Source organism: Apodemus sylvaticus, chromosome 16, assembly GCF_947179515.1.
Source record: "Apodemus sylvaticus chromosome 16, mApoSyl1.1, whole genome shotgun sequence".
Taxonomy (NCBI): Eukaryota; Metazoa; Chordata; class Mammalia; order Rodentia; family Muridae; genus Apodemus; species Apodemus sylvaticus.
The window spans coordinates 85,580,247-85,702,142 of NC_067487.1; the positions used below are offsets into that span (position 1 = coordinate 85,580,247).

The 121,896-nt window shown below is 39.7% G+C and overlaps 1 protein-coding gene across 1 annotated transcript; it reads left to right on the forward strand.

The window, feature by feature from the left end:
* The first annotated feature begins 52,698 nt into the window (after positions 1-52,698).
* Fam81b (family with sequence similarity 81 member B) lies at positions 52,699-116,575 on the forward strand. The gene is made up of 10 exons (XM_052159914.1): positions 52,699-52,746; positions 53,176-53,273; positions 55,735-55,799; positions 69,880-70,123; positions 74,802-74,920; positions 86,376-86,505; positions 89,912-90,018; positions 111,126-111,261; positions 113,658-113,856; positions 116,442-116,575. The coding sequence occupies exons 1-10, from the start codon at positions 52,737-52,739 to the stop codon at positions 116,573-116,575; spliced, it is 1,242 nt and encodes a 413-aa protein (XP_052015874.1). The 5' UTR covers positions 52,699-52,736.
* The last annotated feature ends 5,321 nt before the right edge of the window (positions 116,576-121,896 follow it).

Consider the following 121,896-nt stretch of genomic DNA (forward strand, 5'->3'; position numbering starts at 1 on the left):
CACTGAGACAACCCAAGTATAACATTGCTTGGGGCAAGACTCAGCAGGGTTCCAACAGCACAAAAGAGGAAGGCAGCACATCAGCAATCTGGGCCAGAGGAAACCCAGGCATCCAGTGTCATGGAAATGGCGTTAAAGGTCCACAGGAGGTTGAAGCACCAGGCAGTGACAATAAGACTATCCAACACTAGTGAGAACTAGATGGCTAAAGGCAAATATAGGAACTAACCGAAACCAAGGTATTATGGCAGCATCTGAGCCCAATTCTCCAACAACAGCAAATCCTGGATACCTCAACACACCAGAAAAACAAGAGTTGGATTTAAAATCACTGGTCATGATGCTGTTAGAGGAATACACAAAGGACATAAATAAATCTCTTAAAGAGATTCAGGAGAAAATGGACCAAAAGCTAGAAGCCCTTACAAGGGAAACACAAAAATAACCTAAAGAAATTCAAGAGAATATGGGTCAAAAGATAGTAGCCAATAAGGAGGAAATGCAAAAATCACTTAAAGAAATACAGGAGAACTTTGATCAACAGGCAGAAGTCATGAAAGAGAAAACACAAAAATTTCTCAAAGAATTACAGGAAAACACAAACAAGCAAGTTAAGGAACTGAGCAAAAACATCCAGGATCTAAAAACAGAAGTAGAAACTACTAAGAAATTGCAAAGGGAGACAACTTTGGAGATAGAAAACCTTAGGAAGAAATCAGGGGCCTTAGATGCAAATATCAACAACAGAATACAAGAGATCGAAAAAAGAATCTCAGATGCCAAAGATACCATAGAAACCATGGACTCAACAGTCAAAGAAAATGCAAAAAGCTTGTAACCCAAAACAACCAGGAAATCCAGGACACAATGAGAAAGCCAAACCTAGGGATTATAGGCATTGATGACAATGAAGATTTACAACTTAAAGGGCCAGCAAATATCTTCAACAAAATTATGGAAGAAAACTTCCCTAACCTAAAGAGAGAGATGCTCATGAATATACAAGAAGCCTACCGAACTCCAAAGTGTCTGGACCAGAATGGAAATACCTCCTGTCACATAATAATCAAAACCCCAAATGTACTAAACAAAGAAAGAATACTAAATACAGTAAGAGAAAAAGGGCAAGAAACATATAAAGGAAGACCTATCAGATTACACCAGACTTCTCACCAGAGACCATGAAAGCTAGAAGATCCTGGGCAGAGCTCATGCAGACTCTAAGAGAACACAAATGCCAGTCAAGACTACTATACGCAGAGAAACTCTCAGTCACTATAGATGGAGAAACCAAGATATTCCATGACAAAACCAAATTTACACAATATCTTTACACAAACCCAGCCCTACAAAGGATAATAGGGGGAAAACACCAATACTAGGAGGGAAACTATACCCTGGAAAAAGCAGGATAATAACCTTCTTTCATCAAACCAAAAAGAAGATAACTACACAAGTATAAAATTAACATCAAAAATGATAAGAAGCAATAATCACTACTCCTTAATATCTCTTAACATCAATGGACTCAATTGCCCAATAAAAAGACATAGTGTAACAGACTGGATACATAAACAGGATCCTACATTTTACTGCATACAGGAAATATACCTCAGTGTCAAAGACAAAAACTACCTTAGAGTATAAGGCTGGAAGACAGTTCTACAAGCAAATGGTTACAGGAATCAAGCCGGAGTTGCCATTCTAATATCAGATAAAGTTGACTTTCAACCTAATGTCATCAAAAGAGACAAGGAAGGGCACTTCTTGCTGGTCAAAGGAAAAATCCACCAAGAAGAACTCTCAATCCTGAACATCTATGTTCCAAATGCAAGAGCACCCTCATTCGCAAAAGAAACTTTACTAAAGCTCAAAGTACACAATGCACCTAACACAATCATTGTGGGTGACTTCAACACCCCACTCTCCTCAATGGACCGATCAGGGAAACAGAAACTAAACAGGGAGAAAGTGAGACTAATTGAAGCTTTGGACCAATTGGATTTAACAGATATATATAGAGAGAGAACTTTTCATCCCAAAGCAAAAGAATATACCTTTTTCTCAGCACCTCATGGTACCTTTTCCAAAATTGATCATATAGTTGGTCACAAGACAGACTTCAACAAATATTAGAAGATCAAAATAATTCCAGGCCTCCTATCAGATCACTATGGAGTAAAAGTGGTCTTTAGTAACAACAAAAAGAACAGAAAGCACACATACACATGGAAACTGAACAATACTCTACTCAATGATACATTGGTCAAGGAAGAAATAAAGAAAGAAATCAAAGACTTTTTAGAATTTAATGAAAATGAAGACACAACATACGCAAATTTATGGGACACAATGAAAGCAGTGCTAAGAGGAAAACTTATAGCTTTGAGTGCCTCCAAAAAGAAATTGGAGAGAGCATACACTAGAAGCTTAACAGCACAAGACAGGAAATCATCAAACTCAGGGCTGAAATCAATCAAGTAGAAACTAAGAGAACCATACAAAGAATCAACAAAACCAGAAGCTGGTTGTTTGAAAAAATCAACAAGACAGATAAACCCTTAGCCAGACTAACAAAAGGGCACAGAGACAGTATCCAACTTATCAAAATTAGAAAGGAAAAGGGGGATATAACAACAGAAACTGAGGAAATTAAAAAAATTATCAGATCCTACTACAAAAGTTGTGTACTCAACACAACTGGAGAATCTGGAGGAAATGGACAATTTCTTAGACAGATACAAAATACCAAAATTAAGTCAGGATCAAATAGATCATCTAAACAGACCCATAACCCCTAAAGAAATAGAAGGGGTCAGAGAAAACCTTCCAACCAAAAAAAAAAGCACAGGACCAGATGGTTTTAGTGCAGGATTCTATCAGACCTTCAAAAAAGACTTAACACCAATACTCTTCAAACTATTCCACCAAATAGAAACAGAAGGAACACTACCCAACACGTTCTATGAAGTCACAATTACACTGATACCAAACCACACAAAGATCCAACAAAGAAAGAATTTCAGGCCAATATCACTTATGAACATCGATGCAAAAATACTAAATAAAATTCTTGCCCACCAAATCCAAGAAAACATCAAAACGATCATCCACCATGATCAAGTAGGCTTCATCCCAAGGATGCAGGGATGGTTCAATATATAGAAATCAATCAATGCTATCCACTACATAAACAAACTTAAAGAAAAAAACCACATGATCATTTCATGAGATGCTGAAAAAGCATTTGACAAAATTCAGCATCCTTTCATACTAAACGTCTTGGAAAGAACAGAAATTCAAGGCCCATACCTAAACATAGCAAAAGTAATATACAGCAAACTGGTAGCCAAAATCAAACTAAATGGAGAGAAACTTGAAGCAATCCCACTAATTCAGGGACTAGACAAGGCTGCCCCTCTCTCCATATCTTTTCAATATAGCTCTTGAAGTCCTATCTAGAGGAATTAGACAACATAAGGAGGTCAAAGGGATACAAATTGGAAAGAAGTCAAACTCTCGCTATTTGCAGATGATATGATAGTATACTTAAGTGACCCAAAATACTCTACCAGAGAACTCCTATAGCTCATAAACAACTTCAGCAAAGTGACTGGTTATGAAATCAACTCACGCAGATCAGTAGCCTTTCTATACTCAAAGGATAAGCAGACTGAGAAAGAAATTAGGGAAATAACACCCTTTACAATAGCCACAAACAGCATAAAGTATCTTGGGGTGACTCTAACCAAACAAGTGAAAGACCTATAAGACAAGAACTTCAGATCTCTGAAGAAGGAAATTGAAGAAGACCTCAGAAAATGGAAAAATCTTCCATGCTTGTGGCTTGGCAGGATTAATATAGTTAAAATGGCCATCTTGCCAAAAGCAATCTACAGATTCAACGCAATTCCCATCAAAATCCCAACTCAGTTCTTCATAGAGTTAGACAAAGCAATTCTCAAATTCATCTGGAATAATAAAAATCCCAGGATAGCTAAAACTATTCTCAACAGTAAAAGAACTTCTGGGGGAATCAGTATCCCAGACCTCAAACATTACTACTGAACAATAGTGATAAATACTGCATGGTATTTGTACATTGTCAGGCAACTGGTTCAATGGAATAGGATTGAAGACTCAGATATGTACCCACACACCTATGGTCACTTGATCTTCAACAAAGGAGCTGAAAATATCCAGTGTAAAAAAGATAGCCTTTTCAACAAATGGTGCTGGTTCAATTGGATGTCAGCATGCAGAAGAATGCGAATTGATCCATTCTTATCTCCTTGTACTAAGCTCAACTCCAAGTGGATCAAGGACCTCCACATAAAACCTGACATACTGAAACTAATAGAAAAGAAACTGGGGAACACCCTTGAGGACATGGACACAGGGAAAAGTTCCTGAACAGAACACCAATAGCTTATGCTCTAAGATCAAAAAATGACTAATGGGACCTCATAAAATTACAAAGTTCCTGTAAGGCAAAGGACACTGTCAAAAGGACAAAACGTCAACCAACAGATTGGGAAAGGATCTTTACCAACCCTAAATCTGACAGAGGGCTAATAATCTAATATATACAAAGAACTCAAGAAGTTAGACCCCAGAAAACCAAATAACCCTATTAAAAGTGGGGTACAGAGCTAAACAAATAATTTTCACATGAAGAACTTCGGAGGGTTGAGAAGCACCCTTGAGAAGAAATGTTCAACATCATTAGTCATTAGTGAAATGCAAATCAAAACAACCCTGAGATTTCACCTCACACCAGTCAGAATGGCTAAGATTAAAAACTCAGGAGACAGCAGGTGTTGGCAAGGATGTGGAGAAAGAGGAACACTCCTCCACTGCTGGTGGGGTTGTAAGACAGCACATACACTCTGGAAATCAGTCTGGTGGTTCCTCAGAAACCTGGGCATGACACTTCAGGAGGACCCTGCTATACCACTCCTGGGCATATACCCAGAGGATTCCCAGCATGTAATAAGGACACATGCTCCACTATGTTCATAGCAGCCCTGTTTGTAATAGCCAGAAGCTGGAAATAATGGATTCATGAAATTCTTAGACAAATGGATGGAGCTGGAGAACATCATACTAAGTGAGGTAACTCAGTCTCAAAAGATCAATCATGGTATGCACTCACTGATAAGTGGATATTAGCCTAGAAATGTGGAATACCCAAGACATAATTCACGAATTAAATGATGTCCAAGAGGAACAGATGAGTGGACCCTGGTTCTGGAAATACTCAGTGTAGCAGTATAGGGGAATACCAGAACAGGGAAGTGGGAAGGGGTGGATGGGGATCAGGGGGAGGGAAGAGGGCTTATGGGACTTTTGGGGAGTGGGGAGCCAGAAAAGGGGAAATCATTTGAAATGTAAATAAAAATATATCAAATAATTTTTTTTTAAAAGAGCTACATGAATGGCCAATTTACACATTATACAGGCTTTGAAAATCTGGCAGTCCTGGCTTCATTTCATTTAAGTAGAAATGTGCTGCTTTATAGTTTTGCTGCCTTGAGGATGTCGTGTTACTTGCTGTAATTAAGTTTTTTACTCATAAATGAGTAGATATCTTAGCATAATTAAGTAGTTACAAATTACTTTTATTTTGTGAACTGTTGTTTTCAAAGGACAAAAAGAGTTAAAACAGAAGGCTTGAAAGTTAATTTTGCCAACTGTGGACAGGACCAGCTGATGAGTCACCAGCTCCTTTCTCCTGGGCACTCAGCTTCGCTGTACTCCCAGCCTCATGTGCTGTTAGTTGGCCACATGGTGAGTTTTAGCAGTAGAACAGGAATAGGAAGAAATTAATATCTGCTTCCAGCCCTGTCTAATAAAAACCTCCCTCCTGGGAGTTTCTTTTTCTATGATTAACTTCTAAATGGAAATGAATTCAGAATTTACTGAGCACAGACACAGTGTTCTCTTCCTGATTCTGATTCTGGTCCCTCAGAGCACGAGACACTGTCAGCATTCCGCTTCCATGAGAGGATCACAGCAATGGACTGGGCTAACCCACTTGATGTGTGAGTACTGTGGCAGCCTTTGTTTCTTGTTATATTCCAAATACAGACACAAACAATTACTCTTATATCTCAAAAGGACAAAGAACTTAATATCAAAAAATCTACAAAGACTACAATTGTAGAAACAGGAACGGTGCTTCCAGTTAACAGCTAAATTAAAGTACACACACTTACCTTGATTTGTTAATTTATTCATTTCCTCACAAGCAAGGGTTAATGAAACATCGAGTCTCAGAGATGGATGAATGTACACTCGGGTCAGTGGCAGGTCAGATTCTTGTGCTCAGACAGGGTTCTCAGACCTCTCAGGGCTGAGAGCTGGGCTGCCTCTTCTGTGTTGCCTTATTCCAGTCAGCTCATTCTTCATGGTGACTACATTTCCCTAGTATGGTCATAGCCTCAAGTCCAGGGAGCAGAAGCAAAAGCCACTCTTAATTCTCCTGAAAATGTTTAGGGTTAGATAGGACCAGGTCACCTTGAGTCACGTGGTCATTCATATCCAAGAGACCGTTATAGGCAGGCAGACAGTGTGGGTCAAGATGACAGGTTACAGTCACACCCAGAAGCAGTTTGGCCAAGGAACTGTGCATGTTCTGTTGTCCAGAAAGGAGATGGGATCCATGAGTCCACACAAGTAGAAACCCTGTGGTATAATGATCTTTCGGATGCAGTTAACCTTCATGAGCGTAAATGTAGCAAGGCTTCTGCCTAACTTCTCAGGATGAGTATTTATAACAAGTCACCAGAGAAGCATCAGTGCACAATGAAGCAGTTTGAAGATTAAAGACAAGTAAATGATAATCAGGCCTACAGTATAACTCAAATAAATAAGCTTTTATTTATATGCAGATGTCAAATTCTCAAAGTTGAGCAAACTTATTAGTTTAGAATGTGAGCTCTCTTTATTAGAATCAAATAGAAAAATTGAGATAAACTTGGGGCACTTCTTTTTTATTTTTCTATTTATATTTTATGCACTATTAGCATCATCCATATGAGCAAATGCTTAAAGACAGTCAGAACTTAGTATTATTGAAGCTAACATCTTCTTCCTTCTGCAATCTCATGGACTTTTTCCTTCTTAATACTTAATAAATAGTTAAATGTACAGACAAGTATAGTATCACAGACTTTCAGTCTGAGTCCTATAGAATTTACCTAGACCCTTCAAAAGACCTGTACTGTCAGACCTGTCCCTTTTATTCTAATTATAATAGCATACTGGATATACTTTCCCATTTCCAACAATCTAGTTAAAGTTGAGTAAGATGTAGCGCAGCATACATCTTTCAGAAATAATTGGGCAATGAAGAATTTTCAGGTCCAGGACTTATAAAAGCCACAATGTAGTTTTCTATTCCCTGGTGTTTGCGGGCCATTTTTGTTTTTATTGTTGCTGCTATCATTGATTCAGTTAAGTCCTTCAGGAGGGCTTCTCAATGCCTTTGTGGATTAAGCTTGCCTCTGAACAATCTGCCTACACTTTCCCCTCTTAAGTGAATCTGAGAATCAGCAACCATCTTTATGGATCTAAATCTCTCTGTAAGAATATGCTATCAGTTTTTCCTTCAAAGGAGAAATAAATCCCACATTCCTACACACACATTACTAGTTGGAATGCTTTATATCACACATGTCAAACTTCTGTTTGGGAAATGATGTATTTGCAATTATTGGGAGGATTATTAATTGAAAAGACAAAATTTTGGGATTTTTCTTTACTAGAGAGAGTTAACACTAGGTTATTATCAATATCAAAGATTTCGGCCATTAATTTTTTTAACAAGCACTTACTAATTTCCTAAGTTTCAGTCATTACAATCTAGGTACAGAGGTATTTAACCTTTTGCCATTATGATATAGCATAGTGATCTATCTACAAAGTGGTTCAAAGACATTCAAGAATAGCTATTCAAGGACTAGCGTGGCCCAGAGAGCACAGGTTGGGCACACCTGTTAGGAGCTGGGGATGTGACAGTAGGCAAACACACTCAATCCTGCTCTACCAACAGGAATGTGATGGTGTGAAAAATTCTGTCAAAGGAGTCAACTGAGTCAAAGACAGAGAGTTACAGACAACCACAGAGAAGGCACTTTCTGAGGATGTAACTGCTGAGCTGAGATCAACATGGAGGACAAGATGGCCACACTGTCCAGCTGGACTGTGAAGGCCTTCTGGGCAGAAGAAACACATATGCACAAATTCTGAGGCCACACAATGTTCCTCCATGCTGCAGAAAGGTTACCAGGGTGTCTCGAACATTGTTTCAACTGTTGGTAGTCTAAGTATTTGCAGTCTATGTATTCACATCCCCAGCTCCTAAAAGGTGTGGCCAACCTGTGCTCTGTGAGCCATGCTAGTCCTTGGATAGCTATTCTTGAATATCTTTGAACTACTTTGAGGATATATATATCACTAGGCTATATCCTAATGGCAAACGTTAAATACATCTGTACCTAGATTGTAATGACTGAAACTTAGGAAATCAGTAAGTGCTTCTTAAAAAAAAAATTAATGACTGAAATCTTTGATATTGACAATAACTTAATCATGGTTAAACCTAATTAAGGTTTAATATCTTAGAATCAGTGTTTAATATCTTAGACCCAATGTTTTGAATCTAATGTATCATTTGAACTTACTGGATGATAAACTATTAAGCAACTTTCATATTGGCTGATTTTTTTCCATGTACTTGGAGAGTTTTCAGTTATCTTAAACAATCATTAACTCTGGGAAAACTCTAGAGAGTCACTGTGACACTTAACATATTGAAAGCATCAGCTACCACTCCAGTGATGGGAAAGAGTTAACACACTTCCCTAAATACCCATGTTATTGCCAAGAAATCCATTATGCCCAAGCAAATCTGGCTGGCTATGTGTAGCCATCTGGTATTTAAAGTAAAACCCATTGTGAAGAACTGGCTACAATTTTTGGAAAACACAGAAACCAGTCTTAATTTCAACACAACCGTGAGTCTCATGTCCATTTAACAAAGCTGTACTAGTCTTTGCTTTTTGATGACTGGTTTTAATCATATTTCAAATTGTCTAACAAAATGTCATGAAGAAAGACTGAGAGAACAGCACTTGACTGTCTTTTGAGCTCGGCAGGATGCTAGCGTGGGCTCCATCTGCTTCCTAAAAGCATGGGGCCCCTGGGAACAAGCCAACCTGAAGAGGACAAAATGTTGACAGTGGTGGCAGATCTGATCCAGTTCTATAGGAGAAAGGAAGAGGCTCCCTTAGTGGGCAACACAATAGTCCTGGGTCCCATTCATGGGCTCAGACCTCAAATCTTAGTGAACTAAGGAATTTCTCCAGTTTTACCTTTAGCAAGGGTAGAAAGAGATATAACTACTTCTAAGTAAAATAGTAAATGTAAAGTGAATGAACGTTTTCACTTTTATTGTTCATTTGAGTTAGCAGGTAGTCTACACTACCACCTGCAACAGAACTCCATGTCCTTAAGGAGATCTGGCGGATATGGAGGGCAGGTGAAAGGCCAACAATCCATGGGACTTGTCTTCTATCTGTTCCTCCCAACAACCACCCCCTAAGAAAAGAGAGTTCAGGAGGAAAGGCAACCATAATGTTCTCACTTGTGAGACACCCCCCCACATCCCCACCCCATAGCCCACACCCTTCATCCCAGTCCATCATCCTAGTTTTACACCATCTTGAAAACACTTAACAGACACTAACTTGACCTTATTACTTCTATGTTTTCTCTCCTAGATTCCTAGGCTGGAAATAAAACTTCTAGTAATTTTCCTTCCCCTAAATTTATAGGGATCTCCACTAGATTTCTGTTCCTGACATGGCAACCACAAGCTCTAAGAGACAGAAAGGGTATGAGGTGACCCAATCACAAAAGAACACACATGGTATGCACTCACTGATAAGCAGACATTAACCTAGAAGCTCAGAAAACCCAAGAAACAATTCATATATCAAATGATGCCCACGAAGAAGGAAAGAGAGGCCCCCAGTCCTAGAAAGGCTCAATGCAGCAGTGTAGGCAATACCAGGACAGGGAAGCAGGAAGGTGTTGATTAGGGAACAGGGGGAGGGAAGAGGGCTTATGGGGCTTTCAGGGACAGGGGATACAGGAAAGGGGAACTCATTTGAAATGTAAATAAAGAATATATCTAATAAAAAATAAACGAGAAAAAGAAGCATTGCAAATGATTTCAGATAGTCACCACTTAATGGCACAATTTTCTATTCATAACCCAGAAACAGCTGTCAAGATCTATAAATCAACTCTCCACATAAAATGCTCTCTGAAAATACCAGGTTTTCTTCAAAGGAAGATCATGAAATTTGAAACATTCTTTTAAAGAATCTGTGCAGAAATAATAATACCAAGGCATTTGTAGATCCCTTTTATTGATGAGCACACTTTCCTCAACCTTTAATAATGAGCCTGGAGTCATGTCAGAACTTGTCCTGTGTCTCTACTGTTAGGGCCATCTGTTCCCTGACAGCATCAACAGAAAGCCTACAGTGAGCTAGTGGTCTTCCAACTGCTTCATAAGTCTTCTTGGCCTGGCCCAAGGCCCAATCAATACATTGGTGTATTGATGATTATCAGAAAGCCCTCCCCAGAGAATCTGCCCAAGGATTGGTCTTATGTCAAAGAAATCAGCTGAGTGTATGGGGCAATACATTCAGAGAGCTACTGCCACATGTGCTAAAGTCTCTGTCTCTCTAACTTCACCTCTCTCCAATCTACTCCTCACTCTTTGGTCTCTGCTTTGTCTGTCTTTCAGTTATTCTTCTTCATGTACAACATATTTTTTCGAAGCTCCTGAGCACCTGCTGTTCTTTCTATTTGGAATGCCTTTGCCCAACTGATTACATACATTGTAAAGATTGAAGCAAAGGCAAAATGCACATATTCTTGTTCAGAAGGACAGATATAAAAGTCAAAGGACCAGAATGCCTGGTGTCTTCTAGACATGACAGGGAGGCGTCACTCATTTCAATTTCAATTATATGGTTGCCTAAACAAGACCTGTCTAATGATAACATCAGTCAAACACAGGCAACATGCCAACATGAGTGGAGAAGTTTCTAGATGAGTAGCTACAAGTGAGAATCAGATCTCTCCAGACACAAGACCCCATAGGTTATTCAATCTCAAATGGTAAGTGGACTCAACAGTGTGTGTGTGTGTGTGTGTGTGTGTGTGTATCTGTCTGCCTGTCTGTGTCTGTGTATGTCTGTGTTTGTGTCTGTGTGTGTGTCTGTCTGTCTATCTGTCTGCCTGTCTGTGTCTGTGTATGTCTGTGTGGGTCTGTGTCTGTGTGTCTGTGTGTCAAAAATAATTAAAGAATTTGTGAATTTGTGAGGTAGTTAGGAGGAATTGAAATTGGTGGAAATGTTGTATATAAAGCACTGATGTATGAAATTCTCAAACTTTTTTAAAAAATTCCAAAATGAGGCTATTAGAGCTTTATTCAAAACAGATGACTCTACCAGACACAGGGCTGTGAACACCCAGATCTCATCCACAAGTCCCTGCTTTTGCTTCTGCCCTCCAGTTAGCCAGTTCATCAACAAACTCATCACTTCTAGTTGTCCCCATCCAGCTATCATTTTCAAAAGTCTAGCTCTCCATCGAGCCTTTTAGAAAGCTTCCCATGTAAGCTCTGTAAGAGGAGAAGCCTTTATCTTCCTTGGGCTCTGAGGATTTGGAGTCTCAAACTATCTGGAATGTACAAACAAGCAGTCAGCCTGGTGCATGATGGGCTAGCCCAGGCAAGCAGTCAGCCTGGTGCATGATGGGTTAGCTCAGGCAAGTAGTCAGGCTGGTGCATGATGGGTTAACTTGTCCCATGCTTTCAACCTAAAGATACTGAAATACAACTGGATGCATCAGAAGGTAAGCAGGAACCTATAAGGGTAATGGATACTTGAGTAAAGTCAGACAGAGCTATTCTCTTCTAAGGAACTGCCTCTCCATTCCCCCAGACAAGGCTTGCTTTGTAGAATTGCTTAATGGCTTTTATGATTTCTGTCCTAGGCAAATATTCATATTTTTACTGTATAATGGAAACATCCCAGACACTCTATGAGCTATATTTAGAAGACAGAGATAGGTTTTTATGACATCTACTGGATGTCTCTGAGGGAGATTGAATAGAGTGTTCAGACTCTAGCTGCTCCACAATGCAATTCTGAAAAGTGTCCCCAGTCTTAGAGTATATCCCACAAGTGACAGGGAAAAATCCACAAAGACTATTCTTGCTTCTGACACTTTCTATACAGAATCAGCAGATTCAATACCCCTCAAGCACACCTCCATGCTATCTTTCTTTGTGGTTCTGGGCATCAAAATCAGTGTCTTGGACGGGTGCATTGGTCCCCCATGCACACTTCAACAACTGACTATACAACTGAGTTCTTAAAGGAATTGTATTTTCTTTTGTCAAAACAATTCTGAGTAAAATTTAAGCATAGGCTTTTTCCTTAAAGGCATTTAACTACTTTAAACTTCTTTAGCATTCTCTGTGTCCATTCAGTGGTTTTATAACCTTTATAAAATAGTTCAACCCCATGAAGAAATATTGTAAGTCAGCTTTCAATTCCATGGGTTTTCAAGTCTCTCCAAATCCCAAACACACACACACACACACACACACACACACACACACACACACACACACACTCACACACACACACACAGAGAGAGAGAGAGAAATAGAGAGAGAGAGAGAAAGAGAGAGAGTTCCATTTATACTTTGTCAGCATTATTTCATAATCAAGTCAATATGTCTGTTTCAAACTTTAAAGTGTCTTGTGTCTGCCAGGCAGTCTATTTGTGCTCCTCTACAGTGCTCCTCTGCAGTGCTCCTCTGCCGTGACCCTGAGAACTGCTTAGTTCCACCAGCCAGCCACTGCCGCCAGGGATCCTGCTAGATTGCCAGCATGTTGCTGTTAGTTGACAACATTTTTGTCTGACTTCTGCTAAAATTAACCTCACTTGGAATACAGTCTTTCTGTTTCATCAGTATAATTACTGGCCCAGAGTGCCTTCCTAAAGTTGTTGTTTATCATGATTCATGTAGCAGAAAATATACGACTTGGGTTTGAGAGCCAAGAAATGACAATTCAATACTGTGAAATTAAAATAAATTCAGTACTAGGACCTCAATAGAACAGAAGGTTCCTTCACCCTTAAGGAATAGCTCTTTGCGAAGGGCATATATGCATATGCTGGCACATCTCCTTCTTCTAGTGCTCAGTGGACAGCCACGTCATAGTTCACCTTGGCCAGGTTAAGTAGAGCCTGGATAAGCCACACACATGGTTCAATGAGGGTTTGCTGGAGATATCTCAGGAGTAAGCCACCATAAGCCCCAGGGCTCTCTAGATGCCTAGTGGCTAGAATGTCACCATTATTGCCTTGTTCCTCAAGCTTATAAGTCCTTAGTTGATATGCCACAAAAGTTTTCTTCCTCTGTGTAGAGAGCAGACAGCTTCTTCACAGCATCAAGTTTATCTTTAGACAAGCATCTTAAGTGACTTATCTATGACAATCACCTATGAAATGTATTCAACACACAGCTGAGAAGGCTCCACATTAGACCAACTGAATCAGAATAATTCATCTGGGCATCATGCTACGATTTTTAATTAGGTTACAGTGTGCCATGTAACGGGTCAGGTTATGAAGCTAGAGGGCTCAAGTTTGAGGGCGAAATGGTCAAGAGAACAGACTATCTATCATGTGAAGATACAGTTGTGCACACTGATGAACTCTACCAAGAAAAGGGTAATAAGAAGGGCCATGCATGACAGCTGTGATGGAGACATGATGCACACCCTTGAGTCACAATTTCTCTTTTTGTTAACAAGGAAAGAAAAACATGGCCCCAGACTTGTCACCTGGAGTATGGAGCATCTCCAAAACAATGATTGTTGGGGTGGACTCAAACAGGGCCAAACCAACAGTTGTCAGTGCCAGACCCTCTAATATAAATATTGGAAAAGAACTCTCTTGCCACAGAGATTACAAAGTTTTTAAGATGAAAACTTCAGCTGCTAGTGGCCAGCTGTTTTGATCTGTTGCTATGAATAAAAATACCTGTCCTTAAAGAAATAAGGTTTGTTTGGATCATACCTGTAGGCACCAGGAGCATGGTATCAGCATCCAATTGGCTCTGGGGAAGGTCTTATAACAGAGGACATTGCAACATGGAAACAAGCAGAAGTCATCGTGTTGTGAAGCAGAAAGCCTCACAGATTTGTAGGCCAGGCTTTCTCATCTTATAAAAACTTGCTCTCACAGGAATTCATCATGACCTCATTCATGAACCCCCAGAACACTGTCCTGATGATGTGATTGCTTTATATTAGGCCTGCTTCTCAGAAATGCTCCTACCACTCAGCACCCCTAGAGTTAGCCTACCATATCAAATAGATCTCAGTGGTGGTAACTAAGTTCTTTGTCTTGAGTGACTTTGAGCAGAATCATCTATGTACTGGCTGGTTTTGTGTGTCAACTTGACACAAGCTGAGGTTGTTAGAGAGAACAGAGTCTCCCTTGAGGAAATGCCTCTATGAGATTCAGCTGTAAGGCATTTTCTCAATTTGTGATCAAGGGTGGCAAGACCCATTGTGGGTGGTGCCAACCCTGGGCTGGTACTCCTAGGTTCTATAAGAAAGCAAGCTAAACAAGCCAGGCAAAGCAAGCCAGTAAGTAACATCCCTCCATGGCCTCTGCATCAGTTCCTACTTCCTGACCTGCTTGAGTTTCAGTCCTGACATCCATTGGTAAAAAACAGCAATGTAGAAATGTAAGCTGAATAAATTGTTTCCTCCCCAACTTGCACCTTGGTCATAATTTTTTTGTGCAGTAATAGAAACCCTGACTAAGACAATCTATAACAACAATTCTGAACAGTAAGATGAGTAGAGAGGCCAGTATAAATCAAGTAAAGTCTCTGGTTTCAGAAACAGACACATCCCTGTATACTTAGCTATTACATCAAGACAAAGCTTGCTACAAGCTACAGGAAGTAAACTTAGATTCTACAAATGTTCCAACGTTAATGTATTAGTAATATAAGTAAATGTAAGTAAAATCACAGGAGATATGTATTTTAAAGATGTTTCTAATTTTTAAAATAATTCTGATTGAATTAATTTGAGATAGATTAATAAAATATTAGTGAATGTAGCCTCAACACATAACTTCCTATGAGACCACAATGCAAAAGTATAGTTTAAATGAAAGCATAGTTCTTACAAAAATTCACTCTAATAAAATGAGTTTGTGTAAATACTATACCCTGGTATCATTCCTAGAAACTGCTCAGACAAGCAAATCAATGATTTTAAGAACCTAATTCTATTCTATGGCAAACAGAGACATATATTCAATGTTGATGACAGAATACAGAATAAGTTTGAATTTTATAGCTATTATGAAAATATTTGTGACTTTAGCCATGCCTATTAAGCATGTAATGGCAGATCCAAGTCTCTTTTATTGATTTTACTTATCTTGACAAGTTCACACATACATACCACATTTTGCTTACTTTCATTTCCATCTTTTCTTATTTCTTTCCCACCCTGTCACCCATTCCTTCCTACGGCCCCTTTCGCTCATTAATGCCTTCTGGATTGTTCTGTGATGCTGTGATTTTATGTCATGACTGTGTGGTTCAACTACTTTGGAACTATTCATTTGTGCCTGGTGTGTTCACTATTTGGTACACAACAGAAAGCAATCAATCAGCACCTAGAAGTTTATCCAAGAGGGATAGGAACCTGTGAGCCCCCCTCCTTCCATGGCAGGCTGTCAACAGGCCTAGTTTTGTACAGGCCAATGCAGGCAACTTCAGTTGCTATAAGCTAGTGTTTACAATGGCTCTTTTATACCCTGACAATAACATTTCATATATTTTCTCCCTCTTCCAGCTCCTATATTAATTTGGTTCTCTCTTCTGCAATATTCTCTCTGAGCCTGAGAAGGTGTCTTAGGATTACTATTGCTGTGATGAAACACCACGACAAAAAAAGCAAGGGAGGAAAAGGCTAATTTGGTTTACACTTCCATATCACTGTTCATCAATGAAGGAAGCTAGAACAGGAAATGGAGTCAAGAGCTGATGTCTGACTTGCCCCCATGGTCCCTCAGCCTGCGTTCTTACAGAGCCCAGGGTCACCAATGTAGGGATGGCCCCAGGCATGATGGGCTTGGTTCTCCATATCAATCACTAACTAAGAAAATGCTTTAAAGACTTGTCTTTAGACCAACCTTATAGAGGCATTTTCTCATCAGAGTTCTCTCTAAGATTACTCTAGCCTGTGCCAAGTTGACATAAAATTAGCCAGCACAGAAGGTGAGGTCTACCAGGCCTAGAGAAACAAATACAACATATTCTGTCTCACACATGGAACTAACCTCAAGTTTTTAATTTTATGATTTAATTTGGAATGCCTATAGAAGCCAGGAAACTATAAATGGGCCATTTGATGAGGTAGTGCTTTTAAGGAAAGGAATTAGTATAGCAATACTATCTTATGTACTGTATGGATGCATCACTGATCAATTAAAAAGCCTTTGCCCTATGGCTTAGGCAGAAAATAGGAGGTGGGGCCACCATCTTCATTCCTGTGACTGACAGGGCTGTTACAGCTAGAAATGTAAGATCACTTGGTACTCGGTCCATCAGGGCCCCATCTGGACCCAGGAGCTGGGCAGCACCACAGCCCTCTGTGCACCTATCCGGCCAGGGGACATGTGCCCTGCAGGGAGTCCCACAGTTTAAGGTAAGGCCACCATCTTCACTCCTGCCACTGAGTGGGCAGTTACAGGCAGGAACATAGGGATCACTTGGGACATGGTCCAACAGTGCCCTACCTGCACCCAGGAGCTGGGCAGTGCCACAGCACTCTGTGCCAGGGAGAGCCAGTCACCCAGGGGTGCTGAGACAGGCTTGCAGGCATACAGGAGGGACAAACATCAGCCAGAGACAGCTGGACCAACTATCACCAGAGATAACCAGATGGCAAAAAGTAAATGTAGGAACTTTACTAACAGAAATCAAGGCAACATGGCACCATCTGAACCCAATTCACACACAACAGCAAGTCCTGGATATTCCAACACACCAGAAAAGCAAAATTTGGAATTAAAATCACAGCTCATGATGCTGATAGAGGGCTTCAAGAAGGACATAAATACATCCCTTAGAGAAATACAGGAGAAAACAAATAAACAAGAAGAAACCTTATAGAACTACAGGAAAACACAACAAAACAGGTGAAGGAATAGAACAAAACCATCCAGGATCTAAAAAAAAAGAAATAGAAAAAATAAAGAAATCATGAAGGGAAACAACTCTGGACATAGAAAACCTAGGAAAGAAGTCAGGAGTCATGGATACAAGCATTAACAACAGAATACAATAGATAGAAGAAAGAATCTCAGATGCAGAAGATACCATAGAAAACACTGATACAACAGTCAAAGAAAATGCAAAATGCAAAAAGCTCCTGACTCAAAACTTCCATGAAATCCAGGCCAAAATGAGAAGACCAAACCTAAGGATTATAGATATAGAAGAGAGCAAAGATTTCCAACTTAAAGGGCCAGTAAATGTCTTCAACAAAATTATACAAGAAAACTTCCCTAACTTAAAGAAAGAGATGCCCAATAACATACAAGCAGCCTACAGAACTCCTAATAGGTTTGACCAGAAAAGAAATTCCTCCCATCACATAATAATTAAAACAACAAATGCACTGAACAAAGAAATAATATTAAAATCAGTAAGGGGAAAAGGTCAAGTAAAATATAAAGATAGACCTATCAGAATTATACCAGACTTCTCACCAGAGACTATGAAAGCCAGAAGAGTCTAGGCAGATGTCAGACAGACCCTAAGGGAACACAAATGCCAACCCAAGCTGCTAAACCCAGCAAATCTCTCAATTACCGTAGATGAAGAAGCCAAGGTATTCCATGACAAAAACAAATTTACACAATATCTTTCCACAAATCCAGCACTTCAAAGGATAATGAATGGAAAACACCAACAAAAGGGGGGAAACTACACCCTAGAAAAAGCAAGAAATTAATCTTTTTTCAACAAACCCAAAAGAAGATAACCACACAAACATAAAAATTACATCAAAAATAAAAGGAAGCAACAATCATTATTCCTTAATATCTATTAACAATGGACTCAATTCTCCAATAATAAGACATAGACTAACAGATTGGATAGATAAATGAGACCCAACATGTTGCTGCATACAAGCAAGGCATCTCAGTGTCAAAGACAAACACTACCTCACAGTAAAAGGCTGAAAAACAATTTTCCAAGCAAACAGTCCCAGGAAACAAGCTGGAGCAGCCATTCTAATATCCAATAAAATAGACTTTCAAACAAAAGTCATCAAAAAAGACATGGAAGGACACATTATACTGGTTAAAGGAAAAATATACCAAGAAGAACTCCCAATTCTGAACATCTTTGCTCCAAATACAAGGACACCCTCATTCGTAAAAGAAACTTTACCAAAGCTTAAAGTACACATTGGAACTCGCACAATAACTGTGATTGAGTTCACCACCCTCCCCTCCTCAATGGACAGATCAGGAAAACACAAACTAAACAGAGACATGGTAAAACTAACGGAAGTTTTGGATCAAATGGATTTGATAAATATCTATAGAATATTTTATCCTAAATCAAAAGAATATACATTCTTCTCAGCACCTATGGTACTTTCTCCAAAATTGACCATATGATTGGTCACAAAACAGACCTCAACAGATATAAGATCAAACTAATTCCATGCCTCCCATCAGATCACTAATTTGTAAAGGTAGTCGTCAATAGCAACAAAAAACAACAGAAAGCCCGCATATACATAGAAGCTGAACAATGCTCTACTAAATGATTGGTCAAGGAAGAAATAGGAAAGAAATCAAGGACATTTTAGAATTTAATGAAAATGGAGATACAACATAGCCAATTTTATGGGACAGAATGAAAGCATTGCTAAGAGGAAAACTCATAGCTCTGAGTGCCTCCAAAAAAAAAAAAAAAAACTGGAGAGAGCCTTTACTAGCAGCTTAACAGCACACCTGAAAGCTCTAGAACAGAAAGAAGCTAATACACCCAAGAGGAGTAGACAGCAGGAAATCATCAAATTCAGGGTTGAAATCAACCAAGTAGATGGTTCTTTGAGAAAAATCAACAAGATAGATAAACCCTTAGCCAGACTAACCAGAGGGCACAAAGACAGTATCCAAATTAACAAAATCTGAAATGAAAAGGGAGATATAACAACAGAAACTGAGGAAATTTGAAAAATCATTAGATTCTACTACAAACCCTATACTGAACAGAACTGGAAAATCTGGATGACATAGACAATTTCCTAGACAGATACCAAATGCCAAAGTTAAATCAGGGTGAGATACCACCATTTAAACAGTTCCATAGAGAAATAGAAGTGGACATTGAAAGTCTCCCAACCAAAAAAAGCACAGGACCAGATGGTTTTAGTACAGAATTCTATCAGACCTTCAAAGAAGACCAAACACCAATACTCTTCAAACTACTCCACAAGGTAGAAAGAGAAGGAACACTACCCAACTCCTTCTATGAAGCCACAATTACTCTGTTACTAAAACAAAGAAAGAGCACTTCAGACCAATTTCCTTATGAATATCAGTGTAAAAATACTCAATAAAATTCTTGCCAACTGAATCCAAGAACACATGAAAATGATCATTCACCAAGATCAAGTAGGCTTCATCCCAGGTATGCAGGGATGATTCCATGGTTCAATGAATGGAAATCCATCAATGTAATCCACTACATAAACAAATTCAAAGAAAAAAACCACATGGTCATTTCATTAGATGTTGAAAAAGCATTTAACAAAATTCAGCATCCTTTCATGTTAAAAGTCTCAGAAAGAACAGGAATTCAAGACCCATACCTAAACATAGAAAGAGCAATATACAGCAAACCAGAGGCCAACATCAAACTAAATGGAGAGAAACTTGAAACAATCCCACTAAAATCAGGGACTAGACAAGGCTGTCCTCTCTCTCCATACTTATTCAATATAGTACTTCAAGTTCAAGCTAGAGCAATTAGACAACAAAAGGAGGTCAAAGGGATACAAATTGGAAAGGAAGAAGTCAAATTATCACTATTTGCAGATGATATGATAGCATACTTAAGCGACCCCCCCAAAAAAAAAACCCAAAAACCAGAGAACTCCTACAGCTGACAACTTCAGCAAAGTAGCTGGATATAAAATTAATTCAATCAAATCAGTAGCCTTCTTATAGTCAAAGAAAAAACAGGCTGAGAAAGGAATTAGAGAAACAACACCCTTCAAAGCAGCCACAAACAATATAAAGTATCTTGGTGTGACTCTAACCAAACAAGTAAAAGATCTCTATGACAAGAACTTCAAGTCTCTGAAGAAAGAAATCCAAGAAGACCTCAGAAGATGGAAAGCTGTCCTATGCTCATAGATTAGCAGGATTAATATAGTAAAAAAAAAAATGACCATCTTGCCAAAAGCAATCTACAGATTCAATACAATCCCCATCAAAATCCCAACTCAATTCTTCATAGAGTTAGAAAGAGCGATTCTCAAATTTATCTGGAGTAACAAAAAACCCAGGATAGCTAAAAGTGTTCTCAACAGTAAAAGAACTTCTGGGGGAATCAGTATCCCATACCTCAAACACAGTACTACAGAGCAATAGCGTTAAAACTGCATGGTATTGATACAGTGACAGGAATGTAGATCAATGGCATAGAATTGAAGTCCACACACCTATGGTCACATGATCTTTGACAAAGGAGCTAAAACCATCCAGTGGAAAAAAGATAGCCTTTTCAACAAATGGTCCTCGTTCAACTGGCAGATAACATGCAGAAGAATAGAAATCAATCCATTCTTATTTCCTTGTACTAAGCTCAAGTCCAAGTGGATCTCTACATAAAACCAGACACACTGAAACTAATAGAAAAGAAACTGGGGAAGACTGTTGAGCACATTTGCATAGTGGAAAATTTCCTGAACAGAACACCAATAGCTTATGCTGTAAGATCAAGAACTGACAAATGGAACCTCATAAAATAACAGTTTCTGTAAGGCAAAGGACACTGTCAATAGGACAAAATGGAAACCAACAAATTGGGAAAAAATCTTTATCAACCCTACATCTGACAATACAATACCCTATTGGGTATTGGCTAATACCCAATATATACAAAGAACTCAAGAAGTTAGACTCCAAAGAGCCAAATAACCCTATTAAAAAAGGGGGTACAGAGCTAAACAAAGAATTTTCACCTGAGGAATATTGAATGGCTGAGAAGTACCTAAAAAAATGTTCAAAATCCTTGGTCATCAGGGAAATGCAAATCAAAACGACACTGAGATTTCACCTCACACCAGTCAGAATGGCTAAGATCAGAAACTCAGAAGACAGCAGGTGTTGGCAAAGATGTGGAGAAAGAGGAACACTCCTCCACTGCTGGTGGGATTGTAAGCTGGTACAACCAGTCTGGAAATCAGTTTCATGGTTCCTCAGAAAACTGGGCATGATACTTCTCAGAGGACCCTGTTATACCACTCCTGGTCATATATACCCAGAGGATTCCCAAGCATGTAATAAGGACACATGCTTTACTATGTTCAGAGCAGTTCTATTTATAATAGCCAGGAACTCAAAAGAACTCAAATGTCCCTCAACAGAGGAATGGTTATAAAAAATCTGGTACATTTACACAATGGAATAATACTCAGCTATTAAAAACAATGAATTCATGAGATTCTTGGTCAAATGCATGGAACTGGAAAATAGTCCTGAGTGAGGTAACCCAGTCACAAAAGAACACACATGGTATGTATTCACTGATAAGTGGATATTAACCCAGAAGCTCAGAATACACAAGACACAATTCACATACCAAATGATGCCCAAGAAGAAGGAAGAACAAAATATGGATACTCTGGTCCTTCTTAGAAGGGGGAACAAAATACCCACAGAAGGAGATACAAAGTGTGGAGCAAAGACTGAGGGAAAGACCATTCAGCGATTACCCCACCTAGTGATCCATCCCATATACATTTACAAAGCCCAGACACTGTTGATGCCCACAAGTACTTGCTGACTGGAGCTGAATATAGCCGTCCCCTGAGAGGCTTTGCTAGTGCATGACAAATCAGAGTGGGACACTCTCAGCCATTAAACTGAGCACCAGGTCCCCAATGGGGGAGCTAGAAAAAGGACACAAGGAGCTGAAGGGCTTTGTAGCACCACAGGAGAAACAACAATATGAGCTACCCAGTACTCCGAGAGCTCCCAGGGATAAGATGGTGCTGCCCTTGGCTCCAGATTCATAGGCAGCAGAGGAGGGCCTTGTTTTGGACATCAAAGGGAGGAGAGGCCCCTGGTCCTGGAAAGGCTTGATTGCAGCAGTGTAGGGGAATACCAGGACAGGGGAAGTGGATGGGTTTGATTGGGGAATGGGGGAGAGGAGATGGCTTATGGGATTTTTGACGGGGTGGGGGACAGGAAAGGGGAAATCATTTGAAATGTAAATAAAGAATATATCTAATAAAAGAAAAAAGAAAGGAAAATAGGAGTTAGAACCTCTGGAAGGCAAAAAGCATTCTGACATAGAGCCAGGTAGGAGATTTGCCTGAGAAGATGTGAGGAGACAGATACAAGGTACCTGAGCACAGGTACCATATGATAGAATGGAGATAAAAAATAAATGGGATTTTTTAAGTTATATCTAGGCAGAGAAGACCCTAGCTTTATGGCTAAGGAAGGAATTTGTAAATATATTTTGAGTCTGAGTCTTATTTTGGGGAGCATGGGGCTAAACGGAAGAACCAGCATTAACTTCTACAATTAATATAACATAGGTATCATGAGAATAAAAAGACAGAACACTGGGAGTTGTAAACATCAAACAGAGATGGGATGGGGGTCAGGGAGATGAGAGGAAAAACGAATAATTAACCAAAGTAAAGAATATATGAAAAAGCCCTTATGGAGTCAGGTGGTGATGGTACAGGCCTTTAATTGCAGAACTTTGGAGGCAGAGGCTAGTGCATCTCTAAGTTTGAGGCCTGCAAGGACAGTCAGGACCACATCTGTCTTTTAAAAACACAACCAAACAAACAAAAAATCAAACCAAACAAAAACAAAGAAGCAAAGAAAAAGAAAAAAAAGGCACATGAAAAACATACTATGTAAAATATTAATTAAAAATAGTCAGATATCCTGCATAGCTGGATAATACTAATCCTAAAAGGCATTGTTGAGTGAGCAAAATCATCATCATCATCATTCATGTGCCAGGTATAAATTTCTTCCTTAAGTGTTGGTGGTAAAGAGGCCCCCAGAGACCCACAAAACAACACAGACCATTGCCATCCCTCTTGGTCGCTCACCCTATTGTCCAAAACACCACACACTCTGGTCACTGGATAAAGAGAAAGCAAGCTGGCATTGAGTTGAGAGTTGCCTTCTTGCTGGCAAGTGCTTATTATAGCAGGAGATACTGTACAGCATACTGGGTGTGATAAGGCATCAGCACCCTTATCTGTCTGTGAAGCCTGTGAACTACGAATGCCAACCTGCTAGGCAAGATGTGTCCACTGGCACAATTGTGGCACAACTGATAATAAAGTAAACAACTAACTGCTGCTAGATTGTATTTGAGACCTGCTTCGCAGAAAGGAGTGCGTGGCTGTTACTGTAAATCCAGTATGACCTCCCAAGTTATGGTTTAAATAAAAAGTTTGAAAGGTTGTGATTCTTTGAATAAAATAGATCCCATAGGCCCATAGGGAGTGGCACTATTAGGGTGTTGGGCCTTGCTGGAGGTAATGTGTCACTGTGGGAGTAGACTTTAGGTCTCATGTGCTCAAATTCTGCCCTGTATGTCTCATAGTCTCCTTCTGCTGACTTTATATCAAGATGTAGAACTCTACATCTCCTTCTCTAGCACCATGTCTGCCTGCACACTGTCTTCACAATAATGGACTAAATCTATGAAATGTAAACCAGTTACATGATCATGCTGTCTCTTCACAGCAATAAAATTCTAACCAAGACAGAAGTTGGTACCAGGTGTAGGGGTTCTGATGTTAATTTAAGGTCCTGTTCCCAATTGTTCTTGATCCATCAGTAAAGAGAGCAAGGGCCAATTGCTGGGAAGAAGGGACAGATGGGACTTCTGAGTCTTGGGAGGAGGGAGATAGATGCAAGGGAAGAGAATGAGTTTGCTAAGCTTTCGAGAAAGGCGAACTGGACAACCATGTGAGATCTCAAAATGGAATAGCCACACAGACTACTCCAACGGCGGTAGTCACGGGGAGTTTAGCAACTGAAATTTAGGGCAGGTGGAGAGACAGAGAACAGAAGGGCAGGTTGAAGATAGTACCACCCAGCAATAGTGTCCAGAGGCAAGTTAAAATTGAACTGTGTGTCTGTGGCTTTTATCCAAGGACTCAAGAGAAGGAAGAGACTGGTAGCATGGTCACCTCCACGGGCTAAAGGCATGTAGAGCTTAAAACTACACACAACACCAGAGACTGGGACACTACTGTGATAGGCATGAACATGTTTTTGTTTGAAGCAATGTGGATTTGTGAACTTTGGGTTAGAAAAGCAGTTGAATACTCTGAGGCTTAATGGGCCATATTAGGAAGACAGTGGTATTGACGTTGATTTGAACTGTGAGGGCCCCTCTCAAGAGGTTTGAGGAGAAGAATTTTAATATGTAGCCTAGAGACTATTCTTCTGATATTTGGGTGAAGAATGTGGTTGCTTTCTGCCCATGTCCAAAAAAATCTGCCTGAGGCTAAATTGAGCTTAATTAATTGGATTGATTGTTTGCAGAGGAAATCTCAAGACAACCTAGTATCAACTCTGTAGTGTGATTTCTAATGTTTAGTATTATGTAGACAAATAATGAAAAGAAGTGAGTTAAGTAAGGAAAAATAAAAAATGTAGAATTGAGGAAAGGATACATGAGGAAGTGGAAACTAAAGGAAGCTAAATTCCTTGTTCAAGGAGATAAAGAGATTAAAGAAAATTTTGAAGTCAAATAAAAAGAGTGGTAACATCAGGACAAGATCCTACCCAACTAAATTTTCAAATTGTAAAAAAGAATTAAAGAGCAGCATAGGTCTAGGTGTGGTGGGACACTATTTTAATACCAGCACTCGGAAGACAGTGTCCAGTGAATCTCTAAGTTCAAGACCAGCCTGGTCTACAGAGCAAGTTCCAGAATAGCCAATGTTAGGCAGTGAAGGAAACCATCAAAACCAGAAGGCTGGTGATGATGCAACTGAAGAAAAGAGCCAAGTTCCAGCCCTAGCAAGCAGCAGAACTCAGCAGCTTTGGGCTTTAGAATCAAGATAGAAGAAAAAGATTATGAAATTTCTCTCATGACTAAGGAAAGCAACTGAGTGCAGGCTTGTGTTAAGAGTGTCCCTGTATGGAAGGAAGAACTTAAATGGACTAAAGGGAGTGGATATCCTAGAGAGGCCATTGTATGAATCTGTAAAGCCTGTATTGCCTTGGAGACCCAAAGATGTAGAAGATGCCAGAGTTATATATGGGATATCTGACCAGGAAAGCTGCTAACAGGGAGCTGAAACAGTCTAAAAGAAGATTGTTGTCAACAAAGATGAAAGTTGGAGATTTGAAAAGTGCTTTGACATTAGACAGGGAGATGCAGAGTTTGGAGTTTGCCCATCTGGTTTTCTATCTTGCTTTTGTCCAGTATTTCCTTATTATTCTCCCTTTTCTTCCTCTTAGAATAATTATGTCTGTCTTGTGCTATTGTATATGGAAAGTATATAATAACCTGTTTCATTTTGACTTTATAGGGGATTATTGTTAAGAGATTGCATGAGGCTCAGAAGAGAATTTGAACTTTGGACTTTTAAACAGTTCTGATACTGTGATAGACTAAGGAAATTTGAAATTGATCTATACACATTTTGCATTATGAATGGCTACAAGCCTATGGGGACCAGGGAGTAGAATGTAGTAGTTTGAATAAAAATGACCCTGTAGGTTTATAGAGATTGTCAGTAGAAGATGTGACCTTGTTGGAGTAAGTATGTCTTTTTTGGGTGGAAGTGTGTCACTGGGGGTGGGCTTTGAGGTCTCAGAATCTCCAGCCTAGGCCCAGTGTGTCTCTTCTTGTTGATTGCAGATCCAGATGTAGAACTCTCAGTTACCTCTCCAGCACCATGTCTTCCTGAATGTTGACATGCTTCCCACCATGACAACAGTTGACTATATCCATTACAACTATAATGGATAATTGTAGGCCAACCCTATTAAATGTTTTCTTTTATAAGAGTTGTCATGGTCATGGTGTTTCATCACAGCAGTAAAATCCTAAGTACAGCAAAGGTCTTAAACCTGAGCTGAACAAAACTGCTGAGGTTCAGATAAATTAACATGGCCCCAGACTGCAGTAGATAAACGCTCCCCTTGATCTTAATCAGGAAAGCTTCTCTTTGCAGTGAAAGCAGTAGATGGATAGACATGGCTACTTAAGATGCTTAGAACAAATGATGGTTTAGTGCTCAGAAACAAGTATTTATAATAGCTTCTCTAAGGCTCAGGGAAGTCTTGTTTAATTTTTGCATTTATTTATTTGTTTGCTTGTGTGTGTGTGTGTGTGTCTGTGTGTCTGTGTGTGTGTGTTAGTATTTATGTACATATACCTTGGTATTTGTGTGGAGGTCCCAGGTCAACTTGCAAGAGTTTGTTCTCTCCTACTGTGTTATTTCAGACATCAAATTCAAGTCATATGGCTTGATGGCCAGTGCTTTTACCTGCAGAATCAGCTCATCAGCCCCTGATTTAAACACAAATACCATGTATCATTCTGACTGGTTTTGGTCCTTCATGAATAATTGCTATTTCAGTATAAGAAATCTATCAACTTCAGTTTATTTTCTAACCAGAGCTGATTTAATTTCATGAACTGACAGTTTAACTCTCCTGATGATGTTTTCATCATAAACCAAGTAATATTTAGAAACAAGACCTATTTTACTTAGAGCAAAATAGAAGATTATGACCAAATCTCATGATTCCTATACATAAGGCTGAATTATGACATAGGGGTGCCCCAGGTCAAAATAATTTTAAGTTATCCATCTTACTTGATACTCTTTAAAACTCCTGAACATTAAATGACATATAACTGCCCATGAGTTTTCCCCAATAACTTACCACTTGGTTGCATACTATGATTGTTTATTAATTTCAACTTGGAGGCAGTACTTTCTTCACTAGGTGAAAGAACAAAACCTTTTCAGTTATGTAAAAGCTTACATACAACACAGAAGTAAATAGTGCCATAATTCTAGCATATTCCAAATTAATCTCAGCACAGCTTATAACAGTGATCCACCTAACCTACTGTCCTATCCTGCCTGTAGCACACAGCCCTGGTTTAAAGCATCCCTTTAGACTGTACTTTGGTGGCTGTTATTCCCAGGCCATGGATGTTTTTCAGTCAGTGCTTTTCTGTCATATTTTACTTCCTATGAAAGGTACATTCTGCCACTAAGCCACAAGGAGCACACAGATCTCTGCTTCAAGAATCATCTTCGTTCCTTCCATTTAAATCTGACATCTATCTTGTATTCCCTTCCATGGACTCAGTGAGACCATGTCAGGTAATCAACCTGAATATTTTTCTAGATAGAAGCCAGATACTTTTCCTATGTTTCATAATTTAGAGATACAGGTCCCCACTGAAGTCCATTTCTTTTTATTTCACCATGCTCTTAGGTCTCCATCTTCACAGATGTTCTTAGATTTCTAACCACTAGTCCCTATTTACCCTTTGGATATTTACTTGGTAACTCCCACAGGATACTCACCTCACAGCTCATACTGATACCTGTTACCAAAGGGTTCAGCCAAAGCTTCCAGTTCAGTTTCCTGGGCCCAGGAAGGATTACTATAGCTATCCAAGCCATTCAGACAAATGGCAGTATTCCTCGCTAGAAATTTCTGAATGACGATTCTGTCTTATCTGCAGAATAATTAGGTCCTGACTGCCATGTTCTTTATTCTTTGATCAGTGAGGAGGTGACATATCTATTTGGGAAAGAAAGACAAACAGCACTGTTTTGACTCATTCTGAACACAGAATCCCTTGGACACCTGGCATGCCTTTGTCCCTAGCCTACCTGGAAGGGTGGCACATTCATCCCCCCAGGTGCCCTATACACTGCAGATAGAAAAGGTGCCCACATTCAGCAGCCACTGAGCCACTACTAATAAAGCCAAGCTTACTATCCTGCTCTGGGCTTTGGCAACAAAAATATCAGTTTTTACCTTTTGTACAAGAGCAGATAAACGTGTAGTGTGAAGTTAGAGGAAGTGCAGGATAGTTCAAAGATCTACAGACTTTCATCAGATATCCTGTAAGGCACTTCTGAAATTATATATTTCATTTTAAAATATCAATATTGACTGTGATAAGGAACAGTGTTTTAAAAAGTCACTCGCATCTCATCATGACTAAAAATAGATCAACTTCATTTTCACCACTAAACTTTTTATCATTCAAATATGCTTGTTTAAATAGCTGGATGGAGAAATAAAAAGAAATAAATAACTCATTCTTTTAAAACAAGAATGAAGTTTAATTGACTTCTTTCTAAACATTGAGTACTTTATATTATATTTTATTTTATTTATTTAAGATATCTGGGCTCTGTTTTCCCTCTAAAGGAGGAAATGAGAAGGGTTGAGGAGATTTCTGAGCCAAACTCCAAAGTGAATTCCTACTATTTCCACAACAGCATCTGTGGACAGTGGACCTGAGGAAGGCCCAGACACTAAGAGCTAGGAAATCCTGGGTTCCGGAGGAAGCCTGCACACATGGGCAGAACAGAGGCAATCGCTCACACATTGCTCACTGTTGTGGTTTATTTATTGATCTTTACTTAAAGATAAAAATTCAGTGAATATCCATGACCTATTTTCAACATCAGTTCTTGGCCAGGTATTCCATGATGAGCTAGAGACACAGAGATGAAGCCAAGTCCATCCCCATACAGGAGGAGGCAGCATACGACTAAACTAAACAAAGCGATGAGGTTAGACATTACTGGGACACCACTTCCAAGGGCTATTAGAACCAAAGAGAACACAAGAGCCCTTCTGCAGAGGCAGTGAGTGTAGGTAAGGGAATGGCAAAGCCTTTTCACAGCTGTTTTTACAGGAGCTCTACTAAGGTTGTTTTTTTTTTTTCTAACAGCCTTATTATTATTATTATTATTATATAATTGTATCATTTTCCCACTTCCCTTTGCTTCCCAAAACCTTTCCATACAGCTGTATTTGTTCTTTAAATTCATGGCCTCTATTTCTTTAGTTGTCATCACACACACACACACACACACACACACACACACACACACGTCTAAATACAAAAATACAACTTGCTCAGTCTATTACCTCTGTGTGCATAATTTCAGAGAAGATCATTTGGTCCTAGATAGCTGATTGTGGTGTGGTGTTCTTCCATGTGGAAGACCCTTTCTCCTGTTCTAAGTACTCCTCAGTTACCATGGTTTTTTCGTCTAGGATTAAAATATCAACAACACCAATGCATATGCTAAGATGGAAGGGGTAATGCCACTGTTTTTATATGGTGGTATGTGCCTTTAATCAAAGCACTTGAAAGGTAAGTATAGGCAGATCTCTGAGTGTGATGTCTACTTAGCAAGTTCGAAGCTATAGCTATATAGTGAGACACTGTCCAAAAAAGATGTCTGTGAGGGCTTGCACAGTTCCCAAACAAATATCTTTAACATTCTGAAACCATCCTGGTTAAAAGTGCTTAGGTTAAACATGCACTTTAGAGAAAGCTATCTCATCCCTCATTTCTCATTCCCATGCCTGCTTCATTTGTGTGGATGGCTATATGCAGCAAACTCAACTGCAACAGCAAGTCTCTTCCTTTTCCCAGTCTTAGACCTCAGTCTTGCATTAATTAACCTTAATCCTCATTTGTTCCCACTCAAAGCATACTAAAGAATGATGTCTTTTTATATAATTTATTTTATAAGTAAAATAAATTATACTTCTTTCCTTGAAGAAGAGTGTACCTGTTTCTAATATTCGATATATACAAAGGACTCAAGTAGTTAGACTTCAGAAAACCAAATAACCCTATTAGAAAACACTGTACAGGGCTAAACAAAGAATTGTCAACTGAGGGATACTGAATGGCTAAGAAGCACCTAAAGAAATATTCAACATCCTTAGTCATCAGGGAAATGCAAATCAAAACAACCCTAAGATTTCACCTCACACCAGTCAGAATGGCTAAGATCAAAAACTCAGGTAACAGCAGGTGCCAGTGAGGATGTGGAGAAAGAGGAATACTCTTTCACTCCTGGTTGGATTGCAAGCTGGTATGGAAATCAGTTTGGCAGTCCCTCAGAAAATTGGACATAGTACTACATGAGGACTAAGCTATACCACTCCTGGGCATATATATCCAGAAGATGCTCCAACATAATAAGGATACATGATCCACTATATTCATAGCAACCATATTTATAATAGCCATAAGCTGCCCCTCACAGAGGAATGAATACAGAAAATGTGATGCATTTAGACAATGGAATACTACTCAGCTATTAAAAGCAATGAATTCATGAAATTCTTAGGCAAATGGATGGAACTAGAAAATATCACCCTGAGTGAGGTAACCCAATCACAAAAGAACACACATGGTATGCACTCACTGATAAGTGGATATTAGCTCAGAAGCTGGGAATACCCAAGATACAATTCACAGACCACATGAAGCTCAAGAAGAAGGAAGACCTAAGTGTGGATACTTCAATCCTTCTTAGAAGGAGGATCAAAATACCCATGGGAAGAGATACAGAAACAAAATGTAAATCAGAGACTGAAATAAAGGCCATCCAGAGACTATCTCACCTTGGGATCCATCCCATATACAGTTTTAAAACCCAGATGCTATTGTGGATGCCAGCAAGTGCTTGTTGACAGGATCCTGATGTAGCTGTCTCCTGAGATGCTCTGCCAGTGCCTGACAAATATAGAAGTGGAGGCTCACAGACATCCATTAGACTGAGCACAGGGTCCCCAAAGGAGGAGCTAGAGAAAGGAGCCACGGAGCTGAAGGGGTTTTCAGCTCTATAGAAGGAACAACAATATGAACCAACCTGTACCCCCAGAGCTCCCAGGGTCTAAACCACCAACCAAAGAGTACCCGTGGAGGGATCCATGGCTCCAGCTGCATATGTAGCAGATGATGGCCTTTTTGAGCATCAATGAGAGGAGAGGCCCATGGTCCTGTGAAGGCTCAATGCCCCAGTGTAGGGGAATGCCAGGACAGGGAAGCAGGAGTGGGGGGGTAGTGAGCAGGGGAGCAGCAATGGGATATGGGGTTTTCAGAGGGGAAATGAGGAAAGGGGACAACATTTGAAATGTAAATAAGGAAAATATTTGATAAAAATTTTTTTTTTACTTAGCGCTGTTTAGTGTGAACAAAACTTCCCTATTTTCAGTTAATCAGAAGGCAGATTTCTCAGATGACAGACTGACTATGTGACTATGGCCTATGACCTAACAGAGCAAAAATGTTCTCCAGTTATAAATATTCATGGAATAACTATCTGTACTCTGACCTTCTGAAGTGTTAGTAAGGATAAGTGTAGTGTCTGGCAGGAACTTAATTGTACTTTATTAATTTGACCATTTCCCCAGTAGTGATCACTTATTGACAGTCCTTTATTGTATATCATAATCATTTTCTCAGTAAAAAGCCTCAGTAAAAGTAACCTACTCCTCTGGATTGTTCTGAAACTGAGAGGAACTTAAACCTACTATGGAAATCATATTTGTCTTGCCTTTTTATTGAAGGGTGTGGTCAAAAATATGTATTTATAAGCACACCTTCCTTAAGGTCTCTAGTGACCACGTTAGATTCCTCAGGATGAAAGTTCCACTGAGGGGTTTTCTAAGCAAGAACTAAAAAGTCCTAAACAAAGTAAGACTGGTAACCTGGTTTTCTGTCAAACAGTCTTTGGTCAGTTTCCAAGAGCAGAGTTAGAATCTGCATTAACAGAACCTCCTTTCACATATTTCCTCCTTGGATGTTCTTGTCCCAACAGGACCTACTATAACCAACTGGTTATTGTTACCTCCTTTGCTCTCTAAGGCATCCCATTATATCCCCATGTCCACTGAGTGTTGCTTACAAAATGAACGACTTTGGCTTACTGGGTTCTTTATCATGCCTTATTAGCCTCTCACTATGATTAAGACAGTGAGCCAGAGTCTCTATTCTCTGAAATCTAGACAGAGTCATCCCAATTAGACTTGGCTCACTGCCATAAGAACTGGCTTTCCATTATATACTCGCTTGTAATTAATGGGTGGGTGAATCTTCTTGGTCTATAGAGTTTATTCTAGAACTGTGCAGCTGACTCATAAGTATCTGAGCCCATTCTTTTCCACTTATGCAGAGAGATGTGTACTCTATCAAAAAGGTATTTACAGACTAAAGAAAGCAGAATGTACACATGTCAACTACTGTCCATCAATTTTTCATCATTTTTATAAAAATCTCTGAGGCTTACACAAGAAAACAGATACGCTGCAAGAGCAAGGCTCCAAAAATACAAGTCACAATTCTAAAGTAAGCAAGAAGGAGAGTTTTCAGAGTTATCAAGTATTGCCAGAGGGAAAAATCGAAATAGGCTCAGATCCCAACACTGCTTGGAGGTGAGGATGCAAAAAAGACAAGACCAGTGGCTTTTCATGAAAAGAAGTGATAGATTTAGATTTTTCAAAATTCATTCTAATAAAGGTTTTCACACACCTTGAACCCACTTCTAGCCCACTGTCCAAAGGTAGAGGAGAAATGATGGTAAATAGGACAAGGGGATGTGGGCCTGTTTAGAAGTAGTGCTTTGGGGTGATTCTAATCTCTGCTTGTCAGGGTAACTGTAGTTCAGTTCAATAGTATCAGGATACCAACAGTCCAGTTCAAAAATGGTCACCAAACATGAATCAACATCAGCAGCATGATCCAGGAGAAACAGCCAGGTCTCCATGGAACTGTCAGTGAGAGCAACAGGACCAGCTGAAATGCCAGGAGTTCTCTGCTGTGTCCCTCTCAATGAAGTAAAACTCAGCAAAGATGGAAGATCAATGAATTGTTGCTATGCAATTGCCCCATCACTGTTGAGTGCTTCTTATACTCTCTCTAAACATCATGTTTCTCTCGTGGGTCTTGTTTCAACAATGCATCACTTGAGTCTGTATCACATGACACAACCAGAAATTTCCACTCCATATCCCCTTTTTGTCCTTTTCCCTAAGATTAACAATCTACATACAATAAAAATCATTATAAGAACCATAAACTTAGAACTTCACATCATATTGTAAATAAACAACTTATGCATAATACATTCTAACAAAACAACCTTCTATTTCTATAAATATACAATATAATATACAATATACAATAAAATACAATTCAACCAAAACAACCTTAAATTTCTATCAGTATCCAATAATTCAAACAAAACAACCTTAAATTTCTATCAATATACAGTAAAAATAAAACAACCTTAAATTCTTATCAATATACAATAAAAAATAAAACAATCTAAACTTCCTATTAATACACAATAATTTATACAAAACAATCTTTAATTTCTATCAATATACAATAACTTAAACCTACTATCCTAGGTCATGATAACCATAACACATCAAACAACCAAAACCATCCACCCCAATTTAAGGGATCAGGATGACAATCTTATAACTGCTTTCTGCTGAACTGGCATGAAGAATTTTTGTTTGGAGCTTGAGGGGAATGGGGATGGGAGGATGGTTAACTTGAAAGAAAGTAAACAAAGCAAAGCTGGCTGTAGCGTTTGTTGCTCAGTCTCTGACTTGATTCAGTCTCTGTTGTCTGTCCAGTCTCTATGCTGTCCAGGCTCTGTGTGATCAATCATTTGGACTAGCCCTTTTGAAGCTGGTGTGCATGCAGATTTTGAAGAAATCAGTAACAAAGCAGTCTGTGAAAGTGTGTCATACAGACTTAATTGCTTTGTGAAGACATTCATGTCTCAGATAAGAGGTTTTTCCCCCGGTCAGATCTAATCTTTGCCTGTTTCCAGTCTAATGTTAACACATCCTTAATGTATATTGGTTGACCTAGTTCCTCAGATTTTTTTTCAATAACCTAGTGTCTCTCAGTTGCTGTTGTTCCTATTTTCACCAACATTAAGAAAATTTAAAGTTAACAAAGCATTATTTAGTCTGTCCCTTTTTTACTCCCCTTTTTGTTTAATAGGCATTTCTTTTAAAGTATGATTGGCTTTTTCCATAATTGCTTGTCCTGTGGGATTGTGTGGTATACCGGTACCATGCTTTATACTGTAATATGCAAAGAATTGTTTCATCTTACTGGATGCATATGTAGGAGCATTGTAAGTTTTAATTTGTGCAGGAATCCCCATAACTGCCATTATTTCCATGAAGTGTGTAATCACACAATCAGCCTTTTCAGAACTTAAAAGCAGCTGCCCATTGAAACCCTGTGCACCTGCCAATGGTATGGTGTATGTGCCTTTGGTTTCCAGATTCTGCAAAATAGAAAATATTCATTGCCAATTGTCATTTATTTTGGTACCCCTAGAGCTGCATCTGTAGGTTAAAATGGAGGACTGCACCCAGCCAGGGCTCAGGCCCCTGGGCGGAGGAGATGCCAGAAGTTTGACTGCACAAAGCCCACACTGTTGCCGGCAGGTATTAGGCTGTGGGATGCCACAGGACCCCACTCGAGGGGCTAGGGCCACTTAGGGGCTAGTTCTAGCCTCTGACTGTGTCCCAAGAGTCCTCGGCTTGCTTGGTTGGCCACTTGACTTGGCGGAGTTGTGGCTGGGAGCACAGGGAGGCCTCCTGCGTGAGACGAGATGCAGAAGAAGACCTGTCCCATTCATTGCTCTAGCAAAGCAGGTTCAGGTGAGAAGCAGTCCATGATTTTAATGTGTTTATTGTCGGTGGAGAGTAGTGATGAGTAAAATGTAGAGGCAGGCAGGCCATGGCCATGTGCAGAGAGGGGAAAGGGAATGCTGGGGTGGGGGGAGCAAGAGGGCAAGAGAGAGGCAAGAGTAAGAGAGTAAGGGGGAGAGAGTGAGAGAGGGAGGCAGAGTAAGCAGCTCCTTTTATAGTGGGCCTGGCCTGCCTGGCTGTTGCCAGGTAACTATGGGGAGGAGCATACCTGGCTGTTGCCAGGTAACTACGGGGAGGAGCATACCTGGCTGTTGCCAGGCAACTGTAGGGCTGAGTCCAGACAGAATACCAGGGACTTGGGGCATTGCCCCGTGTGACAGATGGCCACAAAATTGTGGAGAGCTGAGGCCTCATGTCAGGAGCCTAGTGTCTGGGAGCATGGCAACTGGCCTTCTGTCTTTTACTGAATTAGCTGCTGGGTCTCCAGGTTTAAACCTAGCTCAACCAGAACACAGGCTGCCTTTCACCATCCCACAGCAACCAGTAGGTAATGGAACTTGATTACCTAGAGAATATGCTGGATTTTTTTTTCTTTGCCTTGTTGCTAAATGATGAAAAATATTTCTTTAAATCTTTCTCATGAATATTTGAGGATTCTGATATAGTTCCTATTAGTAATTGATCAATTTCATCTTTTCCTTGAGCTAATGGATCTGGCAAACTTTATACAGAGCTAATATTAGTAATATATAATGGTTAGTTTCTACTTCTGATGGACTGTTACAATTATATAAATAACAATGTTAATTCTGACTTATCAGGTACAAATTCAGCAATCTCTATATACAAAACAACTCTTTCTATGTATGAAGAATCAGTAATTATGTTAAAGGATTCAGAATATTGGTTGGCTATAATACTACCATAAAGATTGCATATAATTGACGTTTGAACTGATGTATACAGACTTTTGAGCACCTTGTTTGTTCTGTTTGACTTAGAACATGCATGCCATCCCCGTTTTGTCCGCATCCATATAGAATGTTGTGCCCTTGGAATTGTTGTTCTCTTTACAATACGGGGAAGAATTCAATTACTTCTTATAAACTGTATACACTTCCTTTTCGGATATTTGTTATTAATTTCATCCTAGTAGTTACTACCAGCTCCTTTCCATTAATCACCCATAATGACATAATCTCAGTATTTGTAAGAGGTACTACAATTTCAGCCAGATCTGTTCCTGACAGTTAAAATGATCTTATTCTACCTTTATTAATTAATTCAGAAGTCTTTTCTATGTATATCTTCATTTTTTACTTTGTTTGTGAGCTAAAACAAAGATCCATTCCATAATACAATCTTACCTTTGCATATGAGCCCAGTAGGAGAATGAATTGAAGACAAAATGAGCAAAATACAATTAAGTTTAGGATCACTTTGATCCACGTATATATCTTGCAGTCTTTGTTCTACAAGAACTAAGACTTTTTTTTCTTCAGCTGTTAGATATCTGTTTAATTTGATTCTCCTTGTAATGTTTGAAGCAAATTACTTATATGTACCTATTCCAATTGTAGGCCTCAGCCAGTTAATATCTCCCATTAATTTTTGAAAATTGTAGAGTAATCCTCAGCATGGTAGAATTCTTTGTATAACCTTAAACATATTCATCTTTGAATATGTATTCATCTTTGTATTACCTTAAACAAAAACATCTTTGTCTGTATCAGCCAATGAAATGTAATCCATATAATAAGTGACATATTGAGAGAATTGCATATGAATTATTTCTGGTGGTTTTTGCACAAAATACTGACTTAAAAGTAGATTATTTAACATTCCCTGTGGAAGTACTTTCCAGTCATATCTTCTTAGTGAAAGACTACCATTCAAAGTAAGTAATGAGAAAGCAAACCTTTTCCTATCCTGTTCATGCAAGGATATTGTGAAAAGTCAGTCTTTGAAATCAATTATTATTATAGGCTATGATCTCAGTAACAAAGATGGTAAAGAAAGTCCAGGATGTAAGGACCCATTGGTTGAATTACTTTGTTAACTGCTCTTAAATCCATTATCATCTTTCACTGTCCCAATTTCTTTTCTATAACAAACACTGGAAAATGCCACAGGCTAGTAGACTCTTCTATATGTTGAGCCTCCAGCTGCTCTTTGGCCAGTTTAAGCATCTGCAATTTTTCTTTTGTTGTGGGTATGTGTATGCTCTTGCTACACAGGTCTGTCTGAGAACCATTTCAGGGGGATGGCTATTGGTATATCAGCAATGGCTGCTCTTATAAATTTGGAAATTTGATCCCTGTGATGCTCCATTTTTGGACCTTGGGCACAGTTTGTGATGTTTCAGGACCACCTGTATCAATACTTTCTCCACGGGCATCTACCATATCACACTTGATTGCCTCATTTGATGTCCCTGGAATTGCAGAAATATTAATTTGTATACCCCATTGTTGTAAAAGATCCCTTCTTCATAAATTTATGGTTATGTCAGCCATATGTTTCTATTTTCCTGATTGTCCTTCTGTCCCACACATTTAATCCACTGAATACTTTGTCTTATTTCTGATAATTTTCCAGTTCCTATAAACTATGTGTAAACCTTCTGAAGTGGTCAATCTGGATTCCAAAACTTTTGAGAAAGTCTCCTTTCTCAGCTCCTGTATCTACCAAACCTTCTATGTCAATACCATTCATTTGTACCCTTAATTTGGGTCTCTGGACATTTACCATAGTTTGCCAGAACACACATTTCTAGCACTCCCAAAAGCTCCTGTCATTTCTAGTGGAACAGCCTGGCCATTAATGTAAGGAAAGAACAACAGTTAAGCAATTCTATTCCCTGCATCAATTTGCATCTCCTTTCTCACAAATGCCACAATTCTGATTCTTCCTTGTAGTCCCCATCTACTATACTAGGATCCACAATAAATTCTTGAGAAGTTAACCCACTTTTCCAAGGACCACACACACCAGTGATTATCTTGTAACATTTAACATTGGAGAATAGGTAAGAGGCATATCTGTGGCCATATCCACAGCTGCATTCCCTTCTGCAGCACGTAGGAGATTAGAAATACTTAATTTTGATTTTCTTGCCTGCTTGGTATCTTCTGGCTGACCAAAAGATGGCTCATATTTTTTTGCTGCAGGGCCTTGAGATGACAGCCTCCTCTGTTTATTTCCCAATGGTAAGAGATTACTTTGAATATCTCTTTTAGATCGACAGTCCTTTGACCAATGTTTGCCCTTTCCATAGCAGCTACAACACCCTGAAAATCTTTGTAGTTCATAACAGCCAGAACCTGTTTATTCTTCTACAAATATATTTTCCAGAGTCAATGTATTTGCTATTTTGAGCTCTTAATCTTCTAGCCTTACAGTCTCTTTGAAAATGGCCATATTCACCACAATTAAAGTGTCAAGCATTTTGATTTCTAAGACTTCTAGCTATGGCTTGCCCTATGATATTAGTTAATGCTTCTGAAAACCATTGCCAGTTGTTTCCCCTATCCATTCATCTGTTGGGTCTCCTCATGCTTTCAATGGTCTGATTGTTCTCTTACATTCAGTATTCACATTTTCAAAGGCCGATATTTCTATCAATGACTGAAACCAATCTCTGTAAGAAATCAGTGAATGCTTCTGCAGGTTCATTGCCTTTGTAAATGAGATAGATTTTTCCCTCTGGCTTCTCAATCATATCCCAGGCTCTTAATGCCACAACACAACATTTTTCAATTATGCCAGCATCAGATAGGATTTGTTCTTATATATCATCTTCACCAAGCAGTTGGTCTTTAGTACATTTATCCCCCTCACTATATTATGTTGTTCTATTGTTGTGGCTTTGTGCCTCCACCATGACAACCATTGTAATTGTTATCCAGTTTCTAGAACATCTGACACAAATCTCTTCCAATCTTGAGAGATAACCCTATTGTGCATAGCCCAAGTATTTAACATTTCTTTAACAAATGGAGAGTTCATTTTAGCCTATGTATGTATGTTATATGAAAATCTTCAGTTTAATCAGAAAATATCTCCGCTTCCTTTATCAATTATGTTCTAACTGTATTTGTATACCTACCATTGTATATGAGATTTTTTTCCAAAAAAAATCTTCACCTTTATCCAAAAAAAAAAAAAAAAAAAAACAAATGGAGAGTTCAAGGTATGTAGTACTATTGCCTCTTTAAGATGCTTTAGATCTAGCATTTCTATCAGATGACAGGTCAACTCATTATAGGCAGGACCACCATCATTAGCAGGCATATGCTACACAAAGCCTCGGAAGGCTGAAAATACCTGTGTAGCCCCAAGCAAATCTTCTCTTTGTACACTTGGCTGAACACAATCTCCTTGTACCAGGAAAATCTCCTGTGCTTCCCAGCCCCTAGCTTTATGGATGTGCTCTAGGCTTCTGGCAGTGAAAGTGTGTGGCGCAGGGTGAGGCAGCACCTTACCTTCTGGCCTATTCTGCATCCCTTTTATATCACACGATACATTCTCAGACTCAGACACCAAGCCTGAACCTTGTTGTTTTCCCACTGGTTCTTTTTGCTTTTTTCTACTTCTATCTGCAAATTTTCTACGTAACAATCCAAATCTTCAATCTTCTCTAACAGAATTGTCAGCTTTCCCTTGAATCTTTTTCCAAATAGTATATATGACGACCATGAAGCAAAACCAGAAAACTCCCTCTGGGAACAAAGTAGGATACCACCCAGCAGCTGCAGCTACTATTTTGTCAAGCTCCTTAAAGAACATTGCTAAGCCCTTCATAACCTGTTTTCTTTTACCTCATCTGAAGCAAAATTATGATTATGCCAAGTCACATTGAGGCATAATCATAATTTTGCTTCAAAAGCACCTGCAGGCTTAGAGTTTTCACAACCTACTTTAATAAGGCTTCTCAAATGCTTTGACCCCCCGCCCCTTACTAGTTCACCATCCAAAGGCAGAAAGAAAATTTGGTAAAGAGGACAAGGGGATGTGGTCCTGTATAGAAGTAGTTCTTTGGGGGAGATTCCAATCTCTGCTTGTCAGGATGCCAGCAGTCCAGTTCAATGGTGTCAGGATATCAACAGTCCAGTTCAAAAGTGTTACCAAACATGGACCAGCAGTGGCAGCATGATCCAGAAAAAAACCACCAGGACTCTGCTGAATGGCATGAGCCAGCAGAGTGACTAGGACTAGCTGGGATGCCAGCAGTTCTCTGCTATAACTCTCTCAGTGAAGTGAAGATCAGTGAAGACTCAAGACCATCAAAGCATTGCATAACTAGCTAGGCAAGTGTGCCTTCACTGTCTGCTGAATCCTACCTATACTTTCTTCAAACATCACATTCCCTCTAACAGGTCTGCTTCAGTAAAACACCACAGGAGTCTGCCTCAGCAAAACACCACATGAGTCTGCACCATGTGACACAGCCAGAAATGTCCACTTCATGGTGTGTATAATCTTTAGGAAGTAGGACCTAATAGGAGGAATTCGGGTCATTGGGAACATACCCACCTGCCTACTTTATTCCTTTTCTCTCTATTCTTGCATTCTGACCACCACAGGATTAGAGGGGCGCTCCAGTATGTATGCATATCATGATCTACAGCCTGAAGACAAATATAGAGCAATAGAACCAGTTGATAATGGACTGGAAACTCTGAAGTCATAAGCTCACATAAACTTTCCCTCCTTATAAATGCAATGCCTGGGTGGGTGGGAACAGGCTCAGCTGTGCCAGAAAATCTCTCCACAAGAAACTTGAGCTTGACAGACTCACCAGAGTCTCTGGACATTCATCCCAGACATTCTCCTACCTAACTTAATGATGATTCATTACACAACTGCTCGTTCTACCTATGCAATACTTGCTGGCTGTTCTTTTTAATTTTACTGGTGGTTCTGGTTTGAATATGAACTGTCCTTCATAGGCACGCATGTTTGAACACTTGATCTCCAGCTAGCAGCACTATTGGTAAATATTGTGGAACTTTCACGAGATAAAGCCTTGCTGAAGAGATTGAGTTGCCGAGAGTTAAACAGACCTTGGGATGCGAGCCAGCCTCCTGCTCATGCCACATGTCTTCCTCAACTGTCGCCAAGCTTCCCACCACGCTGCGCCATATCCCTCTGAAACTATAAGCCAAAATAAGACTTTTATTCATTAAGTTGCTTTTGTTTATATATTTTATCATAACAAGAAAGTTAATAAAATATTTTCTATATAGTTGGTAAAGTCACCCATTCAAAACATGCAGCTATCACTCGTCATTCTTCACACAGCAGTCAAACTTCTGTTTACTCCTTCGAAAAGCAAATACTGTTTTCCCAAGTATCTAATGAATCTCAAAAATAGACTTTTAGTTTTAAGTAGTAAGAAGAAATTAGGAAGTAAAGGTTTCAGTGGAGGTGATAGACAAGATTGGCTAGAACTGTTCTTTCCCAGACTGATCTCAAACACCCCTCTTTGCAATTCTCAGATTGGTTCTTGGTCAAACACTTTCTATAGCTTCTGAGTTTCCCAGCTTCTTTGCTTTGACTGGACAAAAAAAAGCCAGAATGACTACACCTTCTCAGCTACTTAGTTCTATCAAATAAAGATTGTACATGATCTAAAGCATTGCTGCCTGTACCATGAGTTGGAAGGCAAGGTCTTGCTGAAAGCATGCAGCTTTAAGAAGGCCAAATGGTATATTTGTGGAAAGAATGAAGTTGTCTGCATTGCTAAATTAATAGTCCACATTTCACTATTTCTAACTAAGAATATATTGATGTGATATGCAATGTCTAACCATTGCTTGAATTGTAGGTTATTGGTTACCTTGATGAAAGTTAACTGAGTGAAAGCCCCAAATAAGTTCTGATCAAATTTTCCTAGAGACAATTAAAGAATTGCTTAGATGAGAATTAATGCTCTTTTATTTCTATACCTGACAACATTTAATAAGGTATTAAAAGACAGAAAGAAACAGAGAGACAAAAGGAGTGGAAAGGATAAACAATGGAAGAGAGAGGAGAGAGAGAGAGAGAGAGAGAGAGAGAGAGAGAGAGAGAGCACATAGCCATGACATGTAGTCAAGAACTGGCTCCTTTTGTGTCTTTTGCTAACACCTTGAAGAGGCTTCTGGAAAAGCAAAGAACTACTTCTGTGGCAGAATGAAGGTAACATATAAGCATCTGTTGTGACTTTTCCTTAAGTGGCATAGCCAGTGACCTGCAAAGCTACTGTTTCCTGTGCTAATAGGTCCGGAACATAAATCATCCAAGTTACATGTCCTTAGAGGAATAAATGCTTGGGTGACAAATAACAATGCTGTTACCAAAAAAGAAAAAAAGAAGTTTATGTATGCAGAGTTTTAAGCAAAAAAAAAAAAAAAGTATTGTCTTATAAACTCACTAGATGAACATGGATTAAAACTGGATTTCAACAACAGAAACAACAGAAAGCCTGGAAACTGAACAACTCTCTACTCAATGGATCAAAGCAGAAAGAAACTGGACTTCCTAGAACCCAATAATGAATGCACAATAAACCCAAATTTATGGATGCAATAAAAGCAATGATAAGAGAAAAATTCACAGCACTAAGTGCCTATATAAAAATTTGAAGACCTAGCAACTCAACAGCAGATCTGAAACACTAGAACAAACCTAAGACACCCAAGAGGAGGAGATAGCAGGAAATAGTCAAATGAAGGGCTGAAATCAGTAAAATAGAAACAAAGATAGAATTAATAAAGAATCAAACAAAGAGTTGGTTGTTTGAGAAAAGCAATAGATTGACAAAACCTTATTCTAATTAACTAGAAGCCAGAGAGCTAGACTATCCAAATTAACAAGATTAATTAACAATTAATTATCCAAATTAACAAGAGAAACAAAAAGGGGTATGTAACAGCAGACACTGAGGACATCGAGAGAATCATAAGGACATGCTTGGGGGGCGGGGGGAGAAAGTTTATTGCAGAGTGCAGAGGAGTGCTTCCAGGAATGACGGTGGGCAGGACAACTTATGGGGGAGGGGGGCTCACATCATTGGAAAGTCTGGAACTGACATCTGAGGGCAGGGCAAGTGCTATGCAGCAAGTGTAGAACACTGGTCCAAGTGGTCTTTTCTGATGGAGTGACACAACACCAACACTCTTAGGGTGGCATTGTGCAGGAGTGTCAGTGGAAATGAATGCGAGGGTCTGTGTCCACAAGACTGGGGATGGGACCTAAGGGGTTTATGACTAAAAATCCTTGAGGCAGTAGAGCGTGTATCCTGGCAAAAGGAACACTGTGTGGGGTGTTTCTGGGGGCTCAGATGAACCAGTGAGTGTTAAAAGAGAAGGCGGTGGCAGCAGGCCCTGAAAACTGAAGGCCTGAAGGAGGTGGAGGCTGGGGGCTCAAGGGTCATGATATTTTTTTAAAAAGCGCTAATCCTTGACATTATTATTGATACTGTTATGCTTGCAAACAGGAGCCTAAGGTAACTGTCCTCTGAGAAGCTCTACCTAGCAACTGACTGAAACAGATGCAGAGACCACATTGTTGAGACTGCTACAGACTATGTGGACTTTGGAAGTTGGACTAAATGTGCTATTGTATTATGCTACGGCTAGGTATGGCCCCATAGACTCATGTGTCTGAACAAGCCTGTGGAGCCAGGAAGTAGAGTGTGAGGGTTTGTATATGCTTGGCCCAGCGAGTGACACTATTAGGAGATGTGGCCCTGGTGGAGTTGGTGTGTTACTATGGGCATGAGTTTTAACACCCTCATCTAAGCTGCCTGGAAGCCAGTGTTCTCTTAGAGGCCTTCAGATGAAGATGAAGAACTCTCAGCTCCTCCTGCACCATGCCTGCCTGGGTGCCGCTGTGTTCCTGCCTTGATGATAATGGACTGAACCTCTGATCCTGTTAGCCAACACCGATTAAATGTAACTTATAAGACTTACCTTGATCATGGTGTTTACTCACAGCAGTAAAACCCTAACTAGTATATATATACATATATAATATTCAATATATAATAAATATCATAAATATTTATATTACAATTATTAATAAACATTTTAGTAGTTGTCAGAATTAAGTCACATGGAAGTAATACATTAACATTCTCTATTGTTCAATACTGAGGTTGTCACAATTTTTCACTGAACACTGTGACTAATACAGTTAAATTTATTCCCCTATAGAAAAATATTTCCCTACTTAGATAGACAATTACTGAATTCGAACATAAAACATTTATGTCTCATATATTTACAGTTTTCTTTATAATATAATATAATATAATAATGCTATTGGGTAGTATGGCAATGATTTCCTTAGAAAGCATGTGAAATGGTTTATGTTATTGTAGCATTCTTCTCATCACTAAAAAAACTGGCTCAAAAATAAAAAAGTAGCTAAATAACAGTATGTTAATCAATGAACATATTTAAAACCACCATTAAAGTCACAGTTCTAAAAAGATATAATAGCAGGCAAAAGGCAGATTGCATATTGTATATGCAATCCTAATTACATATATGTATATTATGTGTATACATGTCTTATAGTATGTACATACGTATGTGTGTGTGTTTGTAGAAAAAAGCTAGGAAGAAATATGTCAAATATGCACATCTTCCACTACACTTTGTACCTTAAAATGCCCCAAAATGTCGCCTTTCTGATACCTGGTCGTCTACAGTTGCTCCTAATAAAAGACACACTTCTAATAATTCAATACTAGTATCCACATCTAAGTAAGAAATCATCAAGTGAAAAATTCCTACTGGGACTTTCTGGGTCCGAGTGACCTCACATGTATAATGTTTTACAGTTTCATACATTTATTTGCCAATTTCATTTTTTTACAGCTGAATAAATTTCCACTGTGTATAAGTGCCACATTTTCATTATAGATATTCATTATATATACATTCAGCTTGAATCATTTCATACATATAATTTTGTTCCTGAAATTTTTTTCACTTAACTTTAGTGATATGCTATATGATGAAGTTGTATGTTGTCAAATAGAAATCCCAGTGTCATATATGGGCTATTTCCTTTCAAGTTGCTGGTTAAAGTTTCCCAGAGACACAATAGAAACAAATTGTATTCATGTGTAACACTCTTAAGGAATAAATAGTATAATAAAAAGTAGCTCGTAATTCTTAAAAGTTATTGTGTGCCGGGCAGTAGTGGCACATGCCTTTAATCCCAGCACTTGGGAGGCAGAGGCAGGCAGATTTCTGAGTTCGAGGCCAGCCTAGCCTAAAGAGTGAGTTCCAGGACAGCCAGGTATACATAGAGAAACCCTGTCTCAACAACAAAAAGTTATTGCACATGTGCTTATTCCAAAAGAGATCACCTCAAAACTCAAAACAATGCAGGATATTGCTGCTGTTCTTAGTTGCCCATCAGAACTTAATAGTAAGACCTTGTTGCTGAATACAACACACATTGATTCAGAGGTTATAAAGAACTCAAAAACTTTCCTTTTTGTTGGCTAGCTTTCATATTATCAAAAGGTGCTATGCTAGCTATTGGGAGAGAAAAATCATCAACAGCTCTATCTAGTTGTGAACATTGCAATGACTGGTCAGTCAGAAATGCCCATGGGTAAATTAGTGTCCATCAACTTTCTGATTAGATTTAAAGCCCACTTGACAGGAGGAAACTCAATTCTTGAACTGTAAATCTGGCTGAGACTATGAAGGGGAGAAAGCCATAGGCCAAAGAGTGAACTTACTATTTTACTAACTGGAATACTATCAAACTGCTTTCTGAATATGTGCCTCTACACCCATATATAGCACAGCTCTAGATTCACAACAGACAACCAAATTTGTACAGTGAATCACAGTCAATATAGAGACTACAAAGTGCAGAGAATAGGTGTCAGCAGAGTTCTGGGCCATAAATGGGATACGGATATCACACTCGTTCCCCAAAGGCTCAGAAAACATTATTAAAGAGGGGATGGAAAGTTTGTAGCCAGAAGTTAGGGATGACTTGGTGAAACAGCATCTTCTGAACTTAGCAGAACTCTACACCCAGGAACTCCCAGGAGTCATGGTTGCCTGCATAAGACATGCACAACATCAAGCCAATAATACGCCTGCATGGATAGAGGAGGGGCACAGTCGCCCCATCCCTAGCTCTTGACAACTGATAGCTGTTAAGGGCAGGTCAGTTGTCTTAGAGTTGTGGTCTCTAGTAGACTGACCATGCTTCAGAGGATGGGCCCACATCTGCTCACATATGGGTAGTAATAATTGGACTCAATTGGAAGAAATGAAGTTGAGGAGGCACGATGAGGAAGGTTGGAGAGACTCCAATAGAGTTGAGCATGGAGCGAAGGGTGAATACACCAGAAATATATTTATGCATATGCAAAATTCTCAAAGAATAAATAATATTTAACAAAATATTTAATGTGTGAAGTGATTTTTCAAAGGCAATCACTTCAAATAACCCCTTTCTTAGTATAAATTTAGCATAAATCTTAGTATAAATTTTACATATTCAAGATATTAATCTTTCTTTAAGCCTATGATATCACAATTTATGTAAAATTACATATGCATATAAACAAAAATGAATATAACATTTAAAATATAATGAAAGTTATATGTTCAGTTCCCTCAAGTTATTTTGAAGTAACATTTTCTTTTTACTGTCCAATATATTTTTCAATATAGCAGATACTTTTGTGTTAGAAGAATAGAGCCACTATGTGACTCACAGAAATTCCTCTGAAAAATTGTCTTGAGACACCTAAACAGAGCTATCATCCCAGAGTCTCAGATTTCCTTAGCTGTAGGTAGGTTAAGCAGGTGAAACAATGACAGTTTTATACAACAAGAAAAATACACATAATTGAATTTTCAATACTTGTTATACTTTTGCATTCTTCAAGTTTGAAAAAAAATGGTTTTTCACCATGAAGTAAAAACAGAGGTCTTGTGTTTGCTCATGTTTATGTCCCCTAAGCCTCTTTAAGCATTGCTCTAATGTATCAGCACACGAATGCACACACACACAAAATGCCTTTCATATTGAAGGCACTCTGCAAGACACTTCACCTTTCCCAACCACCGTCCTTTGTGGCTTACTCTAGATGTTTCTATATCTTTACAAATCAAAGTATAAATATGTAAAAATATCAAAATGGAACCCCAAAAGTATTTTTTAAAAAAATTTGGGGAAAAGTCCATCAAATATCTTGGGGAAAATGCATTGGCAAATTTATTTTCACTTTGATTTTTGAGGCAGTGAATCATGCTAGATGAGAGTCATACAACGGTAACATGCTGAAACTCACACAAGGTAAGGGATCGTGGGGCTGGAGACAGATGGCTCAGTAGCTACCAGCACCAGGTGCTCTTGTAGAGAGCACAGGTTTAGTTGCCAGTCTGATTGGGATTTAACAACCCTCTGTAATCCCATTAGAGGATTCTAGGCGTTCTTCTGGCCTCTGACCAAGCACATGCCACATACATAGATGTATATATAGGCAAAATAACCATGCACAAAATAAAAATAAATAAAAAGATATTTTTTAAAAAATGAGAAATTGTGGCCATAAAGATATGTCCTGACAAATCTAAAAGATCTTAAATAAGGTGGAAATTGTATTTAAAAATTCAGATTCTTCAATCACATTGGAATATATGTAAAATTTTGATAATTATTTGTCTTAACAATTTTTAAAGCACACAAGTTGTTCATGCTGTTGGCAAAAATAGTAAGTGAAATAATTTAAAAGGTCATGAGGCTATATTCTTGACCCTCCTCCATTTTTTATGCTGCTTACTCATTCTTCCATATATGTTCATCCTCATAAGAATGAAACAATGGAGTCATGGTAAACATATTTTATTATACATAATTATTTTTCATTATCATAACAAACATTACCTTTATCCATTTTTATTACTTTATGCTTTTTATTCTTTTGTTATCATCTCGTTGTTTTAAAATTAAATTGTCTTTGATAAAGAAAAAAAAGATATATCCTGAAACCAGTGTTCTTTGGCAAGAGAGGTTTATACAGTGATATATCTTACAGAGAATAAAATCTCATGAGTTTTAATGATGGACACAGGGGTATTCCAATAGCACAAGAACACTCCCTAGGGCTTTCATTGCACTTTCTATTGGTAAGACAGAATACATAAAATATTAAAATCTGTCCTAAAGCCATTTGGCTAAATGTATAGCAGTCTGGGGCCAGTGCATTCATTGATTTCAAACCTAGAATCTATTTTTATGCTTTTCAGACAGTAATCTATGGTGACCTTGAAACACAAGTGTGTTTTAAGCTCAATAGTTGGGGCCACCAGTCTTATGATTCAACAAAAAGTTCCTGGAGTTCCTGGAGCCAGCATGTCGGGAAGGCTGCCCACTTCCAGGTGTTCACTAGACTGCCAGGGTCAGGGGTAATTGACTAAGAACTCTCAGGTCTACTCCTAGATCCAGAGGTGTGTGTGGTACATCTCTGATTTCATCTAGACTCTACTCACTCCTGCAGCCAGTGTCTTTGAGATGTTATAAGCTAACTTACAAAGAAGCACAGGCTTCCTAGTCACTCCAATAAAAAAAGGCCTATGGGTCCTGCAGTCCCTGGCAAAGTCGCTACTCCAATGGTCTGGGTGTGAATCTGTAGTTGCACTGCACTCCCTGTTGTCTGGGATTTGTTAACTCCTAGGCTTTTGTTTTATACAGTTTGCAAATTGAAATCTGTGTGGTCAGACAGAGTTACAACATTAACTATGGTTCCCCTGAGAAGATTTTTCCTTTGGCATTTTTATTTCATCACAGGAAATTCTGCATTGGTTAATCAAAAGACTCTGTGGATGTTATAGTCAAAGCCAATTAGAGTCTGGGAGACAGTAGAGGCTGCAGTGAGGATTTGCCACAGTAGCTTCTCGCCTTCCCTCCCTCCCTCCCCTACCCTCCCCCACTTCTTGTCTCTACTACCTCTTATCTCCCCTCCACATGCCCTGAATAAACTCTATACTATACCTGTGGCTGGTCCCTCAGGGGGAAGAGGTGGGACCTCTTAGCTCTCAGAGGCACCCCCTTCTCCTATACGTGACTATACCTCCACCAAGGCATATGTACTTTATAAAAACATGAAGTACAACCAAGTGTTTAGAAGAGAAGTTTTTTGTTTAAAAAAAAAGGGGGGGAGGGGGGACAGAAAAAAAGAAGAGTCAGAAAGCAGGGAACTGAAAAGAGCCTGGAAGGAGGAGGAGTACTGGGGTAAACAGGAAGTAGGAATAAAAGCAAATTGCTACTTGACACAGGAGGGCAGAGAGTGGCTTGGCCCTGGAGAAGGGGGCAGGGTGGAGGTGGGGTAGCTAGGTAATTAAGACCTGCAGAGGGTGTTTCCAAAGCAGAAAACACTTCCAGCCCAGGCCAGAGTTTCTGAAAATTTACTCAAATGCAGGATCTAAAGAACGCTTTCCAGGAACATGCTACAATGGTAAAGATACCAAAGTCATCTCATGACCAAAATTACCTTCTCTGCCGGCTTCTTTCATACCACTCTAGAATAAATGATGTTCCTGCCTTGAGGTTTTCAGTGTGTGACCCTGGGATCTCTGTCAGTAAGCTTGTGCCAAAACTCCTGAGCTGGTACCTATATCCCTGTAGTTTAAAAAGTCTTCCACACATTTGCACACTAATGTTTCAGATGCCTGACTAAGACCTTGTTCCTTATCTGGTACAAAGACTTTGCTGAAATGGTAGGTACTTTCTAATGGACAGCCGGAGAAAATCAGGTAGGCATAGAATGGGACAAACAAGATGATGGTGGGGAAAGAAGTCTTCTCTCTCGCTAATTGTCAGTGGAAGGGGATAAGCAATAAGAACGCACCCCTCCACCCACTGCCCACACCTGTCCTCCTGTTTTAATTAGTATGTATTTACTGTATGTAGTGATGAGTTTCACAAGAACATTTCTTGCAAGTGTATGATGTATTTTGACTATATTATCCCAGAAGGACCATCATTCTTTTCTACCAACCCCCATCCAGTAGGTAGTTTTCCTTTTTGTTTTTTTTTTTTTTTCTTTTGGTTCTGAGAAAGGGTTTCTCTGTGTAGCTCTGACTGTCCAGGAATCACCTGGGAATCACAGCTGATTTCGTTTTCTTTTTCTATTCTTGTATTTACATTGACCCCAGAACAATCATTTAAATGCAAAATACTCAGAATCCTAAACAGATGATTCCAAAAGTCCAAGAGTGTTAAGGTACTTGGCAGAAGTTTTGAGGATCATATCTGTGTGGAAGAGATCAGCCAGATCCACTATTCAGAAACAGCCTAGGGCATTCATGAGCTGATCCATTGAGAGGAACCCTCTGAGCCTCTAAGTTTTAATGGCTAAAACATGAATTCTTTCATTCATTCAGTTAAGATATATTGAGGTCCCATATAAGAAACTACACTAGAAAATTCAATAAAATTGACAAGTTTGGCATAAGAGAACATGAGCTAACACTTAATAACTATTTTGTTCAATGATCTATTTCTAAGATCTTCATACACTGGATTGCTATATTATTATATGAATAATTATTTGAAAAATTAGTAAAAACTACTATCTGATTTTGTAGGTAGAAAATACAATTGTACAATTTATTCAGATTGCTCCTTGTGGGCATGCTACAACATAGTAAATATGGTATACAAAGAACCTACCTCCAACATTTTGCCAAACAGAAAAGAACTTGAAGTATTTCCACTAATATCAAGAACAAAACAAGGATTCCCCATTTCTGTTCTATATAGTTCTAGAAGACTTAGCTTAGGTAAGATAAATGAAGGCAATAAGGGTATATAAATAGGAAATGAGTATCTCTATTTGCTGATGATATGATAAAATAAATAAAATATACTGAAAACTGTTAGAAAATTCCTAGTTTATAAACATATGCAGCAAAATAGAAGTATATAAAATTAACATCAAGAAACCAGTTGCATTCCTATATACAAATGACAAACATACCAAGAAAGAAATTAAGAAACCAATAATCCTAATCACAATAGCCTCAAATTTATATTCCTGTGTGTATGTGTGTGTGTGTTAAACACACCTATTCTATGAGCAAATCAGCCGTTAATATCTAGAGTCCAAATCATTTACACTATCCAATTTCATGGGACTCTTTTCTCTAGCTAAATACCATGGGCTAAACAATGAGTTTAACTAAGTTTGGTTGTACATGACTGTATTTCCAGGATTCTGGAGATTAAGGCAGTGGGACCATGAGTTCAAGGCCAGCTACATATCAAGTAAAAGCCTATCTTGAAAAAAAATGAATTTAAGGAGGGAAATAATCCAAAAAGATTGGTGAGCATGATCAGATTCTGTTGCCCCCCCCCCCAACAGTCCTTGCTTGAACTCATTTCTTAGATAACTCCTTAGATAAATGCCTTGTTAAATAATAACCAGTAGTAGTTACCTTAGAGTGGCCTGATTCCATGATGAGAACATTAAGTATGCAATCAAGTTTAATGTAATAATATATGTTGCATTTAATCAGACACTTGATGGGACCACTATTGGTTCATCTTACTGAAGAGAAAGCTAAAGCTTGAAGAGGTAATGCATACTTTCCCATAGCGCATAAGGAGTCAGGGTTTCGAGGTATTCTCTTGAAATCCAGAACCATCTCATTTCAGTGACCAATCAGTGTCAGTCTCACTTGGTGCTGGATAAAAGAGTAAGTGGGCTGGGGACCAAAATCTGCTCGTAAACCCACTCTAACTTTCAAGGCTTCGGTAAGCACTACAGGATATAATATTGGAGCCAAAATCACGGGCTGTGTTTATCTCTGGATCAAGCTTTATCATTCACCATCCTAAACAGCCCAAGTCCTTGGTGCAAGACAAACCCAGAACTGTAATTTGGATAGCAACCTAGCTAGTAGCTTCATTTCTATATATGAAAGCTAAGCAAATAACACATAGGAACTCTAATTTTAAAATTGAGAAAAAGAAACATTTTAAAACTAAAATAGTTCACTTTCTTTTGAACATACTGAATAAAATTTTCTTCTAAGCCAAAAACCAGTATTTAACTCCTGACCCAGGCCATCTGCCACAGCCACTCAACCGCCCTTGGTGTTCCCCTAATGGCCTCAAGGAGTCAGCTTCCTCAACAAGCATGCCTGGACAAAGATCAAGGAATAAAGTCACAGTTTTCCTGTTCTTCCTACTTCTAACTTGATGGGCACTGTGCTCTCATCAAACTCACCAACGAAATCTCACGTAGCGTTTGGAATATTGGCTCACTTCTTAGTCAGACAAAATGACTGAGCAGTTGGATTCAAGGAGCACCCCTCTGAAAAGCTCATAAACCCTAGAGAGTTCAGCACTTGAGCTATGAGAGGGACCCCACTGACATCACAGATCCCTCCGAGTCACAATGCTCCTCAACTGTGCTTGGAAAGGTGTTTCAGCAGCATGGTTTGGATATAGTCAGGAATCCTTAGTATTTTGGCTTTTTTAAGGAAAACATAGTTCTGTTCCCTTTCAAAAACAAAAAGCAAGTCAACAAAAAGTAATAATAATAAAGCTGGGGAATCAACTTTATGAGTTCAGGTATCTATCCATGGGCAATTCAGTCTTCTCAGTCTTTAAATTTTTCATAGTTCCCTCTTACATTTCTTACTGTATATAAACAAAGTAAAAAAAAGAAAAAGAAAAAAGAAAAAGCCAAACCTCATAGGCCCTCAGCTCTTCTCTTGGACACAATTGGATGTATCTCCCATATTTTAGGTCTATTTGACCTTAACAAAGCTAAATGCTTTGGAAGTACCTGTGGAAATATGTTCTGCTCATCAGCTGGAGATGTGATTCTGGCAGGTGAGGGACGGGTGGGGGAGGAGAGAGGCAAGTGTCCCCGACAAGTTGGAAGTCTCTCTAATTTTTGACACCTGTTTAGAAACTAGCTTCAAGTCTTAAAATGCCACCAATGCAAAAATTCACTTGCCCTAGTTCCTGATCTGATTCTGCATTCTGGTTGCCTAGATACAGATGTCAACAAAACTGCCTCTCTGCCTGTGGAAGAACAGCCTTATCCACCTGATGGCCCCCTTCCTGGCTCAGTCAGTGACCAAGAAAAGAAAGCAAGTACTTTCAGATATTCATAGTAAGAGTGTAATGCTTTGTTCAGTTGCTCTGGGGCTGGGGGTTGTTTAGAGCTTGAAGGAATCCCAGAAGAATGACTGTTTTTCCATAGTTCCTGTTCTGCCTTGAGAAAGTGACAGAGCAGTGAGGTTACCATAAAAAAAAAATTATCTCATTTTCTAAATATCTTAACTGGACTGATTTTTAATACGGGGCTGCATTTTTTAATTTGATAATGATTTATTATGATAAAGATTCTTTAAGAAAAAGAATGGTTATATGCAATGCTTCCTTTTTCAGTACTTTGCATTAATGATAAAAACCTTGCAAAGCAAGTTGTGTTTTAGACTTTGGTAGGTCTAAAAACCCTTGAGCAGTTATACAGACTCTCTTTATGAAAAAGATAACAGAAAGCCAGCATGGCATCAAGCGCTGGCTTCAGGTCTCTGTGTTAGACTGGATGATAGCTTAGCCTCAGGTTCCTCTTAGAGAAAATTGGTTACTTAAGCCTTGCTTTGGGTGTGCATTCCAATGAACTTCTTAAGCATTCACAAGCAAAGAGGCTCAGTGTATAATGATCACATGATCCATTGCTTCACCAGTCTTTCAGTTCTTCACCTATAAAAAGAATCATCTTGAATTAGTTAAAGGAACTTTTGTCACATATGATGAAAGCAATGATACTGATCTCATAGAGCTACTAGAACAACAAAATCTCTATATATGAAAGGATTCCATAGACTAAGAATTAACAATATTTTGAAATGCACTGTGAACAGATGAAAATTGGCTCATGTAAAAATCCCATAAATAAGAAAGTTATTTGTGAAGTAATGTTTACATATAACCACATCTTAGCACCTAAGAATACATTGAAAAAGCATATACATATATACACACTATACCTCCAAAGTGAACATGATGAGAATATCCTAGTCGTTCATTTCCTTTGGATACGCTCCTTCCCCTTGAGGTTCATTGGAGTGGAGAGATGTGCATTTGCAGTAGGAAACAGTAGTGAAAAGTTGTGCTAGGGTAGAAATCTGGTCAGGCCCTCTAGAGATAATGGACAGTATCCAGAACACAAATGTATACACGGGCACCAGAGTATCCTCTAGGGCCATGATTCTCAACCTTCCTAATGCTATAAACCATTACTATAGTTCCTAATGTCCTGGTTACCATAAAATTATTTCATTTTGCAAGTCCATAACTATAATTTTGATACTGTTATGAACTGTAATGTGAATATTTGGTGTACAAATATTCCCAAAAAAGTCATGACTCACAAGTTGAGAAACACTGCTGTAGGGGAATTCTGAGCAAGGGTGCATCTAACCTCGTGCAGACCCTAATTCACAATATGTTGGGGGCACTGTACTCTCTTAGAAGCTCACTGGCCCCATTCTGAACAGCTTGGAGCCTGTTCTGAGAGTCTCCTGCTAACTGTGCTGGATCATGGCAACCACAAATTTTCTTGATAATAGAGTTGCCTAGTTTTCAAAAAAAATTTTTTCTAGAGGAGGGGGACTTACAATTAAGTGTTTTGCCCCTAACCCAGTAATGGTTGATTTCATTAAACAAGCTAAAGAACTAATCTCTGAATATTTTCTTAAACTCTGAATAATTTCTTAATATTTTATTGTGTTTTATTATACAGCAATAAAACCCAAGTAGAGTATCCAAACTTATCTTGCTTAATTTGTTAAGTGAAGAAGAATATTACTTACATTCCCTCCACTGAATCCAACTCAGTGATTGACTATTAAAACTTGCTGTTTTTAAATTTAAAAAAAAATTAGACCATTAGTTGTTTTCAATATACAGAAATAGTGAATATATTTGGTATCTTTTTTTTCTCATAGAAATGTTAGCAAATTATCAACCTTTGGAAGGAAATAGAACCTTCTAGAAGTAGGAAAATAGTGAATTAGGAATTTTCAGCTAAGTGTTCATATAGCTAATTTGTTTCATGCTACTAAATTATACATGTAGCTGTTCTATGCTTTTATTTCACATCTATAATAATCTGACATCTAGAGATTTTAGAGTATAAAATTACTTAAATTGACTAGCTTTCTTCTGTGAGGCTGTTTTGAAAATTAGCTTGCTCCCCTAGGAAATTACTACATCAGGCACAATTCATTGTTCTTGGACTTCTTTCAAAACCTAGCCAGTAATCAGTGGCGCTTTCATTTAGCAGTTTCCATCTAGGAATGATGTATGGCTTTAAGTTGTAAAACCTTTCCTGTTGTGTTAGCAGACCTATGAAGCGAAGCTCTTTGGGCGTACCCCAGAACCTAATTTCAGTTTCAGTCAGTAGCAATGCAAGCATGACATAGGCAAACTGTGGCATATATTTTATTTAAAATAAAAACATTTATTTAAAGACAAGATGTTTGAAGAATAGCCCACCACAGCATCACAGGATACATTTTGAATATGTCACCTCTGTTTTAGGTAAGATTATCTCCAGCCAAAATGTCAACTAAGAACTCTACAGATCTAGTTGAATATGTTGACAAGTAAGTCTATAAGCTAAGTCTATTTACTGCATTTAATGACTCAGTAGAGACTAGAATGGCTAAATGAAACCTTTCAAATCATGTAAGTAGCTCTCTGCTCTCAGAAAAGTCTGAACAACCTCAGACAGACAAAGTTCACTGTTTCTAAAAACATGGTGCTACTCTTTAAGTGACTTCATAAACTCCTGCAGATTTGTGGGGGAAATGATACAACTGGGACCAGAAGTGACACCTAACACAACAGATAAATAACCATAAATTTCAAATTAGGCCAAGCAGATCCATTGACACCATGACATAAAAACAAAACAAAACAACAGCAAAAAAACAAAAACAAAAATAAAAGCCAGGAAACGTGAGACGTTTTAATTATCAGAAAAAAATTGACTCTTTAAAAAAATCAAATTCCACTACATTCCCACTTACAGTGCTATCCTTGGAGCCTATTGAAGTGACCCACAGAAACTGGACATCTCTGGGTCTTAGGACACAACTATTGGTAGGTGCATATTGTTCAAAATACCCCAGAACTCTATGTTTTAGAGGAGGAGTTTCAGAAGCACTGTGTCTGGGTTGGAGCGATCTTCTTCTCTTCATGAAAGAGCTGTTGTCTGGACTCCCACCAATAGCTTCAAAGCAGTTTCTTCTTGGCCTTTGCACTATTGCTCTCAACTCTGGATTTGGAAAATGTAGTTTTGTTTTGTTTTTTTCACTTGCAAACATGAGACGTTCCTGGTGTCTACTGCAGCTGTAAATAATCCAGATTCTATAATATGCATTCTAACCACAGGAGAGATGTGGCCAAATAAACAAAATGAGTCAAGGAGAAGAAGCATCAAAAATAGTAGACTGATTTTGAAAGTCATCTTTGACAGTGAAAATTACGAACTTTTAAATTCTGCTGTTCTCAGACAAATGAAGTTAATTCATTTCAGCACTCCAGTGTTTCAGTTCTTTTCACACTTTGCACACCTTGCAATTGCTCACGTGAGTATGGATTTACTATCTGGGAGGATAGAGATACAAACAGGAGAAATGATTGTTCTTAGTGTTTTAAAGTGTCCCATTACATAAATGAACTAGGAACAATGAATGTAGTATTCCACGAATTAGTTAAAGGACATATTAGCTAACTTTAGCATCCTAGAAAAAGGAGAGTTGCTTCCACCTGTTTGCCTGTGACAAATAGAAATGGAAACCATGGCTCTGACCTACTGAGATAATTCCAGTTGGAAGACAGAGTGACCTATGTTCCAGGAGATACGAGAATAAACTCCTGGGGAAGGATAACAACCTTAAATTTTAAAACATTATCTTGGGTTTCAGCACAACAAAAGGCTAATTGCATTTATTTATGTATGTACTATATATGTATATGTGTGCAAGCATGTGTGTCTGTGCAAATGCAGAGGCAAGAGGAAAACCTTTGGGCTTCTGGTTCTGTCCTTGCGTCTGTGGGTTCCAGGTCACCAGACTTGGCGGCAAGCACCTTTATATGCTTAGTTATCTTATCCAGTTGCATTTCAGCAACATTAAGACAAAGATTGCCTGCTCCCAGCATTCATTTCTACCCCAGTTCACATCCACAACCCACCTCTCAATGCCTAAGTCAGGCGCCTATTTTATTCACTACCTGAGATGGTTAGATCTATGGAGCTCTTCAATTCTATTCTCTCACACTGCAGCCTCAAACACAGTGGTTCTGGAACCTTATGCTTTTTAATAGCCCTGCAGTTGTCTATCATGGTGCATCAACTATCAATTTTTGATGAACTGTAGCTGACAGATATAATGGAGAGGAAGGCAGGTGGCAGGGGCAGAGGACTGAATTGGATGAGTTATACTAACAGGAGTGCTTATGGGATGCTGACTAGCAGAAAAACAAAATGACATTCAGACATTGCAACTACCATTGCAGAATTTTGAATTGACATATTTAATAAAACAAACTCAACTTTTCTTTCTTTAAATAACTGTACCCTCTCAATCACAAATTGGCAACAGATGTACTGGAATGCAAATGAGGCACTTTGACAATTGAAGGTCGTTGTCCATTCATTGAACTACCTTGGTATGCATTACACAGCTTCAGGGATTCATCCTTATAGACATTTATTAATATGTTTAAGAGTAGTATTCAAAAAATGTACTAATAAGCCCCCCAAAGAAAACCTTGAGTTACAAAAGAGATCATATCTAGCCTATGAAAAAGTTCAGCTTAGAGAAAGACATACTGAAGAGTCTGGCCACCTGACTGTTCATGGAGACTTTCTTGGCCTGTCAACTGTAGTAAAACCCACATAATTATCTATATGTGATAATGTTAGGCCACATTAATAACACATGTGAACGGCAGCAGAATGTTTGCAAGTATATAGGACAATGGTGAAGGTGTCATCCTATTAAAGGCAGCAAATAGTTCTAATGTGCATATTGGTTTGCTAATCCAAAATTAACAGATGTGCTGACTTTATGACTCTGTACAGATGCTCATTTATACGTAATGAACTGAAGAGCACCAAAGTCTTGTTTCTTATTACCTTTCTCCTGCTGGTAGAAAGCACACTAGTGGAGTCCAGGGCTCCTATAGCAAACTCTGGAGTCCACAGCAGCTCAATTGGCTGTAATAGAGAAAACTCCCTTCCTGTCTCTAGTCAGTTTCTGCCTTCTGTGTAATAGAGTAAGGTTGCAATTGATCAAAGATGAGCTCTTGATAGTTCTTAATTAATTCTGCTCATGATTTTCATCCATATCTTCCTATGTAATAAACTAGGTGGTTAAAATTTTGAATAGAAAATAAACTCTACACATGAATCTCTTACTTTTATTTGATTGACTATCCCACAATGAGATAATATTTTTTTCTTACCTTGGAATCAAATGTTTTCTGATGTCCCTTCTAATCCTTCAGAAGCTAGTTATTACTTACTAGTATATGCAAGCTCTGGGCCAGGCACTTACAAAGTCAACAGTGAACAAATTAGACAAAGATTTCCACTTTCACACACCTTTGATTCCAGATAATTAAGAGACACAGATTGCTGGTAAGCCTGCCAAGACAATTTTTGCTTACTGGTTAGCATTCGAGACCAGGATATGGGCAAGGACAAAATTTATCAGTCAGGAATATAGAGAGGGTGAAGATGGTTGGAGTAAGAAAGCTAGATATATAAACACATCTTGATAATATCAGATATATGGACTCTCCATTCTGCCTTGCCTAAGTTGAAAATTCTGTTTCCTAAATCAAAACAAGGCCTGAGAAACAAAATTATAGTTATAGTATATGTCTAAAACTCCCTTGAGTGTTCATTTTGGGAAGGCAGGTGTCTGGATGCTCGTCAGACAATAATTAAAATTTAAATAGATAAAATGTTCAATGCATCAAATAGGATAATAAAGGATATAAAATCATAAAAGAATGCCTGTCAATGTCCTAAAAAGTCATGTAATGACTATCTTCAGACCCTCTTTGCCACATTCTCACAAGGAGAATTCTTAATAGCCATTATATCAGAATGTGACCTCATTTGAAAGTAGGGTCATTGCAAGTATTGCTAAGATGAGGTCACTGTGGAGTGAGAATAATGTTTGCTTGTAAGAATGTGGTGTCTATGTTTGTCAGACTCTGGCAAAGCCTCTCAGGAGACAACTACATCAGGCTCCTGTCAGCAAGCACTTGTTGGCATCCACAGAAGTAACTGGGTTTGGTGACTGTATATGGGATGGATCCCCGGGTGGGGCAATTTCTAAATGGCTTTTCCTTCAGTCTCTGCTCCATAGTTTGTCTCCATATTTGCTTCCATGAATATTTTGGTTCCTCTTTCTAAGAAGGACCGAAGCACTCACACTTTGGTCTTCCTTCTTCTTGAGCTTCATGTCGTCTATGAATTGTATCTTGGGTATTCCAAACTTTTGCTCCCCCCCCCAGAGCTCCCAGGGACTAAACCAACAAACCAAGGAGTACACATGGAGGCACCATGGTTCCAGCCACTTATTTAGCAGAGTATAGCCTTGTCGGATATCAATGGGAGGAGAGGCCCTTGGTCCTGTGAAGGCTAGATATCCCAGTGTAGGGGGAATGCCAGGGCAGGGAGGCAGGAGTAGGTGGCTGGGTGGGGGAACACCCTCATAGAAGCAGGGGAGTGGGGATGGGATAGGAAGTTTTCAGGGAGCAGGGGAAACTAAGAAGGGAATAACATTTGAAATGTAAATATTCAACAACAACAAAAAAGATTGTGGTATCTAGCATCTAAAGACACTCATTACCAAGTCTTCTTAGGACAGGGACAGGTGTTATTTATTTATTTATTTATTACTTATTCACTTTATGTCCCACTTACTGTCCCCTTCTTGGTCATCCCCTCCCAACAATCCCTCCTCCCCTCCCCCTCCCCATCTCCTCTGAGTGAGTGGGAGGCCCCTGGGAATCCCCTCCAACCTGGCACATCAAGTCTTTTAGGAGCTAGGCACTTCCCCTCCTAATGAGGCCACACGGGGCAGCCTATCTAGAACATATCCCACATATAGGCAACAGCTTTGGGATAGCCTCCCCCACCCTGTCCCTACCCCACCCCCCATTTGTTTGGAACCCTCACGAAGGCCAAGCTGCACATCTCCTACATATATTTGGAGAGGCCTATATCCATCCCGTGTATGTTCTTTGGTTGGTGGTTCAAATTCTGAGAGCCCCAAGGGTCCAGGTTAGTTGACTCTGTTGGCCTTCTTGTGGATTTTCTATCCCTTCCAGGGCCACAATCCTTCCTCCCACTTTTCCATAAGAGTCCCCCAAGCTCCATCCACTGTTTGGCTGTGGGTGTCTGCATCTGTATGGGTCAGCTGCTGGGTAGAGTGTCTCAGGGGACAACATGTTCCTATGCACAAGCATGGCTGGTGATGAGTGGTAGAGTGTCTCAGGGGACGACATGTTCCGATGCACAAGCATTGCTGGTGATGAGTGGTAGAGTGTCTCAGGGGACATGTTCCTATGCACAAGCATTGCTGGCAATGAGTGGTAGAGTGTCTCAGGGGACGACATGTTCCTATGCACAAGCATTGCTGGTGATGAGTGGGCACAGACAGCCCCAGACATCATGTGTTACTCACAAAGACCCCAGCCCATCAGAGCAAGGCTGTTCAGAAGAAACGTAGTTATCACTGCCTGGGGAGGGCCTCAGCTTCGGCCATTTCAATTCCCTAGTGAAACTTAGTGAGGCTTCAGCAGGAAGAGCTTTAACCAAGCTGTAAAACTCCAAAGTATGCAATGGAGCATACACGCACACGCGCACACGCGCGCACACACACACACACCCTCTCTAAGCATGGTGCAAAGGCACTAGAGAGAGGCTTTAAATGCCTAGACAATGCTGCAGCAAGGGAGGGGGGATGAAGAAACGTGGCACGCTATTTCTCAGCTGAGACACTATTAACGTCCAAGTTTCAAGAAAACTTTATGTGACAAATGTCACTGTGAAGATGAAATAAAGTTAAAATACAGTTCTATGAGTGATGTGCTAACTCTTAAGACTCTCTAGAAATCAGATGACACTAATTCAACTCCTTTATGCCTACTGTGCTAAAGTCTGCCTTGACCAATGTTAAAAATACCAGGACTACCATAGTCACCAGCACTCTGTTGATGCTGAACAAAAATTCCTGTCTCATAACCTTGGAAGCTACAAGTCCAAAGTTACAGAGCCAGCGGATTTGCTTCCTGTGAGTGCTGAGGGCAGATCTGTTGCAAGCTTTCCACACACTTCTTGGCACTTCCTTGTTTATAGATGCTTCACATTTCTCTCCCTGTCCCTCCTCTTTCTTCCTCCTTCCTCTCCCTCCTCTTTCTTCTTCCTCCCTCTTCCCTCTTCCCTCATCACTCTCTCTCCTCCCTCTCCCTCTTCCTTCTCCTTCTTCCCTCTTCCCTCTTCCCTCTTCTTCCCTCCCTCCCTCTCTCCCCCTTCTCTCTCTCCCTCTTTATCCCCTCTGTGTCTTTTACAAGGCCATCTTCATTTAAGAATAGCAGCCATATTGGCTCAAGTCCTCTGATATTCCACTGAGTCTCCATCTTAGCTATGTTGGCAATGTTCCTACTTCCAAATGAGGTCACATTCTGATATAATGGCTATCAAGATTTCAACATATATTTTGTGGGTCACAGTTCAGCCCATTATGCTACACAAAAATTACAAGAATGTGAGCTCAGGCCTTCCAATTTGATCTATAATTTTTTATAGCCAAGTCACATAGACAGACATGGTATTTACAGAGGAGGGGTAGGGGATGTCTTTATGACACTACAAATTATATGCGAACTCCAAACATCCTCAGCCACTATTGCTGCTGGCATACATTTTATTTGTATGTGCAATTCAGACGTACACCCTGGTTCTATACACACATGGGTTTTGCTTAAAACCTTTACCCACTCTAGCAGCTCGACAAGAAAAGATCCCATCGCACCATATGGTATTAATTTTGCAATCCTCTTAAAACCTCATTGAATATGAGACATTCACATATTAGTGTATCTGCCTTTCACTGGGAAGATCCACAACCAGTCTCCCTAGTCTCGTCCTGGCTGTGCCACTATTTGGAATTGTCTCCTTTCCAAACATGTCCCCATGCAGGCTCTGTCCTGGCCCAACCTTATCAGTTCTGGTTGTCTGTTTAGACTCTACTCAATATTCGCATTGCCTATCTCACCCCTCAGAATACTCAGGTATTTTACTTATTTTAAACTCTGCGACAGAAGCTTGCTTCCACAACTCCCAAGTCCACCAGATGAGTAGTTATAGGCAAGCAATGGAGAACCTATAATTAGTTATGGACAGACAAGAAATGCAGAAACTATACCAAACACATATTTCTAATTCACTATTTCCACATGCTCATAGAATTATTTTTGTAAGCCATCAGAATAGTGGCTACATTTTTACATTACATTTTCTTACAAGATGCTATAAACTCAGAATATAACTAATCTTTAAAGTTGATCTTGTGAAAATGTAGAAAATCTTCTCAGTATGGCTTTATTGTGTTTAGAAGAGGATTTAAGTTCTTGTGTTTTTGTCTCTGGGTTTTACAGGTTTCCAAAATGGTTATTCAAGGTTCCTAGGTAAATTTAGTGCTCCCTTCACAGGGACAGATTTAGGCAGCAAAGTGAGGGCCCATGTACCAGAGTCGCTGCCAGTCACAGCACAGCTGGTGTAAGTCACACCAACTCACAGGGAAGCAGAACTCGGAGGCTGGGGATAATCTGTTAAGATTCAGCTACAGTCAGTGATGTGTGCAAATCCTCCATAGAGGATTTCTTTATTCTGTGATTAGTAACTCTATCTGGATATGTCTGGACTATTCAGTTATTTCTTCCCTTTCAAGGTTAAATTTAAAACAAGATCCCATTAATGCAGCATATTATTAAGAATTAGCTGGTTTATTTGTTTTTGTGTTTATAAAACCAGGATAGTCACATCTTGCCAGTGAAAGTTCTCAGATTATATCGCTGTTGGGAGTAACCTGATGATTTGAATAATAGTACAATTAGGAATTTCCATTACATTAAAATAGTCATAAATTTGTTCTTCTGGTTTTTGCACAAGTAAGAAAAGAACTTTCCTTATGGCAGTGGGCGTGGCAGAAGGAAAGCTAGGCCTTTGACATCTGAGAATCCTGTGACCAAAACTAACAAATGGTGAGCATTAGGAACAAGCACGATACTTGTGTTCTAGGTGACAGAAAGTCTTAGGCATGATAGAAAACCTTCAAGACAGTTCTCTAGAGAGAAAATACCTTTAAAATAAGGCTTAAAGACCACATGAAGTGAAGAACTGTAGGCTAGCACTTGCATGCGTCCTTAGGAGTCTCCATGGTACAATGTGATTACATTTGCATGGTAGTATGTTCTGTCTCCATAGAGGCTGCAGTAACATGCTCTATAGAGTAGAAATACAACTCAGTCAGCTCTCACAGTCAGGATCAGAGACAGGTGAGTTGAGGGGAAACCCTGCTCCACTGGTCCCTCTGCTGGGAAAGGTCTGCTTCTGCATGTTCTGTATAGGAACGATTGTGATAACAGCTTATAGGATCTCCCAAGAAGAGGGCACTTGGGTCCCTCACAGCCCATGGCTGTAGCACTTGTATGGCACTGGTTGGTCTAACACCTGCTGTAGGCTTCTTGCTATCATAGGCGTCTAACTATCGCACCACTCATAACCAACAGCAGACCACATCTGTTGGCCCTGTTTGAAGCTCCAGCAACTGCAGCCCTCGGGTTTGAAGCAACCATGGAGCCTGTGTTTCACCCCCAGTCTCTCGTACTTTCCAACTTGCCAGCATGTTTCTGAATGTCTACAGAACATGAGAGCTCATGTTTCACACTTCAGCAATTCATTTTATATTCTGACTTCTCTTATTCCCAGCTCACACTCCCAACACTGTGGTGCTCAGACTTCAGGGAACATTTGAATCATGTAAGTGCTTTCCTTATACATACATGATGGCTCTCCGGACCCACTCCAACATTATTTTAATAGGTCTGTGATGGAGCCAACAAATCTGTATTTTAATAATCTCCCTGTACTCCCATATCACCATTCCAAATGTCTTTATGAGAAACACTGAATTACACTAAGTCACAGAGTAAAAATTTAGTAAATACTTAATATGTGCTATATCCTTATTTGGAAATCACTAATAGAGCAGGCAAGATGGTTCAGCAGGTGAAGGATTGGCTACCAGTGATTCTGACCACGTGACTTGGATCCCCAGGACCTCCATGAATGTGTTGTAGCCTCCATGCTCCCACACACATATACATATGCATACATGCACACATGCACACACACAAAATAAATTAATAGTGATGTAATTTTAAGTCACTAGATAAACTTGATTTTGCCTGCACATATCAGAAACCCCAAGCAAAAACACTTAAATATAAAGGCAGAAGTTAGCCTCTATATAATAATGACAGCAATGAAATCTAAAGTTTGCTTACTTTAGTGGCCTAACAAAATCATTAAGCAGCCACTTGTTTTTTGTCCTTTTTCCAGAGTTTCCTTTTATTTTGTGGTCACAAGATAAGCTCAACAGTTCCACGCACTATACATAGCATGACCACAGGGAAAAGGATGCTTCTTCATGTTCATCCTGCTTCTTGAGACTGAGATCCATGAAGCAAGTTTTCTTCCCTAGAACTGTTTCACATGTTTCTATCCAAACCTCACAGACCTCAGCCCAAAAAATGAGGCCAACATAGAGGACGCAAGAGACAGGCTCCTGAGCTACATCACAGAGAAGCGTGTGATGGTCATTAGGAATTTAGGAATGTACTCAACAATGTGTGCTACGAGGAAAACACCCGAGAAAATAATCTTAGCGGGGGGCTTGACAGTGTCATTTATAAGCATGTGTCTAGAACTGAAAACTGGAGATCTCCCCGTTTTATGGCACACATCCCCATCAGCAGCCTGGCATCCCCTCCCACTCTGTCTCCGACTCACATGCCTGATACAGGGGAGCATTGTCAGCATGGTACGGTTTTAGAGGAATGTGCATATATTCCATTTGGTAATTTTCCAGGAGAATATTTTGAGCCAAATGAGTATAAGTTGAATCTGACTAATAGAAGCCCTTAGCACAGCCTTCTTTTTTTTTTTTTTCTTGGATGCACAGGCAATAGGAAAGGACAATGCTGCCTGGGCCAAGGCTGTTTTTATTCCACTCTGGACTGACCTGCGACTTTAGTTTTCTACTAAACCTTAACAGAACATGGAAATTCGTCAACTGTAATTACTTAGCCTGCTACTATGTTCTATGAGCCCTTCTGGGAGCTGAAGAAACTGTGGGAAATAAGAGAACTCATTTCTAGTGACAGAGGACAGAAAATAAACAAAGTGGCTGGAGAGGCAGCTTGTTGCTTTGCAGAGGACCCATGCTCAACTCCAAGCACCACTATGACAGCCAACAACAATCTGTAACTCTAGTTCCAGAAGGTCCAACACTCTTCTGGCCTCCACAAACACTATATACACATGGTGCACGGCCATGAAGGCCAAAACATTCATACACACAAAATTTTTTTAAAAAAAACAGTTTTTAATATGAAAGATGGTAAGCCCAACGAAAGGTAAGAAAGATACGTTTATGAAGTTCTTTGGAGAAAATGAACTGTGGTATCATAATAATAACTGAGCAGAAAGGATTCTGCTGGGAAAACTGTCATTGAGACCTAGCCACGGCCGAGAGACAGCCATTCAATAACTGTACACAATTCACCTGCAGCAGAAGGATCCGCAAGTGCCACCCGCATCCGCGGCACTGAGTGGAAAGGGAAGCTTTGTGTCAGAGGATACACAGGAAAACGGAACAGTAGGAAGGGAGAGAGAGCTGTGAGCAGGGTTCTTACTCTCGGAGAGTGGATAAGCCAAGACAAGGAGGATTTTAAGTGAGTAAGTACTGTCATTTACAGTTTAGATAAAATTCACCCTGGGGGCTGGGAAGATAGACTAGTGCAGAGAGAATTCAGATTCCCAGCACCCACAACAATTAAAGCCAGGTGTGGTGGCAGAAGTCCGTAATCCCAGGGCTGGAGCACAGGTCCAGGAAGTTTGTTATGGGTTCAGGTCTAAGGCATACCTAATGAGATTTTTCAGGTTCTTATGTCCCTGAACAATGAGTTAGACATGTGAATCATGATAGAAATAAAAAGAGAAAATGGCATTCCCAGCAGTAGAAGGTGAAAGACACGTGTGCCTGCTGGATTCTGGTCCTTTGTAGATTGTTTGCATATGATCTCCCTTCTCTTTGTGTGTCACAGACATGCTTTGTTTGTTACATATCGTCCTGGTGAGAAATATGCTTCATGTATTTATCATATGTGTCTCTCATACCCTGAGCCTAGAGATGGGAAACAGGCAAGCTCTGGCAGGCGTACACAGGATCTGCCCGGTCTTTACTTTCTGCGGCTGGCAAGATGCAAGTTGGCAGCTGTTGTGCCGTGAGCCCTTTTCAGGGGAAGCCCTTGAAGGAAGTCCGGGTAGCCACTGCTTCCTGTTCTCTTGTTATTGTGACGCAGCTCTTTAGAGAAGCCTTCAGCTCTCCTGGTCCTTCCCAAAGGTCCCAGGAGTGTCAGGTGTCATGAGTAGTTTGTCCCCAGGGCAATAGAGAAGCCACAGGTAATGAATGCTTGCTATTTGGCCTCCCTGCACACTGAGCTGTCTCTTACCACGAGCCACAGAGGCCTTCTAACCTGTTAGATCTCCAAAGAACTGGACACGTCAAAGCCATTTAGAGCAAAGTGAGGCCTCCATGTTCACACTCACAGCATATAAGCTGCCCCAGTGGATATGACCTTAAGGAGACTTCACTAAAGCAAGTGCTGCCTCCTGGAAGCCCGCCCAGCCTGGGAGGGGAGCTCTTCCTTCCTGAGAGCACAAGTGGCAGGCACAATTATAGCGTCAGTGTTTTTATAAACTCACCCATGGCCTTAAACACACACACATGCACGCACACACACACATGCACACGCATGCGCACGCACACGCGCGCGCGCGCGCGCGCACACACACACACACATGGCTCTAGATTTTTTTCACAGGGTGCATGAGTTCTCTCTCCAAGTCTTCCAGGTTGTCATAGGAACTCCTCTTGTGTCCAGAATCACTGCCTTAATCTCAGGCCACCAATGTTTCAGATACATCATGTCTCTATTTCTTATTTACTGTTGTGTAGCCAAGTCTGTCAAAATACAGTGGCATAAAACACCAAATATTTACCACAAATTTTATGGATTGGCAGTATAAAGTGACTGCCTAGCTAATTTGGGCTTAGATAGCCTCATAAGATTATAGTTGGTTATTATCCAAAGGCTGGGAGATCTCTCCTTGAAGTGCATAATCTCACTAGCACATTGGTGGGGCAACCCCTCAGTTCTAGGCTGCCTGATTCATCAGTCTTTTCACAGTTACATAAACTGTTTCTAAATCACAAAATCTGCGCATACACCATAGTTTCAATCAGTGAAAGAGACAGAGTGCCATGATGAATCCTCCTGTTCTCATTTTAAAGAAGGAAGGTTGGACCAGCTCACCCAGTAAACATCTTATTCTTTGTTCTCTGTTTCTTCTGTTTGAAACACAGGCATTGTACATCTAGATAGTACAAGTACCTTCAGGCTGCAGGTAAGGGTGAGGGTTAAAAAGGTGCTTGTCTGTTTGAGGGCTTTCCTGGTCTAATACACCACTGCTGGGCCATCTCCTTCTAGACTTCTGCTTACACAGCCCCAAATTCCTATTTGCTTATGTCATTCTTTGGGAGTACTTACTATGCACAGCTGAATACAACACTAGCTGATACTCAAAGTCTTCAGAACTCCTCAGTGCTCACACTGAAATACACCTTTATAATGAGTGCTCTTGCAGAAGCTCTGTGTGTTAAAAGTCCCAAGGGAAAAAAAGGCTTCCTTACTGGATCACAGCATAATGAAAGTCCCTAGGAAATTTAATAGCATTGCAAACTAGTTTAAAGTTAATATAATTCTCCTACATAAATCTAATGAAATTGTAGTCTTTGAAGAGGTCAGAAATCTGCATTCAAGAGCATTGACAGTGACCTGTACTCAGGGCTAAAATAATCAAATATGTTAGTTAGTCATGTGTCTAGAATGACCTTGGACAGTTATTTACCTATTCTATAAACCATTTTTCTTTTCTGTGAAGCTAATATACTTTTAAACACTAGAAAGATACTGCACAATCTAAGTCACCAAGAGAAAGATTGAATACAATGTTGTCCAGTTTTGTTTGGCTATAAAATTCTTTTGTGGTGGTCATTTTACTTACTATTCCAAGAAACTCTTACTATTCGTAGAAATTCTGTAAACAGTCGTGTGTGTGTGTGTGTGTGTGTGTGTGTGTGTGTGTCTTGGACAAAGGTTGACATAAGGTATCTTAGATATCTTTCTCAATCATCCTTTGAGACAGAGTCTCTCATTGAACACGGTGCTCATCAATTTGGCTAAGCTGGCTGGGATCTGCCTGCCTCTATCCCCCCAACCAGGGTTAGAGTCACAGGTGTAGCCCACTGTGCCTGGTCTTGTATGCAGGTTCCAGGGGTGTGAACTCAGGTCCCCATGCTTGCACAGCTGACATTTTATTTCCAGGTCCCCAGTTTGGTATTTTTAAAAATTTATATATAAGAACTTGTATTTTTTTAGGTTGAAATAGAATTTGTATACGAGGGTATAGAAAGACATATGGCATTGAAGAAGGCTTCTCTCATCTTCCTTAAGGCTACTTTTAATTCCTTCCCAACTAGTACCATTTTGGCTTTAAAATTTGTTATCACTGAATATAAAATAACTCCAGAACTATGAGATGTATAATATAATTCCAAGGTATAGTCTCATCTATTCCTTGGATGTGACACAAATGACGCATTTGAATATTGCAAAGGACACAGGAAAGAAAATGAAAAGGTAGCATTAAGAAAATGAGTTCAGACTCCTAGTGTCTTGCTTTGAATGAAAATAGCTCCCATAGGCTCACATATACTTAATCCCCAGTTGAAGAACTGTTTAGAAAAGATTAGGGCAGTGATTCTCAACTGTGGCAATCCCATTGGTTTGCATAGCAGATATCCTGCACATCAGATATTTATATTATGATTCACAACAGTAGCAAAAATACAGTTAGGAAGTAAAAACAAAATAATTTTATGGTTGGGAGTCACCTCAATATGAGGAACTGTATTAAAAGTCTTGAGGATCAGGAATGTTGAGAAGCACTAGATTAGAAGGTGTGATTTTGAGGTTTCAAAGGCCTACACCAGACCCAGTATCTCTTTCTGCCTGCTACTTATGAATCAGAATATAACGCTCTCAGCTACCTCATGCCTGCATGCTGCCACACTCCCCACCATGATGATAATGAACTAAACCTCTGAAACTGTGAGCAAGACACCAGTTGAATGCTTTCTTTTGTCAGAGTTGCCCTGGCCATGATGTCTCTCCATAGCAATTGAGCAGTGACTGAGACAGACCCATGTTCCCTCTTGTAACACCATGGTGTGTCCTTCTTCTGACCAGGGGCTGCCCCTTTCTTCCTGCCATGCCAAGCAACCAAACAAGTCAGCTAGAAGACAGGCTGAACAACCAGGAGCGCACCATAGCCTTCCTCCTTGAGCAAGCCTTTCGCATCAAGGAAGACATCTCTGCTTGCCTCCAAGGAAGCCAGGGCTATCGAAAAGAAGAATCTCTTGCCAGGAAGTTACTAGAAAGTCACATACAGACCATCACCAGCATCGTCAAGAAACTCAACCAAAACATTGAGGTACCTGTCTGCATGTTTTGCCATCGGCCACCCAACAGAGAATACTGACTGTCAAAATCATTATTTTTTTTTTCAATTAGAGCTGCTGCTGCTCCAGAGAAAGCTAAACTGTGGACAGCTTGCTATGGTAAAAAGTAATGAAAACAAAACTCTCCTTAGAAAATGCTGTTCATCTCTTTTGAAACAGAAAAGAAAATGGTTTAGTATGACAAACATCGAGCTTACAGGCTTTATTAGTGTAGGTCTGTAAGGCTGACATAACTTGAAGTAGAGCTTTGTGCATGCATCAGCAAACTGAACCCAGCAATGGTCTTGCTGCCCAGCCTCTCCGCTGGGCGTTGCTGTTCACTCGCTTTAGTCAGACTGTCTTCCTGTAGACAGCCTGTGAATGGTCTGTATCTTCTTGATGTTCCTGCTCAAATGCCACCCTCACCCCTGAGTCAACCCCTCCCCACCTCAACAGTTTCAGCCTCCCTCCCTTAAACTTTATTTTTACCAATAGCTCTCACAACTGAGCATGAGACTATATGTCTGTCTGTTTGCCTTCCATAGTACACTCTCCATGAGGCTTAGATTTAGTTTAGTTCACTGCTAAGTCACAGACCAGCCCCCACCCCTAAGAAAGCTTTTTATTTTGAGATAGAGTTTCTCTGTGAAGCTTTGTCTAAAAATGATTTTTAATATGTTAAAAGAAACTAATTTTTTTATGAAACAAAATCCCTACAGTAAATAAAATACATTTCAATTACAGGCCTTTTGTTCAGAGTTCTAAGAGTCTTTATACATCATGAATCTAGGCGATTGGTTTTTGGGCAAGGGATCTGGAGAGTACACTTCAGACAAAAGTTCAGAACTTGTACAACCATGAAAACTGACAACAATATTCTGTTCTGTCCTTCCCCTCATCAAGAACCAATGAAATTGTGGGGCAGATTTGTTTTCAATAGAAATAAAACTAGACAGCAGCCATGGGGTTAACTCAGCACAAATGGCTCATGTAAGTTTAATCTTTGTGTATAGTTCTAGTAGACTCCACAATACAACCAAGAGGATAGAGAAAATGTAAAGCTCTCCATGAAGTTATACAACTGAATGTGTGAACACTGATTCCATTCCCGGGCAGGTTGACACATGCCTGTAACCTCAGCAACTGAAGGCATGCTCACATGCTCCAGGACAGCCTGTGCTACATTGTGAGACTTTGTCTTGCAAAATCAAAAGTTGAAGGTATAGCTCAGTAGTAAACCACTTCCCTATCACATGCAAGTCCTCACTCTGACACCCCAGAACCACAAAAATGCATTCAAAGTTTTAAGGTAATTGAATTAAACATTGCAAAGCAGAAACTTCTAGGCTAGCATTGGTAAAGAACTTAAAGAATATTATATAGAAAAATGGATGTTATTCCAATATTTTAAAGGAAACTGGACCCATTAATGCAGCTAGTCTGTTTGCATTGTATTCCTAAAGAGATATTGAAATATGAAACATTGCCTAACTCAAGTCCTTGGCGGAATTGGTAGAGGGTGTCTTATCACGCTTGCTGCAGCAGAGGGAGTAACTTGATCCTTTTAAAAGTCAGGTAGTTTTTTGAGACATGCTGGCCTTGAACTGATTCTTTACCTTTGCATTCCAAATACTGGGATTATAGGCATGCACCACCAAACCGAGAGAAACAAAAGGTTTGTAACCAGGAATTCACTGTAAATTTCAATATTAATTTATTTTTAACTCAGTAAAGGAAATTTTTATGCTTTATTGCAGGAAATTTTCCCTAGTTAGTAAAAGCAATGTTTCTTCAGTATAATTTATTTGAAAGTTCAGGAAGAAAATTTGAAACCTCGGAAAACATTCTCATAATCCTACCATCAAATGACTGTCTCTATAAACACCCAGAGAAATTCCCTCTAGTCCTTGAAAACATTCCACTTAGAAAACAGACTATCAATTTAGCCACAGTTGTTAGTGTAAAATAAACTCACATCACTAAAATCTCTTTCTATAAGTATATAGATCATGATTTGCTTAACTATTTTCTTAATATTGAAATATTCTTGTGTATAGAGTTACTTCCACAATATATATTCTTGGAAATGAAATTAGTAGGGTGTAGACACTATAAAAGCTCCCGATATATATTGTTAAATTGGCTTCACAAGCTCTGCACTAATTTACACTCCATTAGTGTTATGTGATATGCTTTACACGGGGCCTATGCCAACATCGAGATTTATTGTTTCAATCCTTGCTAATGTATAGAAATGAAGTGCTGGGGATTTTTTTGAAGATGTTGAATCCACTTGTTAATCTGCCTATGATAGTTTGTATTTCCTCTGACATTTGCTAATATATCTTTGGGGGTTTTAGCACTTTTTAATTATGTTCAATATGATAAGCGCTTTTATATAGTAAGGAAGCTAGCCAGGAGCACATTATTAAACATTTAACAACAGGCTGCCCATATGCCCCATGCTGCTTGACTCCACTTTTGTTATTAGCATTAACACTATGATTTCAACCAACCATCATGGTGCCCCAGCACACAAAAATGAAAAGACCTGTGCAGTCCAGCCTCACAAAGAGGTACATGCTGGTTTCCTGACATCAGCAAAACCCTTGGACATGACATTTGTCATGTCTCCTTGCGCTTTTACAGCTTAATTGTTTTAAAAGTGCATTTACATGATTTTATATAAAGTTAAACATTTAACAATTCTGCATTGCAACTAAAAAGTAACTAAAAATACTGATCTTTTAACATGATCCTGCCCTAATGTGTAACACCTACACACACACACACACACACACTTCGCACATCTACCACACACAAACCCTACACATACACACACATACCCTACACACATCTACAACACACACACCCTACACATGCATCATAAACACACACACATGTATGCACACGTGAAACCCATGTCTTAATGTAGTTATTCCTTTCCCAGGGTTTCAGAAGTCTTCAATACATTGCTATGTTATAGTACAGGACAGTACTACATTGCTGTGTTAAGGTACAGGACAATACTACATTGTGCTGAGATTGCAATGTTTCATTGCTACACTGATTTACTTGGTTTTGTCCTAGAAAATGCTCAAATCTGAGCAGAGCTGACTCCTTTTTCTCTGTTGTTTTGTTTGTTGGTTGGTTGGTTTTTTTTGAGACAGTCTCACTATGTCACTCTGACTGTCCTAGAACTCACTATATAGATCAAGCTGGCCTCAAACTCATAGAAATCCCCCTGCCTCTGCCCCCAGAGTGCTGGGATTCTTGCTGGATTTAAGATATACACACCACACCTGGCTCATCTCTGGTCTTTACTGAAGGAGAAGCAATGCAAAAATCAACACCAAAAACTATGTTTTAATGTTTACCTTTGAAGACATACACACTATTTTATTAAATTATCACCTTCATACATGCAATTGATTTTCATTCGCTCGCATCTCTCCCCACACATCTTCCCATATGCAGCCCCCTCCTCATCCCACCTCAATGCTTCAAACCCTCTTTTTAAAAGTTTGAACCCTCGTTGAGTCCAGTTTGTGCTACTCATATGCTGAAGGGCATGGGATGGCCACAGCCTTACAGAAAACTGACCATCTTCCTCTAGACACCTCCTTTAGTCTGATGTTCAGGTATTCCGTGATCCTAGATTGTCCCAATCCACCAGTCAGAAATGGGAAAAATCTGTATATATAGAACTTTCTCAATCCTAGCACTTACTTTTTAAAAACTCCTTTTTATTTGTAAAGTTCACCAAATATAAGCAGAGTTCAGGCATTTTTCAGATGGAACCAAACTCGAACTTGTTTTTTCCAAAGTACTCTGCTTTTTTCCTCAACTAAACGTTTTGTTTGTCAGCATCTACTGATGTTGTTGGTCAACTAAAACATGACTTTTGGTAGCTAGGCATTTTTTTTTCATTTTAAGTTAATAGTTACAAATTGGTGTAAGACACTTTTAAAATCACTATTCCTAGCACACCAACTTGGTACTATAGTTAAATGCCAGGATACAATTGCAATGTGACTACTAGGGATAAAATCTGAAGGCACATATGACACAAGTCTTTTATAATCATTATAGAATGTAGAGTAGACCCTCTCTAAAATGATTTTGTAAAGGTACCGTAAATTCATTATCCATTCATCTGTTGGTGAACATCTAGGCTGTTCCCTCTTTCTGGCTATTAAGAAGAAAGGGGCAATGAGCCTGGAGGAGCAAGTGTCTCTGTGGTAGATGTAGAGTTCTTTGGATACATGCCCAAGACTGATCCAGCTGGATCTTGAGAGATCTTAACAGATCTTGTTAGATCTGTTCCCAGCTTCTTGAAGAACTACCATACTGACTTACATAGTAGATGCCAATATTTTTAAATTGAGACGTTCACATAAAGCTTGGCTTTCTGGCTAGTGTTCAAAAATTATTGATAGCTCATTTACCCCTGGAAGCATTCAACTGAAACTATATCAGCTTCCCTTACTTAAAGTAAAATTCAATTCTTTCTCTCTCTCCCTCCTTCCTCTCTCTCTCTCTCTCTCTCTCTCTCTCTCTTCCTTCTCTCTCCCTCTCATCCCCTCTGTTTAACCAGTTTAATATGGATTTTAGTGATGATCCCTTATCATGAGTATTTGGAAATTAATGATGATCTTACCTCAATTACAGCTCCTAGAAGACCAAATAAGAATCCGAGACCAGGCAGCCACAGGAACGAACTTTGCAGTGCAGGATCTAAACATCAAACACATGCAAGGAGTTGGAGACCTTCGGGGAAGAGTAGCCAGGTGAGAAGAAGCATGTCTAATTCAGGTTTGCCAGCTATCTGTTGGCTAGTGAATATCTGTCAGAAGAATTTTACATTTTAAAAAACAAGCTATCGGTTTACATCAAGCTAAGCTAAGCGGGTGACTTTGAAAGTCCTATGCTCACTGTCTGTCCCCTGAGTCTTTATGTAGAAGGGCTTACTGGAAGTTACCAAAGTCTTGTCTTTACAGACTTCTCCTGTTCACATTCTAACAGTTATTCTCAGAACACCCACTTAAAGACACAAAATCACCACATGTAGTACTACTGAGAAATAAAGTACTTAAAGTACGCAGTGATTACATACAAATCGGCCAAACAGAAAAGGTTTGAGTAACATCTTTTGTATGATATTTAAATCAAGAGTTAATCATGGGTCGGCGGCGACAGCAGTGCAGCAGTGGCTGGTCCAGCTGAAGGGCCATCAGCAGTGGAACCAAGGCGACACAGGGTCCAGTTAGGCCCTGTGCCCACGACCACTGACCTTCGCTGACCAGCCGGGTGGCAAGCAGCTGTGGTTGTGCGGCGCCTTTCGCTGCACGGAAGCCACTTCAGAACGCGGCCTCCCACCAGTCAGGAGAGACTCACCTCCATCTTGATTTCGGACTGCAGAGATCAGACAGACTGAGGTACACAAACATAATCCTAGGCCAACACCGCAGGGGTCTGAGCCCGACGGATGTTGGCCTGCACCCAGGCCCTGGGCTGTTCGGGTGGCCATCGGGGTGCCAACCCAGCCAGGAGGTTTTTTTGCCCTGGCCGGCGCACGCGCCGCCATTTTGCCTACAGGACCCAGAGTGCTCGGGAGGGCAGAGACAGCTAACAAGCGTAGCCTGAGGCTAACAAAACGGGGGTCTAGGCCCCAAAAGGCACAGGACTGACCCCAAGAACTGGGTGGCTTGGTGGGCCATCTGTGTGTCAACCCGCCCAGGAGGTTGTTAGCACAGCAGACTCTCCCAGTGCTTTCGGGGAGTGCGGACGCGCACGCCCGCCATCCGGGTCACCTGGCGGACCCAATTAACAGTCATAGCCCTAGGGGAACTTTGCTCGGACCTTGGCCTCCCAGGCTTTGGCCTGGACTCAGGGACTGGGCGACCAGGCTAACCTTGTGTGCGCCAGCCCGGTTGGGGAATCGGCTGCCCAGCGGAGTGAGCGGAACACAGGGGAGGTCACAGCAGCATACACCATCGGCGCTCCCTGGGGGTGCACACGGGCTCCATCTGGTCCACAGACACAATCTGGGGCAAGGCCTCAGGCGGAAGGCCTCAGCTCAACTCTCTCCGCTTCAGATCAGCCTGGGCGGCCACACCACATCTCCAGGTCCCTCAAGAGGCTAGCGGGGGCTTCCGGGCGGCCAGCTGGGAGAAGTCGGTGTGCTCCGGTAAATCCTGAGGGCCCCAGCGGGAGCCTTCAGGTGCCTGCTTCGGGATCTGAACAGCCTGGACAGCAGCACCCTGTCTACAGGCAGTGCAGGGTGTAAGCTGTGCACCAGAGGCCAACGGGGAAGGGACAGCTTGCACTGGTGAGTCCAGCACTGACAAGACCAAGTAACACCAGTGAGAACTAGATGGCAAAAGGCAAACGCAGGAACGTCACTAACAGAAATCAAGGCAATATGGCAACATCTGAACCCAATTCTCCTCTACCAGCATGTCCTGGATACCCCATCACACCAGTAAAACAAGATTTGGATCTAAAATCACTGGTCATGATGCTGGTACAGAAACACATGAAGGACATACTTAAAGAAATTCAGGAGAAAATGGATCAAAAGTTAGAAGCCCTTGCAAGGGAAACACAAAAATCATTGAAAGAAATCCAGGAGAATACAAAAGCCAACAAGGAGGAAATGCAAAAAAACACTTAAAGAAATACAGGAGAACTTTGGTCAACAGGCTGAGGTCATGAAAGACGAAACACAAAAATCTCTTAAAGAAATACAGGAGAACTTTGGTCAACAGGCTGAGGTCATGAAAGAGAAAACACAAAAATCTCTTAAAGAATTACAGGAAAGCACAAACAAACAAGTGAAGGAGTTAAGCAAAACCATCCAGGATCTAAAATCAGAAGTAGAAACAACTAAGAAAACTCAAAAGGAGACAACTTTGGAGATAGAAAGCCTTGGGAAGAAATCAGGGGACAGAGATGCAAATATCAACAACAGAATACAAGAAATAGAAGAAAGAATCTCAGATGCTGAAGATTCCATAGAAACCATGGACTCAACAGTTAAAGAAAATACAAAATGCAAAAAGCTTGTAACCCAAAATATCCAGGAAATCCAGGACACAATGAGAAGACCAAACCTAAGGATTATAGGCATAGATGAGAGTGAAGATTTACAACTTAAAGGGCCAGCAAATATCTTCAATAAAATTATGGAAGAAAACTTCCCTAACCTAAAGAGAGAGATGCCTATGAATATACAAGAAGCCTACAGAACTCCAAACAGACTGGACCAGAACAGAAATACTTCCCATCACATAATAATCAAAACACCAAATGTTCTAAACAAAGAAAGAATATTAAAGGCAGTAAGAGAAAAAGGCCAAGTAACATATAAAGGAAGACCTATCAGAATCACAGCAGACTTTTCACCTGAGACTATGAAGGCTAGAAGATCCTGGGCTGATCTCATGCAGACTCTAAGAGAACACAAATGCCAACCAAAACTACTATATCCAGCAAAACTCTCAATCACCATAGATGGAGAAACTAAGATATTTCATGACAAAACCAAGTTTACCCAATATCTATCCACAAACCCAGCCCTAAAAAGGATAATAGGAGGACAACACCAATACAAGGAGGGAAGCTTCACCCTGGAAAAAGCAAGATAGTAACCTTTCATCAAACCCAAAAGAAGTTAAGCAATCAAATTTAAAAAATAACGTCAAAAATGATAGGAAGTAACAATCACTATTCCTTAATATCTCTTAACATCAATGGACTTAATGCCCCAATAAAAAGACACAGACTAACTGACTGAATACGTAAACAGGACCCTACATTTTGCTGCTTACAGGAAACACACCTCAGGGTCAAAGACAAACACTACCTTAGAGTAAAAGGCTGGAAGACAATTTTACAAGCAAATGGTCTCAGGAAACAAGCTGGAGTAGCCATTTTAATATCAGATAAAATTGACTTTCAACCCAAAGTGATCAAAAGAGACTCTGAGGAACACTTCTTGCTGGTCAAAGGAAAAATACAACAAGAAGAACTCTCAATCCTGAACATCTATGCTCCAAATGCAAGGGCACCCTCTTTCATAAAAGAAACTTTATTAAAACTCAAAGCACACATTGTACCTAACACAATAATTGTGGGTGACTTCAACACTGCACTTTCCTCGATGGACCGATCAGGAAAACAGAAACTAAACAAGGACACAATGAAACTAATTGAAGCTATGGACCAATTAGATTTAACAGATATATATAGAACATTCTATCCTAAAACAAAAGAATATACCTTTTTTTCAGCACCTCATGGTACCTTCTCCAAAATCGACCATATAATTGGTCACAAGACAGGCCTCAACAAATATAAGAAGATCGAACTAATCCCATGCCTCCTATCTGATCACTATAGAGTAAAAGTGGTCTTCAATAGCAACAGAAACAACAGAAAACCTACATACACGTGGAAATTGAACAATACTCTACTCAATGATACCTTGGTCAAGGAAGAAATAAAGAAAGAAATTAAAGACTTTTTAGAACACAATGAAAATGAAAACACAACGTACCCAAATCTATGGGACACAATGAAAGCAGTGCTAAGAAGAAAACTCATAGCCCTGAGTGCCTCCAAAAAGAAAACGGAGAGAGCATACATTACCAGCTTAATGACACACCTGAAAGCCCTAGAACAAAAAGAAGCTATTTCACCCAGGAGGAGTAGAAGGCAGGAAATCATCAAACTCAGGGCCGAAATCAATCAAGTAGAAACAAAGAGAACCATACAAAAAATCAACAAAACCAGGAGCTGGTTCTTTGAGAAAATCAACAAGATAGATAAACCCTTAGCCAGACTGACCAAAGGGCACAGAGAAAGTATCCAAATTAACAAACTTAGAAATGAAAAGGGAGATATAACAACGGAAACTGAGGAAATCCAAAAAATCATCAGATCCTACTACAAGAGCCTGTACTCAACACAACTGGAGAATCTGGAGGAAATGGACAATTTCCTTGACAGATACCAAATACCAAAATTAAATCAGGACCAACTAGACCATCTAAACAGTCCCATAAAGCCTAAAGAAATAGAAGGAGTCATAGAAAGTCTTCCAACCAAAAAAAAGCACAGGACCAGATGGTTTCAGTGCAGAATTCTACCAGACCTTCAAAGAAGAGTTAACACCAATACTCTTCAAACTATTCCACAAAATAGAAACAGAAGGAACACTACCCAATTCCTTCTACGAAGCCACAATTACGCTGATACCAAAGCCACACAAAGATCCAACAAAGAAAGAGAACTTCAGACCAATTTCCCTTATGAACATCGATGCAAAAATACTCAATAAAATTCTTGCCAACCGAATCCAAGAACACATCAAAACGATCATCCACCATGATCAAGTAGGCTTTATCCTGGGAATGCAGGGTTGGTTCAATATTCGGAAATCCATCAATACAATCCACTACATAAACAAACTCAAAGAACAAAACCACATGGTCATTTCATTGGATGCTGAAAAAGCATTTGACAAAATTCAGCATCCTTTCATGCTTAAAGTCTTGGAGAGAACAGGAATTCAAGGCCCATACCTAAACATAGTAAAAGCAATATACAGCAAACCGGTAGCCAGCATCAAACTAAATGGAGAGAAACTTGAAGCAATCCCACTGAAATCAGGGACCAGACAAGGCTGCCCCCTTTCTCCTTATCTTTTCAATATTGTACTTGAGGTACTAGCTCGGGCAATTCGACAACATAAGGAGGTCAAAGGGATACAAATTGGAAAGGAAGAAGTCAAACTATCATTATTTGCAGACGACATGATAGTCTACCTAAGTGACCCAAAAAACTCCACTAGAGAGCTCCTACAGCTGATAAACAACTTCAGCAAAGTGGCAGGTTATAAAATCAACTCAAGCAAATCAGTGGCCTTCCAATACTCAAAGGATAAGCAGGCTGAGAAAGAAATTAGGGAAATGACCCCCTTCACAATAGCCACAAACAGTATAAAGTATCTTGGGGTGACTCTTACCAAACATGTGAAAGATCTGTATGACAAGAACTTCAAGACTCTGAAGAAGGAAATGGAAGAAGACCTCAAAAAATGGGAAAACCTCCCATGCTCATGGATCGGTAGAATCAATATAGTTAAAATGGCCATTTTGCCAAAAGCAATATAGAGATTCAATGCAATACCCATCAAAATCCCAACTCAATTCTTCACAGAGTTAGAAAGAGCAATTATCAAATTCATCTGGAACAACAAAAAACCCAGGATAGCTAAAACTATTCTCAGCAACAAAAGAAAATCTGGTGGAATCAGTATCCCTGACCTCAAGCAATACTACAGAGCAATAGTGTTAAAAACTGCATGGTATTGGTACAGTGACAGGCAGGAGGATCAATGGAACAGGATTGAAGATCCAGAAATGAACCCACACACCTATGGCCACTTGATCCTTGACAAAGAGGCTGAAAACATCCAATGGAAAAAAGATAGCCTTTTCAACAAATGGTGCTGGTTCAACTGGAGGGCAGCATGCAGAAGAATGCGAATTGATCCATCCTTGTCTCCTTGTACTAAGCTCAAATCCAAATGGATCAAGGACCTCCACATAAAGCCAGACACTCTGAAGCTAATAGAAAAGAAACTGGGGAAGACCCTTGAGGACATCGATACAGGGAGAAAGTTTCTGAACAGAACACCAATAGTGTATGCTCTAAGAGCAAGAATTGACAAATGGGACCTCATAAGGTTACAGAGTTTCTGTAAAGCAAAGGACACCATCAAGAGGACAGATCGGCAACCAACAAATTGGGAAAAGATCTTCACCAATCCTACATCAGATAGAGGGCTAATATCCAATATATATAAAGAACTCAAGAAGTTAGACTCCAGAAAACCAAACAACCCTATTAAAAAATGGGGTACAGAGTTAAACAAAGAATTCTCACCTGAAGAACTTCGGATGGCGGAGGAGCATCTTAAAAAATGCTCAACTTCATTAGTCATTAGGGAAATGCAAATCAAAACAACCCTAAGATTTCATCTTACACCAGTCAGAATGGCTAAGATTAAAAATTCAGGAGAGAGCAGGTGTTGGAGAGGGTGTGGAGAAAGAGGAACACTCCTCCACTGCTGGTGGGGTTGCAAATTGGTACAACCACTCTGGAAAGCAGTCTGGCGGTTCCTCCGAAAACTGGGCACCTCACTTCCAGAAGATCCTGCTATACCACTCCTGGGCATATATCCAGAGGATTCCCCACCATGTAATAAGGATACATGCTCTACTATGTTCATAGCAGCCCTATTTATAATTGCCAGATGCTGGAAAGAACCCAGGTATCCCTCAACAGAAGAGTGGATACAAAAAATGTGGTATATCTACACAATGGAGTACTATTCAGCCATTAGAAACAATGAATTCATGAAATTCTTAGGCAAATGGATGGAGCTAGAGAACATCATACTAAGTGAGGTAACCCAGACTCAAAAGGTGAATCATGGTATGCACTCACTAATAAGTGGTTATTAACCTAGAAAACTGGAATACCCAAAACATAATCCACACATCAAATGAGATACAAGAAGAAAGGAGGAGTGGCCCCTGGTTCTGGAAAGACTCAGTGAAACAGTATTCGGCAAAACCAGAATGGGGAAGTGGGAAGGGGTGGGAGGGAGGACAGGGGAAGAGAAGGGGGCTTACGGGACTTTCGGGGAGTGGCGGGGCTAGAAAAGGGGAAATCATTTGAAATGTAAATAAATTATATCGAATAAAAAAAATTTTAAAAAAAGTTAATCATGCATGAATCAGGAGAACAATCTATAGATAATGACAGCAGAAACACTGATGGACACATCAGAAATTAGCAATATCTGGACCAGCTTGGTACATGAGTAATCACTTGGGAGTGGGTTACCATGGCCATCTTCCATCTCTATATCTTCTGCCAGATTCTATTTCCTTGTTCTTTGAATTTTCCACCTTCTTCCTATCCACCCCAACGTGTAAATCACCAAAGAGAGTTAGATGGCTGAGATCTAAGTCAAATGTCCATCTATGCAGCTATCACCGAGCCCCTGACACTAGGTATTTAAAAGAACCAGACACTCAAGCATGTCTCAGTTTCAGAGGCTGGGAAGTCAGTACTCCAGGACAATGCATTCCATTGTCTTGTGAGGGCTGCATCTTCCAGTGTCCTTGTGTGTCAGACACCTGAAGACTTCCATAAGGGCTTGAATTCTATTCATCTGGGAGGAGCTCCCATCACCTACCACCTGTCAGAGGCCTAGCCTCCTAATTTTATCATACTGGCAGCACTTGGATTTGAGAGGACATAGAGTTAAGCCAGAGAATTCTAGGATATGTATTCCATCAATTAAATAAAATGCATTCATAGTCGGGCCTGGTGTCATATGCCTTTCATCCCAATACTGAGGAATGAAAAGCAGGTGGTCTACATAGTGAGTTTTATGACAGCCAGGCTACTGCAAAAAACCCACCCAATTGGAAAATAACCAAAACCAAAAACAAGTCGTTTGACTCATTCATCATTTCCCTTATGCCAGGCTAAGATTCACAACACATCCTTTCTCAGTAGCTCTTAACTGTCCACCGGGCAAAACCAGCTCCATCGATGAGGATAATACTGCCCTGAAAGCCTGCGGTCTCTGAACAGTATTCAAACCAGACTGAGCAGAAGAGCCTGCTCAAGTTCGCAAGACTCAGGACAGGATCTGAAGTACTTGTAGCAATGATCCAAGACAGGTGGGAAAGTCAGTTTACACAGGAGGGAAAGGTGTGGAGAAGAGTGAAGGAAAGGTCTGCTGGGCTTGTCTGAAGCCTGGCCACGGGAACAGTGTTCCAGTTATGACATTTTGGCATATTCATTTAAGAAAAGATGGGAGATAATGACAATGAAACAATAAAAATGGAAAATGAGGAAACTTGTAGGCCAAACTAAATGTTTGGACTTCATGTAGAAGACTGTGAATCGCTATAAAAAGATTTTAGGTAAGGTAATGGCATTCTAATAATATCTGAATTGGTGGTACATATAGAACAAGGGCATGGAAATTAGATGCATTCTCTGGAAGCAACCAGGGTAGACGTGAGTAGGGCCTGAACTAAGTCATTAGCCATGGCTGTTTAGTGCAGAAGACAGACATAGGAACATAGAATCTATAGGATTACTACATGAATTGACATTAATTAGGACAGAGGAATACATGTCAAAGTTTTTGGAAAACACCTAAAACTTTGATCTGGGGACTGGTTGAATATATGCCAGTCCCCTATTACTCAGCAGAGGAACAAGTTATGAAATTAGAGGCAAGTGGGACAAATAAGCAGATGGTGAATTTGTCCCAAAGTGTCCCATATGAGCAGTCTGTAGGATCTTAGGCAATGAGCAAGGTACTCGAAGGGGCAGTGGAGGGGGAGAGATAGGGGAGGATCCCTGGATTTTTGTTGCCTCCAACACAAAAAACTTAATAGCACTAGGAAAGACTCTAGGGTTCTAAAGTGTTGCTTTGTTCCCCTAAAACTTCAGTACTGTTTAGGAAATAGTGCTCATGGTTAGGAAGTCATCAGAGAAAAATTAACTGATAGTCCAGAGACTTAGTAAATAAATACAATATTTATATATCATTCTATATGTATTAGACAATATCTGATATATGCAAAAGAATTTTTAGATTTGGGTGGGTATCTTATAATAAGATAAATGTGAATGAACCAATGGCCTTACTCAATATTTTTTGGGAAAACTTAAGCAACAAACACTTCTTTTGAACGAAATATGACTTGGTTCAGTTTGGTGGTATACTGATAACATTTAAATGCTTGTTCTTTCTTTCTTATAAATTCTATTTTGTATATAAGGCAAAGGACAAATGGTTTCAAAGTAACTAAGGGCCTGAGAAATGGCCCAGCAGGCACAGTGTTTGCAGAGTAGGCCTGGAGACCCAAGTTCAATCTCCAAAGCCAGAGTGGAAGGGAGAGGAGATTTCTTAATCTTCCCAGGTGGGCACTAGCACACATCATTCTGACACACACACATATACAGACAGACACACATACACAGACACATTCACACACACACACACACAGAGAGAGAGTTTTTTTTAAAGTAACTCAGAGAACAATAGAATAACATCAAGAAGAGGTGACATTCTTTTTCCTTTGCCCCAGTTTAATTTATTCTGAAATCTTTTTTGGAGTCAAATCCCAGGACTGTACCCAGATTGACCACACCCTCTGCCTACTACTGGGCTCCGTTCCCTTCCATCGCCTCTCTCTTTCTGTCTTTCTGTCTCTCCATCTTTCTCTGTGTCTCTCTGTGTCTCTCTCCATGTGCTGAGACAGAGCCCTGCTGTATTACAGAGGAGAGCTGGAACTACTTGCCAGTGCATACCACTGTCTCCAGTACTTCCTAAGCCTCCATCCTCAATCGTAAGTAGTATCCTCAGGGCAAGGTCTTGATTCTCCTTGAAATATCCAATATCTGTGGAAAATTCTGAAGTCTATTTGGTTGTCTGGGACAAACTCTGGCTAGATTCATCAGACTTAGATTTGCCCTCCCTCTCTTGACTCTTTTCTGTTTTTTGTTTTTTGTTTTTGTTTTTTTTTCCAGAAAAAAAAAAAGGCTAATGGACATGCCAAGGCATCTTGATTACTGCCTTGCCACAAGCAGTGATTTTAATCCTAAATTGCATTTTGCCATAAGTGAAATTAAGTTAGTCATTTTAACATAATTTTTAGCAAGCACTTTACTGTTTCTTAAATTAGCCTCAATATTTAAGTTTAATATTTAATACTTAGTTAAAGTTCTAATTCCTTGGATTTTCACTTCTCCCCCACCCCGATGTATTAGTAGTTTAAAAGTTGATACTTCCTTTGAAGTGAGTTTCTCACTGTGGCACAGGCTCTCTTTGATATCTCTCCTCTGGCAGATTGATCTTGAGTACAAAACAAAGGTGAGTGTGCACAGGACACCCACAGGAAAGGTCATAAATTACAACCTGTAGCAGCAGCAGCCAGTGGCCAACCCATTGCCATGCTTGGTTCATTAGTACCTCAAAGAAAATTTGTATTTAAAAAAATGATAAATCATGTTGATTTCTGACTAAAAGCAATAATCATGTACTTTGAGAATAAAAGTGGAGAGAGAATATTTCTGTCTATCCAGGACAGAATGAAGACATCTGCTCACCTCTCCTCCAAGCTATCTCAGAGCTAATGGCAAACCTAAAAGGGAAAAAACTTCCACTTTTAATATAATGTGGAGTTTGTCACAGGTGTTGGTTAGTGATTTCCTCCAAACTGATTAATTCCCTGCTGGCTGGCTGGATGAATGGATACATAGGTAGTTGATAGATAGATAGATAGATAGATAGATAGATAGATAGATAGATACCAAAAGGCTGGAGAATATACTTCATGAGCAGTATTGCCCAGATACAGAAAGCAAGCCAAGCCAAAAGTCTCCCAGTTTCAAAGAAACTAAGAAATGAAAGACTTGTGAACTTATATGTGACCCTGTCTAAAGGTGACACATAAATTCTTTTCACACATAAATCTACAATGAAGTTATTTTCCTCTTTAAAATGCAAACTCATTAACATTAGGGATACCAGTGAGTTGTAGACTTGTAAAACAGAAGAGCATGTGGAAATGGCCTTAGGAAGCTTAATCACAGCACTTTTAAATCCCTATATCAAAAGCAGAGGGTTGTGGGACAAAATAAGAATGAAAGAAAAATGCTGTCTTGAGTCATTCTTCCATCTATGTGAAAGCAGATAGCCTCCTTTAAAAGCTTAAGTATCCATGTATGCTTGAGCTCTCCTATTAAAATCAGAAAAGCAAAATCTGGCCAACCAGGAAATAAATTAAAGGACAAATTGGTGCTGGTGCCACAATGTATAATATATAATGAAACTGGGAGACTTTTGGCTTGTCTTGCTTTCTATATCTGGGCAATTCTGCTCATGAATTCTCCAGCCTTTTGGTGTCTGTCTGTCTGTCTGTCTACCTACCTACCTATCTATCTATGTGTATCAATCTATAATGTGAAGCTTTCAGTTAGAGAATTCATTTCAAGCACCATGCCGTTTGACATTTTAGAAGAGCAATATGTTATTCAAAGAACTGGAGAAATTTGGTATCAAGTGAATGCTTAAGTCATACTGTAGATTTTAGAGTTTGTGAGGCTGCTGATCTTCACAGATTTTTGTCTTGACCCTAGATGTGATTCAAGCATTGTGAAGCTTTCTGGAGACATCCAGTTCATCAGGCACGAGTGCCGACAGATTGAGAAATCAGTTCAAGAACTTGTTTCTGCCCTAGAAACCATTTCCAAGAACTTGGATGTGAAGGTAACTAAAGAGAGACAGGATTTGTAGGGATTGTAAGCTACCACCAGCAGTAGTGTGACAGCTCATCGAAAGGCCTACACCTAAAAGAGAACCCTTTAACTTGAAAGATTTAACATGAAGCTTATTCACATACATTATTAGTTCAGTCGGTTGAACCAACAAACATTAATGAGTGTCTCTGGTGTCCCAGCACGGGCTTCCGCTATGAGCATGGGCTGCTTCGGTCACTTGTGATATTCACTTACTTCCTGACTTCCTTCCACACTGTGGGGCTCAGGATTACACACAAAAGCAGTTCTCATGGGAGCTACTAAAGAACTGGCATTCATGTCACTGATAATGTTACATATCTATTTAAACCCTGCGGTGGGTTAGATCTTTTGTGAAAAGCATAAACACCCTTAGACCTGGATCACAGACACCGCTTCTTTAATGGACCTGCCTAGTACCTAGACTTTAGGACTCACCCTTTCAGACCAGTGATACTGAGCTACCTGCAAATCACTACGTAACTAGATTTGTTCATGTCCTGTAAGTGGGTGACATATTCATTCTCATTTCCTAGGAAAACTCACTGATACTTGTTATTATTCCAGATCCTTTGAGAGGATCTGGAATATCCTCTCAAATATAATGAAGGAAGCAGATGAGCAAAAGATTAAGGGATGTCTGTGAGGCACAGGGAAGAGAAAGCTGGATGAGATGGGGAAATAGAAATCTGACCCCTGTGACAAAGACAGGGAAGGAAGGACTCTGGGATGCCATGAAGAATGTGTCATCAAGTACCATGAATGAAAGTACCCATGTGAGGAGCGGCAATCCTCGTGCTGGGACCGCGGGTGTGGGAAGGGTGCTCAGGGTACACACAACACTACTGGTTTTAAGCCCAGTAGTTGAAGCTTTGGGCCAAGTATGCCTTTCATAGTAGCTGTGAGAGGCATGTGAGCCACCAGAATAAAAAAAAAAAAACATTTCTGTATTCAAATGGCTGGACTTCTGTTTCTTCATATGCACTCTGTTCTATCAATTTCCGCTTAGCAAAATGCATATAAATAGCCTATGCTTTTCTTCTTGCATTTGAAGCAGTTTTAAATTCCTTTCAAATCACAGTGATTACTTGCTTATGTATGGATACTTGGAAAGAATGAGCCAGTACTAGTTGTTTGTGAGCATCATGAGCTGGTACATCCATCTATTGAAGTATCATTGAGTGAGGGTTAGTGCATGATTTAAGCTGTAGTAATATTTCTTTTATAAACTGGTATACCTTTGTTTTGAGGACATAGATGTTAAGAATTCAAATGTCATCTTAGCAGATTTTTCACTTGATGAATATGTCCTGTCCTTCCCCATTTCTTTTGATTAGTTTTGATTTGAAATCAATTTTAGTATACGTTAAGAAAACCACACCAGCGTGGGTGAGGTTCACTTGTTTGGAATGTCTTTTCCATCACTTTACCCTCAGGTAATGTCTATCCTTGATGTTGAGGTGTGTTTCTTACATGCAGTCGAAGGATAGGTTCTGTTAGTCTGTGTATTTTTATTGGGGAATTAAGGCCACTGACATCGAGAGAGCTCATTGAGTAATGATCGTTGATTTCTGTTTTTTCATTGGTGGTGGTTATGCTTACCTTCCTTTGGTTTAGCTGATGTGAGATTATTTTCTGCATTTTTGTGGTTGTAGCTAACTTAACTTTGTCTTTATTTGTTCTTATAGTACCTACTGTAGGACCAGGTTTGTAGATAGATACTGTTTAAATTTGACTTTATCATCAGATATCTTCTTTTCTCCATTTATGGTGATTGAAAGTTTTGCTAAGTATAGTAATCTGGGCTTCTATCTATGGTCTCTTAGTCTGCAACACATCTGTCAACAGCTTTCTGGATTTTAGAGTCTCCATTGAGAAGTCAAATGTAACCCTAATAGTCTTTTTATGTTACCTGGTCATTTTCCGTTATACCTTTTAATATTCTTCCTTTGTTCTCTATGTTTATTGTTTTTATAAGTATGTGGTGAAGGGACTTTCTTTTCTAGTCTATTGTATTTGATGTTTGTATGTTTCTTGTACCTTTATAGGTACCTCATTCTTTAGGTTAGGAAAATTTTCTTCAATGATTTCATTGAAAATATTTTCTAGGCCTTTAAAATTCTTCTCCTTCCTCCATGCTTATTATTCGAGCATTGAATTTTTCATAGTTTCTCAGGTTTCCTGGATGTTTTATGTAAGGAGTATTTTAGATTTAATATTTTCTTTGGTGGATGTATCCATTTCTTCTATGGTATCTTCAAGGACTGAGATTCTTTCTTCTATCTCTTACACTTTTTGGTGAAGCTTGCCTCTGTAGTTCTTGTTCAAATTCCTAAAAGTTTTTCATTTCCCAGATTCCCTCAGTTTCTGTTTTCTTTATTGATTCTCTGTCCATTTTCAGGTCTTGAACAGTTTTGTTTTCTTCATTTTTTTCTTCACTCTATTTTTTTAAAAAAGAGATTTATTCATTTCCCCCAATTGTTTGTTCTATTTTCCTGGATTTCTATAAAAGATTTATTCATTTCCTCATTAAGGGTATCTGTCATCTTGATAAAGTTGGTTTTAAGATCATTTTCCTGTGTTTCAGCTATGTTAGCATATTCAGGGCCTGCTGCAGTAGGATAGCTGAACTCTGATTTTTTTTTTGGGGGGGGGGTGTGGGGAGGAGTTCGAGACAGGGTTTCTCTGTGTAGCCCTAGCTGTCTTGGAACTCACTCTGTAGACCAGACTGGCCTCGAGCTCAGAAATCTGCCTGCCTCTGCCTCCCAAGTGCTGGGATTAAAGGCGTGCACCACCACTGCCCAACTGGACTCTGATATTGCTCTAGCTGTTATTATGGTTCTGTTTTGTTTTGTTTTGTTTTTGTGCTAGAGTCTAGACATCTGGGTTTGAGGTAGTTATAGGTCTAGGTGTTGATTTCTGGGTTTGCCTTGGTTGTGTGACAGTTTTATTCCTTGGTTTCTGTATCCTCTCTAGATTTTCAGAAAGTGTATTTCTTGGCTGAGTGTGGCCTGTTTTACTTGTCTGCTAGTCTGGTATGTTCACAGGAATGGTGGTGAGGGCTGGAGGGATACTATATAAAGTGTTGGTGTTGGAGACTATGTAAAGAGGAAGCAATGGGGAGATATACAGTAGACATAGATAGGGGCTGGGAGAAAATCTGCTCGTGGTATTCTGTTCCAGTGCTAGGAACAACCGTGAGAATTGTGTCTGCAATAACAGAGGGATGAGGAAGGTCTGAGGGCCACCTGCATGGTCTTCTGGCAGGTGAATCATTTTCTAATGCAGACGTGATCTAGGCTTCTTCAGAAAGAAAATCTTAGTGGAAAAGTGCTAGAGGCTTTGCTCTCACATACAAACATCTTTACTTCTATTAGGTAATGCAGCTCTTAGGAAAGATAGAGGCCTCTACCTCTGAGCACACCTCAAATTTAAAGATGGTTCAAGGAGATTATCAACATGAAATGAACCTCTTGGAATTCAAGTAAGTAAATAGATCATTTTTAAATTTAAGTGAATATCAAAGAGTTTTGTATAACAAAAACACTGGCAATAAATAAAACCTAATCCAGAAATTTGAGCCTGGACAAAATATAAAGTAGCAAATCAGTCCAGGGAATGATCCACACTGAGGTAATTTATATAGTGTTCATAAGGAATAAATGTGAACACTAATTTGAACATAATTTATATTATTTAAATTTAAAATATTAAGTTATTAAATTTATTTAGGGAAGTATGTTTGGCAATTATAGGAAGACTTGCAGGATATTGATTATCTCCTTCCAACATGTGGGTCCTAGGGTTCAAGTAAGGCCATGAGGCTTGGTGCCAATCACCTTTACCCTCTGAGTCATCTCACCAGTCCATGAATATTAATGTTGCTGCTTCCTTTCTGTGTCAGCTGATATGCAAAACTCCCTCTCACACTTCCTATACTATAATTTTAATTTATTACCAATTTATATTAAAATGTATCAGTGTAAAGTTTTACTGAACACAGTTGATTACTAAAGATTATCTTTAGATGCCCTTTCGAGGAATTTTGATTTATTTACAATTCCTCTGCAGCTTTGCACATACTGCTTTCACTTTTCTTTTCTTTTTTTGTAATCCCTTTCTGAAACTGAACTTTACCTTTCCAAACTTAATTTTCCCCTACCAAAGGAGAAAGTAATAAAGAGGATTGAATTAATGTTTGGATGACTGCCACCATTCTCAAGGTTCCCTTTCTTGTTTAAATGACCCAGAAATACAGCACGAAGAAACATGAATGCTGTGATCATAGCATTCCTTGTATCTTGCTCTTCCCTCTGCCCCACAGCACCTGGGAAATGCCATGCTTTCTTCCTTCTCCACAGCTTTTCTGAATTCTCACTGACCACAAGAGACACCGTAATATTTGTAGCTCAAAGTCACTAAGCTCACAAACCACAGTATGACTTAATGTGTACTTTAGTCATAATAAAATGGAAAATGTATGTACCCAAAAAGATGACAAATAAATTGTCGCTAAATTTTTGAGACACGGATTTCTCAAGTAAAGGAAACATACCAGTTTATTTATATTTAGTACAACATTTTCAGATTATGACATTTCTGTCCAATCAGATCACTCAGTAAGCAACTATGTGATTGATCTAATTAGTCCCCTTATTTTGGAGTAAAACAAAATATCCCAAGGGAAAGTGAAAATGCAAACATTTTAAGTTATACAATTTAAACTGTAAGCTTTTGTTGCTACCATAAAAGTTAGTATAAAGGTCCCTCAAAAAGCTAAAATAGAATTGGCATGTGACCCTGCAATACCTAGCCCTTGCAAGTATACATCTGAAGCATGTCAGGATGCCACAGAGACATGTGCACATTAGTGATGTCACCTTTTTCTTCACAACTAAAAATGCAATGAAATTAGAAGTCCATCAATATATGGAAGGGTAAAGAAAATGTAAGACGTATTTAGTGGAATTTCCTTCAGTCATAAAGGAAAAGTGAAATCATGAAATTTATGGGGAAATGAAAATAATTATGTTAAGTGAAATAAAACATTCTCAGGAAGACAAATATTTCGTGTTTTCTGTTATGTGTGGAATCTAGGGCCAGAGAGATGGTTCAGCCATTTAAAGGTTAGGCTCACAACCAAAGTACGTGGGATCTAAGTGTATGTGTACATGTGTGTATATTCATGTGCATGGATGTGTGTGGTATGTTCAGATCAGAAAGTAGAAAGGGAGCAGTGATAGAAATGAAAAGATGTCCACATGGAGAGAGAGACAGAAAGACAGAAACAGATGGAGAGAGAGAGAGAGAGAGAGAGAGAGAGAGAGAGAGAGAGAGAGAGAGAGAGAGAGAAGAAGAAGAAGAAGAAGAAGAAGAAGAGGAAGAGGAAGAGGAAGAGGAGAAAAAGGAGGAGGAGGAGGATAATGGAATCCCTGTTGTGAGGGTTTCTCTATCCAGGAAGTGACATTATTAGAAGGTGTGGCCCTGTTAAAGTAGGTGTGTCACTGTGAGTGTTGGTTTTAAGACCCTAGTCCTAGGTACCTGGAAGTCAGTATTCTGCTAGCAGCCTTCAGATGAAGATGTAGAACACTCACTCCTCCTACACCATGCCACCTTGATGCTGCCATGATCCTGCCTTGAAGATAATGGACTGAATTTCTGATCTGTAATCCGGGGCCAATTAAACATTGTCCTTATAAGAGTCATCTTGGTCATGGTGTCTGTTCACAGCAATAAAACCCTAATTAAAACAGAAGTTGGTACCAGGAGTCAGGTATTGCTGTCATAGGCTTGACCATGCTTTCATTTGGAGGAATGTGGATTTACGGACTTTGGAAAGCAATGTAATGCTTTAAGTTGGGCTTAATGGGCCATCCTAGTAGGAATATGGAAGTCTTTGTTGCTGAGTATGATTTGAACTGTGTAGACCTGGCCCAAGAGGTTTCAGTGGAGAAGAATTTCAGAATGTGGCCTAGAGATTGTTTCTGTGGTATTTTGGTGAAGAAAGTGGCTACTCTGCCCTTATCAGAAAAGTCTACATGAGTCTAAGGTAAAGAGATTTATATTAATTGCATTCACAAATGAAGTTTCAAAAAAGTCCAGCAGAGATTTTGTTCTCTAGTTAAGTCTCATGAAGAGTGTTTTGAACAAGCATAGCAAGCTTAGAAAGGTTTAAAATATATGGCTCAAGTATTAAAGGAGCACCAGGAAGTAAAATAGAACTGAATCCTATGTTCTAGGAGAAAACAGATTAAGGGATTTGGAGGCAAGATCCTACCTACCTAAGTTTAGATCCAGGGATAGTGGTACAGATCTTTAATCCCAGGAGACAAAGTCAAACAGATCTCTGAATTCTGGGCCAGCCTGGGACAAAGCAAGTTTTAGGTGAAGAAAAGCTTAAATCCAGTCATGGTGGTATACACCTTTAATCCCAGCATTACAGGAGACAGAGCTAAGCAGATCTCTGAGTTCAAGGTCAATATAAAGAACAAGTTCCAGGAAAGCTTAGGCAGAGAGGGAGTCTGAAAATAGAAAGCTGGTAATAGAATAAGGGGAACATGTTCCAGCCCCAGCAAGCAGCAGAATTTGGCAGCTTCGGCTATGTTGCTCTGACTTTATAGTGGACAATGGAAGGGATTACTGGGACAATTGATGCTGCTTATCTGGATCTAAGAAATGAATGGTGATTAAGAAGAGACCAGCATTACTGAGGTGAAATCTTCTAGGAAGTGTTTTCTGAAAGAAAGCACAAAGAAGCTGTGTTCCAGAGATAGCTAAAGTTGTACCTCATGCAGCAGGTGTACTTGGTAACGCGTAAGAGTCACCAGGCTTTGAAGGCATGAAGGGATAATGAAGAGGAGCTGAGGCTAAGCACTGTGAAAGGCAGTGGAAGACCAGTGAAGGTGCAACCTCAGTTGTAGTGAACAGCCCAGGATTGACCGGGTCATGCAAAGGATTTGAGGCTTGGCACCATAAAGAGAGCCTATGAAAGGCTATTGGTGAAAGTTAGTTGCAGTGGAAGACACCAGCATATTGGAGATGCCAGTACCATGGGATGATCACCAAGAATAGTAGTGGTGGTGGAAGGAATCAACCTGAGCTTAGAGTGATACAGTGAGCAGAGCTGGAGAAGTGATGTCAGCCCTTTGGAGAAGCCCAGAAGAGTATGCATGGATCCCATACATTGGAACAAGAAGCTACAACATTAAAGTTGCCTTGGAGACCCCAAGATGTTCAAAATGACAGAGCTGTAGGCTATCTGCTGAGGAAAGCTGCTAACAGGGAGTGGAACCAGCCCAGGAAAAAGAAGTTTGTCGCAGTCAACAAAGATGGAAAAGGAATTGGAAATCTGAAACTGCTTTGACAACAGACATGGAGATGCATAATTTGGAGTTTTTCCAGCTGGTTTCCTGTCTTGATTCAGGGATTGCAGTTAAGTGATTGGTTGGATCTCAGAAAAGACTTTGAACTTTGGACTTTTAACATTGCTGTAGACTATGGGGACTTTGGAAGTTGAGATAAATGTACTTTTTCATAGGCTATGGCCAGATATGGCCCCCATAGAATCATATATTTGAATAAGCTTAGGGACAGGGAGTGGAATGTGATGGTTTCTATATATTCTGTCCAGGGAGTAGCATTATTAGAAGGTGTGAACTTGTTCTAGTAGGTGTGACTTTGTTGGAGTAGGTGTGTCATTGTGAGTGTAGGTTTTAAGACCCTACTCCTAGGTGTTTGGAAGTCAATATTCTGCTAGCAGCCTTCAGATGAAGATGTAGAACCCTCAGCTCCTTCTGCACCATGCCTGCCTGGATGCCTTGATGATAATAGACTGAACCTCTGAACCTGTAAGCCACCTCCAATTAAATATTTCCCTTATAAGAGTTGTCTTAGTCATGTAGTCTGTTTACAGCAGTAAAACCCTAACTCAGACACCTGTCATGTAAAAGCAGAAGACTATGTGGGGGGAGGAAGGAGAACATTGAAAGAAGAGAAGAAGAATGAAGGACAGGCACAAATAAGAACAGCACACCTTTAGTTCCCACACTGGAGTAAAGCTGGGGCGAGCAGGGTAAAGAGGCAGAGGCAAATGAGCTCTTGAGTATGAGGTCAGCATTGTTTATAGAGCCAGTTCAAAGGTGTCCAGGCTACAAAGAGAAACCCCGTCTTGAAACAAAACAGAAAGAACAAAACATAATGACATTTAAATACAAAAAATGCCATAGCAAAGCCTATTACTTTGCATTGCTAATTTTTAATTTCAATTATTAAATTAAATTATTAAATCAAATTATTAATTAATTATTTAATTATTAATAATTATGAAATTAAACTATTTAATTAATAATTTCTAGGTCAAAGAGTATATTTTTAAAACATTTATTATAAGGAACTTGCAAATAAGAAAACAACATACAGTAAAATTAAGCACACCCAAAATCTGTACATTTCAGTGAGCTTTTACATGGTTAACTGGTTGGTTTTTATAAGTTTCTTTCTTAAATAGTATAGAAGTCTGCAGTTTATCCAGACCTGGGCACATATTCCTTATGATGTTTGAAGCCTACCAGATGGAAAAATGGACATGTTGTAATTTACACACTCTTCACTATTTGACCTTCTTTTCTGTAATTCACCTAGATGGCTAGTCTTACATTAGTCTAAGTTTGCATCAAAATGTTAAAGTTATTTTCTTAGCAATTTGAAGGATTTCTTCCCATTAAGGCTGTTCATCTTTTGACTGGAGGGTGCTACAAATGCATTTTGAATAAATACAAAGTCCAGTGAGTAAGTTGGTTAAAGCAGAGTATCTAATGTTTTAACTTGGCACATTAGGTTATATCATGTATGAAAGTTGCTTTTAAACAACAGTAAGTATTTCTGAAATGTTCCAAAAGTATGTCACTGCTGATATTAACATTTTGAGACATAAATTTACATTTTAAGTGAATTGTGTATGGAATTTGCATATTCATGAACTTACAGATAAATTAAAATAAGCAACTTTACACTTAGGGACTTTAGCCAATGCCTATTAGTTTAACATAGAAACCTTGATGTTGTTTGGTGGTGTGATAGCTATCATTTTGACACGTATTATCAAGCCTAACAGCCAACATGTATGTTGGAGTTCTCCATGGAGCCACTGTCTTCCTAACGAACTTTAGCCAACTAAGTGATATCCTAAGTCAATGTTTAATACTTATACAGTAAGAATCTTTATATCATGAAAAACAACAATTTTAATAAGGGTTTTTCAGGGGCAGCCCATGCCAGTTATTACCTAAATATTTCTTAGGGCTGGTGCTGCTTAGCAGATAGTTATTTATAAGAAAAGAAAAGAGGCCATTAGGTCAGTGGTTTAAGAGCATAAAACCTAATTATTACCTAGCTTTGCAAATGTTATCATGGTAGAAAAATATTCAAGAAAGGAAGAATCCTATGGCATCCATCTTTGTATACTTAGCATGCCACACATTCAAACACAAGTAGAAGCTGGTCAATGAATGGGTGAGCTACGAGAATTTATGTATGTAACTTATGCTAGACACAAACAAATGGGAAGAAAGCACAGGTGAGTAAGAAGCTAAACAGACATAAAGCAAGAGTCAAACTGTTCAATGATATAGACAGAAGTAAATAAAAAACATAGTAGCTGTTTATAAATACCTACCAATCCTGGAGAACTCAAGAGTCCCAGTGTACACAGGCCTGCATCTCGAGTCTCAAATCATTATTCAAAAGACAGGGTATTTTTTAATTGTATTGTGATTAAGTGATCTGCCTAAATCACACAGCAGTTAGTGCTTAACTGGAAAGGTCAAGTAGTTAGTAGCTGTAAATTTTCTAAGACATTCATTCATTTTTCTTTGTTTGGTCCAGTGCTGGAGATCACACCTCAGGCCTTATACATACTAGGTGGATAGTCTATTCATACATCCTACTCCTTAACGTAAATTAATTTAATAGAGCTAATAGGAATGAAGTTAGGAGAAAAATATATTAGTTAGGATTAATTTCTCATTTCCGAACTGAAGCTCAAAACTAACTCAATCTCCAAAGAAATAGCACATCACCTACCATATACATCTAAAAACAATAATTATAAAAAATGAAATTATCTCCTGTGTTCATCCATGAAAATCCATGGCTTTTTTCTTCTGATTTTCCTTTTAATTTTTTTAAACATTTAATTTGTCAAAGCCACAGTCTTAAGTTTTAAAGAATCTTAAAATCTGCACCTGGGGAGATGATCATGTGATTTTTTTCTTTGAGTTTATATAGTGAATTATGTTAATGGATTTTCATATATTGGACCAACCTTGCATTCCTGGGATGAAGCCTACTTGATTGTGGTGAATGATGGTTTTAATGTATTCTTAGATTTGGCTTGCAAGAATTTTACTGAGTATTTTTGCTTCAATATTCATAAGCAAGATTGACCTAAAGTTCTCTTTTGGTTGGGTCCTTATGTGGTTTAGGTATCACAGTAATTGTGGCTTCAGAGAATGAATTAGGTAGTGTTCCTTCTGTTTCTATTTTATGGAATGGTTTGAGGGATGTTAGTATCAGGTCTTTGAAGGTCTGGTAGAACTCTGCACTAAATCTGGGCTTTTTTTTCCTTTGGGAGGATTTAATGACTTCTTCTATTTCCTTATGGGATATGGGCCTATTTAGATAGTTTATTTGTTCTAGATTTAACTTTGATATATGATATCTGTCTAAAAAAAAAAAACATCCATTTCATCTAGATTTTCCAGTTTGTTGACTGTAGGCTTTTGTGGTAGGATCTTTTGAATTTCTTCCATTTCTGTTATGTCTCCCTTTTCATTGCTGATTTTGTTAATTTGGATACTGCCTCTTAGCCCTTTAGCTACTTTGGCTAGGACTTTATCTATCTTGCCAATTCTCTCAAAGAACCAGCTTTTGGTTTTGTTGATTCTTGTATTGTTCTCTTTGGTTTTATTAGGTTGATTTTTATCCCTGAGTTTCACTATTTCCTGCAGTCTACTCCTCTTGGGTGTGTTTGCTTCTTTTTGTTCTAGAGCTTTCAGGTGTGCTGTTAAGTTGCTAGTATAAGATGTCTCCAGTTTCTTTACCAGGGCAGTTGGTGCTATGAATTTTCCTCTTAGCACTGCTTTCATTGTATTCCATAAGTTTGGGTATGATGTGTCAATATTTTATTAAATTCCAGGAAGCCTTTAATTTCTTTCATTATTTATTTCCTGACCAAGTTATCATTGAGTAGAGAATTTTTAATTTTCCACATGTATGTGGGCTATCTGTAGTTTTTGTATTATTGAAGACTAGCCTTAGGCCATAGTGATCTGATAGAATGCATGGGATTATTTCATTTCATAAATAAAACACCCCTTCATGTTAAAAGTATTGGAGAGATCAGAAATTCAAGACCCATACCTAAACATAATAAAAGTAATTTACTGCATACCAACGACCAATATCAAATTAAAGCCCACTCTCCCTATTTCTATTCAATATAGTACTCGAAGTGCTAGCTAGAAAACTAAGAAAACAAAAAGAGATCAAGGGGATACAAATTGACAAATAAGTAATAAAGGTATTACTATTTGCAGATGATATGATTACATAAGCAACCCAAAAAATTGTACCAGAGAACTTTTTCAGCTGACAAACAACTTAAGCAAAATGGCAGAATATAAAATTAATTCAGATAAATCAGTAGCCTTCCTTGATACAAATTATAAACAGGCTGAGAAAGAAATTAGAGAAACAAGTCCCTTCACAATAGCCAAAAAATATTTAAAATATCTTGGGGTAACTCTAACCAAACAAGTGAAAGATCTGTATGACAATAACTTTAAGTCTCTCAAGAAAGAAGTCGAAGATGATCTCAGAAAATGGAGAGATCTCCCATGCTCATGGATTGGCAGAATTAATATAGTAAAATTAGCCATCATATCAAAAGCAGTATACAGATTCAATGCAATCCCCATCAAAATCCCAACACAATTCTTCAAAGACATGGAAAGAGCAATTCTCAAATTCATCTGGAAAGGCAGAAAAAAACCAGAATAGCCAAAACAATTCTTAACAATAAAAGAAAGGCTGAGGGAATCACCATCCCTGACGTCAAGCTTCACCGCAGAGCCATAGTGATAAAAACTGCATGGTATTTGTATAAAGACAGACATGCTGGTCAATAGAACAGAATTGAAGACCCAGAAATAAAACCACACACTTATAGACACTTGACCTTTGACAAAGAAGCCAAAAATATACAATGGAAAAAAGAAAACATCTTCAATAAATGGTGTTGGTCTAACTGGCTGTCTGTATTTTAAAAAAATGAAAACAGACCCATATTTGTCACCTTGCACAAAGCTCAAGTTCAAGTGGATCAAGGACCTTAATGTAAAACCAGATACACTGAATCTAATAGTAGAGAAAGTGTTAAAGGGCCTTGAACTTATTGGGATAGAGGAGAATTTCCTAAACAGAACTGCAGTGGCTCTCTCTCTAAGATCAAGAATTGATAAATGGGACCTCACGAAACTGGAAAGCTTCTGTAAGGCAAAGGACATAGTCAATAAGACAAATTGGCAACCTACAGATTGGGAAAAAAATCTTCAACTAACCCCACATCTGATAGAGGACTTATATCCAAAATATATAAAGAGCTCAAAAAGTTATCCATCAAAAAAAAAAAAAAAAAAAAAAAAAAAAAAAAACAACCAACCAAACAACCCAAGCAAAAAATGGCGTATAGAACTAAAGGAAGAATTCACAACAGAGGAATCTCAAATGGCTGAGAAGCACCTAAAAAAAAATCTTCCGTCTTTAGTGATCAGAAAAATGCAAATCAAAATGACCCTAAGAAACCTTACACCAATTAGAATGGGTAAGATCAAAATCTCAGGTAACAATACGTGTTGGGAAGGATGTGGAGAAAGAGGAACACTCCTCCATTGCTGGTGGAATTAGAAACTGGTACAACCACTCTGGGAATCAATCTGGAGGTTCCTCAGAACATTGAAAATAGATATACCTGAAGAACCAGCTATACCACTCTTGGAAAAATACCCAAAAGATGCCCCACCATATCACAGGGGCAAATGTTCCACTATGTTCATAGTAGCCTTGTTTGTGATAGCCAGAAGCTAGAAACAACCCAGATGTCCCATGACAGAAGAATAAGTACAGAAAATGTGGTTCATTTACACAATAGAATACTATTCAGCTACTAAGAATGAGAATATCCTGAGTTTTGCAGGCAAATGGATGGAACTAGAAAAAAATCATCTTGAGTGAGATAACTCAGACCCAAAAGAACATGCATGGTATGTACTCACTAATAAGTGGATATTAGCAAAAAGAAAGAAAGAAAGAAAGAAAGAAAGAAAGAAAGAAAGAAAGAAAGAAAGAAAGAAAGAAAGGAAGGAAGGAAGGAAGGAAGGAAGGAAGGAAGGAAGGAGAAGGAAGGAAGGAAGGAAGGACGAAGGAAGGAAGGAAGGAAGGAAGGAAGGAAGGAAGGAAGGAAGGAGGAAGGAAGGAAGGAAGGAAGGAGGAAGGAAAGGAAGGAAGGAAGGAAGAAAGAAAGAAAGAAAGAAAGAAAGAAAGAAAGAAAGAAAGAAAGAAAGAAAGAAAGAAAGAAAGAAAGAAAGAGAGAGAAGAGAGAGAGAGAGAGAGAGAGAGAGAGAGAGAGAGAGAGAGAGAGAGAGAGAGAGAGAGAGAGAAAGTGCTGAGAGAGGGGGACCTGGGAGGAAAAGTGGACACTGGGGGGGAGGGGGTACAGGGTGAGGGAGAGGGGAACAAGATCTGGTCAAGACCTGGTGTTGGGTAAGGGAAAAGGACTGAGGTCCAGCAGAAAGAATGTAAACAGGCAACCCCAGGAGGTATGAGGTTGCAGGGAGCCTCCAGAATGCACCAGAGACCTCGGAGGTTAAGAGACTCCCAACCTCAAAACAAGGAACCTTCAATGAAATGCTGGAAAGCCAGGAGAGAGAACTTATAGAGCCCATCTCAAGCAGAAAGACAGTACATCAAATGAGGGAGAAGGGGACCATTGCACAGTTATGACTCTGACCCATAAATGTTCCTGTCTGAAAGAATTTCAGGGATTTAAATGGAGAGGAGCCTGAGGAAAAGAAGGTCCAGAGACAAGCTCAAAGTGGGATCCAGCTCAAGGGGAGGTCCCAAGGCCTGACACTATTCCTGAGGCTATGGAGTGCTCACAAAAAGGGACTTATCATGACTGCTGTCTGGAAAAAAAAACCCAGCAAATAGCTGAAAGAGTCAGATGCAGATCTTTACACCCACCAATGAACAGAAGCTACTGACCTCTGTGGCTGAATTAGGAAAATTCTGGAAGAATCTGAGGAGAAGGGTGACCCTACAGGAAGACCAACAGTCTCAATTAACCTGGACCCCTGAGATCTCTCAAACATTGGACCTCCAACCAGGCAACATACACCAGCTGATATGGTGCCCCCAACACACATACAGCAGAGGACTGCTGGGTCTGGGTTCAATGAGAGAAGATGCACCTAACCCTCTAGAGACTGAAGGTCTCAGGAAGTTTAGAGGTCTGGTTGGGTTGGGTGTGGACATCCTCGTGGAAACAGGGGGGTAAGGAGGAGTTATGGACTGTGGAACAGTGGAAGAGTGAAAGGAAGAGGAATAAAATCTGAAGTGTAAAATAAATAAATAAATAAATAAATAAATAAATAAATAAATAAATAAATAGTTTTTTAAAAAAAAAATCTTTCAATCTTCTAAAACCAGTCATTGAGTGATTAGGGCATGGAATTGCACTGGTTTAGGATCGAGCTGTTTAAGTATGCTAATCAAGGCATTTGGCATTTGCACCATTATCCCTCATCACAGCTCTGTGCCAGCCTCTGCTCTGCCTTCAGTTTCCAATTATCTCTTCCTACAATTACCCTGGGTGTGCAATTTACCCTTGTTTCATCTATATAGAAATTAAACAACACCAAAGTGAATAGCCTGCATTGTCCTACTGAAGACTCTGACCATAACAGAAAAGTCTGGCATTTGTCTTTAAAAAAATTTTTTTTAAAGGGCTATTTACCTACCAGTCTCTCTGTCTATGGGTATCTATCTGACTTAGGTAGGGTTTTATTGCTGTGAACAGACACCAAGACCAAGGAAACTCTTATAAAGAACAACATTTAATTGGGGCTGGCTTATAGGTTCAAAGTTTCAGTCCATTATCATCAAGACAGGAGCATGGTACAGGCAGAGCTGAGAGTTCTACATCTTCATCTGAAGACTGCTAGGAGAAGACTGACTTCCAGGCAGCTAGGATGAGGGTTTTAAAGCACATGCCTATAGTGACACACTTACTTCAACAAGCCACTAATAGTGGCCACTCCCTGTGCCAAGCATATCGAAGCCATCACATTGTCTGTCTGTCTGTCTGTCTGTCTGTCTATCTATCTATCTATCTATCATCCACCTGACCCCCAAATCTACTCCTGGTTGAACTACGAATACACCCAGTAGACTTGATGATTTGGTAAATAAGCTGTAAATGTCATAAAATAAATTAATATTACATTTTAACCATTAGTTCTAATCTACAGAATTACAGTAAATCATGTCCATGATCTTAAAGAAAATTCTAAGCAAAGATTTACACAAATTTATTCTATTTCTTTAAAGAAAAAATGTTTTTAAAATGCTTTTCGGTTTTAATATATTACCAAGCAGATGTAATCTGATTTCCAATGTTAACGGGAAAGTCATTCTCTGATTAAAGGCTGGCCTTGTAATAAAAGGGTCACAATAGTAATTGTGTTTCTGTCTTTATTTTAATTTCAGAAATTCAATTAGCAACACATCCTTACAGAAGATGTTACATGGGTATAGTTAGTGTTTTCTTGTTTAGACATACTGTATATGTGATAAGGAAACAAATGCTCGCATTCATTATAAGCAAAGGTGAGCCTAACGTCTCAGTTCACAGTTAGAAGACTATAGATTTCCTGGGACTTACTGTCCCTGTAAACCATAACAACCAATACTTCCCCCAGACAGAAAGAAAAAAAGATGAAAGTAAATATTCAGGGCTGAGGAAGAACAAACCAGGTAATAGACACAGCTATGAAAGAGTACATAAGGCTAATTGTTTTGTTAGTTCTGTTGTGGAGCTTCCAGTTTCTAGATGCTGTCGTGGAACTTTTGGTTTTGGTAATAGATAAGTGCATAAAATACATTCAACACCGACAGTGCAGAAGCTAATGAGAGGTCCTACAGCTTCCGTTTCGCTAGCCTATTCTAACTGTGCTGCAGTCCACTGAGATGTAGACTTTGGGTCTGGTTCATTTTGGTGTACTATATTTTGCTTATTTTAAGCTCTTTTAAATAATAAGAATTATAAATTAAAAGGTAAAATATAAATGGACAGAAAAAAACTTGTCAAGCTATTTAGAAACCTAATATGCTTTGACTTTCATCTTTTTTGGGAGTCTGGTGACAAGTGATTTATTGCCAGTTTATTTAAATGATTTCCCCTTTCCTGGATCCCCCCTCGCCATAAGTCCCATAATCTCCCCCCCCCCATTCCCCAATCAAACCTCTCCCACTTCTATGTCCTGGCAATCCCCTGCATTGCTGCATCAGCCTTTCCAGGACCAGGGCCCTCTCCTTCCTCCTTCTTGGGAATCATTTGTTATGTTAATTGTGTCTTGGGTATTCAGAGCATCTGGGCTAATATCCAGGTATCAGTGATTGCATTCCATGTGTGTTCCTTTGTGATTGGGTTACCTTACATAGGATGATATTTTCCAGTTCCAACCATTCGCCTAAGATTTCATGAATTGTTTTTAATTGCTGAGTAGTACTCTGTTGTGTAAATATACCACATTTTCTGTATCCATTCCTCCATTGAGGTTCATTCCAGCTTCTGGCTATTATAAATAAGTCTGCTATGAACATAGTAGAGCATGTTGGAGAATTTTCTGAGTATATGCCCAGGAGTGGTATAGCTGGGTCCTCTGGTAGTACTGTGTCCAATTTTCTGAGAAACTGCCAAATTGATTTCCAGAATGGTTGTACCAGCTTGCAATCCCACCAGCAGCAGAGGAGTGTTCCTCTTTCTCCACATCCTCATCAGCACCTGCTGTCAACTGAGTTTTTGATATAAGCCATTCTGACTGGTGTAAAGTAGAATCTCAGGGTTGTTTTGATTTGCATTTCCCCAATGACTCAGGATGTTGAGCATTTCTTTAGGTTAGGTTAAGAATACTTCTTAGGTCAATTTGTTGGTTGCCATTTTGTCCAATTGACAGTGTCCTTTGCCTTACAGAAGCTTGGTAATTTTATGAGGTCCCATTTGTAAATTCTTGATCTTAGAGCATAAGCTAATGGGGTTCTGTTCAGGAAAAGTTCCCCTGTACCCATGTGCTTGAGGCTCTTCTCTACTTTCTTTTCTATTAGTTTCAGTGTGTCTGCTCTTAGGTGGAGGTCCTTGATCTACTTGGAATTGAGCTTAGTACAAGGAGATAACAGTGGTTCAATTTGCATTCTTCTCCATGCTGACCTCCAGTTGAACCAGCACCATTTGTTGAAAAGGCTATCTTTTTTACACTGGATGGTTTTAGCTCCTTTGTCAAAGATCAAGTGACCATAGGTATGTTGATTCATTACTGGGTCTTCAATTCTATTCCATTGATCTACCTGTCTATCACTGTACCAATACCATGCAGTTTTTATCACTATTGCTCTGTAGTACAGCTTGAGTTTGGGGGTGCTGATTCCCCCAGAAGTTCTTTTATTGTTGAGAATAGTTTTCACTATCCTGGGTTTTTTGTTATTCCAGATAAATTTGAGAATTGTGCTTTCTAACTGTATGAAGAATTGAGTTGGAATTTTGATGAGGATTATACTGAATCTCTTCTATTGCTTTTGGGAAGATGGCCATTCTTACTGTATTAGTCCTGCCAATCCAAGAACAAGGGAGATCTTTCCATCTTCTGAGATCTTCTATCTTCAGAGACTCGAAGTTCTTGTCATACATCTTTCACTTGTTTGGTTAGAGTAACACCAAGACATATTGTTTGTGACTATTGTGAAGGGTTTCGTTTCCCTAATTTCTTTCTCAGCCTGTTTATCCTTTGAGTACAGGAAGGTTACTGATTTGTTTAGTTCATTTTATATCCAGCTACTTTGCTGTGGTTTTTTTTTTTTTAATCAGCTATAGGAGTTCTCTGGTGGAGTTTTTAAGGTCATTTAAGTATACTATCATATCATCTGCAAATAGTGATAGTTTGACTTCTTCCTTTAAAATTTGTTTCTCTTAGACGTTGCTTTGCTGACTAATTGTTCTAGTTAGAACTTCAGATACTATATTTACTAGATAAGGAGAGAGAGGGTAGCCTTGTCTAATCCCTGATTTTAGTGGGATTGTTTCAAGTTTCTCTCCATTAAATTTGTTGTCGGCTGCTGGTTTTCTGTATATTGCTTTTACTATGTTTAAAGATGGGCCTTGAATGCCTGATCTTTCTCAGACTTTTAATACGAAGGGATGATGAATTTTGTCAAATGCTTTTTCAGCATCTAAAGAATTGACCATGTGTTTTTTTTTTCTTTGAGTTTGTTTATGTGGTGGATTACATTGTTGGATTTCTGTATATTGAACCGTCCTGCATCCATAGGATGAAGCCTACTTGATTATGGTGAATGATTGTTTTGATGTGTTCTTGGATTCATTTGGCAAAAATTTTATTGAGTATTTTTCACCAATATTCATAAGGGAATGTTCTCTTTCTTTGTTGGATCTTTGGGTGGTTTTGGTGTCAGCATAATTGTGGCTTCATAGAACGAATTTGATAATGTTCCTTCTGTTTCTATATTGTAGAATAGTTTGAAGAGTATTGTTATTAGGTCTTCTTTGAAGATCTGATAGAATTCTGCACTAAAATCGTCTGGTCCTGGATTTTTTTTGGTTGGAAGACTTTCAATGACTACTTCTATTTTTAAGGGGTTATGGGACTTTTTAGATGGTCTATTTGATCCTGATTTAATTTTGGTACTTGGTATCTGTCTAAGAAATTGTCCATTTCCTCCAGATTTTCAAGTTGTGTTGAGTACAGGCCTTTGTAGTAGGATCTGATGATTTTTTTGAATTTGCTCAGTTTCTTTTGTTATATCTCCCTTTTCATTTCTGATTTTGTTAATTTGGATTCTGTCTCTGTGCCCTCTGGTTAGAATGGCTAAGGGTTTATCTTGTTGATTTTCTCAAACAACCAACTCCTGGTTGTGTTTATTCTTTATATAGTTCTTTCTCTTTCTCTTTGGTTGATTTCAGACCTGAGTTTGATTATTTCCTACCATCTACTCCTCTTGGGTGTTTTTGCTTCTCTTTGTTCTAAAGCTTTCAGGTGTGTTGTTAAATTTCTAGTGTATGCTCTCTCCAGTTTCTTTTTGGAGGCACTTAGAGCTATGAGTTTTCTTCTTAGCACTGCTTTCATTGTGTCCCATAAATTTGGGTATGTTGTACCTACATTTTCATTAAAGTCTAAAAAGTCTTTAATTTCTTTCTTTATTTTTTCCTTTACCAAGTTATCATTGAGTAGAGCATTGTTCAGCTTCCATGTGTATGTGGGCTTTCTGTTGTTTTTGTTGCTATTGAAGTATAGCCTTAATCCATAGTGATCTGATAGGAGGCATAGTATTATTTCAGTCTTGTTATATCTGTTGAATTCTGTGTTGTGACCGATTATATGGTCAGTTTTGGAGAAGGTACCATGAGGTGCTGAGAAGAAGGTATATTCTTTTGATTTAAGATGAAATGTTCTGGTGACTCAGCAGTCAGGTGAAGACAGGTATGTAGAGATCATCCGAGCAGAAGATTGCTAGGGGCATGGACCCCAAGGGCTCCACCTGCACCCAGGAGCTGTGCAGCCTCACAACAATCAGTGCCAGGAGAAAGTCAGTCACTCGGGGGTACTGACATAGGCTTGCAGGCACACAGGAGAGACAAGCACCAGCTAGTGACAGCAGGACTAACTAACACCAGAGATAACCAGATGGCAAAAGGCAAATGTAGGAATGTTACTAACAGAAACCAAGGCAACATGGCACCATCATTGAGATTATCATCACACAGAAGTACACTTTGTGCTCATCAAATGAAAAATCTACCAAGAAGAACTCTCAATCTGAACATCTATGCTCCAAATGCAAGGGCACCCTCATTCATAAAAGAAACTTTACTAAAGATTAAGCACACACCACACACCACAGAATAATTGTGGGTGACTTCAACACCCCACTCTCCTCAGTGAACAGATCAGGGAAATGCAGACTTGACAGAGACACAGTGAAACTAACAGAAGTTTTGAACCAAATGGATTTAATAGATATCCATAGTACATTTCATCCTAAATCAAAAGAATGTACCCACTTCTCAGCACCTCATGATATCTTCTCCAAAATTGACCATATAATTGGTCACAAAACAGACCTCAACAGATATAAGAAGATCGAACTAATCCCATGCCTATCAGATTATTATGGAGTAAGGGTCGTCTTCAATAGCAACAAAAACAACAGAAAGCCCACATACACATGGAAGCTGAACAATGTTCTACTTAATGATAACTTGGTCAAGGAAGAAATAAGGAAAAAAATCAAAACCTTTTTAGAATTTAATGAGAATGAAGGCACAACATACACAAATTTATGGGACACAATGAAAGCAGTGCTAAGAGGAAAACTCATAGGTCTGAGTGCCTTCAAAAAGAAGCTGGAGAGAGCATACACTAGCAGCATAACAGCACACCTGAAAATTCTAGAACAGAAAGAATGTAATACACCCAAGAATGCAGGAAATCATCAAACTCAGGGCTGAAACCAACAAGACAAAACAAAAATAACCATACAAAGAATCAAGAAAACAAGGAGGTGGTTCTTTGAGAAAATCAACAAGATAGGAAAACCTTTAGCCAGACTAACCAGAAGGCATAGAGACAGTATCCAAATTAATGAAATCAAAAATGAAAAGGGAGAAATAACAACAGAAACTGAAGAAATTAAAAAAATCATCAGATCCTACTACAGAAACCTATACTCAACAGAAATGGAAAATCTGGATAAAATGGACAATTTCCTAGACAGATACCAACTCCCAAAGATTAATCAGGATCAGATAGACCATCTAAATGGTTCCATAACCCCTAAAGAAATAGAAGTAGCCATTGAAACTCTCCCCTGGGGGGGGGGACCAGGAAAGGGGAAATAATTTGAAATGTAAATAAAAAATATATCTAATATTTTTTTTAAAAGATGAGAATGTGGTGTTGAAGTCACCCACAATTATTGTGTGAGGTGCAATGTGTGCTTTTAGCTTTAGAAAGCTTCTTTTATGACTATGGGTGCCCTTGCATTTGGAGCATAGGTGTTCAGAATTGGAAGTCCTTTTTGGTAGATTTTTTTCCTGTGATGAGTATGAAGTGTCCTTCCTTATCTTTTTTTTTTTTTTTTTTTTAGATGACTTTTGATTTAAACTCGATTTTATCTGATATTAGAATGGCTACTCCAGCTTGTTTCTTAAGACCATTTGCTTGAAAAATTGTTTTCCAGCCTTTTACTCTGAGGTAGTGTTTGTCTTTGACACTGAGGTGTGTTTCTTGTATGCAGCAAAATGCTGGGTCCTGTTTATGTATCCAGTCTGTTAGTCTATGTTTTTGTATTGGGGAATTGAGTTCATTGATGTTGAGATATCAAGGAATAGTGATTTTTGCTTCCTTTTAGCTTTGATGTTATTTTTATGTTTGTGTGGTTATCTTCTTTTGGGTTTGTTGGAAGACGATTACTTTCTTACTTTTTCTAGTGTGCAATTTTTCCATCCATTATCCTTTGTAGGACTGGATTTGTGGAAAGACATTGCGTAAATTTGGTTTTGTCATGAAATACTTTGTTTCTTCATCTATGGTAATTGAGAGTTTTGTTGGATATAGTAGTCTGGGCTGGTATTGGTGTTCTCTTAGGGTCTGTATGAGATCTGCCCAGGATCTTCTAGCCTTCATAGTCTCTGGTGAGAAGTCTGGTATAATTCTGATAGGCCTGCCTTTGTACATTACTTCACCTTTTTCCCTTTACTGCCTTAATATTCTTTCTTTGTGTAGTACATTTGGTGTTTTGATTGTTATGTGATGGTAGGAATTTCTTTTTTGATCCACTCTATTTGTAGTTCTGTAGGCTTCTTGTATGTTCATGGGCAGGGCATCTCTTTCTTTAGGTTAGGGAAGTCTTCTTTAATTTTGTTGAAGATATTTACTGCCCTTTAAGTTGGGAATCTTTGCTCTTTTCTATACCTATTATCCTTAGTTTTTGTCTTCTCATTGTATCCTGGATTTCCTGGATGTTTTGTGTCAGGAGTTTTTTGCCTTTTGCCTTTTCTTTTACTGTTCAGTCAATGTTTTCTATGGTATGTTCTGCACCTGAGATTCTCTCTTGTATCTCTTGCATTCTGTTGGTGATGCTTGTGTCTATGACTCCTGATCTCTTTTCTAGATTTTCTATCTCCAGTGTTGTCTCCCTTTGTGATTTCTGTATTGTTTATATTTCCATTTTTATATCCCGTTTGGTTTTGTCCATTTCCTTCATTTGTGTTTGTGTTTTCTGGTAATTCTTTACAGAATTTTTGTGTTTCCTCTTTAAGGTCTTCTACCTGTTTACCTGTGTTCTTTTGGATTTATTTAAGGGAGTTATATATGTCTTTCTTAAAGTCTTCTATCATCATCACTTGATGTGATTTTAAACCAGAGCCTTGCATTTCTGGTGTGTTGGGGTAACCATGGCTTGCTGTGTTGGGAGAACTTGGTTCTGATGATGCCAAGTAGCCCTGGTTTCTGTTGCTTATGTTCTTGCACTTGCCTTGTGTCATCTGGTTAGCATTGATGTTAGCTGGTCTTGTTGTCTCTGATTATGACTTGTCTGTCCTGCCAGCCTCTGTGTCAGTACTCCTGGGAAACCAGTTCTCTCCAGCAGTAATTTAGGTATGGAGAGCTGTGGTACTGGGTCAGCTCTGCGGTACAGACAGAAATCAGAAAGGGAGATCTGTCCCCAGCTGATCCTTGGTTCCTGTGTCCTCATGGCTCTGTGTGGATCCCTCTTAGGCCAGGAATTTGAAGAGAGGTGTTGGTCCTACCTGTGCTGTCAGCTGTGTAGGAAACCAGCTCTTTCCTGGTGGTTTTTGTGTATGTAGCACTGTGTCAGCTCTGGGCTCAGATGGAAATCGGAAGACTCCTGTCCCAGGCAGCACCCTTGGTTCCTGTGACCTGAACATTCCAGGCGGGTTCCTCTGAGCAGTAGGGGTGGTCCTACCTGCACTCACTGGCCTGTCTGCACTACTGGGAGGCTACCTCTCTCCTGGGGCCACCTCAGAATGGAGCCCTGTGGCAGAGGATCGGTTCCAGCTGCACACCAAGAAGGATTTTATCATCAATGACAGCGCATATCATTCCTGATGGTCTAATATTTGGCCTGTTCCAAATGGGAAATTGAAATTGCCATATTAGGGACTACTCACACACCTCCACTATTCCTCTCTCTCCTTCTCAGATATACATCTCTGTCGATTCCCCTGAGCCACTCCACAGTGACATTTTATGTTAATTCTGCCTCTTTACAATGCTTTTAACCTCTGAAATATCATTCACTCACATTTGCTGAAGTCTTCTGCTGTTATTTAATGGTCTAACACTTCATCATGACAGCCATTCCTAACCTCAGGGTTGGCTGTTTGGGTTCTTCATTGTGACATGTACTCACACATGGCACAAATCTATCCACTCAGACCCACTAGTGGCAGAGGAGATGGTTCTGATGGTTTCCCCAGGACACACACTATCCAAAGCCAACTTTAGACATGACTCTACTGAGGTACATTTGGGGCTTGCCCCCACCTTCCTCTAATGATACTGTCAGTCCATTTTGCTCTTCTCCTTGCTTTCAGCGGGTCTTGTAAAGCAAGGGCCAGAAAACTCAAGCATCTGAGTCTGACTAAAGATGAAGCATTTCATACTTTTGAATAATTTTTTTTTAAAAAAATTATACTTCAAGTATATTTTGTGAAATTTGAGTCTGGGCAGAGAGCGTCTAATCAGAGCAGAGCTATGCTGTTTGTGCTGTGTGTGGCTACCCTCCCACGACAATAGCAGCATTCGAACTATAGGGTCTGAAATACTTGCAATCTAGCTCCTTACATAAAGTTTGTCAATGTCCATTGCAAAGTGACTGAGCATTTCTTTCCCTGACACAGAGAACTTTAAGCCTTGAGGGAACTTCCACATGGATGCCATATGCATTTCTGTATGAGAAAGTTATCAGTAAGCTTACCATATACCTGCCACCATGTATGTTTGCCTTCTGAGGTACACAAAGGGCTGCTGATAGTGGCTAGCCTAGACTCCAGCCTAGGGAAGGACCCACACCTCCTAAGATATCTCATAAGTACTTTCTCAGGCCTGGGGACATTATCCTACTGTATGTTTTTTATTCTAATATTTACATTTATTAATTTTATTTATATTTACATTTATTTATTGATTTATTAAATTCACTTATTAAAATGTTTTTCCTTAGATTTACCTCACTTTCTAAAAATATATATGAAGAAGTTGAAACCAATCAAAAATGGACAGAAAACCAGTTTATCAAGTATAGAAAAGACCACCTGAGCCACATGAATGAATGTCTGAAGGTTGTACAGGAAAAGCTGGTAAGGCATTTCTATGTCATCAGGTTAACAGCAGTGCATGGTGGCTGCCTGAGCCTTGACAGTAATCTCTGCTGCATGGGAGAGTGCTTCTATTTTAACACCTCTGTAGGAGTCCAGTGCCTGCATCTGGTCCAGGAACCTCCTCTCCAGATGAGGGAATCTACATTTCCTAGAATATGCTCTCCCTGTTCCAAAACAATCTGAAGAAATTTTCTTTTTCCAGAGGAGGAGAAAGAGCAGCAGCAACAACAACAACACCATACTCTCAGACCAAACTGTAGAATCTTTTCTGGGGTTCTCCGTTAGGAACCGGGCTCTAGACAAGTTTTCTAGGTGACACTTGACTTCATGACAGTTTAGAAGCTTCTGGAAGACAAGAGATTTACCCTGTTTGAGATCTAGTACTGGATGCAGAGTTATTTGTTATTGATGTTTTGATTTTGTTTTGGAGACAGGGTCTTACTATGTAGCTCTGGTTGTTGTAGAACTTGCTATGTAGATCAGGCAGGCATGGAGTTTACAGAGATCTGCCTGTTTATCTCTACCTCCTGACTGCTGAGATCAACGGTGTGCACCACCATGCCTGGCACAGATACAAAGTTTTAAAAACTTTTCTCTCTCTCTCTCTCTCTCTCTCTCTCTCTCTCTCTCTCTCTCTCTCTCTCTCTCTCTCTCTCTCTTTGTTTTCTGGATTTGGTTTTTTAGAGACATGCTTTCTCTGTATAGCCCTGGCTATACACTCTGTAGACCAGGCTGGCCTCGAACTCAGAAATCCACTTGCCTCTGTTTTCCAGAGTGCTGGGATTGTAGGCGTGCACCACCACCGCCTGGCTAAGAACTCTTTTCTCAATCATGCCACGTGAAGCAAGTCCCAGTCTTCAGAGTGAGACTGATCAGGCATATGAGAAACACACCTATGTATGGGCTTCCAGACTCTCTCATTGCTACTGGAACCCCAAGTCCTCCAAGAAGGGCTAGCCCATGGCTGCCTGCCATGACAATTGTACATGGAAGATGTCTTGAGAACTTCATTCAGTGGGACTGCCATCAACACAGTAAAAACAATGTCTCTAGCCCACACCTGAGTCTGCACATAACTGGTCAAGGTAGAGGCTAACAGCCTTATCATTGCTATGATTATCAAAGTCTGTATATTTAGATTCATGGCTGCCAAGTGAGCCTGCTAGTTTTTCAACTCCCAAAGTACTCAAAGCCCTCTATTTATAAGCAGTAGTGACTGAGCCTGGCTCATCATGGGAGGAAGAGAGAGACTGACTCCACCATTTCTAAAGCATGCAGCAGGAAATAGACTCACAGGAGACACAGCATTTGAGCCCAGTCCCTCCTCCCTGATTCTCTGTAGAAAGCCCATAGGTCTAAGTCTGTCGCTGCACACATACTTTAAACCCCAGAATCACTTTGTGAGCATTTCTATTGTACTAATTCCTGAGTTCCATCATACACCAATTAAATCAGAACTCCTAGGGGAGGAGTTGACCAAGGGGATTTTAAAAAAAGCAAAACGAAACAAACAAAAAAAAAAAGCTTAGAGTAGAGAGTCTCAGTTTTCATTGATTGGGGTCCACATGGAGATGTGAGGTTCTATAACTGTTGAGATTAGCTATGACGCTTAGGAGCACATCTGAGGATCTTAGAGAAAGCGATGTCTGTTATCTTCCTTTGTGATACTTATTTAAACATCAGACTAAAATTCCAAACCTGCCAGGCATGTCAGCAATAGCAGCCCCTACATATAACATGTAGTGTTACAAAAGAAATGGCAAAGTCAAACTAAGTGTCTTAGTCAGGGTCTCTATTCCTGCAGAAACATCATGACTAAGAAGCAAGTTGGGGAGGAAAGGGATTATTCAGCTTACACTTCCACATTGCTGACTTCCAGAGGAAGTCAGGACTGGAACTCAAGCAGGTCAGGAAGCAGGAGCTGATGCAGAGGCCATGGAGGGATGTTACTTACTGGCTTGCTTCCGCTGGCTTGCTCAGCCTGCTTTCTTATAGAACCCTGGACTACCACCCCAGGCATGTACCATCTACAAGGGGCCCTCTCCCCCCTTGATCACTAATTGAGAAAATGCCTTACAGCTGAATCTCATGGAGGCACTTTCTCAAGGAGTCTTTGTTCTCTGTGACAACTCCAGCTTGTGTCAAGTTGACACACAAAATCAGCCAGTACACTAAGCGATTGACTCTAACACTTAGGAGCATAGTTAGAGACATATAATGTTCATATTCTTCATGAGGAAGCAGCACATTCTTTAAGCCAAAGCATAAATCCATCTTGCTGCTCTTGTTTGCAGAGTAATCACATAATCCTTCCCTCCCTCCCTCCCCCCCTCTCTCTTTCTCTCTCTCACACTTTTTTAAAATTTATTTTTAAGGAAAAGTCTGAGAATAAGATGGAAGAAAAAATACTGCAACTTTCAAGCAAGTTGGAGAATTTTATTAACTCCCAGAAACAGGAAGCAGAAGTAAACAAAGTGAAGGCCATCGAATATAATAAAATGTCCAAGAAAATGAGCCAAATAGAGAAGCGGATCTGGGAAGAGCTAGAGAAAATGCAAAATGACTACCAATCAGGTGGGCAAAGGACTCACGGCTTTCCCTTTCCTTTCCTCCCTCCCTCCCCTTCCTCCTTCTGTTCCCAAGTATCTATTTTCAGTGGGTCTGGTCATTAGTGACATCATCATGCATTTAATCTGGCTTCCCTAAACATCTTACGGGAGGTCGGCATAATACTGAAGGTACATTCATGAGCAGATGTTCCTCCTTCCCACTTGACCATGTCACATGCCTGCTATTGTTGTGAGATGCTTTACTTACTAAGATCTTTGGATCATAAGTCTGTAAGGTGGCAAGTTCTTGGGCTTACAAAGACCTGACTTGTGGCTCCATTTTAAACTTAGGAGACTAAGTGAAATGGCCTTCTCATTGAACTGCAGGTAGTGGTGCTAGACAGATGTCAGCCTGGCAACTTGACCTTTAGAAGTGAGGAAGAGATGAAGATGCTTGTAATGACTGCTTTTCTTCTAAAGAGGCTAAAGGCAGCAGTGTCCAGCTGAGCTGATTTCAAAGAGAATTGATTTGAAAGGCTCATCTAAGTCAAAGAGGAGAATGAGAAGGAATAGAGGCTGTGTAGCAGCCATCTGCCTTGAGTCACAAGTCTGAAGAATGCAAGCCTCCTTTATTAGCGAAAGCTCTAGCCTGTGTTGTATCCTCCAGAGTTTAGAAAAATACGTGTAAATTCCACAAAATTTTGGTCCCACAGTGATGCACTGAAGGTGCCTCTTTCCACCCAGTGTTTTTGGCTTGTACGTGAATGTGCTGCCTACAGAAAGTGACCTTTACAGCCCCACCTCCTACAGATCTTTACACAATAGAGTGCTATTCAGCTATTAAGAATGATGAATCCAAGAAATTCTTAGGCAAATGGATGGAACTAGAAAATATCATCCTGAGTGAGGTAACCCAATCAACAAAGAACACACATGGTATGCACTTACTAATAAGTGGATATTAGCCCAACAGCTCTGAATACCCAAGACAAAATTCACAGACCACATGAAGCTCAAGAAGAATGAAGACCGAAGCGTAGGTGATTCAGTTCTTCTGAGAAGGGGAACAAAATATTCACAGGAGCAAATATGTAGATAAAGTGTAGAGAAGAGACTGAATGAAAGGGTATCCAAGACTGTACCACCGGGGGATTCATCCCATATATAGTCACCAAACCCTGACACTATTGTGGATGCCAAGAAATGCTTGCTGAAAGGAGTCTGATATGGCTGTCTCCTGAGAGGCCCTACCAGAGCCTTACAAATACAGAAGCAGATGCTCACAGCCAACCATTGGTCTGAGCGTAGGGTCCCCAATGGAGGAGTTAGAGAAAGGCCTAAAAGAGCTGAAGGGGTTTGCAACCTCATAGGAGGAACAACAATATCAACCAACCAGAGCTCCCAGAGACTAAGCCATCAACCAGGGGATACACATGGCTCTAGCTGCATATGTAGCAGAGTATGGCCTTGTCAGGCATCAGGACAGGGAGAGGTCCTGGGTCCTATGAAGGAACAGCAGATGCCCCATTGTAGGGGAATCAAGGGTGGAAGGTGGGGGTGGAACACCCTCATAGAAGTAGGGGGAGGGAGGATGAGATAGGGGATACCAGGGTGAGTGGGAAATTGGGAAAGGGGATAACATTGGAAATATAAAGAATATATCTAATAATAATAATAAAGTAACCCTCACAGCCCCACCTCTTACAGCCATAGCCCCACCTCTTATAGCCATAGCCCCACCTCTTATAGCCATAGCCCCACCTCTTATGGCCATATCCCCACCTCTTAAAGCCACAGCCCCACCTCCTACAGCCACAGCCCCACCTCCAACAGCCACAGCCCCACCTCCTATAGCCACAGCCCCACCTCCTACAGCCATAGCTCCACCTCCTACAGCCAGGTTAAAATACTGAACTCTGTGACCAGGAATCATACCCCAGACTCAAATGACTCCTCCAACAAGGAACCCTCTTCCTATTTCATTTCAGTACTTGTTTCCTATTTAATTATACTCATTGTTGCGTAGGATGAGTTGAAGAGACTTTTCAGTCTTTGTTTTTATTTTACTAAGTAGGGGTTCTAGCAAAGAGAGACTGCAAAGGAGTACTCCTTTACACTTTGAATAAAAAGGTGTTGATAAGCAACTATGCGAAATGGAGAGTCTGAGCTTGTGGCCTGACAGGTCTGTCGTCATGAGAATAGACATGAGGCGAACAGGTAGGAAGCTCTAAGGTACAAGGGCAGCAGACGGCCACCCTATAGTTACTCCAAGTTAAGTACTTGTTAAGCGAGTAACAAGAATTTTTTTGAAGCCCACAAATCTTTTCTCAGTGCCTACAAAGAGAAGAAAATATTTTAAAGTTTCTCTGAATTATTTTATTAGCCAGTATGTTTACAGAGAGGGGGGGAAAGTACTCATAATAAAGCCAGATCCAGTTAAACTACTATAAGCTAATTCGTCTGTATATTTTTAGACTTGTCTTAATTGAATTTAATGTTCTTTGAATTAAAGGTTGATCGATTATGGAAGTACTGCTGAAGAGCACATTTGAGGGGGGCGGAGATCCAATGCATTGGTATTAATAAATCTGTTCTCCTTTCCTGTTATAGGATTTAAATCAATCCACGACTCCCTCAATTCTCTCCAACAAATACAGAAAACAAAAATGGATTTAGAGAAACATAAAGTTCAGAAAGACCTAAAGAAATTACAGCGTAAAATAGTGGAACTCCAAGAAGTGTAACTGTGAAGGCACTTTCTTTTCCAGCAGCTGGTGCAAGGGTTTGTTGGGAAAAGTTGCGAATAAGAAAATGAATATCTTCTACTACTTCTGGTGTTTCTTATCACCTCTAAAAGAAATAGACATTGGGGGGGGGGGGGACACAATACATGAAAAAACTTCACGTTGCCTTTAATTTCTTAATGAAAAATTAAGAAATTTGTTTTCATGCATGTTTTGTTATATTTTTATTTGCCCACAAGTAAGAAAAGCATAATCTGTATCATGTACCTGATGAATAAAGTAAGTTCAAGTATATAGCAGGCCCACTAGATAACGGATTAAGTCTGAAAATAACAACTACTATGTGGTTACAATTCACTAGTAACATAAATTTTGTCCAATATTATAAAACATATCTCCTTTAAAGAATATCATTTAGCATTAGTATTTGAGATCAAAACAGATTCATGAAATAGTTCATAAACTCTAAGGGCAACGTTTGTGGGACTTATACATCAGGGGAATAATTTATAAATTTTGACCCGGAAAATTCCCTTTTATAACAATGCCTGTGTCTACAGTAGGTCTGACTTATACATATTTAAGATATACTGCCATTATACTCAATATGTGTCAGAATTGTACTAACCCCTGCAAAATCAAATGATGCCCTAGCTTCCCTTGAAAAGACCCCCACAGTACTTGGCCTAGATGCTAGATCAGAAGTACCTCAAAAACATTGGTTTCCTATAAAACTAAAACACACAGCTTAAGTACAGAGCTGTTATAGTTTTATTTCTGTTCCTGTGTTAAAACTTCCTAACAAGAAGTAACTTTAAGGGAGAAAGGATTTATTTGGCTTACAATTCATTGTAGAGAAATCAAGCAGCAGGAGTTTGAAGCAGCTTGTCCTATCACATCCATAGTTAGGAACGGAGAGAAATGAATGCATAAATATTTCTCATGAATACTCGTATTCAGCTGTCTCAACTATTCTACAGTTCATGACCTAAGGAATGTTACCACTGATAGTGGGAATGGTCTTCCCATATTGATAAATTTAAAACCTCTCCCTACAAATACATCCACGTGCCAACTAAACTACAGATAATTTCTCACTGAGTTGCTCTTCCCAGGTGAGTCCTGGTTGTGTGAAGTTGACAATTAAAGCTAATCATTATGGGAACTATTAGAATCAGGCATTTCTATTTTGTGGTGCACTGTCTGTGCTGGAACAAGGACTAATTTCTACCCATAGGTTTTATAAACCTGACAAGAGAACCCATTACCAGATTTAGGAACTTCCCTTGGTTTGTAGATTTCTAAAATTAGTAACAATTTCTCCCATAATAAAGCAATCTTAACACCCAAATATCTCACCTATACCCACTTTGCTAATTTTTTAAAAAGATTTACTTATTATTATATGTAAGTACACTGTAGCTGTCTTTAGACACCAGAAGAGGGCGTCAGATCTCTTTACTGATGGTTGTGAGCCACCTTGTGGGGACCGGGATTTGAGCTCAGGACCTTCGGAAGAGCAGTCAGTGCTCTTACCTGCAGAGCCATTTCTCCAGCTCCCAACTTTGCTAATTTTTTAATGTAAAACATCTCTACTGTTATTAGTGTATACATGGAATAATTAGCTCTGTAACTGGAGGGAAATTCATAGTAGATTTAAGAGTCAGAAACAGAAAAGTGTTCCCTTGTAATCAAATGTCATGCTAAGGACCAAGATCTGATACTCTAAGTAATCATAAATGTTTGTAAATCAGCAAGAAAATGATATATTCAAGATTTTATTTTCAAAATGATCATAGGACATGCCTAGGTGACAGAAAACTACAGTAACCAATGGAAGGATGAAAAGTGCTCACCTTCCCTTCCAAAACCCAAGGGATCTCAGCTACCATGTGCAGGTTGGCAGACAGTGAGTTGACAATACTGCATGGACATGTGCGAGAACGAAAGGGAAGCTGGCACCGAGCACTGGTGAACTTATAAACGCGTACAATGAATTAGAGGGCAATCTGGAAGCATCTATTAAATTTCTCTTCTCTCTTCCCTTCATCTCCTAACTCTCTATCTCGTACAGACCCTGCAGAATTACCACTCTAAACCTGTTCTATTACACACAAACAAGCTCCCCAAAGCCTTGTAAAGATACATCCCAGACTCACTCATTCTGGAGCTGAAGAAACTTTGATGGTCACACAACAATTTAACTTCTGTCCAGGGGACACTGGAGGACTGGCCCTCTTTCCCCTTCCATTGCTCCATTTAAGTTCACTCAAACATTTTTAACAGCATGAATGAGCCTCCTTTCTTGAGAGCAGATCAAGACAGGCATGGCTCTTGGTCACCTTACCCCACCTCAGACGCTTCTGCTTACTCATTTAGGAAATGTGAAGGCCCTCTCTCCACAGACACAGGCCAGTGCCGGGATCATGCACAGACTACATGATAAGTAGCTCATGTGCTTTCTGTATACTAGCATCATGTACACAGTCTTGGGTAGTGTAAGTCCAGCTGTCTCCCAGCATTTGTTTTCCCTGTATTAAAACCTGCTCTTGAACAATATTCTGGAAATCTCTTGCCGTTAGTTGTAGCAGTGACTTTTCAGACACAAGATCAAAACACAGGATCAGAGAAGTGTGACTACGCCAAATAAAAGGTTTCCACATAGCAAGACAACAACATAATGGAGGGACAGCATACGGGAAGGGGAGACACAGAGATGGCCCGGTGGATGAGAACATCTGCTGCACAAGTTTGAAGAGCTGTGTTGCGATCCCAGCACCCTCAAAAAAGGTGGCGTGCCCACAGCAGCAGCTGCAGGGGCCAAGACAGGAAGATCACTAGAGCAAGCTGACACCAGTACAACCCCAGGTTCAGTGAAAGACCCTGTCTCAACTGAAAAGGGATAGGATATTTGATGTTCTCCTCTAGCCTTAAACATCTACGTGGGGGAAAAGGCGCGGGGTAGGGTGGAGTGGGGAGTGGCACGGCGGGTCCTCGTTGCCGGGAAAAACAGGCAGGCAGAGCCCGCATAGGGAAAACTGGCAGGCAGGGCCCGCACACCGCACAGGGGTAGGGACAGCGGGCGCCAGGGTATCTATAGAGAGAAGCTGCCTGGCTAGCAGGGAGTGGGGTCCTTGCTCAGAAGGCGGTGTCGGTGTCCTTCTGGCATGGGCCTCCCGGGAAATCTGGCTGAGACGAGGCTGGATCCTTCCCTGGGGCTGGCAACCCTGACGCCTGATCCATGCTCCTATACGTGGGTCTTGATAAGAAGAGACAGTTCATAGTTGTAATGCTTTATTATAGAAAAGTAGGAGAAGGAGATAGAGAAGCAAAGAGAGAGAGAAGATAGAGGAACGAGAGCAGGCCATGACCACATGGAAAGAGGGCAACAGGGAGACAAGGGCAAGGACGAGACAAAGGAGAGGCAACAGAGCAAGGAGAGGCAAGAAGCCTCTTTATAGTGGGCTGGATAATAGCCAGGTAACTGTGGGGCTGTAGCCAGGTGACTGTAGGGGTGGAGTCCAGCCAGAACACTAAGGGCCTAGGGCGTGGCCCTATGTGACTGATGGCCACAGGATTACGGAGTTGAGGAGTCAGCAGTCTGGGGCCATGGCTCACTGGTTCCATCCCTTGTAGAATATTCTACTTGATCTCTAGAGTAAGCCTTGCTCAACCAGGCCACAGACTGCCTTACAGGCTCTCTCTCTCTCTCTCTCTCTCTCTCTCTCTCTCTCACACACACACACACACACACACACACACACACACAGAGCTGTAGAAAATATGGTTGTCCTTAAGCATCATGATCCATACATGTTGAACACATGTAGAGTCATGTAGCATTTGTTGAAGACCTATGCAGATTCTTATGTTTTATTTGTTCCTATATTGCACCTTGCTACTAAGGTTGCAGTCTACCATGTCCAGATGGCTCCTCTGAGCAAAATGGAGGACTCCTATTTCTTACCAGGGCTTCCTCTTCTGTGCTTGATCTGGGGAACCTAACCCCCAATCTTCTACCTGAAGAATTCACACCATCCTTGGCAACTTCCTCTTTCCTGATAAGAATCTGCCCAGCAAGTACATGGAATTCCTAAAATGCCTATTCATTCAAATGAAGCATTCATAGTACTTTAAACTCCAGCCAATGAAACTTCACCTTAAGGAGAATGCCTTCCTTTTCTTCAAGGTCCATATATAACCCTTGTCCAACTCAAATAAAGGTATGTGCACAAGCTAAGATCATGTAAGAGAGCTGTTTCATTAAAATCATCAGAGAAGCCCCTCCCCACTCCATGCCTGGCACTCATTCCCAGCCAGACCAGCAACCTGCAGACCCGGCCTGTTCTGGCCTGCTGTGTACTGATGCCTGGACATACTGTAAGGGAGGGAACCGCATGTGGAATCACAAGAGGAACCCCAGCACAAATATCACGTTCCTATGTTGGAATGACCCCAAGTTTTCAAGCATGCTACACATATGCTGCACAATTCAGCCACATCCCTAGCCATCCGTGCTCTTTAAACCTCACTGGATCATTGCAAATTCAGAATGTCAGTGCTATAATGCTTTGCCAAACCTTTTCTTTCTTCTGGACGGGGTAGTGGGGACGATAACAAAAAGAAGTACATGTTCTATACAGTTCAAATTGTAAAATACTTTTTACCAATGGTTGAGTCTACAGATGAATTAGCTGCAGACTCGGAAAAGCAGACTACATGTATTAACCATATATTTAATAGGAAGCTAATATCTTGCTCTCAAGGACGTTACAGACTGTGGAAAGGCCAATAATTACATTTGAAAATGCATAGGCAAGGCTGTGCTAGGAACTAAGGCAAGTGGAGTGGAGTGAGCACAGTCTGGAGGACAAGAGACTAACTACATGAACTTCAAGAAGTTCAGTATAGTCAGAGCCTGACGTGCTCTGGGAGATGGGGAGGAGTGTGCAGGAAGTGGGGAGACAGCTGGGGAACACTGAAGGTGTGGGCGGTTCAACCACAAAGCCGTAGTAATTCATGTTGAGAAACTGGGCTTTATCCCAAGGGCACATGGCAGGCCCCAAGCGATTTCCATAGGAGAGTACTTGCACTTGGGATCCCTTTGCCTGGAGTGTGTACACCAGACAAGGAGGAGGGGGCACAGTTGGGCTGAAGGAAAGAGAAATGCCGCTGCAGGGCTGGGTCTGTGTACTCAGGGGAATCCAGTATATACATTATATATTCTGGGCAGTCAAAACTGGGAGTCCAGTGGTTAATGAGGAAAATGGGGCCTAGATAAGAACCCAGACTATGATTTAGCTTTGAAAGTCACCAGCAAA

Coding starts and splice junctions, on each gene's coding strand:
- Fam81b (XM_052159914.1), top strand. Junction 53,274..55,734: donor TCAGTGACCAAGAAAAGAAA/GCAAGTACTTTC, acceptor CCTCTGTTTTAG/GTAAGATTATCTCCAGCCAA. Junction 90,019..111,125: donor ATGAACCTCTTGGAATTCAA/GTAAGTAAATAG, acceptor GTTTTTCCTTAG/ATTTACCTCACTTTCTAAAA.